A 144,179-nucleotide genomic window follows, 5' to 3' on the forward strand; every position below is an offset into this window, starting at 1 on the left:
ATTGAAATCATATCAAGCATCTTTTCTGACCACAATGTTATACGACTGGAAATCAACAACAAGAAAAAAACTGCAAAAAACACAAACACGTGGAGACTAAATAACATGCTACTAAACAACCAATGGATCACTTAAGAAATCAAAGAGGAAATTAAAAAATACGTAGCAGCAAATGACAATGAAGATACGACACTCTAAAATCTATGGGATGCAGGAAAAGCTGTTCTAAGAGGAAAGTTTATAGCAATACAAGCCCACCTCAGGAAACAATAAAAAGCTCAAATAAACAAGCTAACTTTACATCTAAAGCAGCTCAAGAGAGAAGAACAGACAAGACCTAAAGTTGGTAGAAGGAAAGAAATCATAAAGATCAGAGCAGAAATCAATGAAATAGAAACAAAGAAAACCATAGAAAAGATCAATGAAACGAAAAGCTGGTTCTTTGAAAAGATCAACAAAATTGATAAACCACTAACCAGACTTATTAAGCAAAAAAGAGAGAGGACTCAAATCAATAAAATTAGAAATGAAAAAGGAGAAGTAACAATGAACATCACAGAAATACAAAGCATCATGAGACTACTAAATGCAACTATATGCCAATAAAATGGAAAACCTAGAAGAAATGGACAAATTCTTAGAAAAGTACAATCTTCCAAGACTAAACCAAGATGAAATAGAAAAGATGAATGGACCCATCACAAGAATTGAAATTGAAACTGTGATTAAAAAACTTCCAACAAGCAAAAGTCCAGGACCAGATGGCTTCACAGGCGAATTCTATCAAACATTTATAGAAGAGCTAACACCTATCCTTCTGAAACTATTTCAAAAAATTGCAGAGGAAGGGATACTCCCAAACTCATTTTATGAGGCCACCATCACCCTGATACCAAAACCAGACAAAGATACCACACAAAAAGAAAACTACAGGCCAATGTCACTGATGAACATCGATGCAAAAATCCTCAGCAAAATACTAGCAAACCACATCCAACAATACATTAAAAGGATTGTACATCATGATTAGTGGGATTTATCCCAGGGATGCAAGGGTTCTTCAATATCCACAAATCCATCAGTGTGATACACCACATTAACAAACTGAAGAATAAAAACCATATGATCCTCTCAATAGTCGTGGAAAAAGCCTTTGACAAAATCCAACACCCATTTCTGATAAAAACCCTTCAGAAAGTGGGCATAACGGGAACCTACCTCAACATGATAAAAGTCGTATATGACAAACCAACAGCAAACATCATTCTCAATGGTGAAAAGCTGAAAGAATTCCCACTGAGGTCAGGAACAAGACAAGGATGTCTGCTCTCGCCACTACTCTTCAACATAATTCTGGAAGTCCTCGTCACAGCAATCAGAGAAGTAAAAGAAATAAAAGGAATCCAAATTGGAAAGGAAGAAGTAAAACTATCACTATTTGCAGATGACATGATACTATACCTAGAGAATCCTAAAGACTCTACCAGAAAACTGTTAGAGCTCATCCACGATTTTGGCAAAGTCACAGGATACAAAATCAACACACAGAAATTGACAGAATTTCTATACACTAACAATGAAAGAGCAGAAAAAGAAATTAGGGATGGAATCCCGTTTACCATCACATCCAAAAGAATAAAATACCTAGGAGTAAACCTACCTAAAGAGACAAAAGACCTGTACTCTGAAAACTATAAGCCACTGATGAAAGAAATCAAAGATGACACAAATAGATGGAAAGATAGACCATGCTCGTGCATTGGAAGAGTCAATATTATCAAAATGACTCTACTACCCAAGGCAATCTACAGATTCAATGCAATCCCTATCAAACTACCAAGGACATTTTTCACAGAACTCAAACAAAATATTTTAAAGTTTGTTTGGAAGCACAAAAGACCCAGAATAGCCAGAGACATCCTGAACAAGAAAAATGGAGCTGGAGGAATCAGGCTCCTGGCCTTTAGACTATACTACAAAGCAGCAGTCCTCAAAACCGCATGGTACTGGCACAAAGACAGACATATAGGTCAGGGAAACAGGATAGAAAGCCCAGAATTAAACCCACGCACCTACAGCCAACTCATCTATGACAAAGGAGGCAAGAATATACAATGGAGGAAGGACAGCTTGTTCAATAAGTGGTGCTGGGAAAACTGGACAGCCACATGGAAAAGAATGAAATGAGAACACTCCCTAACACCATACACAAAAATCAACTCCAAATGGATTCAAGACCTAGATAGAAGACCAGACACTCTAAAACTCTTAGAGGAAAACATAGGCCAAACACACTCTGACATAAACGACAGCAACATCTTCTCAGATCCACCTTTCAGAGTATTGACAACAACAACAAAAAAATAAACAAATGGGACCTACTCAAACTTCAAAGTTTCTGCACAGCAAAGGAAACCCTAAACAACACAAAAAGACAACCCACAGAATGGGAGAAAATCTTGGCAAGTGAATTGACTGACAAAGGATTCATCTCTAAAATTTATAAACACCTTCTGAACCTCCATACCAAAAAAACAAACAACCCCATCAAAAAATGGGCGAAGATCTAAACAGACAGTTCTCCAAAGAAGACATACAGATGGCCGAGAAACACATGAAAGGATGTTCGACATCATTCATTATTAGAGAGATGCAAATCAAAACCACTCTGAGGTACCACCTTACACCAGCCAGAATGGCCATCATCCAAAAGTCTACAAACAGTAAGTGCTAGAGAGGGTGCGGAGCAAAGGAACCCTAGTACACTGTTGGTGGGATTGTAAATTGGTGCAACCACTGTGGAAAGCAGTATGGAGATGCCTCAGAAAACTAAACATAGAACTACCATTGGATCCAGCAATCCCACTCCTGGGCATCTATCCAGAGAAAACCATGACTCACAAAGACACATGTACTCCGATGTTCATTGCAACACTATTTACAATAGCCAAGACATGGAAACAACCTAAATGTCCATTGACAGAGGAGTGGATCAAGAAGAGGTGGTACATATCCACAATGGAATATTACTCAGCCATTAAAGAGAACAAAATACCAGCATTTTTTGCAACATGGATGGACCTAGAAACTATCATGCTAAGTGAAGTCAGCCCTACAAAGAGACACCAACATCAAATGCTTTCACTGACATGCGGAATCTGAAAAAAGGACAGACTGAACTTCTTTGCAGAACAGATGCTGACTCACAGACATTGGAAAACTTATGGTCTCTGGAGGAGACAGTTTGGGGGGTGGGGGGATGTGCTTGGGTTGTGGGATGGAAATCCTGTGAAATCAAATTTTTACGATCATTATACAACTACAGATGTGATAAATTCATTTGAGTAATAAAAAAAGGAAAAAAAAGATAAGATAAAATTAAAAAAAGGAAAGTCTGTAAATTGTACTGGCCCTTTTTTAAAATGTGGGGTCAATTAAATTTGCTCTTAAAAATCTTCAAAAAAAATAAAGAGCATGGGACGAGATATCAGAAATAAATGAATTTGTAAAGGAAGGATAAATTAATGAATGGACATAAAAATATGCTGACAACTACGTGTAAAAGGGGAGAAATATGCCTTATATACATTATCTCTGTAAGAGAATCGTAACACGCAAAATGTTCTTCCACAGTTCATGTGCGGCACTGGGGTCAGGCATTTCTAGTTTTAGTAGATTTACCATGCCGTATATGCTGGAATATGATCTGATATACTTACCCTGGGCTTTGGATTTCTGAGAAGTCTTTTCTGTTAGCAGTTACACCAACATTCACAGAGAGAATGGGAAGACCCGGATACGGTCCTTCTGCAAGGACGTTGCAAAGCACGTTCCAGAGAGTGAGATGGGGAGAGGTCAATGCACAAGATTGCCTTGTCCCATTCTGGAAAGAAGAGAACAACAAAAGCGGTAATTTCCCAGTCACATTCCCTCTAATTTTCTTATTTTTCCTCTTATTTGACTTTGGAAAATAGATAGAAAGATGTTGCATTCTATTAGCATGAAAGTGACCTGGCGCGCAGGAGAAATATACTTCCCAAGAGTTCCTAAACTGACACAGACTTGAGACAGAAGAATGTTCTCTGGGCCTTCTTCTGGCCCTCAGATGTGACATTTATTCCCCAACTTGGTAAGATTTAGGGAGAGAAAAGAGTCATTGTTGTTTTGTGTGGGAAATTGAGAGCATTTCCATAGAGTCCCAGAGTCTCCCTTGACTGCAAATGCAATCTTACCAACTCTGTAAATGCATAAAATGAGAAGACTTATGCAGAAAAGCCATTTAGCAATATTTCCAAGTGAAGGGAGGCTCTCTTGTTTTTGAACTGACTCATCGGAGGCTACAAACCAGAGTGAGGTTCTACAAAACTCTTCAAGGCACAGACCAAACCAGTGTTAAAACACATGTATATTCTGACTCTAAAGACTGTTTAAGAAGGAATTCATTCATTTACCGAGCATTTATTAAGGAACACTGAGCAGGCACTGACCTTATGGGGGGCGGGTATTGCAGTGAAAAAGGCAGACAGGTCTCTGCTGACATGAACTGTCCATGGCAGGGGGAGATGGACAATAAGAAGGAAACAAATAGCGCCATGTCAGCTGGTAACAGGCCCTTGACGGTCAGTATGACAGTGATGTGGTTAGATAAGGCCATCTTCTTTAACACTTTAGAAAAGTTTTTTGAAAGTTTATGATTTAAAAAAATGGAAAAAAAAAGTTGAGAAAGGAGTCTCAAAAAATTGTCACTATATCAGAGTTCCCGTCGTGGCTCAGCGGTTAGTGAACCTGATTAGCATCCATGACATCCACGAGGTTGCGGGTTCGATCCCTGGCCTTGCTCAGTGGGTTAAGGATCCGGCGTTGCTGTGAGCTATGGTGTAGGTCACAGACACGGCTCGGATCCTGTGTTGCTGTGGCTGTGGCTAGGCTGGCAGCTGTAGCTCTGATTAGACCCCTAGCCCGGGAACCTCCATATGCCGTGGATGTGGCCCTAAAAAGACAAAAAAAAAAAAAAAAAAAAAGTCACTATAATTGTTACACAAGGCAGGAAAAACTCAAGACCAGCTGGTCAGCTGGGCTGGGCGCTGAGCTTGTGATTGATAAGCTGAGGAGGTTAACCTGCCACAAATACCTTTGAGCCCTTGAAGAGGGACCAAACGGTGACCCGGCCTTGTGGAAAAAAGGGTATCATGTCACTCCACTATGTTTTATAACTGTCTCTCCTTTTTTTCTGTAGACGTGGGCTACTGAGTCCTGCCGTGAAAGAAAAGCTTGCAACAGTGACACAGCTGAGCTCCTTAGGCCAGGTCTCAGCTTTTGCAGAGGATTTATCGAGTACTGTGCTAAGTCTGCCGTGAGTGAGTACAGAAGATGACAGCAACACCAAAGTGGCCTAGAAATCTGGGGAAATGGGATGTTGGGATCATAGCAATTTTTGGTTGAGAGCTAGTCCTCACTCCTCTCTCATAGTTTATGTGGGAACAACCCCCTTGTTCTTATTCCGTTCTTGTAACTTAAATCTACTGGATCCCAGGAGACAGTTCACATGTTTCTAGTAGCTGGAAAAGACATTAGTGGCTAGTCACCTTAGAGCTCTCTTCTCTGCTAATAGAGGTGGCTATGCCTCGGGGACTGGATCATAAGTAGTTATACTAATCCTATTCTCCTTTGTCAGTGATTGGTCTAGGATTAGGGATGTGACTCAGTTCTGGCAAATGAAACAGGGGTTATACTTACTGTGGGCCTTGGGGAGAATGTTTTCCTGCTGATAAGGAGACCTGAGGAGGAACCCTCCACTGTTGGCTGAAGTTGAGAGACTGCTCTGTGAAGACCTGATAGCTGGAGCTGCTGCAGCCTTTTTGTGACCTTGAGGATACATTGTTGACACAGGGTGGCAGTGTCAGAGATGTTGAACTGAACTAACCCTGCATTCATCTAACTCTGGTTGTCTTATAAAAAAAATAAGGCCCCTTTTGTTTAATCCAGTTGTAGGTATTCTGAATTTATAACCAGAAACATCCTAATCTATATAGCAGTTGAAAGTGGGGCTTTGAAATCAGACATACTTATGTTTGAGTTCCAGATCTACCACTAGTAAGGTGTTTGACATGGCATATGAGTTTAATGAGTCTTTTTGTACACATGGGGCTAATAATAATCATACTTCATAGGCTGATTTTGAGGACTAAATGAGATGATGCATAGATACTGACAGCACAGAATAGTCAACGAATGCTGGTTATTGTAATTATCATTGCTTCTGTGTTAAACCATCAAATGAAGCCTAGGGAGGTGGGCAGAACTGGCACCTGCTCAGGCACTGGCTGATGATTGGAAACAGTAACACCCCGAGGAGCCTGTGGGAGTGAGGGGGCAGCAGTGCCACATGGAATGGGAGAGGTGATGACCTTGAATCTTTCTCAGAGTCCCCAGCCCATTGCCTCACCTGATCTTCTTTCCTTTTTAAATTTTCTTTCTTTCTTTTTTTGCTTTTTTATAGCCAAACCTGCAGCATATGGAAGTTCCTAAGCCAGACATTGAATCAGAGCTGTAGCTGTAGGCTACACACAGCCACAGTAACACTGAGCTTCCACTGCAGCTTATGGCAATGCCAGATTGTTAACCCACTGAGATAGGACAGGGATCGGAGCCACATCCTCACAGAGACAACGTGGGGTCCTTAACTCGCTGAGCCACAGCAGGAACTCCTCTGACTGGCCATCTTGAAGGTACAATTGTAGAAAATGTAGTTCGGGACACATACAAGTCATATTTGGCAAGCAAATGATTTTTCCAGTCTAAGTAGTATTTTAACAAGTTGAATTACCAATGTTCCAAAAAGGCCAGATTCCATGTAAAATCTAGATCTGTGTATCTCTGACCTTCTTATAATGGTGTTTAAAAAAAGAAGCCCCTATTTGTTAAAGCCATTCATAGGCAGGAGTTTTTTTTTTTTTTTTTTTTTTTTAATAATCTAGTGGACAGAGTGTGAGCTTGGAGGTGAAACGTAGCTGGGCCTCGGAGGGGCCCATGGGGACCCTTGCTCTGATACTGAACCTCCAATATGCAAGTGTGGCCTCAGCACATACTGAACTGGGACAAATCCCTTAATGTCTAAGCCTCGGTTTCCTTTAAGACGAGGTTCGTGGTAATTACTATCTTGCAGATTTGGGAGGATTAAAGGGTGTGCAATGCCTTGGATAAGTGAGTCATAAATGCTGGCTTATGATTTTTAAAGAATATGGTTGGCAGAGTTCCCACTGTGGTGCAGTGGGTTAAGGATCCAATTGCAGTGGCTTGGGTGGCTGCAGAAGCACAAGTTTGATCCCCAGCCTGGCACAGTGGGTTAAGGATCTGGTGTTGCTTCTCCAGATGTAAGTCACATCTACAACTCGGATTCAATCTCTGGCCTGGAAATAGCCACGTCTCAAGTGTGGGGGGAAAAAAAGAATGTGGTTGGCTGTGGCTAGAATGATCAGGCCTAGGGGTCTTATGTTTTCCTTATCAAAAGAAAAAACAATTTAAATCTTCTCTATCAAGGGAAAATAATCATCAGGCATCTGTGACCTGAACTGGAGAAGAACCATTCAGTCTGTAAGTGAAAGAAGTTTCTTTCTTTCTTTCTTTCTTTCTTTCTTTCTTTCTTTCTTTCTTTCTTTCCTTCTTTCTTTCTTTCCTTCTTTCTTTCTTTCTTTCTTTCTTTCTTTTCTTTCTTTCTTTCTTTCCTTCTTTCTTTCTTTCTTTCCTTCTTTCTTTCTTTCTTTCTTTCCTTCTTTCTTTCTTTCTTTCTTTCCTTCTTTCTTTCTTTCTTTCTTTCCTTCTTTCTTTCTTTCTTTCCTTCTTTCTTTCTTTCTTTCCTTCTTTCTTTTCTTCTTTCCTTCTTTCTTTTCTTCTTTCCTTCTTTCTTTTCTTCTTTCCTTCTTTCTTTTCTTCTTTTTTTTCTGGTAAGCTGCTTTCTAACTATATTGACGCAAAAAAGTTGAGTAGCAAGAGGCATGCCAGCTGTTGGGTGATTGTGCAAAGTTCAGCTTCTTCCAGCAGGGGCCTCTTGTGCACAGGAAATGAGGCTGGCGGTGGCTAGAGGGGACCCTGGGCCAGGGCACGTGTTTCCTGGCGTCTTCCCCAGAGGAAGGTGAGGAGGGGAGTCTAAGGAAGAGATCTGGGGGCTTCCAGCCCCACCTTATCCCCTGTCCAGGCTTCTGAGAGTTGGCTGTCAGTGCCCTGGGATGCTGGAGTCTTTCTTGAAAGAAAGGAAGAGAGAGGAAAGAGAGAAAGAAAGAGGGATGGATGGGGGAGAAAAGTGGGTGCTGGGAGGGAAGCGGGAAGGAGGAAGGAAGGGAAGAAAGAAGCAGGCAGCTTTGTTTAAGCTCCTCTGGCTCCGGGGCACAAGGCTGATCTCAAAGGTCAGACCTACAAAGCAACTCCTCCTGCTCTCTGCCTTTCTGTTTATTTCCTTCCCCTGCATTGTTGCTACCTTGGCAAAAGGGTGGTGTCTGAATGATTTTAATCTTCCTTTAATTGCTATGGATCTAGGAATCCATAGATTCCTAGAAGAGTAGATTCTCCAAAGCCTCAGGAATAGCAGATTGATGGAGGAGAAATAAGACGAGCTCTTAAACGTCTCAGGAACAGAGCGCAGTAAGGAAAAGGCTGAAACCCTGAGTTATGATGTGACCTGAAGAAAGGACCAACCTTCAGGTGATGAGGAAGGAAGGTCTTCCCTGGTCCAGCCTGGCCTCTTCTGTCTAAGGAGGTGGCCTTGTAGGTGACTCACTCCCCGCACATTCCTTCTCTCCTGAAGCTTGAAGCCTGGAGTCACTTTGCCTTTCAGAACCAAAATGGTCCCTGGTGCCTATGCTGTGTGCCTCTGTGGACTGTCATTCAAGATGTGCTTTTGGCGAGGTAGGAAGGCAGTGAGGGTCCAGTGGTGACTTTGACCTTCCTGGATCAAAACTGGGAAGGAGAAGACGCCTCAAGGTGGCTCTGGCTTCAGGCAGACTTGCCCACTAGTCGTCCCTGAGCAAAAAAATCCTTCCTAAGTGCGTGTCCGTGGTCGCCTTCCCATCCGTGGCACTGGCAAAGTCACCCTCTGCGCTTGTGCACTCGCCCCTGCCCCCGCTGTGGTTCCAGGAGGTGATGGGAGGGGTGCGGGGGTGGGCTTTCAGGAAGGAGACTGAGATGCTTTCTTCAGACAGCGCTGCTCAAGTAGTGGGACCTGCCTGTGGAGCTGTCCTGACTCTTCAGGGGGATGTGATTGCTGGTCCTTTGGCCTCCCTGGGGGAGAATGTGCCTCAGCCCTGAGGCAGGATTCTGTATTCACACGATACCCCTCGGGGAGCATTTTGGAGGCCCTGACTTGAACTGTTGGGGAAAGGGAAGGGACACAAGATGCACAGGACCAGGCAGGTGTGGAGAAAAAGCATCTGAGGGTCCCAAAGCCAAAGAAGGAGAGTGAGACCAAAGCAGATGGGTAGGGTGAGGGAACCAGCACAACTCTTGTGGTCCCTGTGGGGACTGGCAAGTGCCTGGAGCATGATGCTGCTTGGAGACAGAACGCTGTTTCCAGCTGCTTTGCTGGCTTTCAGCGCCAGTGCCTGGGCAGCTTTGCCTCTCATCTCCTGGGCGTCTGGACCATCTTCCCTTTCAGAGCAGCCCCACTCTCTGTGATTGGCTGAAGAGCACAGTGTGAGTCCTGAAGTCTGAGTTCAGCACTTACTCTTTACACCAGACCAGGGACCTAGGACACATCAGCATGTCTGTCTTTCTGTAGAAAATGGCAGGCATTAGCCCCGCCTCCCCTTTTACTTCTCCGATTGTTATGAGAATAAATATTTGGAAATATTTTGTGAATGACAGCATTCCTGTTGAAAAGTTTTATTTATTTATTTATTGTTTTTTTAAGTTTTTTTTTTCCCAAAATTACAAAAGGAAATTTCATTCAAAAGCAAAAGCAGGAGTTCCCTGGTGGCCAGTGGGTTAAGGATTCAGCATTGTCACTGCTGTGGCTCGGGTTCGATCCCTGGCCTGGGAACTTCTGCATGCCATGGGCACATCCAAAAAAAAGGAACATTTACATTTGAACACAGTTACAGTATGAAATTTCTCATTGAAATTTTTGCGGCAAAAATAGTTGTATTTTGGCCTTAGGAAAGGAAAGGGAAATTGTAAAAAAGTTTTGAAAGGAAAAAACTCTCTTTTCCAGCTAAAGGATAGACCCAGCAATGTGGCTGTCCAGTATCCATCATCAACTCATAACCCTCCCTCATCTGGTACTACTGAATGCAAGGTTTCATTTCACCGTATTCGACACCAATTCTGCTTCCTGAATCCCAGGAAGGAAGCTCGGGAGAAGCGATTGCTAGCATTCTGTTTCACCTGCTATTCTTCTGGCCAGGAGAGAATATTATTTCCCCAAGAGTGAACTTCTGCCCCCTTGCCATTCATCTGAAAAGTGGGGATCAAGGCCCTGCCAGTTCTCTGTGGATAACAAGAAAGATGAACGTCCCCTCCCTTTGGGTGGGATCCCAAGGGCCATGGCCCCTTGCAGAGCTTCAGTCTTGGCCTCAGCATGCTCAAGGTCTCTTGTGCGGTGTTTAGGGAACCACAGACCACGGAGGCGGGGAGTCCTCTGAGTCAAAGCCAGGGTAATGAGACTGTGCTGTGGTCATTCCCGCCATCCTATCTGATCTGATACCCTTGGTCAACTCTGATTTCCTCGCCTGTGACTTTATCCTTATAGTGCATCTCTCTTTCTTAATCCAGAGAAACTACCCTGGGTGATGGCCATTTCCTGTGATTGCAGGTGACTTTCAGAGTGAGTGTTTGCACACATGTTGGAACTAGAAGGTTCTTCGGGTCCAGCCTCCACTGTGAGGTAAGCAATTTTGATTTGGGCCAGAGACGGGGACCTGTTCACGAAAAGCGACCCTCTTCCTAATACTGGGAACAAAAGTAGATCACCCAGAGAGCCTCCCTGCTCTTAGCGCTGCAGGGAGTGGGACAGTGTGATGTGAGAGAGGAAGGGACCCATCCTCAATTCCCACATGTATTCCTCTGGAGGAAGAGTCACTGTCAGCCTGGATCCCCTCGTGACTAGGTGGAAGAGAGACACCTTACTCAGCCCTGTCCCTTACGGCAAGTGTGGTTTATTGAAACGCTGTTAAGTGCTTTACCTGTGCCTCAGTTTGCTCATGTGTAAAATAGCAACAAAGTTCTTACCTCACAGAGGTTTTGAACAAGCAATTTGGGATAATGAGTGATGACCACTCATTGTAGTGACAGATGCTCGAAAAATCTTGACTGAATCTGTATGTTTGTACCTTGAGGGATGTTGTGATCTCTCAATGAAAGAATCATTTTGGAAAGAGATATCAACATAGAAAAGCTAGTTATTAGAAGTGAGATGATGCTGCTTCATCCCCTTCTCCTTCCAGGGAGCTTGAATAATTGGTGGACCTAGTCACTTGTTCAGGGTAATGGAAGCAGGCTATTATGGATACAGTGAGCTCTGTAATAATGGAGATGCTATCCTTGTAATTTCAAGCCCCTCCTTGGGATCTCTCCCAACCTCAAAGCCAACCCATAAACCTAGAAAACCAGTGGATAGGAACCTGAGGTCTCTGGGATTGGTGCTTAAATGAAGCAGCAGCCACATTGAGGATTTCTTTTTTCTTTTTTTTTTTTTGGAGGGGGGATTCTTTTTAGGGCTGCTCCCATGGCATATGGAAGTTCCTGGGCTAGGGGTCAAATTGGAGCTATAGCTCTGGCTATGATACAGCCACGCCAGATCTGAGCCACATCTGTGACCTACACCACAGTCCACAGCAATGCCAGATCCTTAACCCACTGAGTGAGGCTGGGGGTTGCACCTGCATCCTCATGGATAGTAGGTGGGTTCTTACCTCTGAGCCACAATGGGAACTTCCACACAGGATTATTGGGAGGAGATACTTTCACATCATAGATTTTTTTTTAAAAGGGAATTGGAATGATTTACTTAGGTGATCTTTAAGATCTCTAAATTCTGTGATCCTTAAGAAAATAAAAGAAGTGTAGTTTCATCTTTTCTTGACTCCTGAGCTCTCCTAAGTTCATTACCTAGGGAAGCATGATTCAGAAAAGTTCCCCCAAAAAACACAGAATGAGGAAGAGAAAGAGATGCAACCAGAGACCTCTAGTCCATGAATAATTCATTGTTAAGCATCTTAGCTGGTTTATTGGGGGAAAATCAAGTCACGTTAACATTTAAGCAACAGATTTTTTAGAGACACTCTGTTCATGTTGCATTTTGGCTGGGGTATTTTATGACTCTGTCTCTGTACAGATTGGCATGGATTTTTTTTTCTTTCTCTTTTAAATATAGGACTTCAAAGGACTTCAAACATAGTTAAAGAATAACCTGTGGAATCAGATGCACTTGGATTTAAATCTGGGGTGAGTTAATTAACATTCAGATGGTTTCCTCATTGTAAGGTCGAAGTTAAATATTGAGCTTGTAGGGATGTCTTGAGACTCATCACTGAAATTCGTTCATGCAAAGGGGCCAGCATGAAACACATGCTCAAATCCGCCTGCCTCCTTCCGCCCACTTTGTTCTCGGGCTAAGATGCAGAGGGTCTGGTTTGTGGGGCTGTGCTCCATGGTGGTGACTGGGAAAATCCATGCCACATCCAACTGCTGCAGGGAACTCGGGTGGGTAAGTGAGCAGCAGCCTGGCTTCCTGCTGCCAGAAAAGAGATTGCCGATGTTGAAAAAGTCGAGGTTATGCTTGCAGGGGATAGAAAGCTCAAAAGATGACAAAGCTTCTGAGGAAGCTATTTTTAAGTGGCTTCCTGCTGAGAGACAAGCTTTCTGGGAAGGTTTATTTCGGGCCCATTGTAGCTTTCCACCTGTCTCCTGCATTCATTCTCGTACTTAGCTCCATCTGCCGGTCCACAACGAAAGTCACTCCTTCCTCAGAGGCACAGGCAGCATTGGTAGCCTTTTTGTCCAGGCACCAAGCAGAGGTTCAGGCAGGCACTGCCATCTGCGAGGAGAAAGGGAATTTCTGGAACAGAAGAGAAATGGGGCTGCTTCTAGAAGAAAGGGAATGTTATTTTTAGTCTGGGTGTGAGTTGTGTCATTGTTCCTCCGGGAGTTGGCTTCTCTTTAAGGTAACCTGGCATGGGAATTGCCAGGCTAGAGACTGTAGATGGTAACAAGCCACCCGACACGGAAGGCTTGAAACATCAACCACTGAGGTCAGAGCCACTGCCGGCAGTAATGGGCAGACACGCGAGGGAGTGAAGCTTTGAGAGGAGTCCAGCCACTCACACATGTCTGGCCTTCCAGCTGCCTCAGTGGGTGTGGTCCCAGAAGAGACCAGCTGTTCCGCCGAGCCCCACCCAACGTGCAGGGCAAGGTTTTGGTGGTTGGCTGTGACCTCAAGGAAGGCTGCTGGGTGAACAGCTACACATGGCCCCTTCGGGGCATGGTTAACTCGTTCCAAGAGGGAGAGACCTGACCCAGGGGTACTGGGCAGAAGTTGTATTGCATTTTTTTTACCTAGCCTTGGGAGTCCCTTAGCATCACTTCTCCCCTTGTCATAGGCCGCCGAGCTGTGCCCGCCGAGATGTGCAGGCCCCCAGGACGGTAGGACTGGAGACCTTGTCCTGGCTGCCTGGAAAATAATTGTTTGCCACAGACAGGAACTGGTGGGGGAATGGAGGCATGGACTTGTTGCTGGAGAATTATTAAGGAGACTCAGAGCTATTTTTGTTTTGTTTTGTTTTTTACTTTAAAAATACAATTTTCAAAAACTGGGATACACGCACACCTCATTTGAGTGCACTTTATTGTGCTTTGCACTTTTTTTTTTTTTAAACAAATTGAAGGTTTGTGGCCACCCTGTTTGACCAAGTCCATTGGCACCATTTTTCTAACAGCATTTTCTCACACCGTGTCTCTGTGTCACATTTCAGCAATACATATTTTGAACTTTTTCGTTACTGTTATATTTGTTATGGTGATCTGTGGTCAGTGATCTCTGAGGTTACTATTGTAATTGTTTTGGGGTGTCACAAACCACACCCATTCAAGACGGTGAACTTGACTGATAAACGTTCTTTGCATTCTAATGCTTCCACACAATGGCTGTTCCCTGTCTCTCTCTCCTTCTCCTTGGGCCTCCCTATTCCCTGAGACACACCAATTTTGAAATCAGGCCAATTAACAACTCTACAGTGGCCTCTAAGTGTTCAAGTGAAAGGAAAAGTTGCATGTCTCTCCCTCTAAATCAAAAGCTAAACATGATTAAACTTTAGGAAGGCGTGTCAAAAGCCAACACAGGCTGAAAGCTAGGCCTCTTGCACCAAACAGCCAAGTTGTGAATGCAAAGGAAAAATTTTTTAAGGAAATGAAAAGTGCTACTCCAGTAAGTACACAAATGATAAGAAAGCAAAAGAACCTTAATGCTGATAGGGAGACAGCTGTAGAGTGCTGGATAGAGAGGATCAAACCAGCCACAACATTGCCTTAAGCCAAAGCTGAATCCAGAGCAAGCCTTCTTGTTCCTAACTCTTCAATTCTGTAAAGACTAAGAGAGGTGAGGGAGCTGCAGAAGAGAAGTCTGAAGCTAACAGAGGTTGGAGGAAAGAAGGTATCTCCATGATATAAAAGTGCAAGGTGAAGCAGTGAGTGCCGACGAAGGAAGGCAGCAAGCTATCCAGAGGATCTAGCTAAGATCATTAATGAGAAAATGACTAAACAACAGATTTTTCCCACAGATGACATGGCCTTGTATTGGAAGAGACGACATCTAGGACTTGCCTAGCTAGAGAGGAGAAGTCAGTGTGTGCTTCAAAGAACAGGCTGACTTTCTTGTTGGGGGGTAATGCTCTTGGTGCCTTTAAGTGGAAACCAATGATCATTTACCATTCTGAAAATTCTTGGGCCCTTGAGAGTGATGCTAAATCGAATCAGCCTGTGCTCCATAAATGGAACAACAGAGCCTGGATGATAGCACATCTGTTTACAACATGGTTAGCTGGACATTTTAAGCCCACTGTTGAGACCTACTGCTCAGAGAAAAAGATTTCAAAACATGACTGCTCATTGACAACGCACGTGGTCACCCAAGAGCTCTGATGGAGATGTACAATGAGATTCATGTCATCACAACATCCATTCTGCAGCCTGTGGATCAAGGAGCTGCTTTTGACTTTTGAGTCTTATAATTTAAGAAATACACTTTGTAAGGCTAAAGCTGCCATAGATAGCAATTCCTCTGATGGATCTGGGCAAAGTCAACTGCAAACCTTTTGGGAAGGATTCACTATTCTAGATGTCATTAAGATTCATGATTCATGGGAAGAGGTGAAAATATCAACATGCACAGGAGTTGGGAAGAAGGTGATTCCAGACCTCATGGATGACTTGAGGGGTTCAAGCCTTCATTGGAGGAAAGATGTAGTGGAAACAGCAAGAGGTCTAGAATTCGAAGTGGAGCCTGAAGATGTGACTGAATGGCTTCAATCTTATAATAAAACTTCATGAAGAGTTACTTCTCATGGATGATCAAAGACAGTGGTTTCTTGAGATGGAATCTACACTTGGTGAAGACTGTTGAAATGACACTGAATGACTGGTTTAGTGTGCCCTCAGCAGCTGGGCTGACAAGTCCCTTGCTGAAGAAGGATCTTGGTTGCACATCACAGTGTCTGCCACAGCACCTTGTGCAAATGTTTTCATTTCTCTCTCCCTTATTCTCAACCCTTTGAGTGAAGAGCAGTTCAGCAAAGCTTCATGCTGGAAAGCTTCTTGTCCCAGACCCTCTGCTATGCAGAAGTTTCAATACTTTATGCATCACAGGGGCAGTGAGAACACATTGAGGCTTGAAGGGGAACAGTTCTGCATGAGGTGGAGGAAGATGAGGTAATACAGCCCATGGGAAACAAGCCCAGCAAGGATTTGACAAACCTCAAGCTTTCATCTCAGGCTGAAACATTTTTCTTTTGATAATTTTTTTTTTCATTTCTGGATCAAAAGATTGATTTCAGAGGGCACTGTGAATGTAAGAACCAGGCTGTGGAATGATCCCGTGATACGAGAAAAAAATCTTAGAAGTATTTGTAGAGATCAAACAAAATAAGGTCATCAATTCTCTTTTCCTTTTATTATAAAAGTAAAATAAAAAATAGCATTTATAAATCCAACATTTTTTTTCCTTTAAAGTATTCGATCTAAAAAAACATATTTACAATAGCAAAATGCAGAAAAGGGGGGAAATACCATTTTCGGCATTGATTATAACCCTGTTTAAATATTAACATGTACATGTTCTTTTTTCAAATCATAGAGATAATAACTACTTCGAAAAAGCAGAGTGCTTTTTTTTTTATCATACATCAAGTGATTCTCACTTTAAAATATCCCTTTTCATAATCCTTAATCTGAATGCACAATTGTGCGGTGGACGGCTAGAAAGAACACCAGGTGGGGACTGTGACTTTTTTTTTTTTTTTTTTTTTTTTTTGGCAGTGCCCGCGGCATGCAGAAGTTCCCGGGCCAGGGATGGAACCCACACCACAGCAGTGACAACACTGAATCCTTAACTGCTAGGCCACCAGGGAACTCCCTGTGACAACTTTTAATGACAAGCAGTGGAGACACAGCAGAGGGACAGCAGCAATAACAACAGAAAGCAGCTGGTAAAGCTCACCCGCAACGAGGAGTCGGCCTCGCCAGGGGCTGTGATTGTAGACTAGCTGTAAGTGAATTGAACTAAAATTCATTTAGAACCAAGAAGGATGTCATGTTTAAAAGGCCTTGAATTACATCCAGAACCATTCAGGCAGGCCAGGGTTCCTCTGAGCACCTCTGGATGCACTTAATCTTCCTTCCGTAGACAATGCAGAAGAATCTAAGAGCTTTGGTTTATGCGGTGTTGGAAACTGCCAGCAGGCTAAATTTTGCCTTCTAGAGGTCCTTCCTGCCCGAAATCGTGGGGCACTTTGTTGAGAGTTAGCAATGAGCTGCTGCTGGTCAGAGACTCTGTGAAGCTGAGTTTGCGAAAGGACGTCTCCACACCGCTGTCACAGATGCTGTCATCCCGGAGCTCGTCTGTGGGGAGAAAGCATGGGCTCACTGGGGTGCACAGGGATGGAGACCAGGCCCGCTCGAGCTCGTGCATCTGCCAGCCAGCTGGGTGCGGTCTCTCTGCCTCTGCCTATGAGCCTCCACCCGTCACCTTGTCCCACCTATGCCGCCCCCATCTGGCGCTATGGTTCACAGTAGGGTGGGGACAGAAAACACCGAGTAATATAAAAAGTGTGAAAACATCAAAATTAGCCCAGTGTTTTCACCTGTCTTTCTTATAATCTAGCCTCATGTTTATCAGAATCCATCTGAATTCTCTAGATTCAAAGTGTACCTTTTTTTCTTAGAAATTAAGTGTATTTTTCCACCCACTGTATTACTTATTTTATGGCTGGGGAAACTGCTGAACGTAAGCAAAATACATTGGTGACAGAAGTAGGAACTGAGAGAGAGATCTTTCTCTGGGCTTCATATGCTGTTAAACACTACACACTGCCTCAAAAACAAAATAGTGATTTTGATGAAAATGAGTCTCTACTGGACAATTACGTCACATTCTCCTTGAGAAGTGTTTTTAGAGATCTGAACAATGTGAATTATTTCCTATAGGGATAAAGGGCCCAAAGCAACAAGTCTAACACACATGAATCAAGATGCTATATTCTTGTATATTAAATTCCAATGTTAAAATATTAAGACCTTGATGGCAGTGACATGGCTATTGTTACTGACTGACCTATTCAACTACTTAATCTTTACTGAGTTTGTTACGTGCAGGAACTGTGAGGTATTTTAAAAATAACTACAAATCAGGGAACTTAATGCTTTTTAAAGATGTTAAGTATTTACCTATTTCTTTGTGCGGAAGGAGCATCAGATCATGAGACAAGAAGTGTGGGTGGCTTCTGGGTGTTACCTCATTCCTTTCTAACGTGTGTGCACAATCCCTGTCCTCATTCCCCTAGAAAGCTCCCCCACCCCCAACAAGGTGACACTGGTGCTGAAACTGAATGGCAAGAAGGAGCCAGACAGGTAAGGACCTTTGCAGTGAAAGGCCTTGAGCCTGGAATAGTGAGCCTGGGTGGGGGGAGCAGAAGGAACCTGTGGGAGGAAGGGCATGTGGAAGTGATGTTTGAAAGAGAAAATCGGTAAAGACAGGACAAGGTCTTTGTCATCTACTGCCCACCTTCCATCTCAAACAGTGCCGGGCACGTGGGATGCACTCAGTAGAGCTCTGCTGAATGGATGAATGAACTGGGGAGTACACAACAGCCCTGGCATTTTTAAAAGAATCACACTACCTGCTGTGTAGAGAATGGGTGAAAGTGGGTGGGCACATAGGAGGCAGGGGACTGATGAGGAGCTGCCACAGGAGCCAAGTGAGAACTGAAGGTGGGCTGGATGAGTGTGGTGGTGGCAGTCAGGGAGGCCTGATGGGCTGGAAGCACGAGTTTGGGACCAGGGAGTGTTCCTGGGCAGGTCATGAGCTCCTGGAGAACGGTGGCGCTTTGCCACCCAGGCCGGTGCCGAGTCCGGGGTTCTGGAGGCTGCGACTTCACAGGGTGAGTGTGGAGGTGGCAGTGTGTGTCTGTGGGGGGGACACTGTCTGAGGCAGAGGGAGGGGGCACCTGAGCTGCAAGTGGCTGAGAGGAGGAGGATGGTGAGCAGGTGCCAGAGCGGCAGTGGGGATGGAGCCTGGGGAGGGGAGGAGAGAAGCAAAGACGTGGAAAGAATAACTTGACAACTTTTTTTGGAGAGCTTGGCTGGGTTGGAGAACAGAAAAATTGGGCTGTAGCTAAAGGGGATGTTCCTTTTCTGTTTTATTTTGTAAAGATGATGAAAACAATAGCATGCTTCCAATGGCATCCAGCTGGGAGAGTGGAAACCACTAATGCATGAGAGAGAAAGACAGACAGAGAGAAACAGGTGAGAATGAGGGGAGCCGGATGTGGACAGGCAAAAGGGGTGGGTTGGGGGTGAGAGGCTGCTCTTCATCTGCGGTCAGCACAGGCACCTGGAGCTGGAGGTTTGCTGATGCAAAGATGAACGAATTCTGGTTGGTTCTATGTTCTCTGTGGAGTGATGCCATGACAGTGTATGAGAAAGGAGAGGGAAGGGGTGTTAGTTTAGATGGAGAAAGTATGAAACGCCTGTTTTGAGAGTGGTAGAATAAACTTAAAGAGAAAAAAAGGCTTGGTGTGTTGAGATCTGTCCATCAGGTTAGGTGTTCAAGGTGGAATGTTGGGTCAGTGTCATGAACGCAGGAGCAGGCGGAGCAGCTGGTGGGAAACCACGGCACAGTCCACAGTCCTGGTTCTATAAACACTGGTTTGTGCATCTCTTCTCTCTCTCTTTTGCAGATTTAAGAAGTGAGAGAAAGGGTATGTACCTTCGCCCACATGTCGTTTTTAGACTTTATTGTGAACCTAAGTGACTCGTGTCCACGTGGCTGTGCAGGGGCTGCTCCCTGGCCTGAATGGGAGTGTCAAGGGGGGGAAGGGGTCGAACCTGCCATGGCTGGGAGACAGATGCAGTGGACAGCACGTTCAGGAGGTGATGGTGGGGGATGTGCCACCCCGCCCCCCGAGACTGAAGGCACCCGCCCCGGAGAGCAGGAGAATATCTCCACTGTTTCTTCTTTTTCCTTTACCTATTTGCTGCCTTGTGGAGGCAGGCGAGAAGGGCAGCGAGTGGGCCTGAGAGGTGGTCTTCACAGGGCTGGTGGCTGCGTTCCTGAGGTGCAGAAGGCCGCCTGGATCACGTCAATGGCTTCAGTGTAGCCCATCTGTCTCAGGGCCTCCACCAGCTCCTTTATTGTCCCCCCGGAGACCTGTGAGACAGAAATAAAGACAGTGTCTGTTCCTGTGTTCAAACTCCTGCAAGGAACGACCTGGCAGGCTGTACACACAACACCACACCCCATCCCCTGCCCTGCCGCCTCTTCCAGGGAGACAGTTGGCGGGGGCTGGAAGGCCAGGGTGGAGGGCATCTGAAAAATACACTGTCTTTGAATCAAGTTTCCTGTTTGGGCTCAAAGACCACTCAGGAAATCACAGAGAAGCACTTTATAGTAAGCAGAGAGAAAGTGCTGAGGCAGTAGAACGACCCAGCGCGAAGCTGACACAGTATCCCTGAAGCTCTCAAAACCACTGAGAAACGAGCTAAAGATGAAATGTGCAGTAGAAAGTAATTTCACCCCATGTTTTTCTGTCTTTTCGTTTTAGAAATTACAGCATCACCAGGTAATGGTCCTAAGAGTCACCTCACAGAAAGCTGGCTCCATGTCCTGACATGTGATCAAGGCACGTTCTTGGGGAGAGGAAGGCAATGACGTTGATTCTATCATCTTTGTTCAGAGAGATCAAAGTTCTGTGACTATTCTGACGTGCTAAGTAACTTTTTATTTATTTTTTATTTATTTTTGCTTTTTAGGGTGGTACCCGCAGCATATGGAAGTTCCCAGGCTAAGGGTAGACTTGGAGCTGCAGCTGCTGGCCTACACCACAGCCACAGCCATGCCAGATCCTTAACCCACATCCTCATGGTTACTAGTGGGGTCTCTTACCACTGAGGCACAATGGGGACTCCTCTAAGTAGAATTTTTGCAGGACATCTCAAAGTATCTGAATAGGGGAGTAACTCAAGGTATCTGAAATCATCTACCTTTGGAAGGGGGGTTTTACCCTGGCCTGTGTCACTGTCCCCGGACATGGGTCACGACTAATCTTCTTCCTCATTCCTGAGGGAGGGGAAAGGAGATTATGCCCTGGCCAGTATGTTAACAAAGCCACACACAGTCAATGGTGTAAAGGGATATGTTACCTCGTAGTTGTCCATGAGAGTTTTGGAAGGAGCAGCACTCAGCCGGAAGGCATTATTCAGTATCCCCAGACCTAATTTCTGTGCCAGGGTAGCCCAGTTTTTGTCAGGATCAGGAATTTCTAGCAACTTGTAGAGCTGTAACTTTGTATCTTCAGTCAGCTGCTTCATGTCTCCTGAAGGAAATGAAGAAACATGACTGTCCCCACTGACCAGAGACGCTGTGGAGGGAAAGACCACAGCCGCACCCTGGACGCCGTGGAGCTCCTTCCCTTGACAGACAGCAGGAGCCCAGGGGAGTTGCAGCAGCAGCACCCGCTGTCGGGGATCACGACTGCACCTCCTCCTGGCACGCTTCCAGGATCCCTGGTTCTGGAAGAAGGGCTGTGCCTTTCACCGTCCACCCTGGGACCTGCCGGTTCCCCTCACTCTCTTCCAGTGACAGGGTGGAGACCAGAGTGGCTCAGGGAACCTGGTCCTCCCACAACTCACCTTGTGCGAGTAAATCATCCGATGTAAACTCTGGCTCATAGGGTTTCCCATTTAATATGTCAAATACCTGTCGGGAAGAAAAACATGGGGAAACGTTGCACACTGAAGGGACCAAGACAGAAATCTGCCTCATCGTGATTAAGAATCCAGCATGCCCCCTCAGGAGGGGCTCGTCCCGGAGGGATGGAGGCGTGAGGAGTCGCTACTGTCCTCCGGACCACGAGCACCCCATGGGGGCTCTGGGGCCAAGAGGCGGTCTCTGCAGGAGCCGTCTGAGGCAGGTAGGAGCACCCAGCCCACTTCACAGACGGCCAGGGCCACGGCTCTTCTGAGGGGCAAGGGCAGGCCAGGCCACCCCATCAGCACGTGTGCTCTGTGCTCAGAGAGCCGCTGGCGGTGATGCTTCTCTGCGAGGCAGGCCGAGGGCCGAGCCCACACACGGCTGTCAGCCTGTGCTCCTCGCTGCCCCTCCTCCCTGGTAAAAAGGCTTGGGGTTAACCTTCTGGCCCATCTATATTTAACTGAGGGGGCCAGAAAAGTCTTAGGTTAAGAGAAAAAAATTCTAGAGCTATGGAAGCCTTTTTGCGTCTGGGTTCTCTGCCGACAGCCAGCAGCAGGCGGACCGGGGTGAGGATGACGTGGGGTCACTGAAGTGGGTTATCTTTGTGTTCTGTGGTGAGGCTTCTGGGAAAACCAGGCACTCAATGTAAAGGCAGAACCGTGTGGTCTCTGCCAGGGTCACTCGGCTCAACCCACACGCCCACAAGGAGGCAAATGCGCACTTGGGACGGAGAGCAGCGCGTGCCCCGAGGAAGTCTGTTTCTGGTGGGAGATGGGTGTGCCGCCCACCACCTCCCTCTGGCTCCTCTCTGGGCCCCAAAGACCTCAGAACTGCTTTCACCTTCAGCTCTCAGGTCAGTGGAGTGCTGGGCAAGGCTGACGTCTATTTACTCACGACTGTTTATATCTATGGAAATCCTCTGAAGAAACCCCATTTCTTTCTAGGTTCAGAAGTCACTCACCAAAGTTCAAGGAAAACGCAGCATTTATCCTGGCTATAGAATCTGAGATGGGAACGGGTGTGGTGTGAGTTCAGTAGGGGTACCTGGTACTGTGGACTCTGGGTCTTCTCCCATCTAACCGTCTCTCATAACTGAACTCTGATCTCTCATAACTGAACACTTTGACACTCAGAACTCGGCTGACCTAGATCTCTCCTGGATAGGCTTTTCAAGTAAAGATGGCCCTTGACAGACTTTCTTAAAAAATAACAGGCATGTGCTCTGGGGAGTAAAGGCCCAGGAAGACCAGCTGCTCTCATGTCCCTGGACCCTGAGCCGCCTCAGCAATAACCAGCACCCAGGAGCCACCCTTACCTGCCAGTTGGTGGCCATGTCTAGAGGTGTAGTTCCAGGCACGACGCCTTCATCCTCTCCATCCTCGTCCCACGAGTCATCCAGGTCATACAGAGGCTCAAAGTTCTCCACCAGGGGATCTGCTCCTGTGGAGTTACACAGTGTTAGGTAAACCTGTATCTGGCCTACATCTAAGTGCCTGCAGAGGTCAGTCTATAAATAGATTCAACAGGTTTATTGATAAATATATACGCCCCATTTCTACTGAAACATCCAGAGACCTGCTTTGAAATTCTAACGTAATTGGACGGTAAAGGTGACTGATGATACCCCATGTGGCCAAGGACACTTTCAAAAACAAAAGACCCAGAATATAGTGACATTTAACTCTGTGAGATAGTTTTCAAGTGAACAATGCCTCTTTACACCAAGGAATAATGACGGCAGTTCACAGCGACTAGGGCGCCTTGCCCGGAGTAAATGTTCAAACTGATGCCTGGTGCGGTGCATTTCTCAGCCTCTTCACCTGCTTGCTACCTGGTGTATTCCTGGGTACAGCGCTGATCCTTAAACACAAAAGACTGAGAAAACCCTCTGGTACCACGTGTAGTTATTGAAAAAGTGAGGGTCAATCTTGGAAAATCCAGTCTGTTCCTGAACCAGCAATAAGAAACCCCCAAAGTCATGCAATTACTTCTCAAAGGCTGAGAGACAATTTTTATGAGTGAGTGGTTAGCCTGCCGCCTAATGAATAGTAGGATGCTTGGTGCGCCCTCCTTTGTGGGGAAGAGGAACTAGTTTAGTCCTGCTGGGAGAACATGGCCCCTGTGACAACTCCAGTAGTAGGGAGTGCTAAAGAGGGGCTCTCCACGCCCTTTCTTCTTCTTCTTCTTTTTTTTTTTTTTTTTTTTTTTTTTTGTCTTTTTGCTATTTCTTTGGGCCGCTCCTGCAGCATATGGAGGTTCCCAGGCTAGGGGTCGAATTGGAGCTGTAGCCGCCAGCCTACGCCAGAGCCACAGCAACGCGGGATCTGAGCCGTTGTCTGCAACCTACACCACAGCTCACGGCAACGCCGGATCCTTAACCCACTGAGCAAGGGCAGGGACTGAACCCGCAACCTCATGGCTCCTAGTCGGATTCGTTAAACACTGTGCCACGACGGGAACTCCTCCACGCCCTTTCTCACTCCATTCTCCCACGTGCAGCCAGCCTGACCTGGGAGGCAGTAAGTGTTGTCTGCCCATGGAAACAGTGGATAAACTCAGAGGAACAATTTTGGGACCGAAAATGGAGGGAGCTGACCTGCCTGTTCCTTAAGTGACCTTCTTCATGACTCTGATCTCAGGACAAGGTTTTTCTTCTGAGTGTCTTCATTTACATAATAGAAAAACTGCTACCTGCTACTCCTTTCATGGGCTACCCTGAGACTTCGCATTTTTGAAAGGGTTATAGCGTCTTGTCTGAAGGCATTTCTTAATTATAACCAGTGACGCCACAAACTATTAATACACACTGCAATCACTGTCTCTTGTTGACGAGAACATTTGATTTGACAGGCGTTCCTGTTGTGGCTCAGCAGTACCGAACCGGATTAGGATCCATGAGGATGTAGGTTCGATTCCTGACCTCGCTCGGTAGGCTAAGGATTCAGTGTTGCTGTGGCCGTGGTGTAGGTTGGCAGTGACAGCTCTGATTCATAGAAAAGTACCCCTAGCCTGGTAACTTCCATATGCTGCGGGTGCAGCCCTAAAAAACAAGAAAAAAAAAACCCAACAAACCAGGAGTTCCTGTCATGGCATAGCAGAAACGAGTCCGACTAGGAACCATGAGATTACGGGTTCAATCTCTGGCCTTGCTTGGTGAATTAAGGATCAGGCGTTGCTATGAGTTGTGGTGTAGGTGGCAGACGTGGCTCAGATCCCGCATTGGTGTGGCTGTGCCAGAGGCTGGCAGCTGCAGTTCTGCTTCAACCCCTAGCCTGGGAACCTCCATATGCTGCAAGTATAGCCCTAAAAAGCAAAAAAAAAAAGTCAACTTGACAAAAGAAAAAGGGCTGCTGCCTATTTGGGATATGATTTTACTTGTCTGAAAAATGTGGTGCCACCAAAGAAAAGGTTCCTATATTCTTCTGGACTCGCTCTTTTCTTGAATTTTTGAAGTATATGTCTTCCAGAAAAATGTTAATAACCTCTTAGGTAATTCAAATATGCCAGGATGGCTTTGAGATACCAAGAACATATTTTGAGGTTCTAAATACACACAGCAGTAGAGATTCAAGGATGAGCAGGAATAATTTTCCTATATTTCACAGGATGAGATGATTGAGTTGGAATAACACCTGCAAATCCTTGAACGAGGGAGGGGAGAGAAACACAGCAGAGAGAATCAAGTTTGGAAGTTTAGGCTGACAAAGTGTGACTCATAGCTCCACCCTTTACTACGGCCCTGGAACCAGAATGCAGGGTCTCACTAGTGTTTCCTCAGCTATAAAATGGGAATAATAACAGGGCTTGTCTCAAAGGGTAATTGTGGATTAAGATGAAATGAGACAGTGCATGTGAAGTGCCTTGTACAACAAAAGCCAGCAACTCTTCCTGCCTGGCACATGACAGTCCTCAACAGACAGGCTATTTGTTTTATTCCCTATGACTTCAGCTTCTCAGAGACCTTTCTTGCAAAAGTTTTTAAATCGTTTCTAATTCCAATAAACTTTTCCTTCTGAAGATCTGTACTATGTCCGAGGCTGACACTGCTCTGATTTCTACAAGGAATTCAATTCAACATTAAGAAGATATCTTGTCGTGGGAGTCAACTTAACCCCCATCCAAAACAAACAGGTGAACTGGAGAATTAAAAACAACATGACTGCCAGGATGAAGCCCAGGATTACTAGTCCAAACAGTGCCTTTCTGGCAGTTAAATGTGATCTGCCAGAGAACTTCTATTTACTCGTGCCTTTCCACAGCAGGCCTGTTGCTTACAGAAGGTGGCGTGGCTGCTCTCTGGTGGCTGGGTTTGCCTTCCTGATGACATTTTTCCATCCCTGCCCTCCAGGCTGCCTTACCTGCTGCTTTGAGGAGAGCTGCCAGCCTGGTGGACCCTCTCCCGGCCGCTATGTGCAGGGGTGTAGTTCCATCATAGGTGGTGCTGTCTACATGGGCATCACCCTAAAATCAGGCCCACAAAGACGAGGGTTAGTCCAAGGTTCTCCCGTTTGTCCCCACTGCATGGCTCCACCGGACATATTACCAGCCCAGTTGCTATTTCGGGCAGGCTTTGCCACTGAGGAAATCCCCAGTTAGGATACTGGGCAAGGAGTGCCAGGAAAGCCTGAGCTGCTCATCCATGCACCTGAAGCCTCATATAGATACTGCACAGAGCTGAATGTAGGGAGGTAAGCTGTTACTGACATCATGACATCATTCTTTGGTAAGATTTTCCTAAATCCCTCTTGGGAATTTAATGTAAGGGCAAAGTAGTGCATCCGTCACCTCCAAGAGCAGGCAGCCCGCCAAGGAGATGTTGTCGAGCTCCACGGCCAGGTGCAGCGCTGTGCGTCCTGACTTCCGCTCCTGGGCGTTGACGTCGGCCCCCGCGGCCATCAGCAGCAGCAGACACGGCAAGCTGTTGCTCATCATGGCCACGTGAATAGCGTTCAGACCTGCAGCCCAAGCACAGGGACAGTCACGGGGAGGGAAGGCTGCTGGGAGTCAGCATGTCCAGTGCTGACCGAATCTCTACTCCAGATGGTCTTAACAGGTGCTTTAAGTCACCAGCTCTGCATTTCACCCCACAGACCCCTTTCACGTTCTCAGAAGACCCTGAGAGCACGTAAACATTCTTCGAATAAGTGATGTTTTCTACACCTTAAGACCAGTGTTTGTTCAGGCCTCTGCTTTTTCCTCCTCATAACTATTCCAAATGTTCTTTAAAAGGAATTAGCTACAATGAGCAATGGAAATTTCCCTATGAGATGAAGAATTCGAAGTGATTAAGGAAAGCACTTTGGGGTGCAAATCAAATGACACACATTTATTAGAGAGCCGCCAATGTTTAGAAGGCAGACAGAAGGTTTCGAAACACGATGGGTGATTGTCTCTTACCTTCACCGTTGGGGTGGTTGATAAGTAGTGCTGCCTTTTTGTGCTTGAGTAAAATACTGAGAATTTTATCATGTCCTTCTTTGGCAGCGAGGTGCAAAACAGAGTTACCCAAGCGGTCCAGAAGACTCAGGTCGGCCCCTGCCCTCAGCAAGTCCTCCACCACAGCCTCCTGCTTGGTGATCACTGCCAAGTGCAAGGGTGTCTGTGGAGTGGAGAAGGGGCAGCAGATGGTCAGTGGCACAAACACATGCACCCCACTGGCTTATTAGCTGTCGCTGCAATAGGTGGAGTCACACTGAGAAGCCATTTCTTACTCCCAGATTAACTTCTCAGCTTTGCAAACGTGTTGCTCTCTGTTTCACATCATATGCTAATGAAGTATATACACCAGACTAACCCTTACTCAATTATCAAGATTATTTTTATATTTACAATCTTTAATAGCTCTCTTATTTCTCACTATAGTCCACTGATTGTTTACATTAACACATCTACTCGTAAATTCAGCTTTCTTGAATTTCTAGTAGGGATCTACCTTAGCTGATAAATCTGTATGTTAACAAATCAAATCAAGACTATGCTTTTATTGAAGAAGTTTAAATGAACTACCCAATAGAAATCAATTAACAAGCATGCCATCATTCTATACTGATACGCAAAAAAAAATTGCTAAATTAAAAAAAATACTGTTTCATGGACTGGTTCCACAAGACTAATCTCTGTAGGACTAACTCTCTTTCCCCTATTTTATACGCGGATTCTCAAAGTCATAACTAGGACAAAAGAACCACCCCAGCCAATGTAAATGAGATGTTTTGAAAACTGCATGTTTTCAAAATGAGTAAGACAAACACTATCACAAAAGTATCTTTCAAAGAACTGAGGTCACTGACAGAGAACAGCCAAACATTTTAATACAAATCAATCGACTTCAAAAGAGCCTGTGAAATCCAGCCTGTCTGGTGACAATTTGTCTAAACTTTCCTTCCCAGTAAGCAGTTACTGGCTGTAACAATGACAACAGGTGGGCCACCAACATCTTGGCTGGGGTACGGCACGTGAGAACAGGATGAAAGATGCCTGTGCCGTCTAAGTCTCTCATTACGGTGATTAATAGAAGAGAAACAAGACAGGATTTCTTTCCCCAAAATTTCTACTCTTGCCCTTATTTTTCATTCTTTAGATCTATACCCTGGCCTGAAATGAATCATGTCACCAAAACTTTAGATACTATAGCCACTTCCTCTCAAGAAATAATAAAAGCTGTGTTTATTCCCCTGATATGTTATCTGGGGAGATGGGAAAAGGAAAGAGGATGAGATTGGAAATAAGATCCAAAAGACCTTATACCATTCAGAGATTAAAAATTATCTGTAGTTTAAATACAATTTTCATATCATACAAAACTCTCCTACTATGAGTTAAACTTTTTTTTTTTTTTTTAACCCCCATGGTCTCACTAAAGGTTTTCTATGATAGTTCGGGTTTTAGATCTTAAACTCCAGGATTATATCTCAAACAATTATATAATGTAGGAATCCAGGAACTTTTAATGCTGTGCCTATTGGCACGTGGACTTGCACAGTCATTCTGCAGAGCCAAGGATACAAATGTCCCAGAAAGCCAACTCCTGCCTATATGTCTGAGTGACACAAATCCTCAAGGGTACACGGGTGAGGCTCTTCACTGTGGTATTCTTTGGCAGTAGGAAGCACAAAGCTGGTTAAGTGTCTACTGTTGGGGAGCCGGTACCTAATAGGTGGAAGATGTATACTACGGGATCCTCTTCAGGAGGAGAAACAATGAACTAGCTGTACACACAGATACATGGATAAACCCACGAACAGCAGAGGCAGAAACATAGTGACATGTAACATAAAGCCACTTACACATTTTAAAAATACATGCATTAAGACCTATGCAGACATACATAAATGAGTGCCTGTAAAACTGATGAAACCCGAATAAGATCCGTGGATTGTATCCATGTTAATTCCCTGGCTTTGATACTGGACTAAAGTAATACAAGATGTTACCACTGGGGGAAACTGGGTAAGGGCACTCAGATCCTCTGGGAACATTTTTTTTTTTTTTAACTACCTATGAATCTATAATTATATCAAATTAAAAACTTGAGAAAAACGTTTATGCAGAACAGGAGCAGTTGTGAATAATATAATTGTGATTGTGGTGAGCGTATGCTGAAATGCCTATTTAAAGAATATATGTTTATGTAGCCATTATCTGGGAAAGTACCTACTATAAACACAATAATTACATTGGGAAGTGGGACACGGAGACTTACATGCTGCCAGGGAGGGTAACCTTGATTCTGTAATGTATACCCTTATGTATCATTTAAAAAATTATTGAATATAGGGAGTTCCCTGGTAGACTCTGGGTTGAGGATCCAGCTTTGTCACTGCTGTGGCTCAGGTTGCTGCTATGGTGTGGGTTTGATCCTTGGCCCAACAACTTTCACATGCCCCCCCCCCCCAAAAAAAAAATCCCTATGAATATATAACAATTAAAAACATGAAAAATACATGCCCCCAACCCCAACTAATGTTTTATAGGAATATATGCAAAAAAGCAACTGCTACCAAACATAATGGAGTCGTTTCTGTTGGAGAAAAGGGAATGGGAGAGGAGAAAAGAGTTTAAAGGGAATAGATTTCAGAAATATTTTCAGAAAAATCTTAACTCTATGCATTTGGATTATTCTGGGTGTGTCTTTCTCTAGAGGGTGGGTGGGGAGAGAGATATGATCATGACAGATGGTCACAGAAATGTACTAAGATTAGTGAAAGGTATTTTGGGAGAATGTTTAAGACAACTGCCAAATAATCCAAATTACACTTAGAGAACTGTGTAATTTCCTATTAACAACAGCTAACAGAGAACCTTAAAGAGAGCTTAAATCTTAGTGGATTTCTAGTTCTCAAACACAAGTATCCATTGGGTGTGTGTTTGAAGCCTGGAAGGCAAACCAGGGGATCCTCAGTTCTTGCCCATTAATGAGAACAGTGTCAGATGGGAAAATGGACCTATCGTCTCCAGGAGTCCCCACATCAGGAGGCAGAAAAGTGTCCAAGGTGGTGGTTTCAGTGCTTTTCTCTCCAGCACACTGGACAGTCTCAATATATGTAACTGAATGATACAGAAAGGAGTTTGGCACATAATAAATCACAACTACTAATCCTGTTGTGCAGTGCCCTTTGCAGGTCCTATTTATAAACAGAAAAACATGCAATTCCTTGAATCTGACCTATAGGCAGTGAAGTTAAGTAGTCTTTGAAAGGAGGACTGAGAAGTGACAATGTCCCATTTCTAGTTTGATCTGTTCACTTGTGATGGTGAAAAGGAACAATCAGTCCAAAGCCTGAGAGAATCAAGCTTTATGCGCCAAATGACTTTCCAAATACCAGCAGCACCCAAAACAGTATGAAAATTTGAAGAAGCTATCCCTTAAATATGTACCTAAAATTAGACCTCATTCTAGTTATTTTATGAGTCAGTGAAGAATCCCCAACTTCGTTTTTCCTTTGATCTTAAGGATGACAGCCAAAGAAGCAGCCTAATGCTTTATATCCAGCGGGAAATCATTACTTTCCCTCATTGGGAAACACCTATTCTCAGATAAAAATCTATCAAGAGCTAAACATTTTAGCACTTTGCTTTGGGGAAATAAAAATGATTCACACCACCTGCTTTTAAATTTGGAACAGGCACCTTTACTGTGTGAATAATTGTACATGATGGTTGTCCATATTTTTAGGGTAAGAGAAATATTCGAATCAGGCATCCAAGCATACCATGGAGGCCAAGGAAGCCTGGGAAGTCATTTTGGGTCATGCGAAGGGGAGGAGAACACAAGAGAGCTGAGGAGGGGGCAGGTCCAGGAGGCTGTGCAGTAGACAGATGGGAACTGGGGAAAGGCAGCAGGAAGGGAAAGAGCCCACGGGAGGAGGAGGGAGCAGCCTGGGGAGTGGAAACCCAGGAACAACCCCCCACCAACTCCTGTTAACAGTGTGTCCCTTAGCCAAAGAGGGCAGCCCAGGTCTGCAACTCCCTGCACCCAGCACCCAGGCTTTGGTCGTGTCCACGAGTTTTAACCTCCTTTCCTCATCTGAAATCTGCATGTGCCCAGGAGGCAGCTTCACTGAGTCTCCAGTCAACTTCTCCCTCTGCAACAGAGTTCCTCAAATTGCTTTTAGGCCCACCTACGTAAACCTGATTTGTGCAAAACTTTTTGCTGTTCCCAGTTTTTTTCACCTTGAGTTTTCTGTTTTTGATGACACCTTTTCCTTCTCAAGCAACCCTTTTACCTTCTGCATTCTGATCTCAGCACCCTTCATTGGATATGCATTTAATCTAGATGGTGTCAATATGTTCAGCAGACTTCAAAATTCTTATAAATTATTGGCTTTTAAAACTTAGGGTTTTTTTTTTCAATTTTATTATTTCTTGACAGATGTGATATGTTTATTTTACATTGGATTAACTGCTTTGGCAGATTTCTGAAGCTTAAAGTTAGCCTTCCCTCAAGAGGATGTTCAATTTCACTGTGGGGTGACTGGTATTACACCCACAGATCAAAGGATCCTAATTCATAAAAGAATATTCCTATGGGAGTTTCTGTCAGGGCACAGTGGAAACGAATCCGACTAGGAACCATGAGGTTGGGGGTTCACTCCCTGGCCTCGCTCAGTGGGTTAAGGATCAGGTGTTGCTGTGAGCTGTGGTGTAAGTCAAAGATGCAGCTTGGATCTGGCGTTGCTATGGTTGTGCCATAGGCTGGCAGCTGTACCTCTGATTAGCACCCCCTAGCCTGGGAATCTCCATATGTTGCGGGCGTGGCCCTAAAAAAAAAAAAAGAAAGAATATTCCTATGTAATGGGCTTTTATCTTTTTCCTCACTGTAATGGGTTTTAAGGACATTACCTACAGAAACATTTTATTTTTGCTATTAACATTATATATTACTATTAATACATACACACACACACACACACACACACACACACACACAAACCCCCTAAACTATGGATTTTTCTTCTGTTGTCTCTTTGATATTTCTGCTTACCTGGTAGAGATCATTTCTCATGTTGATAATTTCATCAGAAATCAAACCAGATGTGACTTCTAGCAGGTCTCTCACAAGCTGAGCATGAAGGTGGATGATTGCCAAGTGTAAGACACTGGAACAAAAATACACCGACAATAATCAACTTAAGCATTAATGGAGAAAAGATTCCCAAGTTAGGATTAGACTTGCAGACTGAATCTGGCTCTCATACCTAGTTTTCTCTGGCCCCTAAATGTTCTGAATCTTTGAAACATCTTGAATCTGAGGTAGGGATGCTCTTCTGCCCACTCATTTACAGCACCTGCCTGGGGGCATTCAGTTTGGACTCCTTGAGGTGTAGAGGAACCTGGACTTCGAGCCAGAGAGGTCTAAGTTCAAATCCAAGCTCTGCCTCTGTACTACAACTCCAGGACATCTGCTCCTCTAACTTTGCCCTGACACGTAGATAATATATGTAAAATGCCTGGACTAGGATCTGTCCACAAAAATGTAGTTACCGCACCCAGCCCTGCCACCTCCTCCAAAATCCAGTGTGATGGCTTTTTAAGATCTTCCGGGACCCCAAGAGAGGAGACCAGAGTCAGGCTCTTAAGTATGGGGAGAAGACTAAACTTGTAAAGAACAATGTGACTGTATTTCTCCTCCGAATTACTCCCTCCGCCTGGAATGATTTTGCTCCTCTTCTCTGCCCAGATGGCGCCGCTCCAGCCTTCATAATCCCGTTCAAACCTTACATCCCTGGAGAAGACTTTCCCAATTTCCTAGGCAGAGCAAGTTACCTCCCCTCAGGTTTATGGCTTGGTTGTGCGACTACATTTCTCTACACATCTTCCTCCCTCTCTGGCCTATGATCTTCTCAGAGGCTGGTTCTAAGCCAGCCTTATCCCCTGGCACACATATAGGCACTAAAAAAGGATGACTGAAAAACTCAGAGCGTACACTAATGAGGTTGAAAATATTGGCAGGTGCCAAGCATCCCTCCTAGGAACACAATTTTTTAATTGTTAAAAAAACCCTTAACATTAAAATTAACTGGAAACAACTTAACCATAACAATAGTAAAAGCAGCTACTATTTGTTTACGCTTCTATGTACCAGACTACAGTAAGCACTCGACATACATTATCTTGTTAATCGTAACAATCTTACGAGGGAGGTAATATTATCCTCATTTTTCAGGTGATGAAACTGAGACTTCGAGGTCTAATAGAACTCAATTCGGGTCACATATTAAGTCCAGGACTGTCTTGTTCCAAAGCTATCTCACAACCCCTTAAGCTACTCTGCTTCTGGGACACACGTGTGCTGCCCTGTACATTTGTAGATGAACATCTAAGAGGAAGAATCCTCCAAAGTAGGGGCAGATTATGATGCACGGCCCACTCAAGCTATCACATGGTTGTGGTGCACATGGGATCTGAGGCACAAGCTATCACACGGTCACAGTACACATGGGATCTGGATTTTCTCTGAAGATAATTAGGTGTCATTTTATTCAGGCCACTTAGCAATGGCAAGCGTGTATTACTTGGCATTAACACTGACACAGGAGGGCCTGAAAAACTAAATTGTGACATCATTATTTGAGCGATATTTTTAAATGAATGATTTCAGGGTTTCAGTACTGTCTTTTGAAATGCAGGGCTGGAAGAAGACGGCTGCAGAAGGCCCAACGTCTGACGCAAACATGATGCACATATACCAAGAAAAAGGTCGTACTTCAAAAACTGCCTAAAAATTTCCATGTGCAGCTCAGCATTTCATAGCAGAAGTACATTCCCCCTCCCCCATAAATTTTCACACCCTCATGGGAATTTCCCCAGTAACAGAAATTTTTATTATTTTTTTTCTTTATTGTATTTTCTGTGATGACTAACAGCCACAGGATTCAGATTATTAGCTGAAGATCATGGGCTCAGTGAAAACAAGGGGCCTGAGCTGCGAAGGCCAAAACCTATCCCTTGTTACATTCTTATGGGGACTTCTCTTTGATCTCCCCAAGGCTCACCTCCCAGGCCTCCAGCCACAGGCAAGCCTCATGGGCCTGCTTCCGTGAGTGCGTCTGGGGTCCCAGGAGAACCCCTAAGGATTAATTTCCTACTTGGGCAGCAAAGGCCACCTCCTTAGCCTCTCCTGACCCTGACACATGCCTCCACTTTCTCCTCAATGCCTCCACTTGAATGTGTGCATCTGTATCCCTTCCCACCAATCTCCTTCAAACAACCGAGGTCCCTTCTTAACCGGCATGTGCTCATCTTTCTTAGATGCATCAATTCAACAGGTCCCTAAACTTGTCACATGAAGTGCTGCTGTCCTGTCTTGGTTAACTGCTTTCTCTTGGGGTCATGTGCCATTGAATACTGACTGCATTATTTAACCCTGTAAAAAACATTCTTCTATTCATGATACTACACAGAGAAGGCTGGACTGGTTCCTCTCATACTGTATAACACGGCCGGGGTTATACCACATCCTTGGCTATGCTGCAAGGAATGAGGACAAAGGTCTGCTTGAACCCTGAGCTTGGCACGTTCCTACAGCATTTGGTTCAGGGGTTCAACGGAGGTTTAAAACGTAGTATCCCAGAGCTCTTCCAAGAGAAGGACTTCTCACTGACAGCACTATTTTGGGAAGGTTTTAGATAAAGCATTTGACTTGAATTTGAGGGCTGCTGTCTCGTTATTTTTTTAGAGGCTTTTGAGAACAGTTTAGAAGTCTCAATGAAAGGACCAGGAGACCTGCTTTAGAATGAAGCCAGGTGGCTTTGCAAATAGAAGCTCAGTAACAGCAGGAATGGGAAGCATGGTGCTTGGAATGTTAGACTCCCACACAATGTGGGTCAGAGCAATTACAAGACTCTGATCCAGTCACAGACTAGTGACCATGAACAGAGGCAGCAGAGAAGGAACCAGTAACTGGGAAAGAATGACAACGGCCTCTTAATCATTTTGTCGCTGTGGTGCTGTTTCTATTGGGCTTTTTCTTGACAACACTGTCATGACAAATATGCAGTTGGGATAACAAGTGGTTTAGGGGTTTGGTGAGACCAAATTTTATTATATTATTCCAGTAAATAAAGCAAATATTATTATTCCTATAAACAAATGTTTATTAAATATTACTCTAAATCTTATTCTAACAAATAAAGCAAGGCTCTTCAAAAAGCCATTCCCCACATACATCTTAATTTTCTTGCCCAGAGTGTTGCAGTCTTAGAGGAGTATTCTAGCTATTTTAGAGTCTAATGGGTGAAAGCCACAGGACAGGAGAAGCAAATTATGCTACTCGACCTCACTGACACATTCTTTTCCTTGAGGGAGTGTTTCAGTTGCGGGACCCAATAACTTTGATCAACATTTTCCATCTCTAACCAGCATCCATACAATTCTTTTTTTCTCTTTAAACTCTAAACCAACCCTTGTTTGCAAAAGTCCTAACTTACCTGTCCCCATTCTCATCCTGCACTGCAGTGAGATGGCGCTGGACAGCCAGCAGCATCTTCACATCTCCTGTCACTGCATAGTCAAAAAGGGCATTGGCGTGCTGCTTGGCAAGTTGCATGGCCTTCTCTAGAAAGAGGTTATCTGCAAAGCAATGATCACAATCACTAGCTCTATAGGAGTGCATGCCTGAGACCAAGACCATCAGCATCCGTGTTCTGATGCTAGAGACATATCCTTTTAGTTGAAAATGCTCCTTTCAGTGCTTCTGGATTGTTTTTTACTAGAAAAAGCACAACTGGACGGCTCACTGACAAAATACAGAGGCTGATCTCAAAAACCCACTTATAATTTGTTCAGGGAAAAGAAATTCAGAAATGTCTGTTAAAATTTTAAGAAGAACAATCTCCAAATAATATTAATTAAATTTTGCCTGAATTTTTAAAAAGTTTCAGCAAACAGTCTCTGCTGGAGAGACAGGCTGTCCATGAGCCACTTGCATTTTTATAAACTTTGCTTTCATAAGGTCGAAGGGAGGCAAATTGTGGCTTGCAGGCCAAATCTGTATGTACATGGCCTGTTTTTATAAGGCTTCCTGGCTAAGCAGGGTTTGTACATTTTTAAAGCAATGTTTAAAAAAAAAAAAAAAAAAAGCACATGCACTAGAAACCATATGTGGCCCTCAAGTCTACATATATATACTATTTTTCCCTTTATAGAAAACGTCTTCCAAGCACAATCTAGGGTGACCTAGATTCATGACACAACTCAAACGAGTACTGGTTCCAAATATGCACAAAAGTGCACTGTCCCGCCTCATCCTAATTCTTCAAAGAAGGCAGCAATAAAAAAAGGAAAAGTGCGTATTTTCAGGCAATGTTCCATCCACTTCAGTATGACAGTCAAGCTCCAGTCTCGAAAAAGGAGACTGTCAAAATTATGCAAACTGCTGTTATCTGTGGTGGAAATGAATTAGATTATCTTTCCTGATAGCCCAACACTGCATGTTAGGAGGAGCCTGTGTTGATCTCTGTCTTTTATATATGCAAAGATAACACTACAAAAATGGAAATCCCAGTGTGCGTAAAATAATCCGGCACATGCTTTTCAAAAGGCACACGGGGCTCTGAAGAGCACACTGACCCAGGTACTGATGTATCATCTTTAGGTCAACAGAAACTAAACCTGTCCTCTGGAAATAGGTTCTGCGCCTAGAACCGCCCCATCCCCTCCCCAACCAGTACAACGTAATCCTCCGTGTGCGCACTCACCCTGGAACCTGTAATTCTCCTCCTTTACTCCTACTGAATACGTCAGATGCACCTCATCCTCTCCATTGCTGGACTCCTTATCTTGTTCTGTGGTTTCTGTGACTTTCCCAGAGAGATTTACGGCCTCTCTGTCATCACTCTTGTCACAATCCTCAGGGTCATTTTTAGATGGGGTGTCTACAGTTCCTAAGATAAAAGCAAAAAAAAAAAAAAAAAAAAAAAAACAAAACCCAAAAACGCATCAGCTTTTTCTCAGTTAAATCTATTAACCAACTTATAATCCATGATTGCAGCAAAGCTCAGATAAAGGTAGGAGGCAAGTTCTGCAAAGGGAAAAGAAAAACAGGAATTTATTTATTTTTCGTTTTTGGCCGCACCCATGGCATGTGGAAGTTCCTGGGCCAGGGGCTGAACCTGCCCCATAACAGTGACCCAAGGCACTGCAGCGACAACACTGGATCCTTAACCTGCTGCGCCACGAGAGAACACAGAAAACAGTAATTTAAAATTCCTTTTAAAATGGCTGTAAGTAACATGCTTTGGAGTCACTTCCAAAAAACTCTTTCTTTTTCTTTTTTTTTAAACTGAGGTATAATTGACATATAAAATTGTCATAATTTCAGGTGTACAATGTAATGACTCAATATTTTTATATATTGCAAAATGATCACAATAAGCATAGTTAACATCCATCAGCATATAGAGCTGCACATTTTTTTTCATATAATGAGAACTTTAAGATCTTAAAAAACATTTTTTTTGGCATTTGTAAAAATGTATACCTCATTCCGTTTATTTGTAAAGGAGAAAAATGAAATAAATCTAGGAATTGCGAGAAAGTGGAATTTTTAAAATTCTTGAAAGCAAAGTAGTTATTTTGTCCCCAAGTGCCTAAGCGAGTTGTAAAGGTGGGACCTCAGTTCTCATTCTTGGTGTAGGCGCTATCCAGCACACCATTTCTGATCATGCTCTCTGAGGTCCTACGATGTGATCTGACAGCTCCAGTGAGAGCAACAGGTTTTATAAGCAGGCTTGTCTCAGAGCCTGGTTCTGCCACTAACAGATACATACTTTCAGTGAGTGAATGATCACTTCTGAACCTTGGTGTGCTGTCTGTAAAGCTGAGATCCTACTATTGTCCTTACAGAGGAATCATACTGACTACAGTTGAAAAAAGCACCTGACATACCAGGTGCTGAATATATGAAAAGACCTTTTTGTGTTATTTCTTCACTGAGTACATTAGAACAGAGATGTAATATAACCATAAACACATCATGTGACAACTAATTAGAAGATCCATTTGAGGAGAAATGACCATCTTTATAAAATTTCAAATGTCTTCCAAAGTGCAGTATTTGAAAAAAGAAAGAGAGAATTTGAAAAAAAAAAAGAGTATTTGAAAAAAAAAAAGAAAAAGAAAGATAAGTTTGGTGACTTTTTTCTTTATAGTCAAGTCTCTATACGACCCTTTTTAACATTCTTTTCTTTTCCCTGTTCATGCTACTTGCCAAGTTAATACATAAATAAAGCATCAGGAATAGAATTTATACTCTCCAGAGAAAATAATAATTTTTTGGAAAAGAAGAATCTTAATTGATTTGCATTCAGCAATTTTTTTTTTCAAGAGAATGTTGTTATGGTAAGTCATGACTAAAAAAAATGTTTGGTTTTAATTAATTTTTAAATAATTTTCTTGTCCCTTTCTGAGCAGTTAAAAAAAAAAAAAAAAAAAAAAAGGGGTTACTTACCGTGCTTCATTCCAGCATTAGATTTAGTGGTTCCAGCATGGAAGGTAATTCCACCATATGTAGGAAATCCATAGTGGGGGAAGCCATACCCTGAAAATGTCAAGTAAAACAAAGGAAACCTCATGATGGTTTTTATAAAAAGGATTCGGTAAACCTTAGTGTCCCTCCCTCAGGTGTTTCCGACACAGTGCTTCTGTTGAGAGTCATCAGACACATCCCCGGGGGTCATGGGGTGATGAGAATCCCACTCCGGCAGGGTCTGCATTTTGGCAGCTCAGGCAAGACCGAGGCGAGGGGCAGCCTGCAGGAGCTCATGCTGGAGAACGTCTCCCACCCCTGTGTGGAGAGGAGAGGCTAACCGTGCGGGGTCACCATCCAGACTTAGACTGGCTGACACAGAACACAGCCGCATAACCTCTGGAGGGCCAAACTGCACCAAACAAAGCACAGGAACACATACTGACTCTCCAACAGAAACATTCCCCTGCTGGTCATTTTCAGACATTTTTGCTGAAAGCGTAAGCTGGTCAAACTCTTTGGAGAAGCAGTGGGTATTAGCTGTCATACTCTCTGACACAGTCACTTCACTCCCCAGAATCTAATTTATAAAAACAATTTGGAATCAAAGTAACATGGAGAGAGGAGTTCCTTCCAACATTTTATATAAGAAATAGGAAATAATATTCAAGTAAGTTATACTGTGGTTTGTGCATCTGATGAAATATTAAAATTAAAGTCATTAAAATGATGATTAAAATTAGGCTTATGTAAAAAGTTTCTATTACCATGGAAAATGCTTATATTAACCCGTTAGCAAAAAATAGTATATAGGACTCTATATACAATCATAATGTGATGATAATAAGCAGGTCATACAAGTACATGGATTAAAATACTATGCACAATGAGGTCCACAGCTGTGCTCTGGAAAAATGTGTAACTATGCATTGTAATGAATCTCACACAAAAATATCTGTTAACCTTTAATGGCAGGATTTTGAGTATTTTCAACTTTCCTACAACATAATGTAACTATAATATGACATCTTTTCAATGTCTCCAAAAGATACCAAGACAACTGCAAACTGTGTCCCCACACCCACGCAAAAAAAAAGTGTATGTGAATAAACCAAAATGTTAACAGAGGTATTTGTGGGTTTTTTTTTTTTTGAAAACTGGCTTTGGGTGACTTTTTTTTTTTTCCTTACAGTTTTTGGTATTATCTATCTACATATTATAAAATGAACAGGCATTTCTTTGAAAAAAAATTTGCTGGGAATATTTTAATTAAAGTAATATATCATGCTCAATAATATCAGAACAACTTAGGGAAATCTTGGAAAAGAAAATTTACTCTCTCAGATTAGAGAGTAAAGAACAGACGTGATTCATACCTGGTCCAGTACTTCCAGCACCCCCTCCTCCACCGCCGCTGCCAAACATGCCTCCGCCTCCAGCTCCAGCCCCACTCCCGCCACCGAAACTATCTGAGAAATTGGGCATGAGCTTCTGCCGTTTCCTTTGTACTTCCTCTTTATCTGTATTTAAGGGAAGAGAAACCAGAGGAGAAAAGATTGATTCAGTTCCACTACTAGCCACAGAAAGAATATTAATTCTGATGGTATTTTTAAACATCTTAAAGGGAAACAGAAAGCACCCAAGGAGGAAGAGATGCCAAATTTCAAGAAGCATTGTATTTATTCCAATGGATACGAAGACCAAGAACCAGCCTCAGAGTGACCACAGAACTGTACACACCCAAATCCTCTCTGCAGTAGTTTAAGTCCCCTATGCCATTCAAATTAGTGAGAGACTAGACTACCCATGAGAAGATACTGAAGAGAAAACATTACTGAGCATTTTCACTTGGTCATACAAAACAACCATTACCGATCAGCTAACACTGACCATGCATCTACAATGAGTGAAGCGCTCAGAATAAAGTATGACATCATGCTTTTGCTGTCAAGAACCCTCTGGCATAATTTTAAGGTTTTAAGGCAAAACTTAGAGAAATACCACTAGAATGCTGTATAGGTTAAAATCATAGTGCCAACTAGGGTTCCAGGAGTTCAAGGAAGGACTTCTAGGAGGTCCCTGTGGGCTGGAAAACTCACGGAAGACTTCCCAGAATCAACTCCCTATCAGGAGAGGGCAAAGGAAGTGTGTTCTGGGAAGGAGACGCAAGGGCGAGTGAGGGAGGAAGGACTGTGCACCTCATGCTTATGAGAACAGCAGTGGAGCGGTGCAGCTGAAGTGAAAGTTTGGTAGGAGTTCTTGAGAAATGGAGCTGGCCGGGACCGCATCGCAGAGCACCTGGACTGTGAACCCAAGGGATCTCCTCTACAAGCATTCTGCACAGGGGAATGCTGTATAGGGTGGTGTTTTAAGAAGATTCAACTGTCACTGGGGCATGGAACAAAATAAAAAGTCAAACTGAGAGTCAGAGACTGTGCAGACTTAAGGTGACGGAGGTGGTTCCTTAGGGGCCACCATGCTGCTAAAAGTGGGTGGACTCCAGAAAGCCAATATGAGAGGGATCTGGAGCCATGAGATATGTGAGGCTAAAAGTCTAAGACCACTCCTCAACTAAAATACATTGAGGTCCTCTGAGATTTCTGACTGTCCAGGTCTAGAAGGTATTGAGACTTTCCCCCCTCAGTCCTCATGTGGTCGCTCTGTCTTGCTTTTGCTTCTCACCAGTCCCACCACCCCTTCTGAGTTCTGCCAGTCCCTTTGTGGTCTGTTGCTGCGTTCTTGTTTCTTCTTTCTGTTTCCCTTTCTTTCTCATTTCTGATTTTCCCACCATGTATGTATTTTTCTCCCTTCTGTCTTGTAAAATGAAGAAATGAAGGAAGTTTTTTTGTTTAACTTAAATGAACAGTCAATATGGTATTTTTTCTTTTTTTTTTTTTCAATCAGCAGCCCAATACTTAACAACTGTCCTAGTTCCGATTGTTCATGTCAGTTCGGGTCATTGTTTATGTTCACGAAGATCTTTGCTTATTTCTAATTCTGCGGTTGTTTCAGTCATCTCATGGCTACAAAGAATGCTGCTGTTTACTGGTTATCTCATGATCTTCTAAGTGCAGTTGGAAGAAGAAGCAGGGGAAAGTAGGGTAACGACATACACTTAAAAATAATCTTTTAAAAAAGAATCCTGTCCAGACTTGTTAGGAAGAAAAAAACGCCATCATATGTCAACTTTGAAGAAAACATGCTTCCACTAGAAAGGGGTGACCTCAAAGCGGAGAAACTTGAACAATTTCCTCATCAAAGGTTTTGGACAAATTTATAATGTTTCCCAATCAGTTGTACCCTAACTAGTAGTCATCACTATTACTACCCTGTTGATCTCCCTTGGAGTATTAGTTCTTTAGAACATGAATATAAGAGTAAAGCAGACAACATAGTCACCTTCAGAAATAATGTTATCCACTGACATGATTTCTAGCAAAAAAGATCATTTGGTGTTTGCTATGTACTCCTTTTGACGTATAAAATAAGGATAGTTACTGGTTCTATTTCACTGTAAAAATGGGAATTTTGTGAGTCAATTTAAAAAATATTAACTATCCTACAGTCATTGAGATTTCAATGACAAGAAACTGACACAGAAAATTCCACACAACAAGCTTTTTTAAATAAAAGAATCTGCAGTCTGAATTTCTATGGCATTGAACACCTTGTGGTCTGCCTTTGGCAGTGGACCATGGGGTGTACTATGAAACATCAACCAAAAGGGACCTAAGCGGCCACTCACAACACATGCTCCTTTTACAGAGGAGGAAAAAGAAGCTAGGATGATTAAGGACTTGTGTGAGGTCAAAGCAGAGTAAAGGTCAGATGCAAAGTCTGGTGAGCATTCCATTATATTAGGTCACCATTCTTGGGAAACATTTCAATATGTCTTTGCTTCCTTAATAACTGATGATTTAAGAGAATAGCTCAGTTCGCAAATGTCAATAAACTTTTAGCCTCTACCACCTTCTGCTGTGTGTGTGCCTTAAAAGTACCTCATTCTCGCTTCTCTGATTCTAGACTGTGGGCAAAGATGCTTGCATTTATCCTGATCCTATTTTCATAATTTAAAGATGATGAATCTATTTCTTCCTAATCTCCAGCTTTTTAGCCTGAAAAAGTCATTATGCTCATTCTTTGCTTTTGTGCAGTGGTTCCTCAACTATCTTCTTTCTTTGCCAATCATCCCTCCCTTGATTATTTTAATTGTCTCCCCAGACCCAATCATCTCCATGAAATTTTTATCAGATACAATGTCGATGACCAAAGAGGAGGTAGAGTTCAAGGCTCGATGATTCTATACAACAGGAATGTATTTCTTTGTCTAATATCCTACTTGATGGCACCCAATAAGTTACCAGCTTTTTGGATGAGGATGGCAACTTGGTCGATTAAAACTAAGCTCTCATATATTTAATGAGCATCTACAATGTGACACATACTGTTGTAGATGTAGCCATAAACACGAAAGACCAAATCTATCTAAAAAGAACATTCATCCTACTGGAGGTAGGAAGAAGACAACAGACATATAAACTAATGTAAGATAATTTTATATATGGATAAAAATAAGTGATGAATATAAAATTAGGCAATGAGATAGGGAGTGACGGCAGGGGTTAAGGGCAGTGGAAGGTGAGTTCGGTGACTTCTGAGCTAGGTACACAGTGATTCCCTGGGTTGTACAGTTTGGATTCATTTTCCCATAGTTACTCTGATGTTAGATGGCCTGCTGCTTTTCTCACCAGTCACATGCCTGGTGTGATTATTTCTCCTTACGATGATTTCAACCTGATTGTATAATCCAGATGGTTTTATAGATCACAGTAATTATTTATCTTTAATAAAACAGTTCTAATTTCACAAAGGCTGAATAACAATACATGTTAGCCATCCTTTCTGTGGAGCTCAAGTGCTAACTCGTATTTACCAGATGGTTCTTTTTATACAGTGTGTATTGCATGGGACTTTTAGTCAATGATAGCCTGGAAGTAAGTGCTTGATACATAAAAGAGAGATTCTGAACTTTCAGGAGACCCCATTCTGTAACTCTGCCCCAGACTGCTCCTACTATAAGAGGGTAGGAATGAAATAGTCTGAAGGTGACCTCACTGTATCATACACTTTCCATGCACAGATACCACTGTGAAAGGGACCCAGGTAGCCTGGAAACCAAGCTCAGCTTTGAATATGTCTAGGCTCATACATGTGTAGATAGCCTGGGTTTCCTCTTTTTGATGTGATGCTCTGTGTTGGAGAAATTACTATTATTTTGAAGACATTATTAAGAGAAGAAATCTATTTTTTTCCTCAGAACATCCAAAAATATTTGCTGTTTCTCTTCCGTATCTACTGAGAGAAAGTGTTTAATCCAAAGCAGTGATTTTCAAATTGTATGCAGACTGAAGCATTCAGAAGACCTCAGGCCGTGCCTGGGCAGGGAAGTGAAGAGAGCAGAGAGAGACTGGGAAGGCCCAGCAGGAGGGCTCCCCACCTCCGCTTTAACCAGAGCTTCTCAGGTTTATGTACTAGGATTCTGCACTAAAGTTTCATGTGCAGAGGAAAAAAAGGCTTCTCTGCTGACAGTGTTTTCAAACCACCGGTCACGGAATGCACTATAAATTTGACCCATCAGGGGAGAGGTCACAAGCTCAGAAAAGGAGCAAGAACTCACAGAACTGTCTTCTACACACTCCTCCACACCACGAATTCTAGGAAAAGAAAGCCCTCTTCAGAGATCACCCACCACACGCTGCTCTCACAGGATCAAGAGTCAGCTGTGCGGATCGTTGCTGCGGCACCTTTGTGGGTTGAACCTCAGCCAGGACCTGGGTGCCTCGAGACCATCATTTTACTGACCTCCCCCCACGGTCTCACTTCCCTCTAATCCGGGAGTTTCTAATTTTCTTTGTGCCAACACCTCTTTGGCATGGCTGGTGAAGTCTATGGATCACTTCTTAGAATCAAGGTTTTCGATATGTAAAATACAATACAGGATGACAAACCCCCTTAGTTATTTTAAAGTACATTTCTATCCAAAGACCCCTTAGGGGTCAGTGGGCTCCAGGTTGACTGATACCTTTGAACAATTAACCAGTTTGGGGCCTGCTACACTCACTCTGAGAGGACTCCCAATGTCGTATTTCCCACCCTGCCTCCTCTTGAGTTCCAGCCCTGCCTTTTGACTGGCCTGTTAGGAATTTGCCACAGGAACCTAAAATGCAACATGTTTTAAACTGAACTCTATCTTTGTCCACCCAAATCTATTGCTCCCTTGATTCTTCATCAGTGCAACCACAGCACAACCTTCCCGGGGGGGCTTCCTAGAACCTTCTGTGACTCCTGGTTTTCTCCTTCACTTCCTACCTCCGCCAGGCCCTGGATCCTCTTGACCCCATCATGGCACTGCTTCCTGAACCCACCTTCTCCTTTCACTCCATTGCACTAACACCTTTACTAATTCCCCCCTTCTCTCTGGGACACTCTGACTCATTGTCTGCTGCCCAGATCATCTCTTTGGTGTCTATATAAAGAAATCAGAGCCATCATTGCAAACCCAAACTGGCCTGGTCATTTCCCTTTCCAGAATCCATGCAAAATTCTTTTGCTGCCAATCACTGCACTTGAGAGCCTGGCCCCAGCCTTCCTCACTTGCCTTGGCCTTCAGGAGTCCACCTCAGTGCTCAAAATGCCCACTTTTCTCTGAATAAACACTAACTGTTTTAGTTCCTCAAGTTTCCTAAGCCTAGGAAACCCTCTCCTTCTCTGATGCACACTCGACTAATGAAATACATCCCCAATTTTAGGGACCTTGAAGAAACCTTCGTCAAGAACTCAGGGTTCTCGCTCTTCAGCATTCTCCTATGTGTCTGTGGATGCTTCACTTTAGGAACTTACCAAAGTCATAATTCCCATTATAACGATTTAAGGAGGCTATTACCTCCTCTTCTCAGTGTATCTTTTCTGAGGAAAAGAATGATGCCTTATTCATGGTGGCTTAGTCTTCTGTTCAGCTGCCTGAGGCCAGTTGACAAAGTGGCAGATTATCCTACATAGCAAGCGGTATTTTTTCATCTCAACTGCCTGAACACCGAGTTACTCCTTAAGTGACAGATTCTCAAATTTAGACATTTTCAAATGTCTAAATCTCATATAAAACTTGGTAGAAATAACATTATTTTAAAGGCTGGACTTAAATTTTATGACCCCCAAACAGCATATTACTTCTTTCTTTTCTAAAAAGAAGAACCAGGGACCCAGCGGCCAGTTACAGGAGGCTGTTTAAAGAAGGTGACCACCTGATCTCTCCTAATCAGCATGTCCTCTTGCTGGAACAAGTACAAGAGTTTAAACAACTGAGTTACCTTTGATTTCAGGATAGTAGAGAAAAGGTTTCGGTTCACTAGTTTCCAAATCAGACTTCCTCCGAAGTTGGACAAACACAGAGGCTGGTTTTGTAATGTTGACATCTTTATACTTTGGAGTTTTGAAGACGATGGCAAACTGCAGGATACAAAGATCCACATGTTGGAGTAAGAAGTTTCTTTACCAGCAATGCTACTCATTAAACACATTATTTAAGCTCAATGTTTGGACATAACGTACTAAAAAAAAAAAATCAGCACCCTAGAGAAACTACACATTTATACCCACACATTTTAATTAAGCTGCCAATGTGAAACTGAAATATAAGACTATGCCAATGTATTGCAAATCTTCATTAGTTCACTTGCCTAAAAGTTCAAATCTCTTTGGGCTGTAAATGATCCTGTGAATAAAAAACATTGTCTATACCCTTCTCCTTTTCCAAATCAGCATTAAAAGACTCCAAGGTTTTTTACAGCAACATCAGAAAGACCAGTCATGGAAAGAGAGATGAGGAATGTGGTACTGCTATCAGGCTATGGGCCAGCCAGTAAGAAGAGGAAACTAAACCTTCTAAGGGAGACGTCGTGATGGGATGAGTGTATTGAGAGGCAAGGATGGCCTAGGATCTAGGCACGGACAGGACATTTTGTAACACCGCTAAGACAGCCTTTTCACTGGTACTGCCGAATAGTTAGGCATCTTCACATTTTTTAGTTCGAGTTTTTGACCATGTATTATATTCCACGTATCAATGCTTTGTAAAATATAAAAACGAATACAATGGTACACACTGAAAATTCTCCTTGCCATTCCCATCTCTCATCCAGACAGTTCCTGCTGTGTGCCTGTCTGCCCAGAAGTAAACACAGAGAAGTTATTAAGCTGTTGTATTCTTCCAGAGTTTCCTTATGTATACATATATGTAGACATGAACAGAGAATTTTTATATATACTTCGTTTTATCTCCATCTTTAAAAAAATTTTTAATGTTGTATCATTGAGACTTTTCCGTATGAGCTCACAGAGTACTCAATCTTTTTAATAACTGCACAATATTCTATCACAGAGATACACCATAATTTATTTAACTGACCACTGACTGATGGACACCTGGATTGTTACCAACTTTGAGTCCATCCTCAATCACTCAGAGTACTCATTCAGATGAGGATTCAGCATTTTTATCTCTCAGTCACAGGATTCAACTGTCACCGAGAAATCTTCATTTCCCATGATGACATCAGCCTCAACAAGAAGATGCTTCCTTTCAACACTTTTCAATAGATCCCCTTTTAATGGATCTTCCCATGTCTCTTTGACAGAACACTCTTATGGAATGACTCTGTTCCCCCCAAGCCCTAGTGCCGCTAGTGTGGCTGTACTGGAAGACAGGGCTTTGAGGGAGGTAATTAAGGTTAAGTGAGGTCATGAAGGGTAGAGCCCTGACTGGACAGGATGTGCGTTCTTAAAAGAAGATACATCAGAGGGCTCGCTCTCTCTCGTCACGAGGACACAGCAAGAAGTCGGCTGTCTGCAAGCCAGGAAGAGCGCTCTCACCAGCCGGGACTTCCAGTCTTTCGAACTGTGAGCAACACATTTCTGTTGCATAATCCACTACATCTATGGTATTTTGTCATAGAAGCCTGAACAGACTAATACAAACACTTAAAACATTACAACTAAAGGACCTGAGGACCACTGCCTTCTGGCGAGGTGATCAGATACTGGCCCCAATGAAACGTCCTGCCAAGGTCTCGGAGCCGATGGTTTAACAGAGCCTTGCTCATAATTCTATGGCAGGTAACTCTGTGAGACACCGTGCTTGTTTACAAAAGTTAAATATTTATGATTTTTCCTTTTTTATACATGAAAACTAAGAGCTGAATTTGAATAAGGCAGGAAATGTAGAATCATCATCATCCACTTACTTGTCTATGAACGTCTGTGGGGGAAAAATCTCCAAATCCTTCCCAGATTCCACCATTTTCTTCCTCTTCATAAAATCGAATCTGGATGTCATCTGCAAACAGTCACATTCACATGTGTCATTTTACATAGTGTAATCATGTTTACAAACATGATGAAAAAGCGGGTTCAAGAGTCTACCTGCCACGTACTTAGACTTTTTTTGAAAGTAATTATATAAAACAGACTTTGGAATTACTTAAACTTTTTAGTGAAAATTTTAAATTAGTTACCATAGTAATAGGCCCAGGTTTCATTTACAATGACAGAGTGCTAGATTTACCCATTCAATCTGAGTTTTCTCTTAATCAATCTTTGACCTTTCTCCTTCTCCATCCCTAAACCAATTCACTCCTGAGAAACATGAAGGATAGTGAGAAATATTAGACTCCCAAAAGGTGGTTCAACTTGACAGAGATTTACATAATAATATTTAACTTATATGAAGTTTACTATACAGCAGACACTGTTATAAGTGATTTTCTATGTATATATTAACTGATTTAATCTTCACAACTACTCTGTGATGCACAGGATATTAATATCTTCCTTCTTCAGAAAAGAAACTAGAGTTCAGAGAGGTTAAGGAACTTACCTAAGACTGAAGAGCTAGTAAATGGGGAGGCCAGGATCTGAACACAGACAGTGAAGTTTCAGATTCCATGCTCTTAAACATTCTACTATGCTACTTCTCTATAATGCTTTATTAGTCCATATTGGGAAACTTCTACAAACATTATGTTGGTCTAGTTCCTCTGGGGTGAATTAGAATGTCTAAATTTCATACTTTGGGCGTGGCTTCTACTCCTGTAGAAATATGACAGTACTCCTTGGAACTCGGCATCTTCCTGGCTTCACTTTTCATTTCATAGGAAGGAGTACACTGTTGACTTACAAAAACTGAACTTATATTTCTACTTAAATAGACCTTTACAAATATTAGGGTTGGGGAAAACAAATTATTATTTCCTGGTCCCTACCTCTGCCTTCAGGCAGGACTACCCTGGACCTAGTTATTCAGAGTCTTTTAAGTCATATTTACAAATAAAGATACTCAGATTGTGTTCACTCATATATGCACATCTGGGAATCTGGAAATGCATACTACATAGATAGAATGTGTTACAGAAGGCTGACACCAGGATATGCAGACAAAGTGTAAACATTTTGGGGATAAAGACATACACATACTTTTATCTTAAAATTTGATCTCATTTTTTTCCTTTTTATCTCAGAGCATTTAGCCTCAAATGAGGATTTTCTTTTTCTTTTTTTTTTTTTTTTCTTTTGTCTTTTTAGGGCTGCACTCACAGCATATGGAGGTTCCCTGCTAGGGGTCTAATTGGAGCTGTTGCTGATAGCCTACGCCAGAGCCACAGCAATGCCAGATCTGAGCCACGTCTGCAACCTACACCACAGCTCATGGCAATGCCGGATCCTTAACCCACTGAGCCGAGGCTGGGGATTGAACCTGAAACCTCATGGTTCCTAGTCAGATTCATTTCAGCTGCACCACGACGGGAACTTCAGGATTTTTTTTTTTTTTTTCCGAAGCCAAAGTTTTTCTTAAATAGGAGACATATTTCCAGTTACACATCTGCTTACTTTGAAAATGCTCATCCTTGTAGTGAGCAGATCTTTATTATACTATACTTTCTATCATTTTATTTTAAAAATGAGTGGAGTTTGAGAAAATAAGTCTCCTTCAGTTTTTGTTAATTTATCTATCTTATACTGTATCTAATGAGAGATAAATGCCAAGAACCTTTTGTGAATGTGAAAATTATGAGAGAAATATGGTCTGAGAATTTCTTTATAGTCCTTCTTCTTTTGCTTCATTGACATCACAGTGTCAGGTGAAAATACTTGGAGAAGTTCTCTCAGTGCTGCAATGAAGCATTGTTAAGATAAACAATTTTACACTGTAAACCATTTATCTTGTGTGTGTGTGAAGCATGGGCTATTACTCATTTATTTAGTTTAACTAAGCTCAAATACCAAAGCACTGATTAAGGTGAACACTGTTTTCTTATTTCTCTTCACTTCTGTGGTAAATTTTAATGGATTAGTTGGGTTAAAAAAATAACATGGGCAACATAAATTTGTAAGAGATGTAATGTGTGGATTTTTAAATGGAGTTTAATGGCAGGGGAGGGATATACTGGCCCCACTGCCAACAAGTGACTCACAAATATTCAGAATTATATTTCACATCTTGAGATCAGAGCATATATTTACCTTTCTGAACCTTGTCACAGAGAAGATAAATCTCTTCCCCTCCAGTTACACATCCGGCTGTCCTGTCCATTCTTACTATTTTCAAGTTGGACGCATTGGGGGCTTCTGTCCACAGGAGAAAAACAACACACATCATGATTCATCCTCAAGCCTCAGTTTCACATGCCAATCTCTTAGGAGGGACACTGACTTGAGCATACATTAACCAAAAGAAAGTTAAAATATATGCTTTTGCTCATATTGATTTAACAAGGGTCCAAATAAAACAAAACTGCCTTCTGAATCCTCAGAGCACTCCTTGGGCATGGCTCTTTCATTACCACCATATCTGATGCGAGTGACTCACTAACACAGTAAGAGAGATTAACAGAGAAAGAGAAGGAGTTTTTCTGATGTTTCAGGAAGAAGTCAACTAAAGGATGTGTGGAATTTCAATCACATCAAGACTTAGCCCCCAAATTATTCCCATGATACTGATATATCATTTATAAGAGTCCTAGAAATTTAGGAGAGGCACAATTTTCTAAAACTATTTATTAATTTTTATTCTACAGAAAAGAAAAATGGAGCTGCTATATTTCTTTTCCCCAAACTAAATTAGAATTTTATGTGGTCAGGGGGCAAAAGTTTTGTGTGGTAATAGTATAAAGCTTCCTTTTTTTTTTTTTGCAACAGCTGCATTTTAAGGTGACCTTTGGTATATGAACCTATATCATTTTATAACACTTTCACTTCCCCTCAAACTTGTTTAAATTAGAGAAATCAGTTAGTTGTTGTACATGGGGCATGGAGTTTTCTACTTAGCCCAAACACTATAACCTTTCAATGAGCCTAAATACTGCTCTTGCAGGTTTGTGGTAGTATCTGTTTAATGAATATTATGCATACCAAACAAAAAGTTTGCATGGTAAATGTTGAAGACTACTGTAAAACTCTTTAAAAAAAAAAAAAACCTCCTGGAACTACAGATTGAAATAGAATTTTGAAGCCACAAAATATCTATACTGCTCATTTAGTTAACTTGAAATTCCTATTGTGATAAAGCTATAACATGCAAGAAAGAAAATGGATAAGAAATAAGAGTTGTGTTTTATTAACACCTCTTCAGAGCCCCAGTGAAAAAAAAACTGAGGTACTTTTTCCACCTAAGAATACCAACAACATATCCTCCTAGCAAGGAATTCATAAATAATAAGAGGTTTGGCATTGCATGTAAAAGACAAAAACACGTATCTGAGGAAAGAGATTTACTGAGCATCTCACAATATTTCATTTTTAATCTAGACACCAACTTTTCCAGTTATATCTGAGTATTTTCATTTTGAGGATGATAAATGTGAGGCTCCAAGTGATTAAATTATTTGCCCCAGAATCAAAGCTAGTAAGTAACCGTGAGGGTGGGGCTGGAAGTCTGCTCTGGGCAATACACCAAGCTGCCTACCGTCAGAAGTCAGGTCAGTCTCCCAAAGCAACAGAAATAAAGGCAAAAATAAGCCAATGGGACCTAATCAAACTGACAAACTTTTGCACAGCAAAGGAAACCAAAAAGAAAACAAAAAGACCACTTACAGAATGGGAGAAAATAGTTTCAAATGTTGCAACTGACAAGGGCTTAATCTCTAAAATATGCAAACAACTTATACAACTCAACAGCAAAAAAGCCAGCAACCCAATGGAAAAATGGGCAAAAGACCTGAATAGACATTTCTCCAAAGAAGATACACAGATGGCCAACAAGCACATGAAAAAATACTCAACATCACTGGTTGTCAGAGAAATGCAAATCAAAACTACCACGAGGTACCACCTCACACCAGTGAGAATGGCCATCATTAATAAGTCCACAAATAACAAATGCTGGAGGGGGTGTGGAGAAAAGGGAACCCTCCTGCACTGTTGGTGGGAATGCAAGCGGTACAACCACTATGGACAACAGTATGGTGGTACCTTAGAAAACTATACGTAGAACTACCATATGACCCAGCAATCCCACTCTTGGGCATATATCTGGGCAAAACTTTCCTTGAAAAAGACACATGCACCCACATGTTCATTGCAGCACTATTCACAATGGCAAAGACATAGAAACAACCTAAATGTCCAAGGACAGATGATTGGATTAGGAAGATGTGGTATGTATACACAATGGAATACTACTCAGCCATAAAAAAGAACAAAATAATGCCATTTGCAGCAACATGGATGGAACTAGAGACTCTCATCCTGAGTGAAGTAAGTCAGAAAGAGAAAGACAAATACCATATGATATCACTTGCATCTGGAATCTCATATATGGCACAAATGAACCTTTCTACAGAAAAGAAAATCATGGACTTGGAGAATAGACTTGTGGTTGCCAAGGGGGAGGGAGAAGGAGTGAGATGGATTGGGAGCTTGGGGTTAACAGATGCAGACTATTGCTTTTGGAATGGATAAGCAATGAGATCCTGCTGTGTAGCACTGGGAACTATGTCTAGTCACTTATGATGGAGCATAATGTGAAAAAAAAGTATACATGTATTAGGTCACCATGCTATATAGTAGAATATTGACAGAACACTGCAAACCAGCTATAATGGAAAAAAAAATCATTTTACATATATATATATGTCGGTACTCACTGCTGTCATAGATGGCATCAGATACCACGGGTTCCAGGCGCCTAGTGAAGCTGCCCGTGCTGTCCGGAAGGAAAGCTGTAAACATGAGCCGTACCACGCTGAGGTCCATCTCCTTCGTCTGCTGAAGAGCTGCCTGACGGATGATCTCCTTTTCCCGATCTAGGACCGGACAACACAGGGAAAGGGTAAAATGAGAACATTTTAGATAGGATGCTTTTGTAAAACCCAAATAAAGAACATCAACTTAAAAGAAAAATCTGTTAATTGTCTGTTCACTCAAAGGCATCAGAAGGCAGCCTGCATTTTCTCAGGGTTACAGTAAAAATGGTTTTCCATGTGTCACATGCCTCTCCCCTTTCCTATCTTCTTTGACCTTTCCCTTTTCTCCTTAAGCGTTAAATGCACAAACAACGTGACAGAATGAAATGCAATAAACTGACTATGCCTCCATTGTATTGAGGAATGTGAAAATTAAGTCTTCCCACAAACTCCCTGAGCACTGGAACTGTGTTCATTCCACAGTGATTAGCACAGTACCTGGCACATGGCAGGTACTGCTTTAAAAAGTGCTTTTAAGGAACCGAATGACTCAATTGCACTTGGCTTCTTCCTTTCTGATAGAGCTTTCATGTTGATGGATATAATGATACGTAACTCACCACTTATCATAAGAGCTGATAATTTAAGTGGTAAGTACCATAAAAGAGCTACAGTTGAAGTGATACGAAAATTTAAAGGAGGGGAGAATCCAGAGGCTTTGGGGTATTGGAGACATTGATCTAAATCTTGAAGGGATAGTAGAATTTGAACTTATGAAGAGAACACATAAAGCCACCCCAGAAAGAAGGCAGAGCATGAAAAGAAAGAATGTACCAAGAAGAGGAAGTGCGAAATCATGGGCTTCTATGGAGTAGTTCGGTTTGACAATCAGGGCATAGAGGGAAACAGAGTTGGAAATGCAGGCTGGGGCCAGCTCCTGGGAGGCCTAAAATGCCAGCAGACAGAATTCGGGTTTTGTAGGCAATGGGGGCATGCTGAGTAGTGGTGACATGTAGAGTAGGACAAAGATTGGGTTTGAAAGAAAAAGAATGAGTAAAGGCAACAGAATCATAGCATTTTTTTTTTAAATAAAGAGGATAACTTATGTGAACAAAGAAATTATTATTCCTTATAATAAGATGAGCTGGGTAGGTATAAGAGAGGAGGTATTCTTTGAATCATATCTTGAATTCTGAATTGGTTTTGACAGGTTGAAAAGAGAAGGGTGGTAAAAATAAATACATTCACATATTATTGCAGAAATAATACAAAAGAGGGTTAAAATTCTCAGGAAAAACCAAAATGTGTCCAATTGTAGGTAGAGGAAGATACATACCAGGTGTTCGGGGGGTAGTGATGGGGAGAGGTGGGTACAAAATGGGACTGGAGACAAAGCTGGAGAGTGGGCTGGGCCCAGGCTTTGTGTGTTATGCTACGGAAGTAGAGGTTTTATTCTGGAGGCAGCAGGACGCCATCAAGGTTTCCAAGTGGAAAAAGGGTGAGGGAACCTGGGGTAAAGACTGGGAGAAGGAGAAACCTGGGCCACAGGGATGAGCACAGAGTCTACATACAGGAGGAGGAGAGCCAGTGCTCTCAAAGAGCCGGGCTGGAGGAGGGACACTCACCTGTGAGCTGCCGGTCCCCTCCACCTTCCGCTTGCAAATAAGCAAGATCAGGGTGCACCAAAAGTCCGGGATTATAGCCCCTTATACATGCCTCTGTCATTCGTGCTTCCAGTGTTTCAAATACTTTTTTCTTTGTCACATGAAGTATACCCAGGTTTGCAAAGCTGGGGAAAAAGAGTAACAGCAACAACCACCACCAAAGTTAGGCAGGCAGTGACAAGAGTCTAGTTTTACCTTAGCAAAGTGGATTTAGGAAAAATGCACAGGCCCTTAGTCGCTGGGGCCCACACTAGAATCACTTATGTCACTATTCCTGCAGTGAAACAGACGAAGGAGATTCTCCAAATGGAATGATAAAGACGATACCCAGGTGCATATCCGGTCAGGCTGACCAAATGCCACCAAATGAGTCTGTGGTAAACTCAGAAACATCTCCTGGTTTTCAAAGCTTATGAAACTTTCAAATTATGACTAGGGGAATGCGGTATATATAGTTTCATAAGAAAGTTTAACCTAGACTCATTTTAAAGTATTTTCTAGGAGAGCTGCATAAAAAGAATTTTTAATTCCAGATGTGATAACTTTTCTAACTTTTTATAAAAGAATGCAAGACATACTATATTTGGCAGATTTTTTCTTTTAACTCACCCTTGGGTTTCCAGATGGGATTTAAAGTCTACATAGAATCCCCTCTCATGCTAGATTATCTGTAGGGTTAGCATTATTTATTATCATTTGAATGTCTAATTCTATGGGTACTCAGGATAGAGGTATACCTTTCATCAGGGATGGGAAACTTTTTATCTTGTAAAAGCTACATAACCATAGAACAAAATATGTTAATATGATATTAAAGCAACTAAAGAGGTTCCAAAGAAAATATGTAAGATATTTCAGCCATTTGTTTTTAAAATACAGTATATGAAATAAGAAAGTGTATCCAATAAGCGTAATACAACAAACAAACAAAAAAAGCACCTTGCCAAGGAGACTCAATTATTCAACAAATATTTATTTTGCTCCTTATTTCCAGGCTGTAAAGGAACAGTAAAGGAATCACTGCCTTCATAGAATTTATATGCTAGTGCAACAACAGAGAAGAAACAAGCACATTTTATAGCATACATTAGAAGGTAAAAAGTATCACCAAGAAAAACAAAGCAGAAATGGGGAACAGGAAAGGAAGTGGTAGAAGATATGACACTTTAAAGTATGGAAAGGTTGGCACAACACTGTACATCAACTACACTTGAATTTTTTAAAAAAATACAGAGAGGTTAGAGAGGCCCGACTGAGAAGATGCCAACTGAACAAAGACGTGAAGGAGAGGAGGGGTGAAATGTGGGTATATTTCACTTGGGGTGGGAGGAACAGCAAGTGCCAAGGCCCTGAGGCAGGACCATGCCTGGCGTCCACAAGGACTAATGGCAAGGAGGCCAACGTGGCTGGAGTGATGTGAACAAGGGGTCAGTAATAAGTGAGACATTCAAAGAGGTAAGGGGGGGGGCACGGATCTTTCAGAGCCTTATGGCCTTTGTAAGGACTTTTCCTCTGGCTTTTACTCAGAAAGAAAAATAATACTAGGAGAAGAAAGAAATATTATGGCAATTGGACTGAATTGAATAAGATAATGTGGGAAGACTAGATAACCTAGGGAAAGAAAATATGAGGTGAAGGCAGATGAGGTAAATGCTCATACAGAGGCCTGGAGACAGAATGAGTTATGCAGATGGTGAGAGAAAAAAGTGGAAGAGTTGAGACACACATACACAACAAAACGTAAGCTGCTTGAGGACAGAGATCTCCAGTGCCTAAAACACTGCTGCCACGTGGGTGTCAAATGAAGGTCTGCTGTATAATCAATGCATGAATTAACCCAGCCAGAAAAACATGCAACATGAGGTACTGATACACATGGTGGCATAGGCAGATTTTCAGAAACAACACTTCCATCTTTTGGCCCTTCAGGTCTTACTCCTATACAGAACATATATAACGACAGGAAAACTAGGCTAAGTCCTAGGTAACAGCAATGATAAACATGAGTGCGGCACTTTATACTCTGCCATATGTAAAGTGCTTTTCAGGTATATCATCTAATTAATCCCTATGAAAAAGGCATCATCCTTATTATTCATTATGTGAATAATGGATTTACTCCGGTAATAAATAACACAAAAGTCAGCCTTCTGCTTTAGGTGATGATGGAGCAACACAGACTGATTGAATTTTCCACTTTAAACAACAAAAAACATATGAAAAAATAGTTTTGAGACACTGGACAATGGGTGGCATAGGACAGTGATCCTTAAGCAAGAGGAAACAAATAAAGTGAATCCTACAATTTACGCTGCCTTAATATCTAGAGAGAACTTCCAGGCTCCAGCACTGAAAGGGGAGCCCAAACAGGACCTGGTGATCTTCTGAGATGAGGAGACAAAAGAGGCCAACAAGGCTCGAATTCACAGGCAGAGCACCAGAGAGGAAAGAACCACGTACACAGGGACCCTCAGAGCATATGTGTGAGGAAATGATCCAAAGCTGGGAAAAGAAACATCGGAAGCACAGGAAAAATAGTTCCTGGAGCATGCAAAGGGATGGAATAATTCAAGAAATCTTGTGATACATGAAACATTAGGGTGAATAGTTGGAAAGGTATTGCCTAGGTAATGGTGTCACACTAACCCTAGGCTAAAGGCTGATTTCCCTGAAAAAGCTTAAAACTAAGTCTAGAAAGGAGCAAACTATTCCCAAATTTAACTTTATCCCAATGCTCAAAAATATTGGACAGAATACCAAAACATATATATAACCAACAACCAACAATCTAAAAGTCAAAATGTCTGCTATCCAATCAAAAATTATCAGACAGGCAAAGAAGTAGGAAAATACAACTCATCATAGGGATAAAAATCATTCAATAGATACAGATTTAGATATGAGTCAGAAGACAGAATTTGTAGTTGAGTACACTGAATAGCTATGAGAGAGACGCTCATGGCCGAGAACGTAGAAAGTATTATTGTGTTGAGGAAAAGCATGGAAGATTAAAAAAAAGACACCAAACAAACCTGCAGAGATGAAAACTACAATATCTGAGATGGAAAACACACCAGATAAGATTAAAAACATATTAGACACTACAGACAATAAGATTAGTGAACTCGTAGACACAGTAATAGAATCATCTGAAATGAAACAAAAAAAATGAGGAAAAATTTTAAGAGAAAAGATTATTAATGAGCCGTGGGACAATTTCAGATGGCCAAATATACTTGAGATTGATATTCCTGAAAAGAAAACAAAGGAGTGGATGGAAAAAATATTTTAAGCAGTAATGGCTGAAAAGCTTTAAATTTTAATAAAAACTATAAACTCAGAGATCCAAGAGTCTCGATGAACCACAAAACACAAGAAACATGAAGCACATAACAGTAAAGCTCAACATAATCAAACTGCTGAAAACCAGCAATGAAGAGAAAATCTGAAAAGCTGACAGAGAGAAAAACCTGACACACTAGGTACAGAGGAATGACGGTAAGAATAATAGACTTCTCGTTGGAAACAAGGCAAGCCAGAAGACAATGGAGCAGCATATTTTAAGGACATGCGGAAAAGCCCTGTCAACCTGTAATTCTATACTCTTCAAAAATATCTTTGAAAAGCAAAGACAAAATAAAAACTTTAAGATGTACAATAACTGAAAGAATTTATCAGCAGCACTCAAGTAGTGTAAGGCAAATGAAAGGAAATCAATACATGGGAGTATAAAATACTTTCTCTTATTTAAAAGTTTTTTGAAAAGAAAACTGACAATTAAAAAAACAGAATAATGTCAGATAACTGACAATTAAAAAACAATATATGGTAGGATTTATAACACATGCAGATATAAAATATATGACACAATAGCACAAAAGCCAAGAGAAGCGAAATGAAAGTATACTGTTCACATGCTATGTATAAAGAGATATAACGCTACTTAGAGTCACACTATAAGTTAAAGATGTAGAGCATAAGCCTAAAACGACTGCTAAAAAATACAAAGAAGCAGAAACCAAAGAGGAGATAAAATGAAATAATGAATAATGGATTAATCTAAAAGAAGGCAGAAAAAGAGGAAAAGGGAACAAAGAGCAGATGTGACAAGCAGAAAATGAAGATCAAGATGGTAGCTTTAAACACAGTCGTATCAGTAATCACACTCAGTAAAAATTATCTCAACACCCCGTGAAAAGAGAGTGTCAGACTGAATAAAAAGTGAGATCCAATGATATGCAGTGCATATTTACTTTGAATTAAGACACAAAAAGGTTATAACAACTAACAGGATGGGAAAAAATATGTTCCAAGCTAACATTATTCAAAAGAAAGCTGAAGTAAATCTATCCGTTTCAGTCAAGGTCTATTTTAGAGCAAAGTAAATTGCTCCAAGTAACAGAGGGTCATTTCATAGTGATAAAGGGATCAATTCATTAAGAATCTGAAATGGTCATGCATCTAATAAAGGCGCTTACAACACAAGAAGCAAACTTTTATTAAAAGGAGAAAGATGTATCTGTAAAGACAGTCGGAGATTACAACATCTTTTTCTCAATAACTGATTGAACAAGTAAACAAGGAGAGAGAAAATCAGTAAGGTAACAGAAGACTTGAACAGCACTATCAAACAACTGAACCAACTGACATTCACAGAACATTCATCCAACTTCACCAGGCTACCCATCCTTTTAAAGAGCACAAAGAACATTCACTAACAGGACAATTTTCTATCCATAAAACAAATCTCAATACATCTAAGAGAATCAAACTATACCAAGGATTCTCTTATCACAGTGGAACTAAATCAGATGTGAATAACTGAAAGTTACCTAGGTAGGAGTATATTTAAACCAAGATTAGCCATGTAACCATTAGTTTTTGGAGGTGGGTGATGGGTACAGTGAAGGCTCCTTTTCCTATTCTTTCTATTTTTGTATATATTTGGAAATTTCTATAATAAAATGCCAAAGAAAAGTGAGAGCATGCATTATTATTATTATTATTATTAGCACATGGAACGAACAAAAAAATGAGGATTGTAAATGTTAAATACATGAGAATGCACAGAGGTACAGTCACTTTGGAAAACAATTTGGCAGTTTCTCACCAAGATAAAAGTATTCTTAGTGCACATCCCTACAATCCTCTCAATATTTACCCAAACCCAAGAGAAATGAAAACTATGTTCATATAAAAAGTGGCTTTGTCCCTTAAAAACGCCAAACAAGCCAAATGTTTTTCAACAGGGTGATACATCAACACAATGCAATATTACTTAGTGACTAAAAGGAATAAACTACTGATATACACACAACCTGGAGGAATCTGATCTGCATATGCTAAATGAGAGAAGCCAGACTTGGAGTTCCTGTCGTGGCTCAGTGGTTAATGGACCCGACTAATATCCATGAGGACACGGGTTCCATCCCTGGCCTCACTCAGTGGGTTGGAAATCCAGAGATGCCACGAGCTGTGGTATAGGTTGCAGATGCGGCTCATATCTGGAATTGATGTGGCGTAGGCCGGCAGCTGTAGCTCCGATTTGAGCCCTAGCCTGGGAACATATGCAGTGAGTGTGGCCCTAAAAAGACAAGAGACAAAAATAAGGGGAAAAAAAAAAGGAGTTCACGTCATGGCTCAGCAGAAACCACTCTGACTAGTGACCCTGAGGACACAGGTTCAATCCTTGGCCTTGTTCCATGGGTTAAAGATCCAGTATTACCATGAGCCATAGTGTAGTTTGCAGATGAGGCTCAGATCCTGTGTTGCTGTGGCTGTGGTGTAGGCTGACGGCTATAGCTCTGTTCACCCCCTAGCCTGGGGACCTCCATATGCCAAGGGTGCAGCCCTAAAAAAAAAAAAAAAAAAAAAAAAAAAGGAACCAGACTCAACAAAGGATACCTATCACATGATCCTATTTGTATGTCATTCTGGAAAAGGCAAAACTACAGGGATAGAAAACAGATCAGAGGCTGCAGTTGGGGAAGGTGACCTGAAAGGGTTGCACAGGGATGTTTTCGAGGTGATGGAACTATTCTATTCCTTGACAGGGGTGATCATGTGAATATTTATCACTCAAAACTCACAGAATTGTACACTTTAAGCAGTGAATGTTATAGTATTTAAATTATGCTTCAATAAACTTGACAAAAATATATTAAAAAAAAAATGTTAGGGCTGTAGCCACAACACATGGAATTTCCCAGGTGAGGGACTGGATCCAAGCTGCAGCTGTGGCAATGCTAAAGCCTTTAACCTATTACGCCAGACTGGGGATTGATCCCAAGCCTCTGCAGTCACCTGACCCACTGCATTTGGATTCTGAATCCACTGCACCACAGCAGGAACTCCAAACTCAAAATACCATAGTCAAATACATTAGTGATTTTCAAAGTGTACTCTCTAGACCAGCAGCATCTGCATTACCTGAGAAATTATTAAAATGCAAATTCTTGGGCTTTATTCCAAACCTACAGAATCAGACATTCAGAGGCAGGGTTCCTCCATCGTGTTTTAACAAGCCCTCCTGGTGATTTTGATGTCTCCTAAGGGTTGTGAACCACTGCTCTTAAAAATGAGATCCAGGCCAGTGAGACTAGAATCTTTTCTCAAAGTAGGGCTGGGCATCACCATTTTTACAAAGTGAACAAAAGTGACTTTAATTAGTAATCAAGTTTGAAATCTTCTGCACTGTGCCAGATGATTTCATCTTTATATGCATCTACAAACTGCTACTGCCCTCTGGTTATGCTGGAACCCCCAGGTCCTTGGGTTGGGATTCTAACATGGCTTCTCCACCTGGCCTTTCTTCTTCTCCAGACTTAAATACTGACTTCACAGCAGGTACGAGATTTAAAAGCAGCACCTGACTCGCAATACACAGCCAAGTTTGGAAGTTGGATACTTCCAATCTCAGCCCCGACTTGGTTCACTTTCTCCAAACAGTTCTTTTTCTGTATATCAAGGCTGAACCATACGAAATTGCCAATAATCAGTTGTTTCTGGATCTGCAAAACCAGTAGTTTGGTATGATCTGCATTAGTTCATGGAGGGAGGCCTTGTTTCTCTTTTGCATTTATATGTCTATTTCAAGTGCTTACCATTGGTATATGCTGGAAATATTAGTGGGTTTTTTTTTTTTTTTTTAAAGACCTCACATCTCTCTAAATCAGGGCTGCCAGGAAATAAACAGAGGGTGTGGTGTTTATTGGTGAGGAAGGTGGCTTAAAGCAAAGTCAAATAATAGTTTCCATTGAATGCAAATTTCAGGGAACTAAAATGTTATTGAAACAAACTGCTGATATTCAGGATAGAAAACAAAAACACCAAACTGAGATTATTTTTATGGGGACAGACACTACAGGCTAAATAAGTGAATAGGAAATACAGACAAAACAAAAGTTAACTGAAATGGGGAGTTCCTGTCGTGGCGCAACAGTTAATGAATGCGGCTAGGAACTATGAGGTTGCGGGTTCAGTCCCTGGCCTTGCTCAGTGGGTTAAGGATCCGGCACTGCCGTGAGCTGTGCTGTAGGTTGCAGATGCGGCTCAGATCCTGCATTGCTGTGGCTCTGGCGTAGGCCAGCGGCTACAGCTCCGATAAGACCCCTAGCCTGGGAACCTCCATATGCCACAGGAACGGCCCTAGAAAAGGCAAAAAGACAAAAAAAAAAAAAAAAGTTAAAAGGACAAACCCTCTAAATTAAGACAAATGAACTTACAATCATGACTTAGTTAACTAAAACATGAATATTTTAATAAAGATAAAATATTTTTGAAAATAAAAATTTTATGCTGAGAATAAAGTGAAGAGAAACACTCCAGAGAAAGGTTAATTCTTTTCGTCTTGATAATTTAAAGGTTATCTATCTTCTTGGTGTCATTTTCCATATATCCTTTTGATGTGTTGGATTGATACCCTGCTTGTGAATCTATACTCTTAACCTAGACTGTATTACTGAAAACAGCTTATGTTGGTTCCATTTCTAGTACTGACAGCTCTAAGGAATAACTCTAGCTATCTTCCTAAATTTATCTATGTGCTATTCTCACCTACAAGTTAGAACTAAATAATAATAATCGATGACATACAGTAAATACACATGGGGCAAACCTGCTCATGTTATTTCATAATATGAACTAACGTTAGTTCAGTGCAGAATTTTGATATAAAGGACCTGGAGATAGATTCTGTAGCCTAACACCCACATTTTATAAGGGAAGAAATTAAAAGTTCCTGAGAAGTCATGCAAATTGCCCCCAGTCCTACTGTTGGAGAGCAAGAGAACTAGAAATAGAATTCTGGTTGCCAGATTACTGGCATGATCGTCTTTCTATTAAAATGCAACAGGTTCTGACATTGGAAACTTAAAAAAAAAGAGAGAGAGACAAATGAATCATGAAGAAAATACTGTATTTTGGGAAACGCTGAAGGCAAAAGATTCTAAGTTAAAAATCACATTACAAGAGGAGTACCAAGGTTTCATAAGTCTGTCGTAAAAGCATCCTCTTGATTACTCTTTTGGTGAAACTGCAGAGTGTTATTTAGAAAGTCCCACAGAGCTACTACCAGACATCTTCATGACCACATTTAGGAGTTTAGATGCTCAAAACTGTTTGCTCAATGAATGAATTCTTCCAACTACTGAACCCCACACACCAGCACTACAAATTAGTGACAGATTTCCTCACTTTCCTTGGAGACAGGGAACTTAACTTTTATTCCTGCTGTAGGTCCTGAATTAAATAACCCTTAGTTCTTCTAAAATCCTCAAAGACTACTAAGGCAAACCACGGAAACACCAATTTACAGAAAATATACTGAGAGTTTTAAAATAACAAATACTAGTAGGGAACTTCATCTACAGTTTCCTCTAAAGGATATGATTATCACACAGATTAAAGAGGACCAAAGAGAATAAACACTTCAAACTGACAGCAGCCTATTGGAGTAAATCTGCAGAGACACTAAGTGATCAATTAGTCTGAAACTCTGACAATTACCCCGCATTTCAAAGCCCTCTTAGGTCAGTCAGGAATTGTAAGGGTATTCCCAAACAGAAGATGAACCAACTGTGACACACAACAGGAAGCAGGCCAGTCTTTCAAGAGGATGTTGAAACAAGTTCATTTAAAGCACAGCTGAATTCTTCAAATCAATTTAAGCTTCTTCCTCCAATCTCGAGTCTTTTTTTTTTTCTTTTCTGACATCAAAAGAATCAGATTTTAGTGACTTAAAAGAAAGCTCTCTCTCTAGATTTTTCACACTTGAATATTTTAACAGTCAAACAAAGAAATACCAAGGAACATGAAAACTCAACTTCCCTAAAAACAACCAATTTGAAACCTGATCAGAATTCAAAGCCTAAAATGTTACCAACAGCTTAATTACAGTTGACTTAGACGATTCCTTTCTTTTGAGTGAACAACCCAGATTAAGTGGGATTTTATCACAAACTACTGAAACCAGTATTAGGAAGCTCTGAAAGATAGTCTTTGAAAATCAAACAAAATTAAACATTTCCTACTTTTTTTTGGATTGAATTTATTTCTATATTTCATTAATTAAAATTGCTTGTTTTATCTGTCTGATCCACCCTTAAAGGAATATGTCACTTTGTATTTACATTTCAAGTCTAATGAATGCCAAAAACAAATATGCAATCTTTGGCTTCTTATCTGTGCACACTTAAAAAAAAAACAAAAACAAAGCGTAGTTGACGTGCAATATTATGTAAGTTACAAATATACAATACAGTGATTCAAACTTTTTAAAGGCTATACTCCATGTATAGTCATTATAAAATATTGGCTATATTCCCTGTGTTGTACAATGTATCCTTGTACCTTATTTTACACTAACAGTTTGTGCCTTTTAATCCCCGATTCCTATATTGTTCATCCCTCCTTGCCTCTCCCCACTGGTAACTACCAGTTTTTCTCTATATCTGTGAGTCTGCTTCTTCTTTGTTATATGCACTAGTTTGTTTTATTTTTTAGATTCCACATATAAGTAATGTCATACAGTATTCATCTTTCTCTGATGTATTTTACTTAGTATAATACCCTTCAGGGCCAGCAATGTTGCTGCAAACGGCAAAATTTCATTCCTTTTTTAAGGCTGAGTAAATTCCATTGTATACACACACCACATCTTTACCTGTTCCTCTGTTGACAGACACTTAGGTTGCTTCCAGGTCTTGGCAACTGTACATAATGCTGCTATGAACACTGGGGTGCATGTGTCTTTTTGAATTAGTGTTTTTGGTTTTTCTGGGTAAAACCCAGGAAAGGAACGATATGAGGGTCATAGGGCACTTCTATTTTTAGGTTTTTTTTTTTTTTTTTTTTTTTTTTTCCTTTTCTGGCCCAATCTATGGCATCTGGAAGTTCCTAGGTCAGGGTTTGAATCCGAGCTGCATCTACGGCCTACACCACAGCCACAGGATCTTTAACCCACTGAGTTTGGCCAAGGATTAAACCAGCCAATGCCACAGAGACGAACCAGATCATCAGTCCACTGTGCCACAGTGGGAACCCCTATTTTTAGTTTTTTGAAAATCCTCCATACTGTTTTCCACAGTGGCTATACCAATTTACATTCCCACCTATAGGGTACAAGTGTTCCCTTTTCTCTACATCCTCAGCAACATTTGCTATTTGTGTTCTTTTTCATGACAGCCATTCTGCCAGCTGTGAGGTAATACCTTATTGTGGTTTTGATTTGCATTTCCCTGATGATTAGTGAGGTTGAACATCTTTTCACGTTGCTGTTGGCCATCTGCATGACCTCTCTGAAGATAAGTCCATTCAGGTCTTCTGCCCATTTTCTAATCAGGTTTTTTTTTTTTTAATTATTATTTTATTTTTTTCCCACTGTACAGCATGGGGATCAAGCTACTCTTACATGTATACATTTTTTGCCCCACCCTTTGTTCTGTTGCAATATGAGTATCTAGACATAGTTCTCAATGCTACTCAGCAGGATCTCCTTCAGGTTTTTTTTTTTTTTTTTTTTGATGTTAAGTTGTATGAACTATTTATATATTTCAGATCTTAACCCCTTATTGGTCATACCATTTCTATACAAACTTTTTTTGTTTTCTTTTTGTTTTCCTTTTTGGCCATGCCTGCAGCATGTAGAAGTTCTGGGGCCAAGGATCAAACCTGTGCCACAGCAGTGATGTCAGATCCTTAACCTGCTGTTCCACCAGGGAGCTCCTATGCACACCTTCTAAGCAATAGAGAACTAACACAATATTTATCTGTCCACCTCATGCTCACATATATATTCACATTATATATCTATAGTCAAGAGTTCATTAAAGGAATCAACAAGGGTATGAAACCATCTATAAAGTGCTGATTTCTGCTATGGCTAGTTTTCTTCTGATTTGTTCTTATCTTTATTTCCAGAAGGAAAATAATGCTGAAATTGCCACAAATGCCTCAAAGGTCAAGTGACCATATAATTTATCATCCAAACTGGGCCACTTCTGAGTGAAAGAGAGTGCTACAAATAATGAGGCCAGGATCACAGGCATAAAGTGGGCTGTCTCGGAGAAAGCCGGACAAGTAGGCACCTTCTTCTTTGGAGTCCAAGTGAGAGCAAAAATTTTCATATTCTGAGGCTCTCTGAGGACCTTGGAAAGACCTCTCATGAACAGGGCCTGTTCAGTCCGAGTCTCCAGGTGCCATGTTCTTTCTGCTCCTCCCTTCTGCAACAACACGTACCCTCACTTACCCGACCACCATGTCCTTGGGTCCAGCAGTGACAGTGCAGATCCCATCCTCACAGTGTTTTCCCACCAGGCTGTGTGCATGCAGGTGGATGTTTTTTCCATTTGTGACCAACTGAACAATAACCTTTGCAGGTCCAACATAGTTGCAGATCTATATGAGAAGCAGATTTCAAAAGTTAGCAATCTGACTATACGGCAACATGGAAAAATGCTTAAGACAAGTCAGTAAGTATAAGAAGTGTGACATAAAATTAGGTACTATCTGTACATGTACGACCACAGCTCTGTTTTGAAAAATGTGTGATAAATGAATGATGGGATGGAAATAAATTAAAATGCTAATGGTGATTGTGCTGGGTGGGAAGGCTATTCTCCAGGAAGCAGACCATTTAAAATACGGTATGTACTGTTACAAGTTGGAAGAAAGAATGTATCTTGGAAGATGCTTTGTGGCCATCAAGCATTCCCCTTCCTACTAACCAAGAACACATTTTCATCTGCACCCTCTTTGCATTTTTGGTCATAAAAGCTGGGTAAAAGAGCACTGAGAAGGGAATCAGGATTGGTGGAAATCAAAGGAAGGAGCAAGGCGAGCGGAGAGCACCCTAACTCTGCTGTAAGAGTTAGGCAGAGAGCAAAGAGGAGAGAGAGTCTTGTCTGGGGACTGGCTATGAAGGTTGGCCATGGACACCAAGCCTGCAGATGTGGCCTGCAGTTATCTGTTAGGATACTTCAGCCTCTGGTAGCCCTCTCTGCTATGAGCTCTGGTAACTGAGTTCTATGCCCAGGCCATAGTAAGTTTCTTCAGTTCAAATAAGTGTACTCCTTAAGTGCAAATCCTTACATTTGACACCTAGTTAGCTCTTGTTTTATAAAATTAGACTTTTCCATTTAATATCATTTAAATTTTGTCTAAAATGATAACAACAGCAATAAAAAGGAGCTCACAAGGAGATGACAACATTGTGAGCAAAGAGAGCTTAGACACATTTTCTCCTCCAGTTGACCTTCTAGCCTCCTAGAGTAGACCAGAGTCCTTCCCTGAGAAAGCTCCAACCCTAAAATCATACTAACAGAAAAGACCAATGGTCTTATTTTTATCCTCCTGGATATAAGTCAGAACCCGGTGATAAATTCAGCCAAACTGTTGGAAATGTGCTGTATCTCCTCGAAGGGTGACCAGCCGTCCTGGTTTGCCTAGGACTGAGGGGGTTTCCTGGGATGCAGGACTTTCAGGGCTAATAATGAGAAGAGTTGGCACCCTAGCTCCTTAGCTCAGAATGTATCTTTTTGAGGAAGTATATAAATCCAGGATGTCCCAATTATGCAATCATTACAAATATTCTCATTTGCACAAACAGCCCTTAGCTCAGAAGGTAAAGGAAATAGAAAGGAATCTCATGTAGCAATGGATCCCCGATATCCACTGATATCTTTCTGATATAAACTTGAAAAAGAACCTACACTTGCCCGTAAAATTTCTTGGAAGCAGACAGAATCCCTTTCAATCAATGTACTTCTACCGTAAATATCATCAAATGAATTTATAGTCCATTGAGGCACGGTTTTGTTAGGACTTTTTCAGTATGAGTTTTTCCCCAATCCAATCTCCCATTTCAAGGAAAGTTCATCGGAGCTGGGATTATGCCCCAGAGGCTTTGTGGGGAGAGAAGTTTCTCCCACTGCTCTCCCCACCCCTTCAGCAAAGGACAGACTCCCCCCTATCAACAGTGTGGCTCCACTGGAAACTTGTGGGCCTCTCTACCTGAACCCTGTCTTAGAACTGCTACAAAAGTTTGCTTCCCAGTCCTCTAAAACCCCTTCCCAAAGAGCAGGGCTGCCTGTAGGAATGGCCTCCCGTCCTTGCAAAGCAAGCTAATTACAAAGAATGTTTGGGATTAAATTAGGTTTTGACCACCTCAAAGCACAAATAATTTCTTAAACAGGTAAGCTCTTAACCGGGCATAAAACCAATTATGAATTTAGTGCTTCCCTTTTATAACAGGCAGAAAGCCTTTATCCTTCAGGGCAAGACAGGGAATGAAGAGTTCTGGGTTTGCTCCAAAGTTGGCTGTCATCCCTCCATACTCCCTGAATTGCTGAAGCCAGCTCTCTCTCTTGGTGTCGACATCTGAGATCAGCCTTTGTCATGATGACATATTCCACAGGGGCCTCTCCAGCAGTAAATGAACAGTGAAAGAACACTAACTAGACCATGTCATTTCACTTTTAAGTGCACCAAGCACAGGAATGCCAACAGCGTAAGGCATGATGAAACGCTTCACTTGGGCGAAATCAGGTAGGCTTTCCATTTAAGCAGGACAGCAGAAAGAATCCCGCAATTACAGTCCAATCCCTTCGGATATCTGGACCCTTCAATGTCATTACCATGAAGGAATCAGTCGCAGGCACTGAAGGAAAGAGGTGGGAGGTGTCCTCAAAAAAGTCCTCACATCTTTTTCTTGCTATTACTTCATGACGGAAGGGTGGCAAGAATGAGGAACTGGGTAGTCTCCGAGGTAAAGGGCCTGAAAAACTTGCCAATGACTAATGCGCTGTTTGGTCCATTTGAAAGAGTTCAAGTCAGCATGGCATCATCTGGTTTTTACACAGACCACAGGGTAACGACAGGGAGGTCCCTGGGTTTTGTGGACTTTCCAAAATACTGACTGAAAGAAGAAAGCTGAAGTGTGGGGACATACACACAAAATACTATTTTCAGGTTATATGGCAAATGAAGACAATGGCACTCTACCTTAGGGGGAGTGAATACTTCTTAAAACGCCACAACAACTGAGAGCTATTTACAAATGACTCCGAAATTCATTTGTTGTATAGAGAATCTGATTATTTTTATCTAGCCTCCCCTTTACTTCTTTGCATGTGGCTCCTTTGAAAACTGAATTTATAGAAAGCACCTGTATCTGCCAAAAAGGGTGGGTTATTTTTGAAAGAGTCTAAGCATTGCAGGCTTTTAATAAATGCTAACAGCTTCAACACTAGTTAAGCTTTCAACTAGAGCCAAGAAGACAAAGGTGACAACTTGAATAATCAGCTACCGAGGGAGCATGTACTTGACAGGCAGACTAGCTAGGTTGAGAGACAGTTCCACCATTTACTAGCTCTGTGACTTTGGGCAGTGTTCAGTTCCTCATCTGTAAAATGGGAATAATAACAGGACCTCACAGGTTCGTTATCAGGATTAAATACATTAATGCATGTAAAGTCTTTAGACTACTGCCCAGCAAATAACAGCAGCACACAAGTGTTGACCATTCTCTTATTACTGTAATATATTCCTCTATCTAGAGATCTTTAAATAACTACGCCAAGGTGATTTTCAAAAAATCCTGTCTAAAGGTGGATGGCTGGGATAAAATGACCAATTCTGGCCACTTCTACTCCATGGGTAAGTCTCTTTTCCAGAGTACCTCTTACGGGGAAGTCCGTATTTTACTGGTCTTTGTTAATTTTTTTTGGTAATAATTATGTTATTACAGTAACAGCTATCATTCTTGGAGGTACTTAGGATTTCTTGGCTTGATGAAATTAAGCCTTTCTTCCAGGAGCTTTATGACTCAATATCTACTGAGGACCACAGACTCGTCTCTGCTTTTCGAGTAAGAAATAGAAACCAAGGGTCTCAGACAACACCAAACTTAGTCAAATCACCTCCTTTCATTTAAAGTAACTCTGTCACGCTCTGGCAAAGAACATACTAGTTCTTTAAAGGTGATTAAGCAAAGTAGTCTAGAATTTTCTAAGAACCCGATTCTGAAATGTCCAGTTTACTTGCTAATTTGGACATATCACTTGGCAGAACGTAGAGTCAATGTGAATGTGAGACGTGACACATGAAGTAGTTCTTTTCTGCCTAGTTTTTCTCAAAAAATGATGATAACGATGATACTTGAAGACGAGGAGGAGGAAGGAAAAACCCGCAATTTTCAAACAGGTCTATCCTGACTTGACTTGTGTATCTAACTTTGACCTCTGCAGCTAAACCAGTAGAACAACACCGGTAAATCCAAGCGCTCTAAAGCCAGGCTGCTGGGCTCCAATCTCTCTGTTGTCACTTAAGAGCTGGGTCAGCAGGGAAAGATGGCTAACTAGTTGGAAATCAGTCTCCATCTTTTAAATGAAGTTAATAATATATCTGATTTCACAAGATTGTTTTTAAGGATTAAATAAGTTAAGTGCTTGGCATCCAATAGGATTAGCAATCTCAAATACAAACCCTGTCTCCTATCCAGGCTTTTATCTCAGTGATAACCAAAATGTGTCCATTTATTCAGTGAGTACGTATTAAACCCCTTCTATATTCCATGCACTGCAGCAGGACAGGGGGTGAAGGCACACACAGACGAGGGCAAAAGAGACATAACTCCTGTTTTTGCAGATATTAAAGAGTGGGACTGATACTGATAAAAAAAATCTCATGAACAAATGTAAATGCATAACTATAAAGAACTTACAAAGGGCATATATGATAAGGATTTGACCTGGTCAGGAAGTCAGAGAAAGCTCCTTGAGGGAGTAGGGAGTGAAAGAAGAATAAGAGTCTAACAAGGCAAGGTGGGCAGGCGAGACACGTACTCCTGACGGGGAGAAGAGCCACACGAGCTCCTGTGCTGAGAGTCATCACCTCCTCAGTCTTACTCATCCCCACGTCTCAGGGTTTTCTTCAGCCGCTTCTACCACCTGGGGGCGTCCCTTCCTTCTCTATCTAGAACCGCCCACTCGTCAAGGGGATGACCTAAATCTGAATCTTCCAGGACATCCTCATCGCCACTTTAGGCCATAGAACTCCACTACTGCCCCGTTTTTGGGGGTGGGGGACGTGATAGGAATGAGGCAGGAAATTGATCCATAGGATTCACTGCAATAAGAAGATGGTGAAACCAATTGGCAACTGAAGGGCTACTGTCTTATATCTTATTCGTTAAACTCCCAGAGCACATCCCTCTCTACTTCCTCCATTTCTGTTTTTATGGAAGAGAAGGGAACATATTAACTCAGCTAATCTTCTCATCAGAACTGTGGGGTCAGTAGTCTCACCCCATTCCACAGCCAAGGGAACAGAGGCACATTAAAATGAAGAAAGTTGCTGTTTTCCTGTAATTGGAGTGCCTGGGCAGCTCTGTGGACTTGGGTCTGTCCACCTCCAAAGCCAATCCGCATTTTTCATTACACTGGCTGCTACTTGGCTTAATCGCTTTTTCTTTTGTATGTGTCCAGTCTGCCCTGTGTTTTAGCACTTCCCTTTGCCTAGCGTGGTGATTCCTAAAAAACCTGTTTGCTTGGTTCTGTTGTGTTGTGAGAAAGAAGTTCTCAGAGATAGTTGTGAGGTGGAGAAGTGCACTTGTTTCCTTGTAAGGCTTCTTCATAAACAAAATCATGCTGCAGACATTGTTAAACTGAGCTCTGATTCTTCTCTGTTAGGCTCCAAGTTATACTATAAAATGAAGAAAAAAGAGGAGGGCAAGGGAAAGGGGGAGGGAGAGGAGGAGCAGTAGGAAGAAAGAAAAGGACATTGTTCTCATGATGTAGCTCCTCTCAGTGATGAAAAATAATCAGATTTTATTGTTCCTTATTATTTAATATTTGTTGAGTACCCACCCAGGAAGTACAGAATAACCTTAATCAAACAAGATAGTACAGAACCACGTCTAATAGCTTCTGGCATCGAGTGGGAAGATGCTTGGTAAAGTTGGCTCCGTCTTTTTAAGGCAGGAGATTTCAAGTTGATCCAGCCTGGGACTAAATCCTAACTCTTCTTCCCGCTCTATGGGCTTACACAACTTAAATAACCTCTTTGACCTGCACACTCCACATCTACAAAATGGTCAATAATGGGACCTCAGAGGGCTGTTCGTGAGAACCACGCAGTGTCTGGTACATGGCAGGTACCCTGGAAGCACCTGTTTCTTTCCTTCTCTTTTATTTGTAAAGGGCCTCTTTCCTCCCTGGGTTTCCCAACAAGCCTGTGAAGTAGACACACTTGGCACCATCACCCCACGCTGCAGAGAAGGAAACAGACGTTCAGAGAGAGGAACAAGTGACAATAACCCAAGGTCAGACAGTCAAGACCCAGAGGACCTTGGAATTGATCATGAGTCTTCGGAATGTAAACGCGGTGTTCTTCTAAGAAGGGATGGCATGAAAGAATCCTTTGACCTACTCACTGTTGATGACATGGTGGTTTTTCCCGTTCTCCTGGGTTTGTGTGGACTGCATCACATTCGTCCACCTTGTTTACTGTCCTATTTGTGTGACCAACAGTATATATGGCTAGCCTGGGCTTGGAAGGGCAAACTGTGTCATTAAACACAACTAAGTGGGCAAAGAGTGCTTTGTCAACTACACAGGGGAGTAAAATCTCCATCTACATAAAACTCTGCCTTGAAAGCCTGCATTTCTGTCATACTTTGACCTATATAGTTTCTTCTTTGTTTATTTGAATTTTCAGTTTTGTTACATCAAATATAGCAGCTTATAAGTCAACTTTGTTCAGAAAATCAAGTAACACACTATTGCCAACTCCCAGAACTGTTGGGGACTTCTATCTACCTCAATACATGTCACGATTTCATTAATAAATTACAAATAAATTTTTACCTTCTGTATGGCCCAATTATCCATGGTTACAAAACAAAATGGGATGAGTAGACAATTTGTAATGTGTGGATGAACTGTTACAAATATTCATTTATAGGGCTTTTTTTTTTTTTTTTTTTTGAGCCTGGCTTATAAAACCTAATTTATTCTTAAATAGAAAACAAAATTTAAAATAGTAATATTCTGGTATCATTTCTTTTCTACATCTCCTTATCCTTGTTGCTCCACTATTTTTGTTATTATTTATTTGTTTTGTCTTTTGTCTTTTTTAGGGCCACACCTGTGGCATATGGAGGTTCCCAGGCTAGAGGTCTAACCGGAGCTGTAGCAGCGTCTGTGACCTACAATACAGCTCAAGGCAACACCGGATCCTTAACCCACTGAATGAGGCCAGGGATGGAACCCGTAACCTCATGGTTCCTAGTCGGATTCACTTCCACTGTGCCACGACGGGAACTCCTATTGCTGCACTATGTGCATTATCAAATTCTTTTTCTTGAAAAAAGCATAAAATATAAAGTATCTGGTCAGATCTTTAAAAGATATCCTGAAACTGACCACTTCTTAAGATCTCCATTGCTACTCCCTGGTTTCAAGTCACCATGATTTGTTTCCTAAATTTTTGCTCCTACGTTTCTTGAGCGTGTCCTGCTTCACCATGGCCGGTTCTCCTGGGTGATCCTGTTCAAGTCAGGTCATGCCAAATCCTGACACTCCTCAGTACAAAGTCCTCCCAAAGTGAAAGTTCTTGAAGCTGAATGAGTCGTCAAAGGGACTTAGAGAATTTTGTGTATATCTGATTAAAATTTTCCATGGTAAGAAGTTAAAAAAAAAAAAACCCTAAAACCCCAGATCTTCTAATAGCTTTCCATCTTAAAAGCCAAAGTCTTTAAAATAGCACAGGGGCCCTGGGCCTTCTGACTCTGCTTCTTCTTTAACTTTGCTTCTCAACTGGGCACACATCGGCCCCCTCACCAGCTCAGCTTCCACCGGAGAACTTCTGCACTTGCTGTGGCCTATGCCTAGAACACTTTTTTCCCCCAGACACCTGCATGTTCTCTTACCCTCCTTCAGGCTTTGCAGAAATGCCATTCTTTCTGGGGAACTTTCATGGGCCACCCTACCCCTAGCTAAACTTTTACCACTCCCACTCCTGCATTCCTTGCTCCTTTCTACTACTTTATTTTTCTCCCTGGAGTAATTACCATTTAATACACTACATATCTTATTTTGATTACTGCCTATCTTCCCCATTAAAACAGTAACTCTGTAAGAGTGGGGACATTGGTTTCTTCTCTGCTATATCCCTAGTGCCTGCAACAAGTTCGTCATATTGTGGGCTTTCAATAATTAATTCTTTAGTGAACACGTGATTAAATAGGATAACTAAAATGTTATCTTAAGAAGGTGACTTATAATACAGACAGAGTTGTATTAGGAGGGGGGCAGGAATTAGTAAACTCTATTCTTTTATTATTCTGGCTTTAAAAAAAAAAAAGAGACTAGATCCTAGTGTAGCCTCTCAAGACATGATGGAAGATAATACGAGAAAAAGACTGTATATCTATGTATGACTGGGTCACTTTGCTATACAGCAGAAATGGACAGAACACTGTAAATCAACTATAATAATTTTTTTTTAAAACTCCAAAAAAATCTTTAAAATACCATTTTGAACAACAACAAAAGACTATTTAAATTAGAGTATGATTATTTATACCAGAATACATTAGCCTAAGTTGACAGAAGGGTGTTTGGGTGTGGCTCTGGATCTGCAGTCCTGAGCAGCGGGAATTCAGGCAGCTGTGGAAACTGAAAGGGAAGGTGACTCTGGAATCCTCTTGATGGAAAACCAAGATAACAGCGCTCCTCTTAAAGTCCAAGATAGCCCCTTGGACTTCCCTCCTTCCCCACCTCCTGCCGAGAGCTGCTGCCCATAGGGCATTCTCCTGCCCTACTGAAGAGTCTGAGCACCTGCCTCAGACATGGTCTCTATTCCTTGCCTTCCTATTGCCCTCAGGGATCCAGAATTCACATTTCACAGTCAGGTACTCCCCAAAGGAGAGGGCCCTTCTTTGATGTTCAATCTGGTGACTGACAGGAATAACTGCCCCACAGGACTTATTATAATGCAGTGCAGGGCTATACCTCCAGGATCCCAAACTACTGGGCTCCCATTCAACAAAGAGCACAGACCCTGGATTCAGATGGACCAGGCTCTGAATCCCGGCTCTTCCCATTACTAGCTGTGCCATCCTGGGCAAATTAGCCCTTGTAATGTGAATACAACTATATATTGTCTGAATTTTTACAAGGGTCAAAGGAGGTGATTTAAAGCATCTAATGCAGTGCTTGATTCATAGCAGGTGCAGAATAGAGGACAGTGATTCTAATTTATCTCTTCATGCCCTAGGCAGATATCTGCCATTGAAATTTCCTCTGACTTTCACGAGAAGGTGGAAAGCAATGCATGCCAGGCTCTTCAACCGCGCTTCTCCTTATGGTCATCCTAGGCTCCAAACATCCCTAGCACTTTACATATCCACTCCCAATCCAGAGAAATGTAGGTCTGTTCCCTTTTCTGGGCCTAACCACTGTATTTCTGCACTTAGTGCCATACGTATTCTAGACTTCCTCAAATTACTCTCCTCCCTCCCTCTCCAAAGGACCGTTCCCTTCACTCCCCCAAACATGTACACTCTTCTCCCTTATTCTAAACAATTCCTTCCCTGATAATGGTGATGACAATTGTACAGGTTAGCATTCATTGAAACCTCTGGGCCAGGCACCACACCAAGAACTGTAGAAACATACAACCATTCTTTCATTTGATTTTCTTTATAATTTAGTAAGAAAAGTTCTTAAGAGGTACTTATACCTGCTCCAGTGCCATTCTCTTTTCTCCTCATCAAGTACTCAAGGAAAGCTCTAATTGCCAATGCTGAAATGCAGCTTAGTCTGTAGTACCTTTGCAAATTAACTCATCCCTCTACCCCACAAGTTAGAAAGTCCTTAAAGAGTCGTGATTAACTCCATGTTTCCAAATTCAGTATCTATTGCGGCCTCACTTCTGAGTTTAACTCATGAGGAATCATTGCAAATCTTCCAACTGGCGTCTCTGTGCTTTCCCCTCCCAATTCTTTAGCAGACTGTCCCAGATTTACATTCCTAAAGCACAGTGCTAGTTATGGCATATCATTCCTGTATTAAAGCTTATACAATCATCCATTTTCTACAAAGTGTGGTCTAAATTCTTGAGTCATGCAGGGAAATTTGGCCCTATGGTACCTCTCTAGCCTCATTCTCACCTTTCTCTTTCATGTACTCTTCATTCCAAGAGAATCATTCACTATTCCCATTCAACCGCAGAAATTTCTATTTTTGAACCTTTGCTGCTGACTCTTCTGCTTGTGCTATTTTCTTTAGTTAGATCTATGCTTTCAGATTTCTATCGATTTCCATAAATATCCAGCCCCACACCCAATCGCGCCACCTTCAAGTCTTCTCTGACCCCCCCTCCCCCCGCCCCCCAGCTAGCTGGCCTTCTAAGTTTATCTTTACCTTTAGGTACATTAGGTCCCTTGCTCTTTCATTTGAAAAGTGCTACTTTATTCAGTTATTCCTACATAGCAGCTATAGGTTCTGGATCTACAGTGGTGAATAAGATAAATAATAGTATCATATTTCAGATATTTAAGGACATATCTTTGTTCCTCTAATAAAATAATTGGTCTCTGAGGACCAAGGCATTATCTAATTCTCCTATTTCCCCAACTCTCAGGATGGAACCAGTACTACTTAACATTTGTTCAAAGAACAAACGACTGAATAAATCATTGGCTCCAGGCTACATTGAGTAAGGAGGCAAAAGTTAAGTGGTTAACAGCTCCCAGGAGCTGAGATCAGGGCCCATCTTATATTAAGATCTGTTGAAGGGTTTTAGTTATGTGACATGGTTTATCCCTCTACTATTAACTATGATGGATTACCCCGAGAAATTTTTGAAAAATTTCTTGCAAAAGGTGAGTACATGAAGCTAATTCACTTGTGAAATTCTACTAACCCCTTGGCTTGAAATCACAATTAGGAACCCCTAACCCTGGCACCATTTTTATTTCTAAAAGGATTATTTTTTGAAGCACTTATACTCCCTATGCTTTTCCACTGAGAAAATAACTTCCATTTACAGACAGATTGGCTGCAGAGACGCTAAAACATTTTTAATTTTTATAAATTCAATTCTCCAGGAGACTTTAACCCTGATGTACAATTTCCCAGTGGTGCTGGGGTTTGGCCAGAGTGGTAGGATGGGGGGAAGATAAGCATCAAGGGACAGTTCCAGGTAAAACAGAAGTGAGACTGGGAGGAGGAGAAGCGCTGCCCTGGCCACAGGCCCTGTGTAATCTGGGGAGCTGATCTCATGTTCACCATCCCAGCCCGCTCTGCTGGGACAGCTGCACAAGGGTGGGGGGAGGCGGGTGGAGGGAGAGGAGGAGAAGGAGGAGGAGGAGGGCTTTCCCCATCAGCATCCTGGAGACGCATGGGCACCCTCCCACTTGAAAACAGGCCTAACGTTGCAGCACCAGTGTACGCTTCCAAGTCAATGAAAAATACCCCAAGAGTGCAAATTGAGTCACTTTAACCTGCTCCAAGTGGTAAATTACTTTCAAGTGTGATTACAGGTTTGGTAAAAGCAACAGGGATGACAGCACAGTTTACAGAATTTAAACAAACTGTGCTTAATATAAATGCCTCAAAATTCTTAAATTTGAAGAAGAATGTTCTCCAGAAGTATGTACATTTTGAGATAAAAACTTCTGGATTAATTTTTAGTGCTCCAGTAAGTGGCCAGAGTTCCAGTTGCCAGTTACAACTAGGATCTCATGTTAGTTCCTTAACCCCCTTAGGCTTCTGAATTCTGCATGTGTAGAGTCACTAGATAACGTCTAAATGTCTTCCAGCTCTAAAATTCTATGATTTCTAATCATATATATGTGTGTGTGTGTGTGTGTGTGGTGTGTGTGTGTGTGTATACACACACATATGATTTTATATATATATAGAGAGAGGACACAAAGGACAACATCCAAAGATTACATTTTCAAACTGAAGAAAAAAAAGTTTAAAATCACAGAATTTCTGAGTTGGAAGGATCCTAACAGATAAACTTCATTTAAAAATTGTGAACATTTTAAATACACGTAACACAATTACAAACTGAGAAAACATACAATTAACACTCAAATTACCTGTTGCAAAGGGGCCTCTGATAGCATGGAAAATCAAAATTTAGAGATAAAGAAAAACCTTTATGTTAGGCAAAGACTTCAACTTTTGTCATTAAAACTGAAACTGAGTAACCCAAGTGTTTATTTTCAGTAAACCCAATGAGGGCCTTGCCCTGGTTAGTTAAGTCCTGATAATAAAGAATCAACTTTTCTCGGGATATGTCAAAAATGCTTCAATTATACAAGTAGGAGAGGCGGGGAGTGGGGAACATATGAGCAAAACAGAGATGGAACGAAAAATTTTAATCTATAAAGTGTTTGTTTTAAATCCTTACAAACTACATAAAAATAACAAGAAGCATTAGATCATATATAAGGTATGACTGAAGTATATGCCAAAAAAAAATTTAGGGTTTGGATTTATTTATTCTTTGAAAATAGAAATGATCAATGTAAGTTTTAAACATTCTTTTAAAACAGTCTCTCAACACATTGTTTTTGATGCAAACCTAATCAGATAATTAAGAGTATCTTCTGACTTTGTGATATTCAAATTTATTTGGGATTAAATATTACTAATTTCTGTTTAAAGGCATACAATCATCCTCGTGATATAGTTTTCTTGATTAGAAAACCTATCCTATCACCTTCTCTGAAATCCACTGGTTAGAGAAGTAATTAAATAACTTGGCTTTTAATAATCAAAAGTACTTAGAGACATTATTTAATGTAGAATTTAATTTGTACTATAGTAAATACAGCTGCCTGTGCAAGATTTTGGAACACTCTGGGACGAAGACAATTAACTGTTCCTTTCTTCAGAAGGAAAGTACATAAGATAAAGCATTTCAACTATTCTTTTGTGATTTTCTGTGGAAAACCCCTACAAAATTAGGAGAATTACAAGTGAGTAGAAATGGGAAATTTTCTTTGTCTGATTTCGTGTTGCTTCTTTATTGGTTAATTTACATCCCAGACACTGATAGGGCTCAAGAGAAAACACGATCTAAGTGTCAGACTGAGGTTAACCAACACAATGTACCATCTATATATTATGATGTAAGCAAAAGGAGGAAGGGAGAAACACCAAAATTACTAACAAGGTCTAGGATAACATCAGCCAGTAATCTGGAAAAACAGTAGTACTTTAAAACTGCAAAAACCCCCCAAAACAAAAAACCCTCCAAGGTGATAATTTAATATTGTTCAGTCTGTATAACTAAAACACAAAGTATATGAAATAAATCATACTCTTTGATGAAATCATACTCATTTGGATGAGATGTTCTGTAAGCTACTAATTTCTATTATTTTTAATGATTTGCCAGAAAGTGGTAACTGTGCTATAACCAAATCTTAATTTTTCCTTATTATTTTTTATTAGGTAAAAAAAATCTTTTTAAAGGCATAATAAAGGAATGTATTGCTTGTAAAGGCATCTTAACATGTTAGCTTTCCTATCCTAAGTCTTCCAGTTTATTTTTGAACCAGTTAAACGACAATGAACTTCATCCTGAGGCTACACATTTCATCCTCAGGCAGTTCTGACTAGCAGTGACAATGGAAACCTCTCTCCCCTGCAGCTTCCACTAGGAGCTTTTTATTTCATCTTCTTGTGATGGAAGGAACACATCTCATTTTTCCTATGACAGCTATTCAACTATTTGAAGACAGCCAATTTCTCATGCTCTGTGATTACTCCCCTTTGAGGAAGGTTTGAGTTCTGTCACCATTCTGCTCTGAACACATTCAAATCGGGTTTCTGTTTATCTACAAACATGGTGCCCAGCAGCGTACACAGTTTTCCTGGTGTGAGAATGAGACCACTGTCTGGTCTTATACACTATACCTCTATTAAGGAAACCTAAGACAGAATTACTTTTTTGGCTGTTACATTACATTGTTGGATCATGTTGAGTCCATTATTAATTAAAACTTTTGGATCACTTTGCATGAATATCCCTCCAACCCTATACTTGTATTCAACTCTTTTAGATACCACTGCATAAGAATTTAGCCCTTTGCCCCAGCTTTTCAAATTTAATTTGAATTTAAATTATTTGTCATCCATCACTTCATGGCACTGCAAATTTGATAAATCCTTCAATGAAAACACTGATGAAATATATTGAAGTGGCTGGGGAAGGATTCCTGGGGTTGGAAATATCCCTCCACATCGACCTCACCCAGCACAAGAAATTCTGTTAACCCCTGAAGTACCGGGGCCAGAGATCTCCAACATCTCAGTATTTTACCATCCTAGAAACCCTGCCAAAGAAGATAGCGTGGTATGTTTGGTGTGATTTTTCTTACTAAAGTTCCTGAAATGGATACCCAGCTCTCCAGTCTTTGGGTGGGAAACGCACCTTTCAAATGCCAAAATACCATGAGCATTCTGTGACAAACAGAGAGGGGTAGGACTATTTAGCAGGAAGTTAATCTCAAAAGCAAGGGTGCATTTTCCCCTGGAGACATACAGACATACACACACACCGCAGAGCATCCTTTGAGGAGGTATTCCTCCAGCAACTCCTAGGTCATACCCATATTATCATTCTGGATGTACCTGTATGTACTATTTCCTGGCTGCTCCCTATAACCCTGGGGGCAGAGGTGAGCACACCGGTGTGTGACCAGAGAGCTCACCATCGTGCCTGACATGGGGTGTGCTCTACGTAAACGTGTGCCACGTGAATGTGAGGAGAGGAAGAAGGACAAGAATGCTCTGAAACCTAAATGGAATGTTCTAGGCTTAGATGGATGCAGGTTTCTGAACTAAAAATCCAGAACATATTAAATCAAGGCTCTGACTGATCCCTTTTGTGTTTATGTTACTATTTTTAAAAGTAATAAAACAACTCAACTTTATAATGACTACTAAAGGGCCTAGTTAATCTCATGTAAAGGAAATATTATAAAACTGATAAGTACTGACATTCAAAAAATAAAATTAAATCCATAAGAATGGGAAATCCCTCCGACTAAATACAAGCAAAAAAAAATCTGACTATATAGCCTCATGGTACTGTAGCTACATAGAAGGAAAAAAACTTATTCAAAGAATCTTTTGAATGCATCATTCTGATCGAATACTCTCTCGAATATACTCAAAGGTCAGAAGGACTGCAAAGAAAATTTGAAACTATATTTAGTAAGTTCACAGCTAGTATTGATATTGGTATAGTAATTCTGAAGCTATTCTGTAAGGAACCAAAGGACTGAACAAAATGAGTAAGTTTGCTGGTATCATTGGCATACAGGATTTTCATTACTGGAGAAGGGCAAGACAGATGGAACAGAGGAAGAGAAGAAGGCTGTGAGGTTCAGCTGGAATTAAAGGTGTCAGCATAAATTCAAGACTAAAAAAGTCAATATTCTAGTTCTGCCTACAATGAAAGAGATTGAAAGAAATTTCTCCAATAAAAGGAACCAGAGCTTCTTGGAGAGATGGATGATTATAGGACTGGGGTAGGGAAAGTATAGGGTGAACCTAGAGTATCACATTATTTTAAAACTAAGGAAGTGCTCAAAATAAGTAGGGACATGTCAAAAGGACACAGAAGCTGGCATGAAAGACTCCTACTGGTCAAGACTTGGACAACTTAAGCATCCAAGTAAATAACGACAGGAAAGACTTATAATACACTGAATAGCAAAATAATCCATGAGTATGTACTGATACTAAAAAAATTTTTTGAAAGGAATGTGAAGAATAGAAAGCATTTTTTTTTAAAAAAAGCAGACTGTTTAAACAAAAATAAAAGGAGTGCTAGAAAGAGAAAATGAGAAATTTATAATCATCAACTGCTGATAATAATTGATTCAGGAAACAATCACCCATAAATGCTAAAACCACTGGAGAAAGATGCTAAGGATGGTGCCTTGCACCAGGATGGCAGCAGTGGTGACAGGTGACTAGATTCTGGATAAGTTTTGAAGGCACAGACAATAGGACTACCCAATGGGTTAGATGTGGGGTGTGACAGGAAGAGAAGGAGTTCAGGATAATTTCAAGGTTTTTTTGGCCTGAGAAACTGGAAGGATGGAGCTGTCATTTTCTGAGAAGGGAAAGATATTACAAGGAGCAGGTTGGTGGGGAAGACTGGGAATTCAGTTTTGAACGTGTTAAGTCTGCCAAGACATCCAATCGATTTCAATCAAGCAGCTAAGCCTGGAGCCTAGATTTCAGACTAGAAGTCTAGGCTAGAGAAAAGAATTTGCAGTCGTCAGCATATCTATGTTACATAAAGCAATAAAGAGGGAGGAAATGGAGAGAGAAACTGTTCTTGGTCAAGTTTTAACTGAACACTTTTTAACTATAAACAAGTTAGCTTTCTATTTAAGTTTCTATTTCTAATTAAGCTTCTAATTGGTGAACAACAACTGAGTGCCCAAAGAAGGAAAAGAATTCAGTTTAATTCAGCAAATATTTGTTGTGCATCTCCCAGCAGAATATATCATGAAGAATAAGACATGGTGCCTATCCTCAAGAAATAAAGTCCAGAGATAGGGAAACAGGCATAGTATGGGAAACGATGCGTGCAAAGACAACACGGGCCTATTAAGGAGAGACACTAAGAGGTCAACTAACTCAGCTGGAGAAATGAGGGCAAATCAAAGCAGACTTTCCAAAGGAGTTATTACACTGATAAATATGTCAGAAAACTACAGAGGAAATACATTATATGACAAGGAGCTGAAATAACATTACAAAGAGCTAAAAATAAATTCAGGATAATCACCCCCCATTCATAAAGAACATTTACCAAAACAAAACTTCATGACTATTAAAAGGCAACTTAATGACAAATCACATTTGAAAAATATAAAGACAGCAGTGTAAGGGGAAATGGAGATGAAGTAGAATTATCAGGGCGGGCTTTTTGAGCTCGTCTTTGATGGAAGAAAAGAAAGTAGATGGATTCAGAGGCTACAAACAATGGTATACGTGCAAAAGCAGCAATGAGAAGCTGCATATGATCGATGAAATGCCTCACAAAGAACAAGGTGGTTACGCAAAGCTGACCTTCGCAGAGCACTTAGCATGTGCTGGGCACTGCTCTTTACATGTACTAACTCATCGTAATCTTCCTCACCACCCTGGGAGGGACGTGCTATTCTCCTTCCCCTTTTAGACACACAGAGAAGTGAACCAGTATGTCCAAGGTTAAACAACTACGAAGGGGCAGAGCTGGATTTGAACCCAGGCCAGTGTGCTCTACAAATCTGCTGCTAATCATTTTGGTAATCATGTCCTGAGAGGCCTCTAAACTTCTGGGGAACATCTGGCCAAGTTCATTAAATCAACAAAGCAAGAGGCAGAGAGTAATACAGATTAACAGAATATGTATACGTGTGTAAATGCACATTTCTTTTTTTTTTTTTTCTTCTTTTTTGGCTGTGGTGTGCAGAGACTTGATGTGCACTGCCACAGCAGTCAAAGTGTCAGATCCTAACCAAGAGACCACTAGGAAACTCCCAATGCATACCCTTTACGGTCTATGTTTTATATGTGTTTGGATGCATAAATACACATGTGCTTACACACATAAACATACACATGTGGGACTGTTTATACGTGAAATATTTTTCAAGGGCCACCAAATTCGTAACAGTGCTTCTCTCCAAGGAGGAGAGGGATCTTGGACAGAAGAGAAACTTACTTTTTACTTTAAGTCTCTGTATTTGTCTTTGAATTTCGAGTAAATGCATGTAACACTTTGAAATAAAAAACTAAAACTAATTCTTACTTAAAAACAAACCAAAAAACCAAAAAACCCAAACAGTGGGAATGGCACATAGACTAGACCCTCTCTAGCGAAGGAGGATCATACAATTTCAGTAATGAAGGAGGTTTAAAAGTCTTAGTTTGTTCATGGGTGGAGGAATTAATATTTGTTTTGCTCCCTCTTTGAACTTTACCAATACCGATATATTTTTTTGCTTGGGGATCCACCACCCTCATTTGGCCCACATGTTTGAGGTACAGCTAACGCCACTTCCAGACCCAGGGGTGGAGCCTGGGAATGGCTGTTAACACAGTCACCTCATCCCATAGCCCCTGTCCCCAGTGCCAGTTCCAGGGATGGGCCATGAAAAAACGCAGACTGTGAGGGCCTAGAAACCTTCACTCTAGGACCTCTTAAAACTGTTTCAGCTTTCAAGAAAGGAGACTTTCTGCTGTGAGACATGCCCTGACAGCGTGAGCCTGAAGCTGCTGCCGGGGCTGCAGTGGGAGCCTACCTAACAGAAGTCAGGGCTGAGAGGCAGAGAGAAACCAAATGATACAGCGTCACAGCTTTGAATTCAGGGGAGTTTGAAGCCAGCTAGCTCTTCCTTTGGACTTTTCAGCCTTTTAAACAAGTAAGTTCACATTTTTTGCTTAGTTTTTTTCTCTCTCACTTGCCATGGAAAGATTTCAATGGATAAAGAAACTGAGGCAGAAAAAGCCCATTTTTTTTTTTTTTTCCCAGAAAAGTTGGATGACATGCCTAAGGTCAAGTTACAGTGTCCCAACTCATTGACTAGGACTTGGGTCATCTGATTCCAGGTAGGGTGAGTTGGGAGGAAAAGAAGAAGGTTGGTGGGATGGGGACCATGAGAAGGGGCAAGTGGAGGGGAGCTGTGAAGACTCTGTTTCCAGTAACAACCTACTGTTATATCATGTTATCTGCCTCTTTATCTACATCACAATTGTACTAGTGCCTGCTTTGGGAAGATAATTCTAGCATCTCCTGCATGTTGACCACTCATTCATTATACAAATAAGGACTGGTTGTCTACCCTGTACTATATATTATTCTAGGTGCTGAACATACAGCCGTGAATAAAACAGAAAAAAAAATTCCTGCTTTCATTGCTAACAATCATATTACAGCCATTTTTTTTATGATGTTTAGTTAAAAAAAAAAAATGCCCTGGATGAACATTTAATGATGCAAATGTTCCAGGGACTGTGCTAGGTGCTCTTATGTCAATACTTCACTTAATCCTAATACAAACCATTCTTGCGAGGTAGGTCATTTTATAAATGAGGAAAATAAAGTTAGAAGAGATGATGTGTCTTGTTGAAGATCACGCTATCTGTAAATCACACAATCTGGAGTAAAATCTAGCTTTTGCTTTCAAGTACGGTATTTTGCTCACTAAACCACAGCTCTATTTAACTACCATATGATAGATGTCTCCACTTTAGCAACTTAATGGGTTTATTCAGATACTGCAAAGCCCCTGGTTGTTATGTAACACATGAATAAAGAACTTTACATAAGCAATTTATTATCTTTTCTTGATCTATTGCTCATCGGGTTAAAATCTAGGATGTGATCTTTTATCTGTTTCGTTTATGAAACCCTGCAGTGGTATGTTGAAGTTGGTTTGACCAATTCACAAGAGCTGATTGTCAAATTTTCAGAAGTTTTAAAGGCAGTTGACTGCATACTGATAGCTTGAAACTGATCACAGTGGGAGTATTTACATCAAGGTAATTGACAAACACTACAAACCAGGGTTTGGATTTAGTTTTCTTTTTTTCCTGGACAGTCAGTTGTTGAACATTTACTAGCACACCACTGTAGTTAAGGCTCATCATCTACCCAATGGAGACATATCACAGGAATTATCTTGATTAAAAAAAATTATTCAGAGTTCCTGCCGTGGCGCAGCAGGAACAAATCTGACTAGGAACCATGGGGTTGCGGGTTTGATCCCTGCTCTCGATTAGTGGTTTGATTAGTGGTTTGCATTGCCGTGAATTGTGGTGTAATTTGCAGTTGCGGCTCAGATCCCACATTGCTGTGGCTGTGGCATAGGCAGGCAGCTACAGCTCCAATTGGACCCCTAGCCTGGGAACCTCCATATGTTGCTGGTGTGGCCCTAAAAAGACAAAAGACAAAAAAATTATTCAAAATACTAGCAAACGTCTCCAACTCAAAAGATTTTCTTAAATACTAACAAACACCATGGATACATGTAAATGTCTTTCCCAGTGCATCATGGGACTAAAATGGTTTATTCCATCCTTTCTGAACCACTGGTTTATAAGCTTAATGCCATAAGCTTAATACACTTGCAATGGGTTGAATATTGCGCCTGCTCCAAAGTTCATGTCTATCCAGAACCTCAGAATGTGACTTTTTGTGGAAATGCAGTCTTTGCAGATGTAAATTAATTAAAATGAGGTCATTAAGTTGGCCCCTAATCTCAGTGACTGGTGTCTTTCTAAGAGAAAGGGAGATTCAGACACAGACAGAGGGAAGACAGCCATGGGAACACAGAAGCAGAAACTGGAGTGACACAGCTACAAGGCAAGAAATGTCAAGGACTGCCAGCAACCACCAGAAGCTAGAGAGAGGCAAGGAAGGCTTCTTCCCTAGAGCCTTCAGAGGCTCTGGGGCAACTTGATTTTGGACCGGTATCTTCCAGAACTGTGAGAGAATAAATTTCTGTTGCTTTAAATCACCTAATTTGTGGTCATTTGTTACAGCAGCCCTAGCAAACTAGTACAATACTTGTGCAAATTATCATACGTGTTATGCCTAAGAGAACACAGTTAAGGAACCTAAAAAGAATTAAAATTCTTTCTGGCCTTTTGCTACCTGTAAGAAATCATGTGTTACTTGCAAAGGCAAGCTTTTGGCACACATCTGTTTTCAACCACCTACCTTAATAATCCCAGAGAGAAGGAAGGACATGGTATAAATAGAATGGAAGCAATACTAATGAGTGAAGTTGTGCTGAAAATAAATTAGTAGACTGGCAAAGCTTTTGGGTATTTCCATGATTCCATAAACCAATCAGTGTAGCTGCCATTCAATACTAAAATTAGTGTATTTTGGAATAAAAAAATAGAAGCAGCTATCATTTTTAAGTGCCTGCAGTACGGCATGCACTGAACAACTCAATTTATATATATATCCTATGAGCAAGTATTATTTATCTCAGCTTTACCAATGAAGAAACTGAGGCTTGGCCAAGTTAAGCGACACTGCCAATAAGTGGTAAAACTAAGAATCAGCATCATTTCAGGCCTGCACTAACTGCCTTCAGAGCCAGTGCTTTAAGACCTCAAAGTGTGGTCCATAAGCCACCTGGACCTCACCCTAGACTAGTACCTCCAGGTGTAGAACCAGAAATCTGCAGCTTAACTCCCTCCTTCCAGGACCTCAATTAGACACCTGTTACTCTTTCTCTTATAGGCTGTATCTCACTCTTTTCCTTTCCTTCTCTCTGTGCTACACTTCAGGAAATTAAATCACATCTATTTCTAAATTTGGTAATTCTTTTGTCTTTAATCTTGATTTTGACTCCTTCACTGAGTTAAATCACTTCTTTGATTATATTTTAAATTTAGAATTCTGCTTTTTTTCTTAACATTAGGCCCTAAGCATTTTCCATGTTGTACAGTGTTCATAATTATTTTTTTAAAAAACATGAGCATAATACTCTATTTCATGTTACACCATGATTTACCTATTCATTCACCTGTTGTTATATCTTGTCATTATATGACATGAGTCCTTCAAAATTATCCCAGAATTATCATAGAATCCCAGACTGCCTAAAGGACCCATTATGATTTAGCAGGTGTGGGATCTCTGTGGTTAAACTACTCTTGGGTGATTCTGATGCACATCGATGGTCGAGCACCACAGGTTTAAAGAACCCCCACAAGTAGATACAGACCCTGAATACTACAATAGTTGAAAGTATCCCATGAGAGTTAAGAGTGTGGACTCTTAAATCACACCAAAACAACCCTGAAACACTGTGAGACCCAGGGTAAGCTACCCAGCTTCTCTGGACTTCAGTTTCCTCATTTATCAAATGAGGACCATAGAACCTATCTCGGCAGGCTGTGATGACTAAAGGAGATGACATAAATAAGCACAGGGAGCTATGCTTATCATTGATCTGCTGAGTGGGTGGGGATGCGAAGGTGAGAGGCATTGTCTGTGAAAGTCTGCATGCACCTTCCAGTCCACCCTGATGAGACCTCAGAGCGGTGAATGGAGACTACAGGATTCTGGTCTGGAGTCCACCTGGAGGGTACGGAGAGGAGTGTGAGACTGCAGGGCAGTTTACAGCATCACTCTGGACAGTCTGACAAGTTAAAAAATAGCATGTCTGTGGAGGAGGAGGTGTTACACATTTGAGGGCCTACGACCTCTGTATACTCATATCTTATATCAAGAAGAACTACCAGTATGTGACTTTCTGAGGCCTGAGTTCCTGAATGGAATGAGGAAAGGCTGCCTAATATTCAGACTGAGACCACCAGGTTAGGAGAAGCCATCGAGATCTGCTTCAGAGTAAACACTGGTCCCAGGAACAATCATGTACTTAAGGAAGAGTAAAGGGAAGAAAAACAGGAATATCCCACAAACGAAGTTCACTGAGCCAGGATGGACAAAAGCAAAGCTTAAAATTCAGGCAATTTGTAAATTCAAGAAGCCTATGGCTCTCCTGATAATTTCTAAGCATTAAGTTTCACAGCTATGATTCATGCTATAAATTTCCTCTAATGAGCAGCTTCCTCTAGTTCATGAAGCAGATTATGAATACATATAGTGAATTTAGAGGGCTATTTTAGAAAATATTCTATGAGGTAGTATTTTGTTCCAGGGGCCAAATGCAAAACTTTCAAATTACTTTATTGTTATTTTTTCTTTTATGGCTGCACCTGCAGCATATGGAAGTTCCCAGGCTAGGGGTCGAATGGGACCTGCAGCTGCTGGCCTACACCAGTGTGGGATCCTTAACCCACTGAACGAGGCCAGGCATTGAACCTTCATTCTCATGGACACCAAGTCAGGTTCTTAATCTGATGAGCCACAATGGGAACTCCTTGAATTACTTTGAAGAAAAAATTTTCTAGAAGTCTAGACTGTGCTTACATACAGATAGGAATTTTGCCTGTTTGCCTAGAGCAGGATCTGACACATAGTGCTCAGTGACTATATCTTATATGTATTTTTTTTTCTCTTTTGGCCTCAAGCGCTAATGGTGAACTTCAGCTTAATCAGCACCCCTATAGAAGAGCAAGAAAAAACAATGAAGCCTGTTCGTCTTTCTGGGCTGTTGATAATGTCTGCCCACCTTTCTACCCTATACTCAAAATGAAGGGAAGTTTTCCTGGGCCTTGTGTTGAGCAACCATAATTCTTTCAACTCACTAAAAATGGAGGAAAATGCAAAAATGTAAATATGAAATTAAAAAGTACAAAAATAAGAAATGGAAAAATTTTAAAGATATTCTATCTTTTTTTATGGGCTGCTTTTTATTGGAAGTTTTTTTGCTTTTTTTTTTAATTAGCTGCTGTCAAAAAGCTGAAGTGACATGTACTCTGCAGCACTGGTTCTTAACCATGTTTGAGTCCTATCCTTTGAAAATTTAATACAAAGTTATACTTATCTCCCCAGAAATACCCACAAATGATATCCAGAAAGCCAAAATCCCCTGAAACCAGTAAAAGGGATCCAGATTGCAAAACCCTTCCCTTTGGTATACAGAGCACAGGGCTCTGATGTAGGGGATATGGTTATTTTCCCTTATTAACGTGCAGAGAGTGAACAGCTTAGGGGTATGATAGAAATTGTAATAAATGCTCTGAAGTAGGTTTTATGTGTTTGACTAATTGATTATTGGTGATCTTCTTTCCTGTAGTTTTTAGCAATTGAGTCAGATTAAATGATTCAAAACTAGCATTATAACTAGGTCCTTAAAATGGCAAAGCTCCAGAACCAGACAAGTCAATGCAAAGGAAAGAGAGATTACACAAGGATATGTGATATCCCTAAATGCCGCAGCGTATCAGCCAGTCTTTGTTTGACCTTGACGGAAACTTAACATTTATGATTTTTAAGTGAGAGGCACCAAGCGTGGTGACTTAAGAAAAAAAAATCAATTGTGAGGGATACAATAAAAAAGCTGTTGTTGACCTAAACATTTCAACACATGCCTTCTGTTCAACATTAAACACTCAGGAAAGAAAACATATGTGAGAACCAGCTTTCAGAAAACATTTGATTAAAAATAGTTACACTTACATCAGCTGTGTTTCAAGTTGTAGTCCATTGCATTTGATATTTATAACTAAAGAGAAAATAAGAATACCAACTGGTCAGCTATTTGTATTTTAGAATCAAGGTCACTGACAGCTTTCTGGTTGGCATGGAGTGGCCCCGCTGAGGATGGCACATCAGCTGAGGATGCGTGCTTTCTGGCCACTCTGGAAGAGAATGAGTGGGGGATTCTGAGGCCCCATGGGGCTGTTCCTCTTGGCACCTTTCCACCTCTGTGAAGAGGAAGGTAGTTTGATTAATAAAAAAAATCTCATGAACAACTTTCGGGAAAGAGGGAAATGAGCCTTCCCTGACACTCCTTGCTGAGTCAAAAACAGGCAGGGACAAGCTCGGCCTCGAGGAAGGTACCTGTGCTTTTCTGCCAGCCGCTCCCATTAGGAGCTCCACGATGAAATTAGAACTGAGGGAACTTTAAAGGGAAACTTTACAGAGCAGCATAATAGATTATTAAATGGTGAACAACAGGAAAGCTTTTCTTTAAAAAGGGCAAGACCCAAGAGTTAATCTGCCTATCTACTTTCCCTAGCTATTTCTCTGCAGGAATCAGAATAAACTCCACATTGTGAATGAATAAATTTTTATAAATGATACAGAGGAACCAATAGGATCAAGGTGAACACTAATCTTCAATGGAGCCCAGTTTTGACTGTTATTTGCCTAAAAAAAAAAGCCATCATGTATAATAGAAAACTTGGGGTGAAACCAGTAAAAAACAATTTTCTTGAAAATGCCAGTATTCATGGAAGAATACTTATATAGTAAAAATATTAAAACATATCAGAGAATGAAAGTTCAGAGCAGTGGTTTACCTATGAAGGAGGAAAAAGTGGTCAGTGGGTGGGGCTTTAAGTGTAACTATGTTTTAATTTAGAGACAGATTAGAAGCAAGTATGGTAAAATATTTAGTTAACTCTCTGTATCCTAGGGTTCTGCATCCTCAACCAACCAACTGCAGATGGAAAAAAAATGAACTCCAAAAAGTTCTAAAAAGCAAAACTTATATTTGTTGTACACTGGCAATTATTTACATAGCATTTACACTGAACTAGGTATTAAAAGTCATCAAGGGATGACTAAAGCATACAGAAGGGTGTGCATAGGCTATGTACAAATATTGCCCCATTTTATACAAGTGAGTTGAGCCTCCATGAATTTTGGTATCTGTGGGTGTCTTAGAACCAACCCCCTAGAATACTAAGTACCTTTAAAATCAGGTGATGATATATAGTATACTTTACATCAATTTTGAAATGTTCTGTATGTTTGAAATATTTTATAATTTAAACAGTTTTTAAAAAAGGAATGTGAAGACTTACCCAGCAAGACTCTGAAACGCTAAATGGTATTCTATGACATGGGAGAAACACGCAGAATACCAGATGGTTCAGGAGCCCTAATTCTATAAATAATCTCCACATGGTTAAGAGTGTTTTTAAGCCTAGCCTACACGAAATATGGTGTTAAGCACAGGACAAAATCCAAATAGAAAAAGGAGGATTGGGGCAGACTCCTAGAGTTGGTTTTAAAATGACTTAACTTGAAGTATCATATTTGGACAATCAGCAAGAGAGAAAGCCGAGCAAGGTATATGTTTACAAGCTCTCTAAAGTACAGCTAGGGGTCTGCAGCCCACAAACCACAGCCAGCCCCAGCAGTTTTTGGGTTGGCCTCAACCCTTTGCGGCTGCCTGTATGTGACTAAGCGCACACTGAGCCACCAGCCCTTCAGGGTGTGGTGTGTTCTCCTACAGCCATGGTAAGAAGAGAGGGAGCGAGGCTGGAGGAGAGGGAGGAGGGTGAGAGGCTGAAGGTGAGAAAAAGGCAGAGCCCAGAACATTTTACTGTTAAGCCTGCAACGAATGTGCTTTAATAAATATGAAGCATATGCAAATTTCAGAAATAGCAATTCCTTCTATAAATGTAAATGCTCTCCCTATGAAGTTCCTGCAGAAATGGAATTTGGGGTGAGTGTGGGGCACTCCCCATTACACCTTTCTCTACCAGAAGGAAGGATGAGAACCGTTCCTTAGATGCTTCCATGGCTCACACATAGTGGCTCTGCAGGTTTACAGCCTTGAGTGAATCCATCTCCACTTTCACTTTCTCTTCTGCAACAGTTTTTAATGGAAAGCCAACAGAATCCCTATGCTAACTTTTAGATACGCAGTTATCATGGAATAGAATATATAATGTTTAGGATATGTTTTTCTTCGCTTTTCTTTCTTCTTAATATCCAGTTACACTAACTCAGAAATTCTAGAAGAAATCAGAGTCACCATGATCATCATCTTGAAAGTAAGTATCTAATAATCAGGACAAGTACATATGTTTGCAAAGTAATACACTTAGAGCAATTCTATATAGCCTATGTGATACAGCTTTTATAGTAGAAAAGTAAAGGAGAAAGGTTTAGGTGGATTCGACATTGCTTCTAGATCAGTGGTTTTCAAGCAGTGTGATTTTGCCCTCCCAGGACATATAGCAACGTCTAGGGACATTTTTTTTGACTGTCACAACTATAGGGATGCTATTGGCGCTTAGTGGGTAGAAGTCAGGGATGCTGTTGAATATCCTATAATGAACTGGAAAACTGTCCAAAGCATAAAGTTTTCTCACCCCCAAATATCTGACAAACCCTTATCTAGTTGTATCTCTCCCATTGCTTTTACAGGGAGCAGGTGCTTAGTTAACCGCTGCAAAAGACATGTACAATTGTGAAGATCCTTTTGATAAAGATATATCCTGAGCAATTCCTTCTTCTGCCTAAATTTTATAGGCAAAGAGATTTAAAATCCATTCTAAAATCAAAGGTCACCCTCATCTATCCTTTAGCAAAAACACTATTAAAAGTGACATTGAGAGAAGAGCTCTGGAAAAAATACCTCGTGATTGACTCTTTCCCTCCTCCCCATCCTTCTGATTAAGAGCTTTTAGGATAAATAAAATTACTTCCTTTAACTATTACAAAGAGCACAGTCATTAAACTCTCAGGGAATGATAACAAGCTAAGAGAACAATAATAGTTTGTAATACACTCTCTAAACTGTTCTTTGTCTTTCTACAACTGGATTCAATAGTTAATAAATATATGTCAAATTAGTGAATAAAATAAATAATTGGGGGAAATAATGAAGCTGTAGCTAAAGTTCAATAATGAATAATCTTGCACATTCATACTTTAACTTCCTTTACTATTAGTTTCTATATCTAGACTTCCTACTAAGTATTAAACGCCTTGATACAGAAACTATGATTTGAGAACATCTAATGTCTATTACATTGTTTTACTTCTAGATTATTTTGTAATTGTGAGGCACTACATGAGAAGGATGTATGAAGACAACATAAATAGAAGGCTTTTTACTAGGTAACGAATTTATAACAAAGTTAATGCCAGGTGTTTTTTAGTAGCAAGAATTGTTACTCAGCCACAAAAGAGTGGAACAATAGAAGTAAGCAGCTCTTAACAATACTGTCATTTATTTTTGGACAGAGATAGTCCAGAAAAAAACTCAAGTTTTTCTCTTAATGTTAATTCTTCAGTAATTATGAAGTGTCAATGCTGATAACAAGTATCATTCAATTATCCTTATCACAAGTACACACATATAAACATATAATATTTATATACAGCACACACAGACACATGTGTTAAAAGGTAAGTCCTTGGAGTTCCCGTCACGGCTCAGCAGAAACAAATCTGACAAGTATCCGTGAGGATGCAGGTTCAATCCCTGGCCTCGCTTGGTGGATTAAGGATCCGGTGTTGCTGTGAGCTGTGGTGCCAGGATCTGCGGCTCAGACCCCATGTTGCTGTGGCTTATAGGCCAGCAGCTGTAGCTCTGATTTGACTCCTAGCCTGGGAACCTCCATATGCTGCAGGTGCAGCCCTAAAAAGATGGGAAAAAAAAAAAAAAAGTCCTAGATCTGAATCCTTAATATCTAGTACTCTTTGCCTTCGTTTTCCAGAGTTGTAATTCTCTGCACCACTGTCCTCCCACGTCCTGTCCCCCAGCCTCTGCCTGTAGCTCCCCAAGTGCACACATTCCATAGGAGACTTCAATGAGCATTAGTCTGCTGTGGGATAATGAGCCACCTGGCCTGTGAGAGAAGTAAGTTAACTCTTCTCTAAGAGCCTCAGTTTCTTCACAGGCTTTACACTTTTCACCTACCAGGTTTGTTATGAGGATCAGAAGAGATAATATATGTAAAACACTTAGCAAGTCTTTGGTGCTTAATAAATGCTAATCCCCTTGTTTTACTGCCTTTCTTCTTCCTTCATTCAGATTCCACAGGACTTGAGACCATAAGACTGTGGTTAAACACATCATATTTACCCTGCCTAATGACCCTGAATAGGAAAAACATCTTTCATTTCACACAACGGCTCAGATAAAAGATTTAAAATGAAAGTAAGATTCTTAGGAGCAATAGTATATAATATTACTCAAGAGGTAAAGAATCACAGTCTTTTGTTTTGGACCAGGGATAGGAAATTAGAAAGGTCTGGGCCTAGAAGTGGGGTATGAGGCGAGGGAGGAACAAAATGCAAGACTGGCAAAACCAAAGACAAACTTCCTTGAGATCACAATTTTCCTGAGATCACAATTGTCTAATTGCCCTGCACCTATTCACAACAACAAACCAACAAAAAGACAGGCCAAAAGAATGTTATATCCTGAGAGGCACACACACCACACCTTAGTGGCAACTGGGCTGATAACCTTTTGCCAAAGCCTTGAATTACTGAGCCCATAAAAATATTCATAAAATGACAAAATTGCAATCGTGCACTTGGTTTATCTGCAAAACTGTTACCAATCAGTCTAAGAAACATGACACCATATTATGAAAATAAAAAACTCAAATTACCTCAAAGAAAGATATTCTTTTTTTGGTGGGGGGATTATCTCTCTTTTTTAGGGCAGTGCCTGCAGCACATGTAGCGTCCCAGGCTAGGGGTCAAATCAGATCTGCAGCTGCTGGCCTTTTCCACAGCCACAACAACACAGAATCTGAGCCATGTCTTCGACCTACACCACAGCTCACGGCAACACCAGATCCTTCACCCAATGGGTAAGGCCAGGGATCAAACCCGTGTCCTCGTGGATGCTCGTCGGGTTTGCTAACTGCAGAGCCATGACGGGAACTCTGAGAAATATGTTCTTGATTAAATAAACAGAACAAGAACCTCAAGAGGTGGAAAAGGCTTCCACAAGCACACCACAGCATGTCATGAAATAGTACGTTCCCAGGACCACCGCGTGGGATGCCAAGTTGCTCAAGCAGAGGCCCTACCACACTGCCAGGCTCTCTGTGGAACACTTAGATACATTTTCTCATTCAGTCTCTGGGAGACTCCATCAAGTACAGTCCGTTAGCATGTCTGCATTCTGCACATTCAGGTACTGAGGGTTAGGAGTGTTGGATAACCCAGTCAAAGGCACATAGCTAGTAACAGGGTCTGGATCGGAATTCACGATCTGAGGTCCTGTGCTACATAACCCATACACTCAGTCATCTTAAATTTTGTTTTTCACTAGATCTCTGAAGAGCTGAAATCTCCCAAAGATGTATTAAAGTTTTTAGATATACACAATTTTAAAAAAAACAACCCTTTAGAGTGATCAAGAATAATTAAAAATTTTGTTAATGTTGAGATAAGCTGTAATAAGGGGAAATACTAACAGAATTTTAAAATCTGTCACTTCTATCACTAAGAGATATGTTTCTATTTAAATATTATAATAACTTTGTAACCACTTCAGCTCAGGAGCAGAGGCAAACTGTAGTCATTTAGAGCAGTCCTTTCTTCTGCTCCTAGGACATCAAACCTTCCGGTATCCACACAGAAAGACACCATGAACTTACTTTGACCTGAGGGTAGGACTTCTTGTTCTTTTCACTAGATGCGCCAGGGAGTCCACCATGGGAGGGGCCTTCACACACATAACGGAAACGAAATCCTCTCTGCAATGGTGAACACAGAGTGAACGAGTTTGAGAGATACTTACGAAAAATTATAGGGACCTGATTATACACAGATTTTAAATTCTCATAGGCATTAGAGGAGAGAGGAAAAACAAACTGTGAAAGAGGACTGTAAGAGAACCACTTTTCCCATAACCTGATTATGAACACTGGTATCAAGTGGTATTTGTGCACTGAGCTGTGGCTTAAAAACCAGGTCTTTAGCCCCCAGAGCCTCTCCTGCTGTGCCATGTGGAGAGTAAACTGCTGCAGAGTTGAAGCCCTGGACGGGACGTGCCGCAGCTTGTTTGCCTCAGAGCTTCCTCATCTCAAATGCTGCTGCCAAGCTCTGAAATTGGCCATATGACTCAAAGTGAGGCTTCTTTGACTCTGACTTAAAGGAATTCCTTTATCTACTCTGATTACAGTTGGTTCAGGAGAGAATACAAAAATATCTTGTTAAATATAGCATATCAAGGTTGTAGAGCACTCCCCGTGCTTGATCCCACATCTGGTCACCTTCTCGCCACAGTTCAGAAGATTTTTAAATTTTATGATTACTGACATTATAAAGCTTAAGCTGGATATATTAACTGACCTGAATGAATCCCAAACCAGAGAGTCCTTTAAATGTTATCAATTCAAGAGTTTTACAGATACAGTAAACTAAGAGTTAGCTAGAGGTCTTTAGTATGTGGGCTGATAAACACCTAAGCTTCATGGTTTTTATCTACACAAATGAGTCTAGACCATCCTCAAGATCTACTCCAGTGCTAACATTTTATGACTTACAAAGCTAACAATTCTAATTGTGCATATTTGGTTTTTTTTCTTTATTTTTTTTTTAATTTTTATTTATTTATTTATTTATTTATTTTATTTTCCCACTGTACAGTGAGGGGGTCAGGTTATCCTTACATGTATACATTACAATTACAGTTTTTCCCCCACCCTTTCTTCTGTTGCAACATGAGTATCTAGACAAAGTTCTCAATGCTATTCAGCAGGATCTCCTTGTAAATCTATTCTAAGTTGTGTCTGATAAGCCCAAGCTCCGATCCCTCCCACTCCCGCCCCCTCCCATAGGCAGCCACAAGTCTCTTCTCCAAGTCCATGATTTTCTTTTCTGAGGAGATGTTCATTTGTGCTGGATATTAGATTCCAGTTATAAGTGATATCATATGGTATTTGTCTTTGTCTTTCTGGCTCATTTCACTCAGTATGAGATTCTCTAGTTCCATCCATGTTGCTGCAAATGGCATTATGTCATTCTTTTTTATGGCTGAGTAGTATTCCATTGTGTATATATACCACATCTTCCAAATCCAATCATCTGTCGATAGACATTTGGGTTGTTTCCATGTCCTGGCTATTGTGTAATTGTGCATATTTGTACACAAAGGATAAAACAAGGACCATTATGAGAACGGACCTCATCATCATATTAGGGAAGGGCTCAACATCTTTCCTGAAAGACTCAGCCGTATAATGGATGTCAATGTGTGGCAGTGTTAGTAGCTTATACCCTCACTTGACTGGATGGTTTTCCTTTTTTCAGATTCACCCTTTAGTGAAAAGAATACGTTAATATACTTTAAGGAACTTCCTCACCTTTCCATATATTTCATTGTGGGCTGACTTCATATAAACAGTGCTAGATCCCTAGGCCATCGGAAGCTTATTTCACACCCACTACTTGCTGGTGGGGGCTTTCAACCTTGCACACTGGATGGTGGAGCCAAGAAAACACAATGGTTTTGACAGCTTTGAGCTCGTAGATCCATGCAGAAATTCTGTCCTCCTTAGATTGCACTCCATTTCACTAGGCCTCACAGGGCTTTGAAAAACCATCTGAGTGGTCCAAGGACCCTAAACTAATTAAATCTCTGGAAAGCATCTGGATTTGTTTCTATATTCTCTGAGAATAGAGGATCCATCTAAAGCACATTGGACAACTAAGGCCTGAAGTAAACTCCCTAGTGGGGAAACTACCTCAGGTCACACACAGGTCTGAGGTATAAGATAACTCATCGAAGTGGGATCTAAAATAATTCTTGCAAATGACTCCTCAGGACATCCCAAACCTAAACACATGAGAAGCCTTTTGAGGTAAGATTAGTTATTTAGAGGCAATGTCCTCTGTTTTACTTCTCACAAAATTCAAACTAAAAAATAAGTTATAAATTCAGCCCTATACCTTTTGTAGACAATGACTGTTGGCTTAATTTTAATAATTGAGATTTCTAAAAGCATGAAAAAGCAGCATCATGTACAACAGTCAGCCTCCAGAATTGGCTAACTATAAAGACAGAGATTTACTTGACTGCTAATCAATTTAAAAACAACTTCAGTTTTTAAACAGTATTAGATAATTAGCACTTAATAATATAAAACAGGATCAGATATGCTGAAGATTAGTGGTCTATGCCATGACTCATCTCTGTCAGAGCTGGGGGAATTCTGGCAAAGAGAACCCAAAGAAAAAAAGAATATTTTTCTAAATTTTATTCTAAAAACTTAATAAAGTAACTCATTATCTTTAATCACACAATTCCTTTAGGACACTTGAAGAACTATATACCACATGTCTACTTTTATATATTATTGGGAGTGATATCAAATAGAATATGAGGCATTCCCGTCATGGTTCAGTGGTTAACGAATTCGACTAGGAACCATGAGGTTGCAGGTTCAATCCCTGGCCTCGCTCAGTGGTCGCAGATACAGCTCAGATTCCGTGTTGCTGTGGCTGTGGCGTGGGCTGGCGGCTACAGCTCCGATTAGACCTCTAGCCTGGGAACCTCCACATGCCACAGGTGTGGCCCTAAAAAAACAAAACAAAAACAGATTAAAAAAATAGAATATGCGTAGAGAGACATGTCTTAATAGCTTGCTTATAGTTTGAAAAACAATAGGTATTATTCATGGTTGGATAAAAACACCTAAACTTCTATGCAAAGGAATTTTTAACCTGAGGATAGAAATTTACTACTGCTTTTGTTTTTAGGAAGATAGGATGTCTTCAAATGCATAGTTTGGATGCATTTCTGATTCTAAATTTTTGAGATTAAAGGCTTGCCAATTCACAGCCATTCATCTCAGTAACTCCACTTGCTTAAAATGAGTCATCAACCTCAAAGGCAAGGCTACATCCATCCGGTCAGAAAGTCTGACTTAAATACAACCTTCCTACTTTCACTGGAGTCAGACATCAAAATAATATCAGTTTGGTAAGCAAACACACTGTTTTACTCAGGTGAGTTTTTACACATCCACATATAGTGAATTAAATTTTGAATTTTGGAACTAGACAACCCACCCTTCGGGCAAATCATAAATACCCATTTTTCCTTATGAAAACTGGATTCATAAGTGAATTTAAAAATTCTTATTACAGTGTTATGCTTATGAAAATGGATACCTGAAAAACGTTTTGCCTAGTATGCAGACAAATTTTAGCTGATTTCTCAGTGTCATGGATTCCCCAAATCTTAACAAGCTAGACAATCTTACAGGAGGCCAGACCATTGCATAGAATGTTAGAGGACAAACTTCCACTGGGAGGGTCCTTGAGAGAACTGGAAAGTCGTTGCTATAGAATTAGACATGGAGGTAAAGCAAAATCCTATCAGCAACTGCGGAGTCAGGGTGTGCCACTTTCAAGTGACTAAACCATTGCCCTGAAGTCTCATGTGGCATTTCTAACCCCACACTGAAAACTTGTATCTAAGTTCAACCTCAAAAGGACAGTGAAGGACAGTCTATTTGGTTATAGTTAAGATATTTATATTCTTTATATTTTGACCAAAAGCCGTAAGTTAAGTGTTTCACAATGCAAAAGTGCTACACTCACTTCCCCAAGCTACTATAAACATTCAGGAAGGGTACTGGGTGACATAACTACAAGAAAGCAGGAACACCACCCTCCAGTCTCACACAGATGTGATAATAAGCACACTATTCAGAGACCTACTTTGTCCTCATTCTGCAGAGGATCACACCATTCCTTCCATCCCTTAGTGACTGCAATCTCCTACAGGCAGATCTTAAAGATTCTTTTCCCTCCTCTTTCACAGTGCTGGTCCCACCCACTTTCCAATAAATATGTAGCCATGGGGGCAATGGTGAGGAGGCCACTTCAATTCCCAGGTACCCTCTATAGAATCCAATAGTAAGAGAATGAGACTGATAAAATAAGACAGTCCTCACCTGACTCCAAAGAGGCAGAGTCTAAAGCTACCTCCCACTGGTACTTGGAGTATCTTAGGTTACATGTTCCACAGACAGGACAGAAAAAGCTGGTGCTCCTCAGCAAAGAGGACGGCTAAGGAGTATTGTACGTCCAGGGACATGACTGATGGATGGAACTCAGTGTATCTGAACTGCATGTGTGTGTATTTCCTTATAAATAAAAATGAATGGATAAACAGGGCCTCTCCTAGGAGTGGCTGGTAAGCAAGGCTGGTGGAGACTGTGAGACAGCAAGGATTAATTAACTAAGTTTTTACAGAACTGTGTACTGATGGCTCAGGATAGTGTGAAGAATGACTGAGAGAAATGTAAACTGGGTGAATAAAGTTGTTACATAATTTGGCAGGTTGTTGTTCTAGATAAGCTATTTCCTTCATAAATTTCATTTATTATTTTATTTGGTGCTTGAGATATTAATATTAGACCTATAGATCTAACATTTAGAGAGAAAGTCCCACCCTTTTAATCTTCTTACCTGTTTAGGTTGCTCTAATATTTGAAGGTATGGGCCATCTGCTAAAAACAAAAACAACAAAAAACAAAAAAAAGAAACCAAAAGAAACTGTGAGGCTTCTCGAATTTGGTAAAAATATATATATATATATATATAAAAAGCAAGTAAAAAAAAAACTGAAATTGTTTTTAAATAGAAATTTCAAATAAATGTTTTAGGTAAAATTCCAAAAGGATATATCTTGATCACTTGAGCAATAAATTTATCCTTATTTTAACAACACTTTTACACTGTTAGAAGCACATTATACAAACATCTGTCAAATGGTCATGGCACAGTACACAACCCAACAAGAAGCATGAAGTCTGTCACGGACTAAGACATCAACAGCCTTCACAATCGTGTTTACTAAAACAGCATTTTAAGACAATATGAGTATCAATTAAAAGCAGAGCAACCACTTCCTGGGCACTATGAAATTTTCTTATGCCTTCACATCATTAGACCTTGACTTCCCTTCTTCAAAGAGAATATGCTTAATGAGAAATTACAAGAGACTAAGTTAGCACCTACATGTATGAAATACACCAGTAATGATCTTAGGCGACCTGCTTTTTCCCTAATGTTTTTAGTTCCCTTCTTATTTGAATCCATCAGAGCTGCACTCATTCCCTAACTGGCTAGCTTGTTTCTCCTCCCTCCCAAATTTAATTTGGTCTATTAGACATGGTAAGATTCTTCTTATTCATCCAGAGCTTTTGATGTGTGTGTACAATTTCTGAATACTGTGCTCTCATATAAACTGTTCTAAAACAAGCATCTTATAAAATTCTGAAAGTAATTTAGATAGGTACATACCAATTAATTATTATAAAAACCAAGAGTTCTAGAAGCTTAATCCATACCCCAACTATACCTGACTTTGGAAATTCAAAGAAAGATCAGAACCTCTGACAGTATAATTATAAATTTGTTTATGAGAAAGTCCCTAAGCTTCCCAGCTGGTTTTTACATCAACAGTATAAAAACCTGTAGCTCTGAGATCCATAAAGGCTCAGGGTATTTCTCACTTGTCTGAATGTAAATTAAAATGTTCGGTACTAAAAAAATTTTACAAGACTGCTTCCATGTCCATTTCCATCTTCACCACCATGAGGCCAGACATTCAAGATCTATTATTTTGGATAAATAAATTTGTGAAGAGGAGCTAAACTTTCAGGCTGAAATTAAAAATAAACTGTAACTTAAGAGAGAATTTATTTTCATCTTTTCAGTATTATGATGAACCAGGATAAGGCTAGAGAAATGTAGGAAACAAAGTATAATTATTTCCTGTTATTATTCAAGAAATTTATAAAGAAGTCAGTTGAAAAATGACTGAATTTGAAGTTAGACAAGAAAGGAAAAAAGGGTAGTGACTGGCCAGTGTAGTATAATTTAGGTAAATTATCTTTGCTTTCTCTATGAAATTAATCCCTGGACAGCTTTAACTACTTTTAGAGAAGAAATTGTTGGAATTTAAAAATTCAAAAAAATGAATAGAATTTAATTTCTGTTAAGAAAACTGATCAGAAATAGAAACATTTTGACACTGCTAATATTCCATCTGTATGACAATGTAACAAATCTACTCATTAACATTCCCTCTAGAAAGCTAAATGAATACATGAAGAGAGCTCTCTAAGAAAGCAACATGTGGATGTCACAGGAAATATATAGAGGAGTTGGAGTACATTTACATGAAACTTCAAGTTTCTCACTTCTTATTAACTCTTCAAAAAACACTTGATGTTTTGCTGTATGATTGAATTTCCTCTAAATATGGCAAACTTTAAGGTTTGGGAATTTTATCAGTGAAATGGGGCCATTTTTCTCTTTCAGGGAACACACTCAGAAGTTAAATCAACTAGAAAATTAGATTTGATATGCATATATTTGTTTTAACGCCAACTTTCTTTTGGCCAAAGTTCTATACTAGGAGTCAACAACTTACTGTGCAGAGGAACTTAAATTACAGAAAAATGTTGTAGACCTAACAGTTGTACCATATCCCACAGAGTTTGCAACAAGTAGTAGAACGACAAATGGTTTTAGATTTCAAGAACTATAGAGGATAAAACAGCCCATATGAAAAATATAGGTTAATACTGGTTTAAATAATCTCTCTATCCCTTTAAAATGTGAATAAAACATCCATTATGTCTTGGATCCTAAAAACTGAATTATGTCCCTGCCACAGAGAGGGAAAATATATGACAATAAAAGTGATGAGGTAATAACTGGAAAATATGATTGAGGTATAATTATAAACTTTTTTCTAATGTAATCCCTACAAGATGAAGCTATTACTACAGAATATTTACTGAGATGGTTCCTTTGATAATACTATTTCTACCTCTAAAAACTTGATGAAATAAAAACATTAAGAAACTATTTGCATCAGGATATTGTTTGGCATCTATACAAGGCATTAAATGGGCATGCATTTGTTTCCTGCAGGCAGAACCTTTTATGTTTTCAAGAAAGCATTAATACCAAGAAAAATACTTTGATCCCCAGAATAAGAAGTTCAGAGGAAACACAGAAGCTACCAAGACATTTTCTTGCTCACAGGAAGCTGACCTAGAGCTTATATTGGACAGAACCTCAGGAGATCTCAGATATGGTAGGTAGCCTACAAAATACGCTCTGTGGAGTAAGGAGAGAAAGGCCTCAGCAAAACACACTTCTTTTATGGTAAAGGGACTGCAGATTTATTTTTTCCTCCCCACGAACTTTTAGAAATAATAAGAGATACAGAGGCAGAAAAACATCTGACCTTTAAAAAATGAAAAGTACCAGAGTAACAATAATAATTTTAAATGAGAATGATACAAATTGGATAAATTCTCCTGATGAGGACAAGCAAGTCCATGGTAAATAGAGTAACTGATGCCCACTTCAGTCATTACAAAACTCTCTTACATACAACTTCTGTAAGTTGTTCACACAGCTTTTGAACATCTGTTAAGTCCCCCTGGTGATGTGAGGAGCAAATTAAGAGCAGACATGATGAGTTTACATACAAAGCAGTAAATAAAAACAGACCAAGTGATGATTTTTTAAAACCACCCATATGAGATTAAACAATTTCCTGATGGGGATGATACTAGAGTCATGTTAGGAGGGAGGATGATCATCATGAGTTTCATCCAATTAGTCAGAATGTAAAGTGAAAAACTTTTTAAAAAGACGATTTTTTCTACTGTGATGACTTTTATGATCTGTGTACCCTTTATGTTCCCAGTGCCTGGTATACTGGCTGGCACACAATAGGTACTCAAGTAAGTGTTTCTGCAATAGAACTGTGGAGTTGAGACTGGCTCATGTGAGCCTGTGACAAAGAAAACAGGAGTTTAGAAAGAACCCAGAGACAACCAGATTGGGTGAAAGGAAAAATCTCACACGGAGTATAAAGGAATTCCTCCTGAGCTGGCCTAGCAGATATCAGCAACAACCATTAGTCATACAACAGGTAGCTGGGGTCAAACACGACCCCAAAAGGACGCTGAAAGACTTGTTTTTAAAACGTAACTCACCATTTCCTTTCTAGGTACCTCACTGACTTTCTAAAAGGGTCTATAGGAAATCTTGAATTTTACAAAAGCAAAAGCGAAATGACGACGGCAACAGGGAGGTCGCATTTTCTTACCTGTTGGCAGTGGCATCTCCGGTTGAAATAATTCTGGATTAAATATTGTATGATTCAAAGGATCCAAATGAAACATCTATAAAAAGGAAAATTTAAATATTTCAATCATTTTTCCAACACAGATTTAAAAATCTGACCTTGTAGCACCTAAAACTTAATTATAGGAACACAGATTAAGGCTGAAAACAAAAATCTGAAAACATTTCAAATCAGGATTTTTAAAATGTGTTAATGAGACCTAGCTAACTTCACATGTATATAGAATCTGACATGGGGTTGGGCTATGTTTATGTGACAGAGGGATTGCAGAAGAATGACCCAGCTATAAAGTCCACAGAGGGCAGGACCGAATGTCACCTGCTCATTGGTATATCTTCAGGGCCCAGTATATGTTTTTCAGAGTGGATACTTTAGTATTTGTTGAATGAATGATTTAAAGACTGTACTCTCTTAGAAATATAAGCATAAGAATATAGGAAATCTTTCTTTTATGCTGAAAAATAAACTCCTCTAGCCATCCAACTTCAAGACCTGAAAGAATTAGACAGCAGCCCTAGAACAATTTACAGGAAAACTGAAAATACAACTTAGTCCAAGGAGCAGATAATTGAGCACAGAACTCCTTCATTGTTTTCCACCTTTATTCATCTAGCAAAATGCAAAATAACTGGGATTTAGTAGGTGTGGTAGTCCGAATGATGCTTTTCCCACCCATGCTCCCAAGACACCCACAATCCTTAGCCCCAGAACTTATCAGTGCTATCTCATATAGCAGAAGGGATTTTGAAGATGTTATCAGGGTAGGAATGTAGAGGTGGGGAGATTATCCTGAATTATCCAAGTGGCCCCCTTGGAAGGGATGCAGGAGATCAAAGTGAATGGTAGGTGATGTGACAAGGGAGCCAAGAGGTTGGAGTGATGGAAGAGGTCATAGCCAAGAGAAACAGGCAGCCTCTAGAAGCTGTAAAAAATTAAGGGACGCTTTCAGAAGGAATGCAGCTCTGCCAACACCTTGATTTTAGACTTCTCACCTCCAGATTGTGAGAGAATAAATTTGAATTTTTTAAACTACTAAATGTGTGGCAATTTGGGCAGTGGCACCAGAAAACTAATACAGGGGGCAACCAATCTATTTTGATGGAATTATATTCTATCTTGATAAGTTACTAATTGCATATCTCCAAAGAAACACTTTCTTTCCACTCAGTTCATTCAGGATTTAATATTCATATTTCTGAGTATGGCATTTATTTCAACCCAAATAAGTCATCTGTGAAGTATCTGTGCTACAGCACAGAAACAAACATTTTTCATGTTTTATAATTCACTAGGTAGTAAAAGTGCTGAGCTGTGTTTTTGTTTTAAAGAAACACTGATATTTTACTCCTTTTCTTTATTAGTATATTATTGGACATTCTTGGGTACCTAAGAATCTCGTATGCCTAGTTAAATCAAAAGTAATAAACATAGTGTTTAAATAAAGAACATTTCAGATCCAGATGTGAGGTATGCAAATTTTTAATTGAGGAACAATAAATGTGCTCCACTTCAATGCCTAAGAGTAAAGTTCATCTACACAATTCACTGTTTGCTGAAAAGGAAATAAAGGAATGAAAAAAACACATAAAATGGGCCCCACTTTACAGAGAGAATTCACCAGTCTCAGAGCAGAAAAGATGACCCAGCAGAAAAAAAAAATCTTTCCTATGGTCCTGCAGGTGGCTAAAAAAGATCGGTTAAAGGGTAAAAACTCAGACAAGAAGAGTGAAGCTGTGTTGTGTGCTGCAGCTTGCACTGAGTATTAGGTCACAGGTAGGGAGTAAACGTCAGAATATATTAAAACACTGAGGCTCTCTCACTGAGGACATGTAAACTTCAGGAAATATATACCATTAATCTTGAGACAAGGAAAAAAAAAAAAACCCAAAATTCAAGGACCTCTCTCTTCAAAAATGGAACTATCAGAATATGCCCCACCCCTGTTGCTGATGATCACAAAAATGCCCACATAAGAAAAGCTTTCGAAATGAATGTTTTTTTAGCAGTTTTACTCTTGTGTGGCACAAAGGACCATCTCTTGCTGATAGGATTTCCTGTGCATAGACAGGAAAGCAGGGTTTAAAACTTAGCAGACCAACCCTATGGCTGGTTAGATTGCCTTTAATTGTTAGAGATAACATATTAAAAGCGAAAGGTAAAACACAGGTTTTTGATTAACATGAGTAGCCATAATGTAATCAAAGAAAGCGTTCCTAGATTTATCCAACATCACCATTTGTACAATAAAATTCAAAAGGAACATCTTAATGTGAAAAGCAATGCACACTTGTTCTTTCTAAATCAATCAGAGTGTTATCAAGAGTAATCAATGCTATGTAAGTCTATTTTCTTTAAAAAAATAATATGAAATCTCTTAAAAATATTTCACTTTTGATTTTCTGATTCTCTCCATGCACAAATTTGGGAAATCTATTTTTTAGGTGGCTAAAGTTTAAGTGTGAAATGGTATGAATCTCGGACCAGGGTGTCTTGGTACCTCGTGTTCCTTTTCTTTGTCTAGCCTAGCAAACTACATCTTCCAATCTCCGCTTACATAGATTTTCTTCCAGTCTCCATAACCCTGCCTTTCTTTCCAGCAGCACAAGATTGATCCCTCTCAACATTTTTGTCCCATTGTGTGCAGACTACCACTATAGCATTTATCACCACATGGAAACTATTTATGTCTCTGTCCCTATTAGAATGGCAGCTTCCTGAAATGTGTCACATTTTTGTACCCCTCCTTAGCCAATATTCTGGTCCATAATATTGCCTCAACAAATAGCTCCTCAGTGAATAAATCTCTGAATTTAAAATACTTCTAAATATTTAATACTGCCATTGTAATTATTCCAGAATCTGAAAATCAACTTGCAGATAATTCGATATATGTTTTATATATATATCCCTATATATTATGTACAGAGCAAAATATTAAGAACAAAGATTTGTTGGACTATTCAACATTTCCACAGACTTGAAAATTTTCAAGTAAAATTTAGGAGGCAAAAAGGACACTGGTATCTCTTCATAATTGCTGATATCATTATAATGAAGTTTTATGTACATTCATGAGGCAGGGGGAGCTAAGTGATTCCTCAGGTTTTAAGAGCAGCTAGCACGTAACATTTCTGAATTCCAAGTCCTTTTCACCACACCAATTTGCCTTCTCTTTAGATGAGTTTTAAATAAATATTTTGTGTTCTCCCACAAAAATGACATGTACAGGAGTTCCCATTGTGGCTCAGGTTAAGAACCTGACATAATCTCCATGAGGATGTGGGTATCTGGATCCCTGGCCTTGTTCAGTGGGTTAAGAATCTGGTTTTACTGTGACCTACTGTGTACGTCACAGACATAGCTTGGATCCTGTGTTGCTGTGGCTGTGGTGTAGGCCAGCAACTGTAGCTCTGATGCAACCCCTAGCCTGGGAACTTCCAAACGCTGCAGGTGCAGCCCTAAAAAAAAAAAAAAGTTCAAATCCTAATCCTTAATACCTGTGAATGTGACTTTATTTAGAAAAAGGACCTTTGCAGATGTAATCAAGTTAAGATGAGGCCATACTGGAGTTTCCGTCATGGCTCAGTGGTTAACGAATCCAACTAGGAACCATGAGGTTGTGGGTTCGATCCCTGGCCTTGCTCAGTGGGTTAAGGATCCGGCACTGCCATGAGCTGTGGTGTAGGTTGCAGATGCAGCTCGGATCCCGTGTTGCTGTGGCTCTGGCATAAGCGGGCGGCTACAACTTTGATTCGACCCGTAGCCTGGGAACCTCCATGTGCCATGGGAGCAGCCCAAGAAAAGGCAAAAAGACAAAAAAAAAGAAAAAAAAAAAAAAGATGAGGTCATACTGAAGAATGGGCCCTCGATCCAATGACTGGTACTCTTATAAGAGAAAAGAGGGAGAGACTTGGTTACAGAGACACAGAGGAGACAAAGGGAAGGCCAGTATGTTGCGCTACCAGCCAAGGAATGCCAGGGGCTGCCAGTAACCACCAGAAGCCGGGGAAGAGGCACACAAGATTGTCCTTCAGAACATCTACCCCATCCTGATTATCATCCTGCTGCTGGAACTCTGGCCTCCCAACCTGCTGGAGACTGTATCTCTGTTGTTTCAAGCCACCCAGTTTGTGGTAATCTGTTACAGTAGCCTTGAGAAACTAATACAGCAGTTATCGTTTGACCTGTAGCATATATAATTTTTATGCAACAATATGTGTGATAACTTGGTTTAAATTACTCATTTGCATGTCCTCTCTGACCTTAACATGGAACAGCAGCAAAAACAATGTAAAAGAAAAAAAAAATTTAACCAATTTTAGAGTTTTCCTGAGAGTTACTATAGTTGCCTATGCATATTTTAAAATATGAATACATTTACAAAAAATCATCAGTGAGATTATTATACTTACTTGATCGTGCCCTCCCAAATATGGATCGTCTTCTGCCATTCTGGAGCTGTATATCAAAAGAATACAAAGCCAAACTTAAGACTGGAATGAACCTTAAAAATCCCACTATGCACAAGTAAATTGCAATCTTCCAGTAAGACCAAATATATCCTTTTTTAAAAGACTTTAGGAGGAGGACATGGTGTAGTTCCTCTTTGGAATCTAAATTTAACAGCAGAAAGATTGCATAATCAAGGAATTACCACTTACATATATAAGCCAAAACTCTTGGGTCAACCTCACAACTAGTCTTCACCCCCTGTGTAAAAATCACAGATTAGATTTCTAAAAGGTCATTTCTTTTTCTTTTCTTTCTTTCCTTTTTTTTTTTTTTTTTTTACTTTTTAGGGCCGCACCCTCATCTTATGGAGGTTCCCAGGCTAGGGGCTGAATTGTAGCTGTAGCCGCTGGTCTATGCCACAGCAATGCAGGATCTAAGCCCCATCTGCGACCCACACCACAGCCCACAGCAACACCGGATCCTTGACCAACTGAGCGAGGCCAGGGATCAAACACGCAACCTCACGGTTACTAATCGGATTCATTTCTGCTGCGCCACAAAGGTAACTCCCAAAGGTCATTTCTTTTTGTCACCATCTAAGTTCAAGGATTCACTTAGCTTAGCTCTTTGTGTTACTTCCCAAACTTTCACCCATTCTGTGATGGTCCTAGAACTGTCTCCCCACTTTCTACATGCGACTTGAGAAGACCTCCTCAGAGGGAGTCATCTGGCTGTCACAGGGCCTGGCCAGTGCCTTGCACACAACAGGCAAAGGGCAGCTCAGTCCTCTAGAGCTTTCTGCTGCAGCAGGCCATTCCCTACCACTGTCGCAGGTGCAAAAACACTGTTCTATTACGCGTGCGCTCAAAAAGCACAAAAATAAGGACCCTTACTATCAAGGCTACAGTCTTGGATTTACTCAACCCCACCCATTAATATGCTTCAGGCCTAGCACTCTTCTGTTATGTAAAGGCCCTGAGAAGAGGGAGAGCTGCATGATCAGATAAAAAGAGTATCTAAAATCACCTGTTATTTTGGATTTACTTACTTAAGAAATACCCTTATCATTATTTTAAATATATATAGGTTATTTTTAGCTAAATTGACCTAGATCAAATTTTAGACATACTGCCTGAAAAATCAGAAGATTAAAAAAAATAGCTGAAAGTAAATATTAATTTCTGAGGCCATCAGGAAGTCTGTTTAGGGCACCTGGGTCTGGGGCTGACCCTAAGGGTCAGCTGTCTACCAAAACCTGCTGTCTCCTTTTCCACAGTAATGGAGCTGTAGCTGGAGACCTGCTCAGCCAGAGTACACCCCACATTTCTGTGGAGTTAGGGATGACAACTGAAGAAACGCTTGCCAGTGGAACGTCCAAACTATCTGTTGTGTGCCACTTCCAGGTCTGGGCTTAGCGACCTTGAGGCGCTTCCTCTACATTTGTTTCTTCTCTTTCCTGCTGGATATATCATAGACATGGAGAAGACCTGGCTTCTCCCACTGACATGATGATGAACGGCAGTGAATACTGATGGGGATGTGAGAAAGAAAGCCACTTCTGTGCTCCTTACCCCAGCGTATTGTTGGGTCTCTGTTAAAACAGTTCAGCCATGCCTCTAATCAACATATCTCTTGGCACTCCACAATCCTCCAAAGAGGATTCCAACTTCCAAAGAAATCCTCTCTTGCTAGAGCCCTCTGTGACTGTGAGGAGTGACAAAGTGTCAGCAGGGCTCCTAGTGGGATGCAGAGCAGCACCCAGTTTCAACAAAAGGGAAAAGGGCAGCTCTGAGCTCTACAGAACAAGAACACCAAGAGAGGTGCAAGAAAATATTGTCTAGAACAAGAAGCTACTGATTGAAGATTTACAAACTGATTATGACAAACAGCTGAAAAATTACATCACTTGAAATTCAAGAGTTCTGCCGCTACTGGGTGCGTGCCTTTGGATATGTAACTAACCCACTGTGGTCTCTGCTTCTTATCTGCAAAATCAGAGACCTTGATGGGATGGGCCTGGGAAAGAAGTAAGTTTTATTGAGCTTGGAATATGTTAGTTAGCTAATAAATGCTTATCCAAAGAACGAATCACCTAAATCATAATTCTTTTAGGTACGCAAAGAATACTAGTACCCAATGTTCCACTGAAATACAGTGCTAATCCCGCTTACGACAGTCCCTGTGAAAAATCCTCATCCTTAGAATACCACAGAAGCCCAAGCTTCCAAGAAAAATATTAAGACCACTTTTTTTTTTTTTTTTTTGCCTTTAGACTTTTCATTAACGTGGGCTGATCACCTGAATCCTTGCAATCTTAGCCCAGAGTCTTCAAAAGCAACGGGAGACTGCTGACTTGTTCAATCAACAGAACCCGTTCAGTACCTGGATTACACTGCTTTTATCTATATTTAAGTCTGTGGATGGTTTTCTGCCCTTCAAATGTATGGACTTCATATAAGGCGGCCCTGACCCCAATTTTAAAAACTCAACTAAGTCTACTTTCTTAGAGCTGATGCGGGGTTACTGTCATGTTCACCACTGCAGGGACACCCCTTGTGAAGTTCTCTCAGTTGCAGGCCCTGTATGAAACACCCAATTAAGCACAGTCCTCCCTCCAATACTTTCCCCGTGATTTCGGCGCGAACGTATGCCGAAAGATCCTATTTTTTCTCAATTTTTAAAAAATTTTATTGAAAAAAGGTCAGAGTTTTAAAAGCCCAATGGCAGCCCAGGAGATACTGGGTGATAGTTAAAAATCTGAACTTTTACAGTCCTTGTAAGACAGTTCACTGTGAGGAGCTGAGGTAACAGTAAGCTGAGAGTGATGTCACTGTTAATTCATAATTTAAAAATAAAATGTCAAACGAAACCAAGAATTATTTGGAAAGGATGAATCACTGAGTAACATTTGCATTAGTTTTAAAGGCAGATTTTATTTCAAAAATTTGAAATACTAAGGCTTTGGAACCAAAGGATTAGGAAAGACCAGGGAAAGCCCCCACTGCCCTCCCTGCTCCCCTGGCCCTTCCCCTCACTTTCCCTTTGCACTTAGTTCTGTGCTTTTGAGGAAGGACCTTGAAACAGAAAGGGAGGTACTAGGTTGACTAGTGAGAAGATGGGCCTAAGCTCTGCATCTCTCTCTCCCAAAAAGGAGGCTTTCTGGGAAATTTTCACACCATGGAAAGGGAAATAGAACGTGTAGCTAGCTAGCAATAAATAAAATATTTTCCCAGTGAATTGTTTGTATTTCTCACACGAAAGGCATAATGCTATAACGGGCTAAGTTCTGAATATGTGCTGAGCTCTACATGAAATACCTAATGGATTATTTTCTCCACATCTGTGACAATTCTACCACTGACATCAAAGGCCAGCATAGAGAGCTTAGGCAGCAAGACCAAAGCCACAGGGTTGGACTATTTAAGGTCAAGTTAGCGGTACTCCCCTCTTTGTAACTGGGGAAATTTTCTAGGGTCTGACCTAGTCATACTTTTTCCCCAGGGCCCACTGTAAGAAAACATATTCTATTAGATTTCATTAAAAAATAACTTTTCAAACCTAGAAAAATGATTTCATGACCCCTAAACAGTTCAGAAGCTGCAATTTGAAAAACATAATTTTCGGTACCAGAAGACACAACGCGGAATCAAAGATAAAGCGTCTCCATTTTCAAGTTTATTTTCAGCCACAAAAGACGTTAAGTAGGTGTAATTTTAATACCTCATCTTGCATGAGATTACAAGAAAAAGATAAAATTATACAACATATAATTCATAGTTATATGTTGTACAACTGCTAAAAATAATAATTCAGGTCCACATATAGTAATACAGAGACTTAGTTGTAAGTCAAAGTTGTAAATTTCTATGTTTTAATTTTCTAACTTAATTACATAATTGGAAATACATATTTTTAATAGAAGAAAAAGAAAATCAAACCCTGTCCTGAATTTAAAGTTTAACTCCAACATCTTTAACAATTAATGACATACAGTGAATGAAACAAAGTAATAATGAATCAAAAATTTCAAAGCACTACTGGAATGTTCTTCATTATAAACAGAAAAAATTTAACTTTAAGGGGGCTGTTTACTTACATCTTTCTGATGATAAAGTGACTTAGGGATGATAAAAGTTAACAATGACTTTATTGGTTACTTTTCTTAGAAGAACCAATTTTTAAAAGTTTTTGAAAAAGAATAAATATTTGTGTCCTACCACATTTAGATTTATTTAAACTCATTTTCCATGTTTTTCTTCTCCTCCAATCCATTTTCAGCTCCCTATTGTTTTATTTGGGTGCAGTGTGCCAATTAACATGCAAAACAGCCACGCAATATGTACAAATACATTTTGTGCTTGGAGCTGATGTAAGATAAGCTCCCTGTTCACAATGGAATGCCAATCTAATACAACATTCAACTATTAATGCACGCAAAACTTATCGGCACAAACCTATTAAAATGATTTCATGACCCCTAAACAGTTCAGAAGCTGTGATACAAATGTTAGCCGTTTTATTAGCTAGCATAGTAAATAATATGTTTATAATAAATTATGGGAATAATAAGCAGTTAAAGTTTTCGGCACTCTGAAAAGAATCCAGTATTTTTCTCTCCCATCCTACATTTATGGGTACACTGCCACACCCTCTGCCTATTCTTATCCTTATCACTGCTTAATAAAATGTTTGCATTTTGCCTCCAAAGACATTTGGCAACGTCTGGAGACATTTTCATCTGTCACAACTGGTGGGTGCTCCCACTGTCATCTGGTATGTAGAGGTTAGAAATGCTACTAGACATCCAATAATGCACAGGGCAGCTCCTCACAGTGAAGAAATATCTGGAGTTCCCATTGTAGCTCAGCGGTTATGAACCCAACTAGCATCCATGAGAATGCGGGTTCAATCCCTGCGCTTGCTCAGTAGGTTAAGGATCCAGCGTTGCCGTGAGCTGCGGTATAGATCGCAGACAAAGCTCAGATCTGGCATTGCTGTGGCTTTGGCGTAGGCCTGTAGCTACAACTCCTATTGGACCCCTCGCCTGGGAACTTCAATATGCCGTTGGGTGCAGCCCTAAAAAAAAAAATAGAAAAAAATATCCAACCCCTAACATCAACAGTGCCAAGGATGACAAACCCAGATACATGCATCGTGTCATGACAGTGTGCTTGTTCACGTGGAGAAAGTACTAAGCTTTACTGACTACCTCCCATGAGTAAGGACTTAGAGCTAGTGCTTCCCATAGTTCAGTTAATCCTTTCAATAATCCTGGGAAATACTCCCAGGTGTGAACACTGAGGTTTACAGAGGAAAAGCCATTTGCTCAGTTTGACAGAATAATCCTTGCTCATCTGACTCCACAGACTATGATTCTATCACTTGTCTGAGAGGCAGAAGTGATTTTCCTCCTGGACTAACAACTTTATTTACTTTAATACCAGCATCTTTGCTCCAGGTCTCCTGAATGCTCAAGTTGGAGGTAGCCTACCCATGCACAGATAGCCTAAAAAGCAAAATTGAACTATGACAATACACAAAACTTAAAGGGAGTTTTTCTCGAGATAATCAAATGTGAAGGTAAAAATACCAAAGTTAATGCAAGTGGTAGTTGCTTTTTGTCTTGTTTTAAATGTCTCCTTTGTTCAAGTTCAAGGACAGAATGAGAATAAAGAGATTCTTCTCTCTGAAACATACCCATAGAACACACCATATTCACTAATGGTAAGAGAAAAGTGCATAGTATATATTTTAAATTAAGGTATGTTGAAATGCTCCTTGAACGCTCTCTTCATCAATTTAGTTATTCATTAAAAAAAAAAAATCAGGCCTACTATGTGTCAATTACCAAAGACACCAAAGTACACAAGAGTGATGCAGCATCTGTTCTCACAGAGCTAACATCTGTGGTAGATTGAAAGCAAGGGCCCAAAATTCTTTGCACCTCCACCCGACAGAAAGAAAAATCTATTTCTCCATCCCTTGAATCTTGGAAACAGAGTGAGTCAAAGTTTGAGTTTTAAATGCAGACTTTAAGAAGCTTTGCAAGGACCATTCTGCTCTCTTGGGACAAAGCTACCAGGTGAATAAGCCCTAGCCTGCTGGAGGATGAGAGACCACATGTTGCAGGGGGTGGGAGGAGTGGGGGGATGGGGGTGGAATTCCAGCTGAGGATCGCCTAGACATAACAGCACCAGCTGAGCAGCCAAAAGACTTCAGAGATCCACAGAGCCAGCCAGACCAGATGACCTAGACAGCCTACCAAATTAGGACAAATAACCAAGTTTGTATCTTCATCAGCTTTGTGCAGCAAAAGTTAACTAATGCAACAGTTTAGTAAATAAGAACACAAGCAAAAGCAATGCACCCTGGTTAAGTGGCATGGGAAATGGAGGGTATATGGGTATGGATTAGATATCTTGGTAATTCAGCAGTTACATTTTCTTTGTTGGGGTCCTATTTAGACTACCCTTTGTACTTATTTTTACTTAACTGGCCTATACGGTTTTTAACTGAACAAAAGAAACAAGTACATTAGGCAAAACTACCATGGTACAAACAAAGAAAATTAGTCCCGTTAAAACCTGGACAAAACAGAAATATTAATAAATTGCTGCTAGCTTTAAGGGGTGATATTATAAAACAAGTTAATAATGTTTTTAATCCTTTCAATTCTGTAATATATAAAACAATTCATCATTCCTATGGCAATGGGCCCAATTCCTAACTTTCTAGGTTTTGCTAACATATCATTCTCTCATGTACCCAGAGCCAAAAATTCAGTTGCCTTTTTCTCCTTTTCTATCTCACACACATCCAATAAACCAATAGTCAATGTCTGCTGATCTTTTTTCTTTGTGTTATTTCTTGTATCTTCCCCTCCTTTCCAATTTCCTTTCACTGTTACATCCTAGTTAAACCTTCCTTGCCTCATCTCTGAATCACAATAATAGCCTCTGTACTGTTCTTTCTGACTGTGGAATTTCTTCTTCCTTAAGCGTCTTTCACATTATTGCCATATTACTCAAAGGGCAAAGTTGAAAGCCCTCAACCACTCAGTATATTATATGATAAGCATCACCTTCGGAGGTTCTTAATCTTTTTTTTTTTTTTCTTTCTTTCTTTTTAGGGCCACACCTATGGCATATGGAAGTTCCCAGGCTAATGGTCAAATTGGAGCTGCAGCTGCAGGCCTAAGCCACAGTCACAAGCAACACCAGATCCAAGCTGCATCTGCCATCTATGCCACATCTTGTGGCAATGCCAGATCCTTAACCCACTGAGCGAGGCCAGAGATCGAACCCACATCCTCATGGATACCAGTCAGGTTCTTAACCCACTGAGCCACAATGGAAACTCAAGAGGTTCTTAATCTTAATTGGTGATGCTTATATAATACAATATGCTGAGTGGCTGAGGGCTTTTGACTATGTCCTAATATTATATCCTAATGAAAACCCTCTATGACAGGCAGACTGATCATTCAAAAATGCCTTGCTCATTTTCTTCTTGTGTGTTTGTTTACAGCATGCCCTGCATCCTAATGTCATCTCTCCTATTTAAACATGACTGACTCAAGTCACTATTGAAGTCCAACCTCTGCCAAAAGACCTTTTATTTCCCCTATAACCTACAGCTCTATAGTCCACATAAGGGCTATAACACTTCTGTGAATTGATGATTTTACATCCAACAAAAACACTGTTTTAATGCAATTGAACTTTATATATTTATCATCTTCTTAAGTAGATATAGATGCCTAAAAAGTACATATGAGTTTTACTTCTTTGAATTACCATTAGTAAATAAGTACTTTTAAAAAATTTTTATTACATTAATGGTAAGAAACACTGCAATTCCAGATTCTGGTTTTAGTTATGACAGTAACAATTATTCAGCTTGTCCCCTCACCATACTCAAATGTAAAACTATTAAAAAATACCTGAAGCAAAAATTTAAGACAGTGGACAAGCGACAGTATAAGACTATATACCATAAGAGAATGGAAATACTTGAGGTATGCCCCAGACTCAGTTTTTGACTGAAGGTATGTTCCAAACTATGACACAAGGAAATAGAGCCCAAATAGAGAGCAGCTATCTCACTGGGGAGAGTGTCAGAATGGATGGATATACACAGAGGGAGAAGCTCATAAATCTGCATAGGATTCATTTCTGGGCATTGGCCAAATACTAAGCTGTGCTAGTGCAGGACAAGACGCTGCAAATCCTCCTAGAAAACAGCCGCTGGGGATCCAAGTGCTGAATTGAGATTCCAGAAATTCCTGGAGCTTCTGAGAGGCACTGATGTTCTAATGATCTAGGGTGAAGAGACATCACTTAACAATCTGAACATTCATTTGTGACCCCATTAAGACCATGCAATGGGAGTAAGGGACATACTCTAGGACAAGGGCTACTCTAAATTCATCTTAATAAAACTAGGTGATTCATCAGTAAATTTATTGACTGTTACAACAAAATTCAATAGTTTCTAAGGAAGATAAAAATTCATACTCTCTATAATGTGGTATCCACAAAGTACAACAATAATAAAAAGTGACAAAACATGAAAAGAAGTAGTAAAATATGACTCAAGAAAAAAATGACACAAATGATGACATTAGCAGCCAATGCCTTTAAAAGTGCCACCAGTGATATGTTCGAGAATATAAAGGAGAAATATGGATGAAACAGATAAACAGATAGATCCCAGGAGAGAAATGAAAACCATTAAAGAAAAAGAAGCAACGGAAAATTCTAGACAAATGAAATTTCACTAGGTGGCCCTATCAGCATACTGAGCAATGTAGAAGAAAGGATCAATAAATTTGAATAAGAGTCAATAAAAACTATTCAAATAAAGCAGAGAAAAAAGGCAGAAAGAAATTAAAACACCTTTGGTGACTTAGGAGACAACATCAAATGGTCCTACATATGTGTAATTTAGAATTTGAGAGAGAAAAAATTATCTGAAGAAATAAGGATGGAGAATTTTCCAAACTTGCTTTTTAAAAAAATCAACCCATGATCTAAGAATCTCAAAGAACTCCATGATGGAAAAGCACAAATAAAACCATGGTTAGTCATATAATAGCCAAACTGCTAAAAACTAATGATAAGAAAAAAAATCCTAAAAGCATCCAGGGACAAGGGGGAACAATGATAAATAAGATGGCTGATTTATCATCAGAAACATGATGAAAGTGCTGAAAGGAAAAAACCAAACTAGTGAACATTTCTATATTCAGCAAAAATATCCTTTAAAAATAAAAGTGAAATTAACATTTTTCAAATAAACAAGAGCTGAGAGAATTCATAGTCAGCAGGTCTTCTAAAAGATATGTTAAAATTCTTCACACTGAAGGGAAATGGTACCAGACAGAAACTTGGACCTACATGAAAGTATTAAAAACATGAAAGGTGGGTAATATAAGACTTTTTTCTTGTTTGCTGTTCAAAAGAGACACTACATTTGGAGTTTATGTGGAAGTAAACTCTGTAACAATAACAACATAGAGGAAGGGAAACAGACAAATGGAAGTAAACCACTGTCAAGTTCTTACATTATATATGTCATGTTATAGTATTAATTAATGGTAGACTCAAGGATGTATATTATAATCCTTTAAGCAGCCACTTTAAAAAAATAGCCAAGGAAGGAGATAAAATGGAATTTTAAAAGAGTAAACTTGATTTATTCAAAAGACAGGAGGAAAGGAGGAAAAAAATGAATAAACAACAGGTGGCACAAATAGATAACAATTACCAAGATGTGAGGCTTAAACTCAACCATATCAATCATTACATTAAAAGGATACAGAGTAAAGTCAAGAATAAAAAAGTAGAGTTGGTCAGAATGAACAAAAAAAAAAATGCAAGATTCAGGTAAATGTTTTTCTAAAAAATATATTTTAATATTAAAGTATAAGGATGGAAAGTTATGCCAGTTACACCATGGAAATACTAAATATAAAGCAGGCTATATTAAAATATCATATGTAATAGACTTCAAGAGAAGAAATATTACCAGGGACAAGGACCAACATTTCATAAGAATGAAAGGTTAAATCACCATGGAGAAATAACATTCGGAATGCATAAGTACATATTAACAGAGCTTCAAAATACATGAAGTATAAAAAGTGGCAGAACAAAAGGAAAAAATGGAAATATCCACAATTACAGTTACTATTTTTAACACTCTTCTCTCAGTAATCCGTGAAGGAAAATCAGGAGAACATCAGTCAAGATACAGAACATTTAGGAACAGTGACATCAACCAAATTAACCTAAGTGCATACATAGAACATTCTACCAACGACTGAAGAATACTTTTCAAGTGCCCATGGAACATTCACCAAGACAGACTATATGCTGGACCATAAAAAAAGTCTCAATAAATTTCAAAGAACTGAACTCCTACAGATATGTTAACTAATGAAATGAAATTTAAAACCCAAAACAGAAATATTTCTAGAAAACCCTCAAATATATATGACTAAGTCAAGATGTTAAAATGAGGGTGTGCCTCTTAGAGTCAATAAAATAAATAGACCCTCATTACCTTGTATGAAAGACACATCTAAATTGTTGCTACATCTTGTCAACTGTAACCATGGGGGACAAAGATTTTCTTAGAGAAGTGATTAGAATGCATTACAATGCTTTCTATAAGAAATCTTTGCCTACAGTGTTTTCTTAATCATAGATGACTGAAATTTAGAGGAACAAAAAGATGTCTTAGACATTTTCTAATACTATAGTTAAGTGTCATGTATATCAAATGGCAGATTCCATCTAGATAACATTTCTTTGTGTTTCCACTAAAGTAGGGTAAAATCTGGTGAATATAAATTTGTGGACTAGAGAGGTTCTCTAAAGAGTGTAGTAAATTAGCTAAAACCTTACATGTTATAACTGATACCACTCACAGAATATTTTTGCTTCCATGTCCACATGAAAACCAATTCAATACACCTACTCAAAGTTTGAGGTCTTTCATTCAGGTCGCATTAGAAAGGGGTTTGACTTACAAGACTTTGTTCTGAACTTTTTGCTTCCACATTTCTAATTCTATAGATTTCTTCCTCCCTAGAATATGACAGTGGGGGAGGATGTTTGAATAAGAAGAGCACAGAAGCTTTTTATGGCAGTGAAAAGTATGACACCATACTCTTGTATGATACCATAATGATGGATGTACATAATTACACACTTGTCCAAACCCACAGAAGGCACAACACCAAGAATGACCCATAATGTAAACTCTGGACTTTGGGTGATTATGATGTGCCAACGATGGTTCATTGACTGCAACAAATATACTGCTGTGGTAGGGGAACACTGATGATGGAGAGAGGGTATGCTTGTGTGGGGGCCCGGTATATACGGAGAATCTCTATACCTTCCCCTCAATATTGCTGTGAAACTTAGACTGCTCTAAAAAAAATAGTCATAATTTTAAAAAATAGAGTATGACCAAATTTTAATTTCATGTCCAGCCCTTGTCTTAAGCACCATTTTGGAGTATTTGTGTTTTCAGATAGAGAAGGAAGTAGACCTCATGGATTACGGATGACAGATTAATATTCTTTTGATCAAATATAGAGAAATTGATCACATTCTCTTAAATCTGAATACGATGACTTTAGGTTTTCATATGCATTAATTCTCCTGTATCAATAAAAATATATCCTTCATGTTTTAGGAGAAAAAGACTCATCCTGTGAGCCAGCAATACCTGCTTCTATGGATATGATGACAGTAGGCCTGGAGGGAGAAAATGGTTTCTTCGAAGAAATAATCCTTCCAATTATACACCCACATAAATAAAGATTTGCAAGCATCAAAATGAAGCCTTATACAGGAGGCTATTCAGTCCATGAATCTAGATATGAAGGCCTTTCCACATTGACCACTCATATAGATAAACCCTTCAATACATGCAGACATCAGTGTACCAGGGGGGCAGGGAGAAAGAGGTGAATCACCCTCCTTTCTGTGTATAAGGTCTGATAAGGATACTTCTTTCTCATGTGTCTCTTTGTCAGTGATCTTGGCCACTATGCAATAAATTAAACATTTACTCGGAGTTCCCTTCGTGGCTCAGCGGTTAACAAAGCTGACTAGGATCCATAAGGATGCAGGTTCAATTCCTGGCCTCACTCAATGGGTTAAGGGTCTGCCATTGCCGTGAGCTGTGGTATAGGTTGCAGACGTGGCCTGGATGGGGCACTGCTGTGGCTGTGGTGCAGGTTGGCAGCTAGAGCTCCGATTCGACCCCTAGCCTGGGAACTTCCATATGCCACAGGTGTGGCCCTTAAAAAAAAAAAAAAAAAAAAGCAAAAACAAACAAAGCAAAAAAACACATTTACTCAAGCTCATAAATAACAAATTAATGTGAAAATGTAATTTATTTTTTTTTTTACTTATTTTGTTCAGTGAGGAGAATCTGAAATGAACTGCCCTTAGGGCTTTTAACCACAGGAGAGTTCATACTTATGTGAACTCATTACTAGCACCTTGGAGTACTGAATTCATTCAGGCAACTCTCGATTGTATGTGGACGAATATGAGTCATGGAGTCAACATATATGTAGTCCCAAAGTCATTAGTGAAACCTTTTTAAATGAAAGTGAAGGGTAGGAATCCTGAGTAGGGGCAGAAAGGGGGCTTTTGGTATGTTGCCAAAGTTCTATTTCTAGAATACCACCCAAGTTAAGGGTTTTCATTTTTAAAGCTGTATACGTATGACTTGTGCACAATTTTAGCTACGTGATTCTTGAACTTAGTAAAGGCTAATGTAAAGAGACAATTTTTTAAACTGAAAACATTACATTATCTCATTAGCTCTATAAAGTTATGGATTTCCATCTTGTTCAGGGTTGTATTCCCAGCACCTAGAAACTGGCACATAGGTAGGACTCAACATATATTCAAATGAATTAAAGGTTAAAGAAGAAATCCTACTCTGCAAGGGTAGAAGAGCTTTTATGAAAAAGCAAAGGTTCCCCCACACCTCCCAGCTCCAATCCACCTTTTCAGAGTGGCTGACTTTTTTAACGCTCTCAACTTTCTTTTTTACTGGGATTTTTTTTTCTTCATATCTCCAAATATAATGCTTATTGCTTTTTTCTCAATTGATAAATTTTAGACATTGTGTTCTGGCTATGACAGATGAAGAAGAGGATTCAGCTCACACCATTACCACTTCCCTATCTTCTTACTCCAAATATAGTTATGATCAGTGAGAACTTGAACCAATTTAGAATCAAAATACTGAATTCTATTTTCAATTTCTGTATCAAATGTGCCTTCAGTTTCTTTGGAGGAATATGAACATAAGTTGATAGTAGGGATAATTAATAATGAAAAGATGCAATCCCAGAAATACATGGATGTCAGGAAGAAGCTAGACTGAAACTATAAATGACAATTCATAATCCAAAAATGGACAGTTCCCAGTAATACCATACTGATAACCAAGAATTGTCTTTGTACCTTCTCCCATGCATTTTCCTCAAGCTGGCCTATCTCAATATGAAAAGAAAATCCAAAGTCTGCCAAGTAATACCATTATATCAATGAAACAAATAATTTCAGCGATAGATGCTCATTTTTAGTCTAACCCTCTCATTTTTTTTTTTTTTTGTCTTTTTGTCTTTTCTAAGGCTGCACCTGCAGCACATGGAGGTTCCCAGACTAGGGGTCCAATCAGAGCTGTAGCTGCCGGCCTAAGCCAGAGCCACAGCAATGCTGGATCCTTAACCCACTAAGCAAGGCCAAGGATCGAACCCGCAACCTCATGGTTCCTAGTCAGATTAATTAACCACTGAGCCATGAAGGGAGCTCCCAAACCTCTCATTTTTTACAAGGGAGAAAATGAGAACCAGAAAAATTCATCTGCCCAGAGTCACACAGCTTAATCAATAGCACTCTCCCCAATATCTTGCCTAGTCATTTAATTATTATTCAGGAAACTTAGTGCTGTGCGAAGAAAAAGTAAGATTAAAACCCCTGTCCTCAAGATATTTTCCATCTAGAAAGCACAAGAAATCAAGAGCACATGGACTGGGAGCACATAACTCTTTATGAGGAGGTCAGGGAGAATGGATAGAGGAAGGACAGAGAAATGACGATGGCTACCTACACTATGCCTGAAGGCACAGTGGTTAGCACAATGGCCGGGAAGAAAAGGGCACTCCTCACACAGGAAGCACATATGCAGAGGCATTCACAGTGCAAAAACCTGAGAGATGAGGAACTGAAAACTGATATGGATAGCTTAAGAAACAGGGGATGGGTGAGGAACAAGGGTGGGAGGTGAGGTGTGCACCTCGTGAAGACAATGTGGAGGTTCATTTCAGAGATATAAAGATTGTGACATGATGGAACTCATACTTCAGAAAACTGACTTTCATGTTGGAATCAGAAGCAGGAGATGATGATTTAGGAGACAGTGCAAAAATGAAAGCTAGAAATTCAATGAGGAAGAGATGAATTCTAGAGATGAGAGGAGGCTGAACTGAGGGAAGTTGGTGATGGATTGGAGGAGATAAGTGAGAAGTATGGGTTTCTAGATTTTTGGCATGGGAAATCTACCCAATGGACCATACTGAGCTAACAACTGTACTGCCTAATGTCAATGCGGTGGGTGGGAATAAAGACAAATTTGATATTGGCATACTTACTGGGACATATATATAAGGATACTTAAGAGTCTTGGCAATGGTCCATTGACAGATGATTGGATTAGGAAGATATGACATATATACACAAAGGAATACTACACAGCCATAAAAAGAACAAAATAATGCCATTTGCAGCAGCATGGATGGAACTAGAGACTCTCATCCTGAGTGAAATAAGTCAGAAAGAGAAAGACAAATACCATATGACATCATTTATACCTGGAATCTAGTATATGGCACAAATGAACCTTTCCACAGGAAAAAAAAAATCATGGACTTGGAGAACAGACTTTTGGTCACCTAAGGGGGAGGGGGAGGGAGTGGGATGGATGGGGAGCTCGGGGTTAATAGATGCAGACTATTGCCTTAGGAATGGATAAGCAAGAGATCCAGCTGTGTAGCACTGGGAACCATGTCTGGTCACTTATGATGGAGCATGATAATGGGAGAAAAAAGAATGTATCCATGTATGTGTAACTGGGTCACCATGCTGTGCAGCAGAAAATTGACAGAACACTGTAAACCAGCCAAAATAGAAAAAATAAAAATCATATTAAAAAATTAAAAAATAGAAGTTCCCATCATGGCACAGCAGAAACGAATCCAACTAGGAAGCACGAGGTTGTGGGTTCGATCCCTGGCCTTGCTCAATGGGTTAAGGATTCGGCACTGCCGTGTAGGTCACAGATGTGGCTTGGATCTGGCGTTGCTGTGGCGGTGGTGTAGGCTGGTAGCTGTAGCTCCAATTAGAGCCCTGGCCTGGGAACCTCCATATGCCCTAAAAAGCAAAATAAAATAAAAAATTAAAAATAGTAACAAAAAAGTCTCAGCAATGAAAGTATTATGTTCTATGGCTTGCCTTGAATGACTGAACTCCATCAGTTTAACAGATGTCTAGTAACTATACCACAACTGCAGCCCAGATCATCCACCTATTTCAATACAGGATTGAACTATCCCTCTAAACAACTTGGCCTAATTCCTATTTGGCTATTACTGTAGACTTTCTAAGAGAAAAGGATACTTTCCCCGCCCATCATAAAAAAGAACTTCAAGGTAAAGGACTGATAAGGAAATGTTTTAAAATAGTCAGGAAATATTAAAATATTTCAAGGTGTGCTTGTTAAATTTAGTTGAATGTCTAAAACGGGAAACTGGATAAACACATGGAGAAACCATAAAGACATTATATCAAATAAATGTTATGATATTGCATGAGAGCAAGGAAGTGCATTTAACTGCTGTCAGATACCCTGCTTTTGATTTTAATTTCCCACATGTACTAAGGTTTGCTTAAGAGAACTGACTTCAGAATGTGGGGGAAATGGCCATTGTTTTCCATTAATCAAAAGTAGGATAAGCCATAGTGAAACGTCTATAAAAAAATTCTGTTCAAGAGCAACCTCTTGGAGTTCCCTTCGTGGCGCAGTGGTTAACAAATGTGACCAGGAACCATGAGGTTGCTGGTTCGATCCCTGGCCTTGCTCAGTGGGTTAAGGATCTGGCATTGCCATGAGCTGTGGTGTAGGTTGCAGATGTGGCTCGGATCCCACATGGTTGTGGCTCTGGCGTAGGCCGGCGGCTACAGCTCCAATTGGACCCCTAGCCTGGGAACCTCCCTATGCCGTGGGAGCGGCCCTAGAAAAGGCAAAAAAAAAAAAAAAAAAAAAAAAAAAAAAGCAACCTCTTTCTCATTCCTTTCATTATGACCTTCCCCTTCTCACCCATGATATATAGAATTTATCCTTATCTCTAGAATTTTGATTCACTTTCTAGATTATTTTTCTTTTTTGCAGTTTAATCAATAATAAAGTTCAACATCTAACTTTACAAAGGACTCTCCCCCAATCTTTATCTAGGTTTTTGAAATTGAAATATAGTGGTGTACAGCAAAGTGACTCAGTTATTTACATATATATTCTTTTGCAGATCCTTTTCCATTTTAAGTTATTAAAGATACTGAATATAGTTCCCTATGCTAAACAATTACTCCCTAATGTTTATCTATTTTATACACATAGTGTGTATCTGTTAATCCCAAATTCTTTAGGTATGTTTTGACGAAATTTTTCTATATTAAGTTTAACTTTTATTCTTTAGCTTCATGTTTCCTTCTTTCTACTTTAAGTGTACTCTATATGAAGAGCCATTCATATTCCTTCCAGCTTTCCACATTGTCTTTATTTTAACTTTATAAGCCATAAAGCTGCATGTATTCGATAGAGGACATTATACTTGATGCTGTACACTGCAAGAGATTGGTTTCTCCTTTGACTTCACACCTTATTTGAAGGATACGTATGCCCTGACACTTTTAAAAATCATCTTAATGATAAAATACCAATAAATGGTTGACTCCTAGAAAATAAACCAACACCTATGTTAAGAACTGGTAGTCAAAGAAGAAGTTCTTCAAACATTAATAAAACATGTGTCAGGGATTCATGTTAAAACACTAAAAAAATAGTAATTTTTCCATTCCTAAAATTCTTGTCTCAGAAGGTATATTTTCTAAGACAAGTAATTTATTTTCACTATCTACATGAACTGCAGGCTTGGACACAGAACCCATGAACAGGTAGACTGATGGCGAATCTAACAAATGAACATTTAAATTTTTTCTTCTTTCATGCTTAATATATGTTAAAATTGATTTCTGGAGATAAAAATGAAGGATATGTATGCCCTGACACTGAAATATCATATCATATGTTTAGAGAACCACATGAAAATAATTTTTTTTAAATAACTGCTATTTTTTCAACAAATTTATTAATCAAAATTTTTTAATGTTAAACTCTTTCTATTGAAATGTACTTAACATTATGTAGGTTTTGTATTTTTTACTTAAGTTAGCAAAAGAGGAAAAGTTTATCTACAAATGCTTAGGGAGCCTCATATATCAAAAAGCTTGAATCTAAGAAAAATCAAAAGATTTATTCTCCAGTACAAAATGCTTGGATTGTTCACACATTTTTTACTAGTAAAGAGTGGGATGATGTTATGGCTTTTTTTTTTAAATTTATGCCAAGAAGCTGTAGATTGAGCTGATTATGTAATGGAACATGGCAAACTTTATTGTTCTCTGCAAGTCTTCTCACAGGGAAACTACAGGCAGAGTAATTGGGTTAGTCTGTTACTGTAACAAACACTGCTGCTCTTCACTTTTCAGAGTACTTTTCAACAATGACAGCTTTCAGAGGCACCTGTATTTAAGTAAACACTTAGCTTCTTTCTCAGTTTGTTTCCAACAACAAAAATATGTATTTGTAGACAACTTTTCAAATTAATTTTTAAAACTTGAGTGTACAGCTGTAAAGTGATTTGAAGAGAGGTCAGGCCTGAACACAGAATTAAGGGGACAGCAAGACAGAGTGGACTGAAGTTAGCTGTTTTCCATAAAATGGTTCTGATTCTCCTGAATCCAGGACTTGGGAGTGTTGCACTGCGTCCTTTCTTAGTCTGGATGGTATATTTCATTTTATAAATCGTGTCCACAGAGAATAAGTGGTTAGATTCAGAGGTTCAAGGGCAATTTTCTGAAAATGCTACAAATAAGAAATTAATAAAACCCTTCCATGATGAGGCACCAGGTTTACAGTGCTGCAAAATGACGGAAGTATGAAAGTGGAAAGTACAGTGAACCTTGTGGACTGCCTGCTTGTTCCTGAGGTTTTCCAGCTGTAACGGCCCCCTCCCCAATTTTTTAATAGGTTATAACTATTTAATTCTAGATGTCATAACATAGTTTGCTTTTACTTTCTGATTGATTAATTTAGATATGCTTTAACAATCTTTGGATTACAAAGCAGTGCTTGTAGCAGGTTCCTTTTTTGAAGATACTAGTACTGAAATTACAGTTTCAATGGAGCTCAGAGAAATTCTGCATAGCCAAAAAGTTACAGTTTTCACCTGTACAGCACTTTTATCACTTCAATTACTTTATTACCTTGCTTGCTAAGTGCCTCTAAAACATTGAAACTAAAGGCTATTTTTTTTTCTAATTCATAAACTTCTCCTTCAGAATGAAATGCTTCCCTTTTGGAACACACAGGGTACTTTTTAATAAATCGCCTGTTCTGGTAAATTTCAAATGCTCTTTAGATAAGAATATGATACATAGGAAGCAAGAATGAATTTTTGGCTTCTTCTTCCCAGAAGGCAAGGTAAAATAGTGTAATTTTTGTTCCTTGCAGAAAATAAGAGCTCCCCTTTTTTAAACAAACAAGACAAAGCAAAACTTAAAAGATTCCTTTATTCAACAGTTATTGATTGCTTACTTTGTATCAACAAGCACAAAGTTAAGCATCAAATATTTCTTTGTCAGTACAGATCAGATGTGATTTCTTTTTAGCTGCAACTATGGGATTTTGATTCTCTCAGTTATTTTCCTCTCCCTTTAAAAGAATAAGCCATTTAGAATCTTTACACTCTTCTTTAAAGTTCCATCAGTCAGAATTCTTTTTCACAGTTTAAAGAAATCTACAGATTTATCACTATCTGTTGAAAGTATAGGTCAGAGTAAAAGCTGATTTTGGGCCTAATGGTGAAGTGTAAAAGACAAACAATAAGCCAGTCTGTAATGGGGAATTATGCCATCCATTTCGTTATTCTAATTTCAAAAACAGGAAAAAAATTAAGGCAGATAAAACTGGTACTGCTGATAATTAAATCTATCCATCACTGCAAAAAAAAAATATATATAAGGAGAGAATATTAACTGATTTCTTTTAAAAACTTAAAATATTGTGATAAAAATTTAAATACAATGATTTTTTTATGATTAATACTCCAAATTTAATAAATACTGCCATTCATAATGAAGACTCTTGAAGAGTCTACACTCTTTAACAAATCACACCTTATATCACGTTTTTGTAAACCTACTAGGGTTTGAATTTTTTTGTTGTGAAACAATAAGATTTTATTTTACAACTTATTTTCTAAACTATTAGCTGACATTCAAGGGTAGGTCTACCAACCTCACCTGAAAATATGAAAGCACATTAGTCTACATTAGTCTACAGCCAGGAATCCTCTGTAAAACAACAGACAACAGAGACCAAAGGTATGAAACAATGTCATCACTGTGAAAAGAATACTACTTTTCTTTTTTTAAAAATCTAACAGTGAGGCACTGGATACTCATTAATGAAATACCACAAGGATAAATGTCCTGGTAACATTACCCTAACTATTAACTCTGCCAAATTATCTGATTTCAAATATTAATCTTTTTAAATAAGCACATATACACATCCACAGTCAAGGAGCCAAACTGCCTTGCTAAACTATGTCACAAGTCCTGACTTTCCTGAGGATGAATGAATGCCTCCATCTTTAAAACCCTCACGGTCTCATCCACAATGACAGAGTCAGCTCAAAGGGATATGTATGCTTCCGATGATGTACCTGCTCACCTCTAAGAACACTATAGGGGAATACAGTATTTATGGGAGATACAAGAGAGCAAATGAGAATTCATTACCAGAAAGCCAGGTAAATTGCTTCAGTACAGTTTACTGGCTACCAAGAAGCAGCTGTCAATTAACTCTGATCAGACCTAAGTGTAGATGGAAAAGCAGCACATTTAAAAGTGTCCCCCAGCACTAAAATTCTATCCTTCCTTCTCCTCCTCCTCCTCTTAAAACATAAAGCAATCACACCACTTCATATGATTCATATTATAAAAAGAAAACCAATCAGCCAAACAAAATAACCTTCCAACCCAAAGTAAGGTAAATTGGTGAGAAATTTCATGTAGCCATTGATTCTTATACACCATCCCTGCTAATGTGATTCTAGTTCAATCTATAGACTAGAAGAGCATAATCTGGGTATTTACTATTATTGGTTAAACAACTCTGCCTTTCCAAATACACTTCCTACTGCAGTCATCTCTATGCTCACAACAGCACATCAGTAATAAGTTCTGAAGAAGAAAAAGATGGTATTTGACTATCAAGAATCAGTACAGAAACTCAGATACCGTTTTTTAAATTCATTGTCTTAAAATGTCAACTACTGTTCTTACTTCTCCCAAGTTCAAATTAATTGAAGGTTATGAAGTAACTATTCCCCCAGAAGCCAGAACTTTCACCTCTTCTGAACAGGGGAATACCTCTCATAAATTAGTTAAAAATAAGTGCCTGCTGATTGAATGATTGCCCAAGATTCCTGTAGCTGCCAATTCCTTATCGAGACCTTCCATCTATCACAGTGAGCAATCCCTGAAAGCTAAGTAACTTACTTTATCAACTATCTGGAAGTCTGAAAAGCAGTAGTAAAAACAATCTGCATAAATATTAGTTTCTCAACTGGTGTCAATCTGTTCCAAGGAACCTAACAGAAATATGAGGACTCTGATCAGTAAAATTCTGCCCATTTCAGACTAATTGAGCTTTTACTAAGTACAATTCAATCATTACAGATGATTTTGTTTAAGAGGTAGAAGAAGGAAGTGCAAAGATCAAAGGAGAGCTTACAAAGAGGAACAACTATTTTTGTACCTATACTCCAGTATTTACTAACGGGGTTTGAAAAACAGGGGTGTTTTATTCAGCCTATGTGAATGCCAACTGCAGAACATAGGATAAAATTGAAAGTTCAAAACAAAGATAATAGATTTTTTAATTGCCACCAATCCCTAATTGGATTACAGTGTTTTCTTTAAAAAGTCTTTCAAAAAAGGTTAGAAGTGGTTTTCTATTCACAGCAAGCAGTTATTTCAGTGCCAACATTAAATCTACACATAATGAGTCTTTCTTTGTGTTCACATTTGCCCAGTAGGCTGTGGCCCAGGAAGACATTTTATCTAAACAAGCTCCTAAGGGCTTTGAGCAGTTGCAGGTATATCAATAAGGATGAATAATTTCAGGAGATTTCATGTTTCCATTATATATATGTATATATATACACACAGACACACATAAATGTATCTCCTTCTTACTTTAGCAATTTAATTACATGATAAATGTAAAATGCCACAGGAAACAAATCTTTTTTTTTTAATTTCCTGTCTTCTCAAGTTCATAAGCTCAAAAAACTATTTTGCTTTAAATTATTTACATAATTTCTTTAGTGCATCAAATAGTAAAAGGATTCATCTCTAGAAAGCACAATATTAAAATCAGGAAAACAGCATACGGCAGCTAAGGACTTTATTTTAATCAGATTCCCTTTTAAAACTTCAGCAAGTATGAATGCAATTTAACCTACTCAGGAATATTCAATTGAGGTATTGTGCCAGGAAAAATAAGCACTGAAACCTCGATCCTAAGCTTTAGTGTTTCCCAGAGATGACCAGTTTGTAGAAGAACATTGCTATGCCAGAGCTACTAAATACCATAGTCATTTTCTCATATTACGGGCTTTATAATAAAATCTTTAAGTTAAATATACTTTAGTTAGCTGTAATGTTGAAAAACCTTACTTAATAAGGTCCATGAAAAAGTCTTAAATGTGGATAATCAAAACCAACCAATCAATCTTCCCACAAACTTCCTAATTACTAAGGTAAATCAAGGGGAAATTTTATGTTGATTCTTACACACCATTCCTGCTAATGTGGTTCGTGTTCAATCTACAGACTAGAAGAACATGTGGACTTCCCGTGTGGCTCACAATACAGACCAGAAGAACATAACCTGAATATTTACTCTATTGGCCAAACTACTCTGCATTTCCAGATACACTTTCCACGGCAGTCACCTCTATGCTCAGGACAGCACATCTACTCCTAAGTTCTGAAAACATTTGACTACGTTATCAAAAATCTACAGGGAAATTCAGATACATTAAAATGTTATTCTCAATGTTATGATAGGCTTTGTTTATACCATTACTTTTGTTTAGAGGTCATGCACAACACATGGTACCTGTGTCCAAGAGTTTTACGCAATCGAAGTGTTTAAAAAAGTGGGTAATTTCTCTCTCCAATACCAGGCCCTGTACAGGATTAGTACCAGGCCCTCCTAATGTTTTTAGGTCCTGTGGTAGGTGAATGTATCGGCGTGTGTGTGGTGTGTGTGTGTGTGGTGTGTGTGTGTTAGTGGGGGCTCCCTCTGGGAGTATGAGACAAGGAATGAGGCTGTCCTCTTCAATGTGGGGGAGCTGGGGAGGGCTTTCCCAGTGGAGAGGACTGACATGCACTTCTGCTTTCATTTCATGGAACGCCCTTAGGTGAAATCTGGTTCGGCACTGCACCAACCACCTTCCCCTCTCTCCTCCGAGCCCAAGTGCACCTCAACCCTCAAGCCGCCACCACCCCCAGCAAGGGGTGGGGGTGGGGATAAAAAAAGTTTGCCCGAGTTCCCCTCGGCTTCCCGTTCCCGCCCAGCGGAGGGTCGGAGGGGTGAGGGCAGCTGTGGCCCTCCGGCCGACCGGCCCGTGCCTAGTCCGGATGTGCCTTCCCCACTCTGGGCGACCCCATGTGCCTCTCCACGACTGACACCCTCCTCCTATGGTCTAGCCGAGCGGTTAGCGCAGGAATGAGGAAGTCCGAGCAGGGCTGGAGGGGGTGCGGGGCATGTGGGGTCAGGAGTCGGGCCACACGTTGCCGGCGCGGCCCCCACTTGCCCGAGTTTGCCTTACCCTGTTGGCGGGTCCGCGCTCGGCCTCCCTGCGCCTGGGGCTCCCCTCCGGGGCGGCGCGGGCCTGGGGGCCGGGGAAGGAAGAGGTGGTGGTCGGCCGCTGCCGGAGCGGGTCCGGGCGCTGGGCGGGTCGGCTCGGGTCCGGGCGGGCGGGCCGGCGGGCTGGCACGCGCGGTCTCGCAGGGCCAGTCAGCGCCGCGCCATGTCCGCAGCGCGGGCGGAGGGAACGCCGGGCGCGCGGTTGCGGGGCCTCGGCGTCGCCGCCTTCCCGGCCGCGGCGGCTCTGGCCTGGGCTGCGCTGGGCTCTCGGAGCGGGGCCGGCGGCGGGGCGCAGGCCGAGGGCGGCGGCTAGAGGCCCGACCGACGGGAAGGGCAGGGGAAGCTGTCAGCGCGTCTCAGGGCCGCTCTGGTGGCGAAACCTCCTCTTCCTGCCCCGGCTCGCGGGTGCACTTCTCTCTCTTTCTCTCTACCTCACTCTCTCACTTCCTGGCTGGAAATTCCCACTGACGTCGAGAGAAGACAGACAGACGGACACAGGCGCGCACGCCGCGGGGGCGGGAGGTGGGGTCGCCGCCGGGGGTGGGGGAAGCCCGCGCTCCTGGGGGACCGTGCGCCCCCCGCCCGGCCTCGCTGGCGGGCTCCGCGCCTGCCCCTCGGGACCGCTGCGGGGCGCAAGAGAGGGGCGCGCGTGCAAGGCCGGGGCTCCCGAGTGTCCGTGGGGCTCTCCCTCCCCCGTCGGCACTCCTGAGGTCCCGAAGGCTGCAGCGGACCGAGATGCCCCCGGGAAGCGCCTGTGGCCGAGTCGTCCCGGGAAAGAACCGCGCAGAGGCGGCGGCCCCTGTGGCTGCCCCCGTGGCGGTCCAGAGCCCCTAAAGACAGGCCCAAGCATCTGGAGGGCATAATGGGTCCGGGCACAGAGCCAAGCATGCTGTGTGTAAAAATAAATCTCATCTGTATATTCCATTTAAGTGGTCCCAGTTACGCTCGTATCGCTCCACAAATTAAACTGCAATTTCTGTATCACAACTGACTTCTGTCCAGAGAAGTCTGAACATCTCCCGGTTTTGACAGTTATCCAGAACTTTGTTTTACAGGGTATCGTCAGGCCTTCATTATAATTACTGTGGGTGGAATTAAAGTGATGGTTTTGGTTCATGGCTCATAAAGAAATACTGATCTGGCAGATGGGAATTGGTCTCTTTTTTCTGGAGAGCCCACTGCTAGAACCTGAAGATGGGCCTCGCTGCAATCACCATTCACTAGCATTTGAACAGCTTTACGCGCTAGGCACAGGCTGGGGCGATCTTGGGGTAGAGGAGTTCCCCAAACAAGAAACCTGACCTGAAACATATTTTAGAGCTAATTCTCTCACTGCTGAGTTCAGTGACAACTGTGTAAATTGAAACAGTGTGGCTGTTGTATTACAGATTGCCCCAATAATATTCCCTTCATTCCTACTCTTTGACCTCCACCCCACTTGGGTTAAAAGAATCTTCTTGGGGAGCTTTTGGCAGAGGGGTAGAGATCCATTTGATTGGTTCTGAGGTCAATCTCTGCAGTAACTTTGGGATCAACTAACAATTTTCCTTCCAGCGATTTCACTGAACTCCAGCAGGCTGTTTGAACAGACGGAACTCAGGGAATTTATCAAGACTGAAGACAATGACTTTTTAGAAAAGTTATTAATTTGTTAATATTTTATTTTTGTTTTTATGTATGGAGCATTATTAGAAATTGCCAATACCCTATTTTAGTAGATTAATAGATAATTTATGTGAAATAATGCCTTCCTCTGACGTGAATATAAAGACTGCAAACTCCCAAGAAACGCAAACTCCCAAGAAACAATCAAGTGTTAGGGGAATCGTTTTCTTTTTCCTCATGGGGTAAGTGTGAATATTCACACAATTCATTCTGCATGGGGCAGTAGCGCATTGCTGAAAGACTCAAAAGACAGTGTTGTTAGAAGAGTACAGTCAGTGCGACATATTTGGGGAACAAAATTAAACAAAAATTAAAGAATGTTAATGAGTTAAAAGGATTAAATTTCAAGTTTTCAGACTAAAACATGGATATATAATGTAACAAGATATGTGTTGTATTATGTATGTATTCAGTACTAACATATGTTACATTATAACAACTCTACTTCACAAAGTTCCAGAGACAAGGGGGAGAAAAATAACATAAAAGACCCGCACAAATATAAAGTTATCCTAGGAAAAAGGACTTGAAATTAATTTCTTTACAGGCATAAGGGGCAGAAATGCTTGCACTGTTGACCACTGGGGTGTACACTCCTTGGGGCATCTCTCCCTACTGATAGCGAGGTATTTCATCACACTTCTATTGAAGCGCTTGCTATATTCTGTCTTCTGCTTGCAGTTAGCAGGTATTATTGAAAAAGCATTCAATTAGCCTGTATAGGTGATTACAAAAGAGGAAGATAAAGCCAGGAAGAATAACCCCTTATATAATAGCCAGGACAAAAGTGATTTGTACAATGGATTATGTTACCAAGAGTAAAACCAGCGGGAGAGGACAAAGAAATCATCTTTCTCTGAAGATTATCTAGAGAATCCAAAATGTTATTCGCTTGGCAATGAAAAGTCACTGAAATAGAGATATCAAGAGATTTTTAAGAATGTCCCTGGTGTTAGAGATGGAAGCATCTTTTTTTTTTAATCCATTCAAATGATACTGTGGCACTACCATCACTTCCTTCAAAGAATTTGCAAAACACAAAGAGGTGCTTATAATTATAGTACTAGGTAGAGTACGGTAAATGCTTTCATGGAGGTGCAGTCAAATACTTTGGCATTGGTAGGAAGGGATCCCACTGTGCTTGCAGCCCTATGGTTAAACTCTTGAGCTATGGAATCAGATGCTACCTTCAAATCTCAAGCCAGTCCCTGACTGTGCCCTTCACAGAAAATCATTCTCTCTTGTTCTTCCCTGAGTAGCTGTGTGACCCTGGACATAATTGTTCTAAGCCTCCCTTAGCTCGCCTGTAGGGAAGAATAATAATTATGCCCACCTCATGGTGGCATGGTAAAAGTCAATGAGATAAGGTGTGTGAAGTACTAACCAAGGTGCCAGCTGCTCAGAAAACTCACATGTATGTTATTATTATTAATACTGTTGTTTCTCAGAGGAAGAGCTTAATGAGATGGCACTTAGTGGATGTCAGAATGGTGGATAAATATATGGTGAACTAATCAGAGGAAAGGAAGCAAATGAGGGAAAATGAAATTTAAAGGCATGTGGTCTGGGTTTAAAATACTTTTGCACAAAAAGACTTCGGAAGTGCAACTGTATATGGCAATAATTAGTATTAAAAAAATCTAGATTTTCCCAGACACCCACCTGTCAACATTTTTTGCCTAATATCACCTCTCTAAAGCACATGATTAAAATATGTTCAGCAAATAATAAAGAAATGTTTAAAAATTATTCTATTCTTTTAAAATGTTGTACATATCGTTTCACCAAATAATATCCCATACATGGAGAGACTCGGGAAGAAGAGTGAGAGGGACAGCCAGGATTTGGACCTGAGCTGACTTGACATTCACTTTTATGAGGCTAAGATGCAGGTAGTGGGAGAAAAGATGCAGTTAGTGGGAGGTACGGGGTGTAGAAGTCCTGCTGTTGTTTATTCTTTTCTTTAAGGCAGTAAAGACGGAATGGACTATCTATTGTTTCCCCTCTTTATGGAAACCACGAAATAATAGTCTTTTGCTGCTTCTACACGATAATCATTCTGGAATTTACCAACAAGATAACTAGGGGCAAAAAAGACTTTTATGGCAAAATACATCTTGAATAAATGAACTACACAGGCCAGAAAGAGTTGACGTTTTATGTGATCCTCTCATAATCTAAGTGAAAGATGATTCGGACTCAGCCTAATATAGTAGCAGTGGAAGTGGTAGTCTCCATCATTCATCGAGTACTCACTATTTGTGGCATTGTTCCAAGGGTATTTACATGACATTTGGGATAAATAAAGCTAGCAGCTATTTTTTTCAAAAACCCTAACTCTCAGTGATTTAACACAATGAAATTTAAAAGTTTACTTCTCTCGCACACAAAATCCACTGCAGAAGTTCCTGCATGGTGGCACACAGGGGCAGCTCTCCTCTAGGCAGTAACCCAGCCATTCAGAATCCTTGCATCATATACATCTCTCAGCATTATGAGTTGCTTCCAATGTTGCCTCAGCAAAGAAGAGAGAGCACAGGCAATGTGTGTCTTCTCTTAACTCCCTTTGACTGAGAGTGATACAACACTTCCGCTCACCTTCTATGGTCTCACTTAGATGCAAGGAATCCAGGAACTAGGTTTAGGTGGGCATTTAGGAAGAGAAAAACAGGTTGAACACACAATTAATAATTGATATGTATTAACTTATTTAAATGTCAAACAATCATAAAATAGGTTGTTATTATGCCCATTTTCACAGATAAGAAGTCAAGTAATTTTCCTAAGGTTTCTCGTTTTTTTATAGCTGCACCTGTGGCATATGGAAGTTTCCAGGCTAGGGGTTAAACCAGAGCTGCAGCTGGAACCTATGCCACAGCTACACCACCACCAGATCTGAGCTGCATCTGCGACCTATGTCACAGCTTGCGGCAACACTGTATCCTTAACCCACTGAGTGAGGCTAGGGATGGAACTCGCATCCTCATGGAGACTACATCAGGTTCTTATAATCTGCTGAGCCACAACGGAACTCCAAGTGTATGTCCATACTTCTAGTCACTCAACTATCCGATGAAATGAAAATGGGGATAGAAGAGATTTTTAGACAATAGGGTTAATAGGTCATGTTTATGGATAATATATGCAATTCAAGTGAGAGGAAGAATGAGAGATAGCTCTGAGTTTTCTAGTCTAGTAACATCATAACTGAGAAGGAATCAGTGGGAATATGATACACTCGGTTTTAGTCATGATAAGCAAGAGAGGCTCAAGGAGCTCACATGGCAGTGACTAATGTTCAACTAGAAGTTCAAGCCTGCGGCTCTGAAGACATAGGGTTGGAGATCTAAACTGAGAGATAACTGCAAAGATGTGGTAGTTGTCATGAGAGTGTTTCTGAAACATTAGTGACCTAGGAGAGCTGGAAGAGAAGAGAACCAAGGACAGAAATCTGATGAATAACTATTTCTGGAATTGTGTGTGTGTGTGTGTGTGTGTGTGTGTGTGTGTGTGTGTGTGTGTGTGTGTGTGTTTGTAGCAGGGGAGGAGAGAGAAAGAGACTCCTCAGTGCCACTGAAGGTAGGACAAAGGCTTGGAAAAGCAGAACGGAGAGGGATTCAAGGGTCAGAGAACGCTCAATAGCGTCAAACACCGCAAATCATTCTTAAAAGGTCAGAATGAGAAGATAGAGTAGGGAAATTATGAAATCTCAAGAATGCCTTCAGGGGCTGGTTGTACAGCTGAGGAAGGAAACCACCTTGCATTCTGCTCACTCTGCTCACTCTGGGTGAAAATGAGTTTTATTAATTCTCAAAGTGGCCCTGATACCAGTAGCTGTGGTCCTAGGTTAGCTCATAGTTTCAACAGAGTGATGAGAGCCAGGCATCAGATCATAGGGGGCTGATAAGTGAGTGAGAAATGGAGAAGGAAAGGCAATAAATGCAAGACTTGGGAGTGGGAAGGAAGGAAGGAAAGAAGGAGAAGTCAGTGTCATTCTTCACTTATTTGACCAGCATTTACAGAATTCTAGGGTTGAAGGAAGTTTAGAAGGGTTGGGAAACAGTTTAATGAGTTACAGAATTCATAAAAGGAAGAGGATTAATGAAGGCACAAGGTGCCAGATGAAAAGAGAAGTGGGATTTGTGGATGTCACAGTCGAGGTGATCGGCAGGGGACCAATATTCCTGTGTGAGCAGTGAGGAGAGAGCCTGAAGAGAAACTCAGAAAGAGATTAGGCTCTAGTCATCCTCTGAATTGCACAAAACCAAAAACAACTATTGGAGAATGTATTTACTTGTTACAGCTGCCATAACAAAATGCCACAGGCTGGGCTGCTTAAGCAATGGAAATGACTTTCTCTCACGATGCTAGAGGCTACAGGTCCAAGAACAAAGTGTCATCTGGGTATGTTCTTTCTGAGGCCTCTGTCCTTGGCGTACAGACAACCGTCTTTTCCCTGCGACTTCACACGAGTCCCTCCTTATGTCTGTGCCGCATCTTTCCTTCTTGTAAGGACACCAGCCATGATGGATTAGGGTCCACTCTGATGACCTCATTTTAACTTAATTAGCTCTTTAGAGCCTCCATCCAAACACAGTCACATTTGGGGCTACTGGGCGCTGACTTCATCATACAAAGTTGTGTTTGGGGGGGGGGCAGGGAGTGGGGCACAATTCAGCCCACAGCAGAAATATCTTCTCCTGATCTGCGTGAAGACATGGGTGGAGCTCGAGGAAGAACTCACCCCGTTTGCCCTGGGCAGCACTTGGTCCAAGAAACCGTCAATCCCCAATAAATTAGGATTATTGGTCAGGCTACATGATGCCAACAAAACTGGTCTGAATGAAATCAGACTGGCTGAGTTCAGACAGCTGCCAATGATTTGTTTCTATGGAGGGGGTTTCTGTCTTCTGAAAGGTTCTATATCTGGCTATCAAAGCTATTCATAAGTGATGGTCTGATACATATTTTATATATATATATACATATATATCTTTAATAGAAAAAGTATGACTTTGTATATATCTTTCTCCTGCCAAGTGTTTATAGAAATCACCATAATAATATCCATTCCAATAGATCTCCATTCATCATATTGGTAGCAAGACTTTTAAAAAAAAACACTATCAGGACTTGTTGAAGTGGAAATTCAAACAATCCTGCTTATCTGTTGAGTATTTCACTGTTTTAGCATTTAAAAAAATTTTTTCAGATTCAATATGCTTTAGAATTACACTCATTTCATGTAAAGAAATTGTTTTAGAAGTACTTACATTGTCCTCATAGCTAATCTTTCTGGATGTGTGTTATGTACAGGCGCCCACGCAGTTGCAGGCAGATGTGGCTTGAAATGCTCAAGCAGGGAACCCTCAAGAGAGTTTGCACAAAGACTGTGTGAGCAGCTAACCCTGGTGGACCTGAGGCTGGAGTGCAGTGAGACCCACAGTGTTTGAGTGGAAAGGAGCTGCCCTAGGCTGTGAGGTGGCCAAGTCCTACTCAACATCTCAGCGTAGTATTTTCTGAACCTCAAAGTTGCCTAAGATCCTCCCCTTTATTTGCTTCTCTAGTTCTGGACCATTGCATTTAGCTCACTGTATCAAACTGTAATGTGAATGCTTGCTGAGTGAGCAGTTTAATTAATTTTAATTTAAAAATATATGAAAACTACAAAATTTAATGTCATAAATTAAAAAATAAAGTATGTAAGAAGAAAAGCAAAGTTGATAAATATAACTGGTTCCACTCTATATAACAATATGTGTAGACAGAAAACAGATGGCAGCATTAGCAAGGCATTAACACTCTGATGAGGAAAGAGTTCTCAGGGGCGGGAGCAGAGCGAAGGGAAACCAGCAAGGAATGGCAACACATCCCAGGGATAACAAGAACGGGGAGCCTTCACCACTCCTAGGTCTGAAAGGGCAACGAGGGAGTGGGGTGCCTGGAACTAAGAAAGAGCTCGTAGCTGCAGAAGAGTTTCAGAAAAGAGCAGTGCCCTTCATGAAAGAAGCTAGCCATAGACAAGTCACCACATGGCCAGAAGAGAGCCAATAATACATCACCCAACCTCTCCCTCCACCATTCACATCATCGCCAGTGTTTCCATTAAGAGGACTCCCTGGAAGCCAGAGGCGCAAAGCAGGATGGAGAGAAGTGGAGAGGAAATATGGAGGAGCAAGTATGCAGGACAGAATGCAAATCCACAATACCTATCATTTAAAACAAGAATTCAACTGGCCAGTTTCTAGTGGTGCGTGCAGGCTCATTCTGCAGCTAATTCATCCTGACAGGGACAAGGGAGGCTGTGGGGCATTGCATGGTTTAATGCCTGGCACCACCTTTATAGGATGAAAGTGCTATAGAGAACACACTGCAGTCCTCATCACAGAGCGTGAGTGTAAATATTCAGCCATCCCGTTCCTTGGAAGGGTGGATATAACACATACACACTACTGTATAAAGTACATGATTAACAAGAACCTACTGTATAGCACAGGAAAATCTACTCAATAGTTTGCAATAACCTATTTATGAAAAAAGAATGGATGTACTTATATGTATAACCGATTCACTCTGCTGCACACCTGAAACTGATACAATATTGTACGTCAGCTATTCTCCAATAAAATTAAACAAACAAACATGGCAATAACTGGATGGCGCAAATAGCACAGCCAAGGCAAACTAGCAATGCTTTCCTTGCTGTGGAAGAGAAAATGGACTTTCAGTGCTTATAACTAACTCATAATATTCTGATTCATTACACTTGCCATAAATGTGTATTTTATTGTTTATGTCTATCTCTTGCAATACGAATGTGTGCCTCCTGGGGGAAGAAATCCCATCTGCCCTGTACACCACTGCAACACCAACCAGATAAAAACACAGTGCCTGGCTTATGTCAGCCACTCAAAACATACTCATTAAAGTGATGAACGAATTTGTTTTAAAAAGCCTGTTAGATGGAAATTATAAAAGAGAGTCTCTCCTAAAGGACATAGGTGCTATTTATTTCATTTTAAATTCTATACTTGTATCAAACTGCATCAGCAGAAGGCCTCCGAAGTATGAGATTTACGTTAGTCCATGGTGGAACAATTTTTGGTAATTTGAATGTAAATAGCAGTTTATCTACCAGGTCAGATCAAAGTCGTATCTCAGTTGAAAATCTTTCAATGGCTTCACTGGTCACTCAGCCTAAGGACCAAAGTCCTTACAATAATCAAGAAAGGCCCTTTCCAGTCTGGCTGTCTGCTGACTGATTTCATTTCCCACTTCTCTTCTGGTTACTCCCTCTGTTCCAGGAAAGGTCTCCTTGCTGAGCCCTGAACACCTTAAGCAGACTTCCCCTCTGTCCTGGAGATTATTTGCACACTCTTCCCCATGCTTGGAGCACCCTTGGAATAGCCACACAGTTCACTCCCTCACTTCCTTCAAGTCTCTGTTCAAACGTCACTTTATAAAATAGCAATACTGGTCCTGCGGTCTCTGGAACTGAGGTACAATCACATCTGCTAATGCCACTGTCAATTCGAGTCACTCTTTTTCTCATTGTGTCTTGCTATAATCAAATAGCAAATCTCATAGTTTGGAATTTCCCGTAGTATTATTTGGTTGTAAGTTTCTGTATTTTTTCATTATCTTAAGAGATTGTTTCATTGACTGTGTAATGCTAGATTAGGAGTTACTTTCTCTTTACATATTAATAGATTTTATTTCACTGTCTCCAATTGTCATTATTGCTTTTGAGAAGTCAGCCTGGATCAGCCTAATTGCTCCTTTTCTGATTGCTTTCTTTCTTTCTTTTCTTTTTTAATTTTCTTGTGATGAATGTAGATGTAGTCTACTCATAGGTGCCCCACTTGGATTTTACTCTTTCTTTTTCTTTTTAAAACAGGGCTTCCTGGATCTCAGGATTTTATGTCTTTCAATCATTCTGGAAAATTATGAGTTCATTATCCTTTGCAAAATTGTTTCTTCTCCATTTTCTCTCGTCTCTTCTGGAATTTTACCTAGGCATGTGTTGGATCTTATTACTCTAATTTCTATAGCTTTTTGGAGGAAACTATGGACAATTATGTTCAATTTATCTTCGAGTTCAAAAATTCTCTCTTCAGTTGCTTCTCATATACTATTAAAAATATCAACTGAGTTTTAAATAATGAATTGTGTTTCTTGAAACTTCATCTGTAGATGCTTGAGTTGAAGCTAAGCACTCTAAAGAGCCTGTTTGCTTTTGCCTTTACTTTGGGTGCATCGTTAACTTGGGAACACAAATTCCCTGCTCTAGTGCTCTTCACCACCAACCACACAGAGTGGGAGTGGGTATGAATTCTCAGGAGGGCATTTCTTCTCTTTTCACACAGTGACAAGGACTAGACAGGCAATGCTTCACCTGTTTCCTCCTGTTTTCAATTTTTTTTTTTTTTTTGGTCTTTTTTAGGGCCGCACCCACGGCATATGGAGGTTCCCAGGCTAGGCGTCGAAAACGGAGCTAGAGCTCCTGGTCTACACCACAGCCACAGCAACACAGGATCCCCGTCACTTCTGTGACCTCCACCACAGCGCCGTATCCTTAAACCACTAAATGAGGCCAGGGATCATAGCTGCGTCCTCATGGATACTTGTCAAATTTCATTTCCACTGAGCCACAACAGGAACTTGTTTTCAATTTTGGGAATGTATGAATTCCTGACTTTCAGACAACCTCAGCAATGCGTTAATTTTAAAAATAGGTAGCCAGCATTTCAACCAATTATTTCCATCACTTATTTCGTTACTTGTTTGGTTATTTCAGTCAGGAATAGCACCATGGGAGAAACACATGCAGTTATTACATATTTTTAAATGATCTTTCCCCCTCTAGTTATGGCATCTAATCACATATTTACCTTAATCTTGTAACCTTTAATTATATCTAATTTCTTACTTTAAAAAAATTTTCATCTGACTCTTCCAACAGTTACATTTCAATGAAACACCTGTTTGAAGTGTTATCTTGGTTTTTCTTCTCTGGTTTGCTGGTACTACTAGGGCAAGGCCTTATTTTCCACTTCCTGCTTAGACCTCAGGCTCTGCATGCACTGACCTATAATTACAGGTCAGGTAATTAGGGTCTTTTATGCAGTGGCAAATCTATAAGGGGGGGGGGGAGTTTCCACTCTCGTGGGCTGATGGTGAACTAACTGGCAGTCTGTCAGTATCTAGTCTAAGCTTTGGAAGGATGTCTCTTCCCAGATCTCCCTGAGTATAAAGGAGGATTCTGCGAGCTCCAGGGGCTAGCGACTCATCTCAGAGGTGCATGCCTCCTCCACATTACTTGTCATCAGCTGGATTAACTCAAAGCTTACCAAAGCAAAGAAACAAACAAACACATAAACCAGGACATGAAGCTCTTTCCTAAAGGGACTGATAGGTTTACCAGTAGCGTCTTTCACTGAGAATCTTGAAATTGGGAACTTCGCTTTTTGCATACTCAAAACAAAGGAGCACGAGACCCTGGAGCTTATGACTTCAAGGACCCTATCCAGGTATTCCCACTTACTTGCTCCAACTTTTTTTCTTGCTTGGAGAAGCAGTGGAAAGAGGGGGTTGAGGGGGACATCTGGGGACTTGGGCTCAGTGGCCCATCTTTCTCACAATGCTCTTTGAATCATGTCTACTGCTATTGACAAGGAGGGTCACTGAAAGGCTTGAACTACGAGTTCTGGAGAGGTGGTTTGCCAAGGGAAAACTGGAGGGCTGTTTTCAAAAGCAAGAAAAAGGTATGATGAGGGGTATAAACATCTGGTATTTCCTATGTTATAGGATCTTATTGTATAAGCCTTACATACAGTAGATAAACATAAACTGAAGGGTTTTTTTTAAAAATAATATCTATGTAATTTAATTGAATACCAGGAATAAAATTCCATCTGATCACATAAATTGTTAATGTGGTTCTGAAATGAGAATATGCCTATCTTGGTTAGGATGTTTTTCATTGCAAGGTATAGAAGACTGACTAAAAGTGATTTATCTATTATGGCATATTAGTAGGTCGAGTCGTTAAAGATCTTTAAATAAGGAGGACTTCAGATTCAATGCAATCACATCTTGGACTCTGTTCCTCTCAGAGGCATTTGTTTCTGCTTTTCTGTCTCTGTGTTAGCAATTTCCTCATGCTGACTCTTTTCTTGATCAAAAAATGGCTTTCAGCTATAACTTGGACTTTCTTTTTCACATTGAGACATTGAGATGGGGGTGGGGAGGGAGGGAAAGAAAGATCTTCTTATGGTTCTTTAAGATCCAAGTATTTTCTCAGAAGCTTTCAGCAACGATTTAATACTCATTGGCCAGAATTTGGGTAACACAA

The 144,179-nt window shown here is 40.5% G+C and overlaps 1 protein-coding gene across 1 annotated transcript; it reads right to left on the reverse strand.

Moving 5' to 3' along the window:
• On the reverse strand, nucleotides 16,506-104,423 carry NFKB1 (nuclear factor kappa B subunit 1). The gene is given in 23 exon segments (NM_001048232.1): nucleotides 16,506-17,097; nucleotides 19,724-19,802; nucleotides 19,805-19,903; nucleotides 20,896-21,068; nucleotides 21,385-21,451; nucleotides 22,761-22,885; nucleotides 25,804-25,906; nucleotides 26,231-26,400; nucleotides 26,843-27,044; nucleotides 31,929-32,043; nucleotides 35,374-35,515; nucleotides 36,643-36,828; nucleotides 38,394-38,483; nucleotides 39,788-39,931; nucleotides 45,779-45,917; nucleotides 47,711-47,802; nucleotides 49,986-50,090; nucleotides 52,607-52,765; nucleotides 54,271-54,434; nucleotides 66,056-66,204; nucleotides 95,853-95,951; nucleotides 100,678-100,718; nucleotides 104,348-104,423. Coding segments are annotated over 23 exon segments (2,877 nt in total). The 3' UTR covers nucleotides 16,506-16,939.

Source organism: Sus scrofa, chromosome 8 (assembly GCF_000003025.6).
Source record: "Sus scrofa isolate TJ Tabasco breed Duroc chromosome 8, Sscrofa11.1, whole genome shotgun sequence".
Taxonomy (NCBI): domain Eukaryota; kingdom Metazoa; phylum Chordata; class Mammalia; order Artiodactyla; family Suidae; genus Sus; species Sus scrofa.